Here is a 143752-nt window from a genome sequence, read left to right as displayed (position 1 = left end):
GGGAAAAGATATGTATATGTCAGTGAGTTTTCCCAACGGGTGCCCTCAGTTACTAAACTCAGGGCGTTTGAAACCGACATTTTTGAGAATGATATCACCAATACAGAAAAAATCAGAGGTGGTTTCTCTGTTTCCCCACCGATGATGTGATAACTGCGTATTCAGCAGACCGACTCTGGGCTGGCCACGACCCCTGTCACCCGTAAGCTGACTCTCGCCACCCCCGCCCCCCGAGGCCGTTTTCAACTGTTGGATTCCCGTGGGTCTGCTCTGCCCAGCTTCCTCTTTACAAGACGTGCTGTCATTAGTCACAGGCCAAGGCGGCACCTTATAAATAAGTCCCCCGGATGGAAATCAATAATCCATTAGCACAGTGGGTCGTCCACATCTGGGCAAGCGTTGCTGTTTCCGATGGTCTCAGTGGGACACCTTTGGACCCTGGAAACTGACCACTTCCAGCCGACCACTCGCCCTGACACGGTGACCCTGGCTGGCCCAGTTTGGAGGTAAGGGACAGTGGTTATAAAGCTCAAACAGCCGGAGTTTCCACATTTTTTTTTTTTTCAAAGAAACGGTTTCACCAAATCACTTCCTCTCCAAACGGGTAGGCAGGTGGCTGCAATGTCCACCAGCTGAGCTTGACCCAGTGTCGTCACTCTTCCTCCTTTCTGGCAGCTTTCCCACAGGACGACGATGCACCAACATTTATGCCACTCGCTTTCCTGCCTCCGTCTCCTCCGTTGTCTCCAGCAGAGAAAGTTTTAGTCAGAAACGTAAGCACGACCCACCAGAAAACCGCTAAGCAAAATAACGAATGCATTCCTTTTTTTTTGCCCCCCCTAAGGGGGAAAAATGTATATCTAAATAGATCACTTGTGGAAAATTATGAGCGAGGACGGATTATGATTTCACATTGCGGGATTGTGCAATTTTCTCCTGCCGGGCCCTGAGCTATCATCATCATCAGAATTCTTCTTGAAAAATGGACATGAAATTTCTAAGTTTCTACGTGGCGCGGGATGAGGCAGACAGCAGCTAATGGACAAGTGCACGGGAACTTGGGTGAGCGGAAAATGCTGGGTGATTACGAAAGGAGAGGAGGTGTCCCGCCATCCCGTAACTCCTCCTCTTGCAGAGATATGGAGGGACCTGAGCTGGTGTTTGCAGAAATCATTTCAAAATTAAAAAAAAAAGGGGGGGGGCGGTGCCTGGGCGGCTCAGTTGGTTGAGCGTCCAACTTCAGTTCAGGTCATGATCTCGCGGTTTGTGGGTTTGAGCCCCACATCGGGTTCTGTGCTGACCGCTCGGAGCCCGGAGCCTGCTTCGGATTCCGTGTCTCCCTCTCTCTCTGCCCCCCCACCCCTGCCCTGCTCACCTCTGTCTCTCCCTATCTCTCAAAAATAAATAAACATTATAAAATTTTTTTAAAAACCTGAACACCACGCACTGGCTCTGTCTACACGGCTGTAAACAGCAGGAATGAGCATCTCCCCATCCCCATAAGGTAGGACGTGTTTGAGCAGCTGAAATTTTCCAGGTGGGTGTATGAGCCAACACCACACGACCTTGCGCACAGCCACCCCCATCCGCACCCCTGTCGCAGCGGATCCCCGCAGTGGCCTGGCTGAGCCCTCGCGGCTTCTAGAACCCCCGCATGAACCTGCCTCCCCCAGATCCTCCGGGGCCAGCAAGACTCCCCTGCCTTTGCCCCCTGATCCAAACACCCCCAAGCCACCACGCGGCTTAAGTGAGTCTCCCTCTTGTGGTCACGGGACCGACCAGCAAGGGCATTCACACTGAATTTTCTCCTGTTCTGGAGACCACGATGGCATTGACACAGCCCGTTGCACGTGTATTATGGCTGATATTCCCAAATATGCATATTTTGAAAAGTCAGTGAAGAACATACCTCTACACCCGTTGATAACCCTAACAGTAACATTCTCAATGCAACTGCATTCTTGTTCTTGTTTGAAAGTCCCGCTCCTGGATAACTAATTGCAAAGCTGAACTGCGGATCCAACCCTAAGCCGAAAATTATTTGATTGTCTCCTTTTAAGAAGCCAGCAGCCTATCGAAATGATTAATCTGATAAACTACAACAAGATTAAGCAAAGAAGTTACTTTTTAGAAATTTTAAATGCGGTTCCCCGTATTTGTCCAAGAAGTAATTCCCATGTAGTCATTTATTTCCACACTTACAGGATGTTAAATAGTCTTTAAAAATACCTTTTTTTGGGGTGCCTGGGTGGCGCAGTCGGTTGAGCGTCCGACTTCAGCCAGGTCACGATCTCGCGGTCCGGGAGTTCGAGCCCCGCGTCAGGCTCTGGGCTGATGGCTCGGAGCCTGGAGCCTGTTTCCGATTCTGTGTCTCCCTCTCTCTCTGCCCCTCCCCCGTTCATGCTCTGTCTCTCTCTGTCCCCAAAAAAATAAACGTTGAAAAAAAAATTTTTTTTTAAATACCTTTTTTTTTTTCATCCCATGGATATTACTAAATAATAGAAATAAATTTGAATTTGGCACAGAAATTAAATTCTGCATTTATGCTCAGAGGAGGAAAGGACTATTGTACAGAAGCACAGAAACATTGACAAGAGAGGGATTGGGGGGGGGGTCTCTTTTTAAGATGGGAAAATTGATACAAGAGTCTTAGATCTAAATATCAGTTCCAGAAGCACACATCTGGCGCATTTCTTCTCTTATGTATCATCTGCCCTGTTTGGTCTTAAGCATTCTTGCAATTCCCCGGCTTGATAAAGCGTTCCTAATCATGAGGCTGGATAGTCCTCCGCTGGCTCCCTAGGTTCTATCACTTCTTGAATGGCAGAGGGCTGCTGTTGAAATTGTAAGAAAGTAAGTGGAAGGGGTTGTTCTGAAATGTTGTATCATAAGCTTCCTGACTTCGATTAACCATGACCTGGAAAACTCTTTAATCTCTGCCGCCCCCTGGCCACGTCGGAAAGAAACAGTCTAGAAATTAGTAGCTTTCTCGGTGTGTATAGATGTATATATACCAAAGTGAATTTCATATGGGAACTTCCTATGCAATGAAATTCACTTTGGTACATACATACCAGATGTAAGCGATCTTTGATCTTGGTGGGTGATTTGAGGAGGAATCAAGAGATTCCAAGGGATCAGAGAATACCCTTCCAGGGTCAGGTAAGAATGACATTAACAAAACAATAGGAATCACGGTTTATTTCATTCAGCTACGCTCTGGATCCCGGCACATAGTTGTGTAGGCTGCTCCGTGCCTCCTTAATCTTTTTCTCATGAAAAAACCCCCAATTTTGCCCCCCCCCCCCCCGGGGCAGAGTAAACACTGCACTTCCTGCCTCCCTTGCAACTCTATGTGGTGTTGTGACTCAATTTGGGCCCCTCTGGAAAACAATGCGAGCATCTTCTGGGTCAGAGTTTTAAAAGGAGCAGACACACCCTTCTCCCCCTCAGGCTGAAATTAGAATGTGAGACGCATGGCCCTGAACTCTTTAAATAATGACAGTATCCAAGGGATGGTCAAGCAGGAAAACAGAGGAGGCCCCGGCATGCACATTCATTAAAGAATGCCTAATGATTCCAGAAACCCAAACAAGTATGGGGTCATCATGCAGTCTACAAAGCTGAGAGCCTGACGATCAGGGAGGGGCACTGCGTTAGCTCTGGAAGTCAGATTTTCCAACCAGGGCTCTCGATAGGGTGGTGACAGGGAGAGATAAGAGTTTTAAAAGCTAACAAAAGCAAATTTCCGGCGAGAGCCGGTATTTCATTTTAAGTGGCAAAGGATTTAATGCTGGAGGTGGTGAGATAATCCATCAGCGCTGAAAAAAGCTTTAAATTCCTGAGTAGCACGTATAGATCTCCGACTCCAACAGTATTACTGGCCATAAAACACGTCCTCTCCTCTCATCCCGCCTCATAAGGCCTCTCGCATGGCAGGCAGGGAATTAATACCTAAGTGTTGGGAGCATTTGGCCAAGGGCCGGATGTGACAAAATAAAAGCAGAGAGAGCCGAAGTTACTTAGTTTTGCTTTTGTCCAAGGACGCAGGGATGGCTTCGAGGTTCCCCCCCATGAAGCCCTTGCTTGTTCACGGACTTCGATCTCCACACATCTGGTTCCAATCCAGCTGGAGTGGAGTTCATCTGCCTTACTCTGACAGAGGAGAATTAAAAAAATGGGCTCCTTTCTGCAAGCAGGAAGCTGAGAAAAACACCGGCTGCCACGTCGCACTGGTACATACCCTGCATCATCCTGGCAGGTTAGGCTCTTAATTAGACTGTATGTTGGCTCTTGGTTGAGTTATTACTTCTCTCTTTTTAAGGAAGCGAGAGACAGATTTCCAGAACGGTTCAGATGGGCAGATACCCAAGCAGTTGGTCTCAGATGTATATACACGGATGTCTAACGGGAGAAAAATCCCCCGTGTTGCCCCAAACAAAATCCGGGCAGCTGTTCGTGAGGTTAAAATGTGGCCTCGTGCGAAATGGATGAGGCAGTGATGTCGCTGAGATTAATGATAAGATCTGATTATTCACATTGAGCCTTTTGTCGCCTGGTACTTTGTATTTAAGAAGATGCTTCTGCTGGCCTCTCAAAAGATGAAATCGGCCAACCTTTCCTGCCCATGTCTGGCTACAAGGGCCAAGTAAATGGCTAGATTAAATACTGAGCGTGAATACCCAGAACACCGTTCATTTTCCTGAAAAGAGGTTCGAACTTTACATTTGGCCCCTAACACTTGACCCCAAAGTAAAAAGGAGTATTTTCTCAACCAACTATTGTTAATATAATTATATCAGATGTAATTTTATATTATGTAGTTATGTTATTAATGTGTATATGTACTTACACACATATTTTTTGACCATACAAATCCAAATTGGAGACATGGTTAGTTAATGATACTCTTTTTTGAGTATGATTTCAAAATACCGGTACTCGATTCCTACCTTCAATACTTTGTACGGAATCCATTCTCAAATCAATAGCTTTGCTAGGACAAAGACCAACATTCTAGGAGTTCAGATATTTTCTGATTAGAATATGAAAGAGCTAAATTAAAAATGCATCCTAAGAGAACCGCATTCGGGTTCTGAACAGGCATGTGGGATTTGAATAGGCATTGCTCTCAAGAACATCTACAAACAGCCAATAAGTACATGAAAAGATGCTCCATATCATTAGTCACCAGGGAAGCGTAAATCAAAGCCACAATGAGATACCACCTTCCACCCATCAGGACGGTTATAATAAAGGAGGCGGGCGATAAGAAATGTCAGTGAACATATGGGATAATTGGCGGTGGGAATCTAAAAAGGGGCAGCCACTTTGGAAAACGAAATCGGCCGTGCCTCCAACGTACCTTAAACACGCATATTAAACAGTTAGCATATTGTACCTTAAACAGTTAGTACCTTACACAGTTAGCATATTGTCCAGAGATCTCACTCCTAGGTATTTATCCTAGGTCATTAGGACTATACGTCCACAGAAACAATGGAGCAAGTGGGTATGGCAGCCTAACTCGTAATTACCAGGAAGCAGAAATGACCAGATGGCCATCAGCTGATGAATAAACAGAAGAGTGTATCCCAACAATGGACCCCGTTTGGCCATAAAAATGAATTAGGGATTCATACAACACGGAGGAGACTTGAAAGCATTACGTTAAGTGAAAGATGCCAGTCACGAAAAGCCGTATGCGATACGGCTCCACTTTGATGAAACAAACAGAAAAGGCAAATCCATAGGGACGGAAAGCCAAGTAGAGGTTTCCAGAAGCGGCAGGGAGGACGGGAGAGGCTGCCAATGGGGATGAGGTCTCTTTTTGGGGTGATGGAATGTTCTGGAATTACACAGTCGTGATGGTTGCATGGCCTTATGAATATACTAAAAACATTGAATTATACACTTTAGAAGAGTGGATTTCATAATACGTTTATTTGATTTTTATTTTAAAAAATTATCATAGCATCCTTTTCTAAAATTTTTTTTAACGTTTATTTTATTTTTGAGAGAGAGAGACAGAGCAGGAGCAGGGGAGAGGCGGAGAGAGGGAGGCACAGAATCCGAAGCAGGGTCCAGACTCCGAGCTGTCAGTACAGAGCCTGACGCGGGGCTCGAACTCGCAAACCTTGAGTGACCGGAGCCAAGGCCAGATGCTTAACCACTGAGCCACCCAGACACCCCTATCAGGGTATCCATTATCGGCTCCTTTCCCTTTTCTGTCCCATGCCCCACTCCACCACAGTTTCCTGGGACACTTCCGACATAAACTACCGGTATTTCATTCATTGTCTCAGGGTTGGGTTAAAGGACTGCAAATTAAGACAAAATCCACCTGACAACCAGCGAAAGGAAACAGCAGGGGTCACAACACTCTGATACGCTCCAAAGAAACCCCCTCTAGCAGGTGGCCTCTGGGACCCTCAGTCCGTGTGCCCTCGAGTGTGGACACCATTGTCACCACAGTGGCCTCACACGTCTCTTTGGAAAGCGGGGGTTCTTACCTCCTGGTTGCTTTCCTGAACCCTGAAGTTCCTTTACGGTGTTCTATTACAAATGTGAAAGTAAAAGCAACATTCATGGCGACTTTAGGAATTATTATATACAGCGTAACATATTACATATTGGTCTGTAATATAACACATGTAGAATAATATGTAATTATATGTAATATTCAATATGCGATACATGATATATGATATATAATATATTGGAAGACACCACTTCCAATATATATCTATTATATATGTAAATATAACTATTTATATATTCTGTAAATTATTATATCATTATATGCATTATAAAAATGCATACTGATATATAGATTATATATTAGATATATACATTTTATATATATTAGATATAATAGATAGTAGATATATGTAGGAAGTGGAAGGTGGTATCTCATTGTGGTTTTGATTTGTCTTTCCCTGATGACTAATGATATGAGCATCTTTATATAATTATATATTATATAATGCATATTGATTTATAATATATGATATATATTATATTGTGTATTATATTATTATAAATACATTATTATAAATACATATAAATATCACATAGAGATGCCTTGTCTCTCTCCCCTTTCCAGATCTTCCCGGTCCCGAAATTGGTGCTAGACATTTCCAGAAGCCCTGTCAACTTGGGGTTCGGGGCACTTCTTGGCATGAGAGCTTAAACACATCATTCACAATTTGAAATAAAGTATCCACAAAGGAGGGACTTCAAATTTAGACTTACAGTTACCAGATCTCATGCGTTTTAATTTTTCCTCGAGAAACAATCTATTTCACTACGATTTAATTTATGTGACCTAACAAATCCTTATTCACGGGCCATGCTGACAAATTCAGGAGGACTTTATAAATCATTCATCAATGGCCAGTTTGTCCTGAATTCACTCCAACTTTAGGAACAAGCCTGGGAGGTAATTTGGTGCTGCTTCTTGCAAATGATCCATAATTTATAATACCTGTTTTCTTGGGGCACCTGACTTTGGCTCAGGTCATGATCGCACAGTCCGTGAGTTCGAGCCCTGCGTCGGGCTCTGGGCTGACAGCTCGGAGCCTGGAGCCTGTTTCGGATTCTGTGTCTCCCTCTCTCTCTGCCCCTCCCCCGCTCATGCTCTGTCTCTCTCTGTCTCAGAAATAAATAAACATTAAAAAATTATAATACCTGTTTTCTTCAGATGTGACAGGTATGTGATTCTGTAAAATGGCAAAGTTTGCTGACCACACTTGTGCACACGCACATTTCCTTAAAAAAAATACCGGGGACTCTCCAAAGGCAGGATGTTGCCAGCAAAAAATTTTTTAAAGGTACTCGAGGGGAAATAAGAGCAGTTTTTAGAGAAAAAAAAAAAACAGAACAAAACGTGTGTTAGAATAACAGAAACCTGTGAGCACAATTCCTATTGCCTATTCCAGCACAAAGGTGTGAGTTTAAGTTTTATGATCGCTGGTCGTATATGACCAGAATAACTTCTTGTGTGGTGAAAGCTGAAATTTATTTCAGATGTTCCGACGGGTAAATTGAAAGCCCTGGGAATTTCAGCACCATAAATTTCTGGTGGGGCTTTGGAATAAACGGGGGTATATTGACTTTATCCTTCCTTTCAGACTCGAAAACTTATTTATCTGGCATAGGCGTGGTAAGTAGCAATACTGCGATGTGTTCAATGCTGAGAGAGGCCACATACGTTATCCTACCTGGAACCCTTAACCCCCTTGCTAGCGTGTGAACCGTAGCTTTAAACATATTTTTCTGATTTGTGAACTCCAAAGAAACAACTTACTTAAGCCTCGGAGACCATAACAAGTTCTTCCTTGTTAAAAATGTAACACGAAAACCAATATCTGTCTTTAGAGGGTAAGATGTGACCTGCTAGGATGTTTTCTCTCCAGAAACACTGTTACCCAGTAATTGGGAACAATACACGGACAGACCGGAAAGGGCTTAAGGGCGCAATTAATCTGAATTCAACGAGGGCACACTCTCAAGGTTCTTTCCCATTCAGAGACGGTTGGATACACTCCCAATTAGTTCTCCAGACCCTGGAAATAATATTCTTTAAAAACGAAACAAAACAAAAACCTAAGAGAGTTACCAGTGCTTAGCAATCAATTTCCAACCTGCTTGCTCGTCGCCAACCAGGATAATGGTTGATATTCAGAAGCTGCTGTGGTCAATAAACTTTTATCTGAAACGGTCAACATTTCCAAGGCACGCACATGCATGGGTTTCCTTCTAATGAAAACAGAGTTCACAGCGTGTATTGATTTCCGAGTGAGAGCTATTACAGAGATCAATGAGTAAATAAGGTAAGGGGACCAGATGGGGACCAGTGGCCTCTGGCGAGGACTGCCTGTGTCTACGGCCCGGTTAAAAAAAAAAGCGAGTCGACTGAATAAATCTGAAAATCTAGTTGGCTTTCTTTAATAAGCGGTTCGCGAATCAGCATCCTATCTAGCAAGATGCTGGGAGGAGTTGTACAAAGTGGAAAGTTTTGATGGCAAGGGGGTGGGGGAAAGCAGTCATTAGCAAAAGAAAAGAAAGGATTGTTTTAGGCAAGGTCAACCTTCCCTCGTGGGGAAGGGCAGGGAGTTTATTAGGTGGACTCCCTTGTCTTCCTTTGGAGGGAGGGCCCATGGGACACATGACCTCATTGGTGCTGATCAGAAAATTCCCGAGGACAGATTGAGACTACATTTCTGGGGACGCTGGAACTTCAGTTAGATTAGGCCTTAGCCCGGGTTTGGGGACTTGGCCTAAGTGATTCCATTCTGAGTCTGTGGTTTTCTTTTTAACAAGACCGATGTCCAGAAGGTGGCCCCGAGCCTAACAAACACAGGGCTACGTGCCTTAATGGTGCCCTTGGAGCAAGCTCTCTTCAGCTCCCTGCTGACCGTGAGGAATAGAACCCTGCCTGACCTTGCCACCTGCACCAACATTCACCCCCTCCTCATGGGGACCGTCTCCTTGTACGACGTCCTGACATCTGCACACGCAGATTCTATCGCAATCGACAGTTTATTCCCACATCAGGGACGAGACAGGTCCGGACATCCCACTTTGAACATGCCAATACATGCGGTGATATTTTCAATAATTTATGGATAAAAAATATTTTAATTTTTCAATGAAGAAATGGCAACGTAGGGTTTACGACGCCCTGATCCATTGTAAATACATACATTTCCGAAATTCGTTCCTTTAACACGTAAGATACTTCTCTTGTAGATATGCTACGCCCGAGACAGTTATGACACCTGAAACTGTGAATTCGGAGCACTTGGTAGATATTTTTAGCTTGATGATGGCTCATGATTTTACGGCAGTTGAACATTGTCATTGGCCAGGAGCCTCTAGCCCTTCTTCACTGTGGTTCTGCGTTTATAACATCAAATACGCAGGTAATGAGTGGCTTAGTCTGTGGCCTTCTTGAAGAGTGTCCGTGCAGGGGCGCCTGGGTGGCTCAGTCAGTTAAGCGTCCGCCTTCGGCTCAGGTCAGGATCTCAGAGTTCGTGAGTTCGAGCCCCGCGTCGGGCTCTGTGCTGACAGCTGGGAGCCTGGAGCCTGCTTCCGATTCTGTGTCTCCCTTTCTCTCCGCCCCTCCCTCACTTGTGCTCTGTCTCTCTCTGTCTCTCCAAAATATATCAATGTTAAAAAGAAAGAAAGAAAGAAAGAAAAAAAATGTCTGTGCAAGCAGTCCCTTCTGGTGTTTGCCATTTACCCACACCCCACAAATGGACCTGATGAAAACTATCTCCATTAGTGGTTAAAAAAACAGGTCTGGAGAAAAAGGAAAATTTCCCAGAGCTATATCCTTTATTATAAAACCTAAAGGTGTTGAATGAAATGATGTCCATTTTTCCAGCTCAGACTTTCAACTCAATGTGTCAACGTTAACGCCAGCCGGCTGGATTTAATGCTCGTTTTCAAGCCTGCAACCGTCCCCTTGTCTCCGGGGCCTTGTTTTTAGCAGAAAATATTTGTGCTGGAAATGGACATTCTGCAAGAGGGCGTAATGAGACCTTCGCTCAGTTTCCAATTTTTCAGGCTGTTCCTGGTTAGAATGTAAGAGGAGAAATTTGAGTTGGCGTCATTGGTTGCAAAGTAAGACAGAGCGCAACTTGAAAACTGTAATTAGGGGAATGACTACTGATGAAAAGTTTTGTCAACTAAAGGAGGAGAAGAAGAAGAAAGCATAAAACCGCAGTGATTCTATTTCCGTCCAGGTTTCTGCCTCGTCTGACTACAGAACAGACAGGAAAGTGTAAGAGGCATCTGGGGATCACCTGGCTGTTGAGCCAAAGACCCAGAGTGGCAGTGACGGAGACGAGAAAGTAATTTCCCAGGAGAAGCGGGAAAGGGGGAGTGTGAGACGGGGTCATGGTGCCTGTGGTGAACAGTATTGCACTCCCAAGAAAAAAAATTTTTTTTTCAACGTTTATTTATTTTTGGGACAGAGAGAGACAAGGCATGAACGGGGGAGGGGCAGAGAGAGAGGGAGACACAGAATCGGAAACAGGCTCCAGGCTCCGAGCCATCAGCCCAGAGCCCGACGCGGGGCTCGAACTCCCGGACCGAGAGATCGTGACCTGGCTGAAGTCGGACGCTTAACCGACTGCGCCACCCAGGCGCCCGATATTTGAATACTTCTTAAAAAAAATTTTTTTTTCAACGTTTATTTATTTTTGGGACAGAGAGAGACAGAGCATGAACGGGGGAGGGGCAGAGAGAGAGGGAGACACAGAATCGGAAACAGGCTCCAGGCTCTGAGCCGTCAGCCCAGAGCCCGACCCGGGGCTCGAACTCCCGGACTGCGAGCTCGTGACCTGGCTGAAGTCGGACGCCCAACCGACTGCGCCACCCAGGCGCCCCGAGGAGATCATTTTTAAAGCTTCTTCAAAGCCTCAGTGTAAGCCCCCTGAGCGTATGCCTTAAACTCTCGAACACCAAACGAAGGAAATGCGTCTGGATCCGTGGGCTCGACGTACTCTTTCTTTACACACAACCGCAGGACATTTGACTATCCCTTCAAAACGCGCTTCCTGATTAATTAAAAGTGCCCTGGCCCCGTGCTAATGAGGCACTAGGTGGGCAGGATGCGGAAGGGGGGTCCCTTCGGGAGCTCATGGTCTGGAGGCCGTGTGGTCTCCTGGGCACAGGTGGTTTACAAGCAACAAACCGGAAGACCGAATGACCACACACAGCGCGTGGCAGGGACACCAGAAAAATCAACGACCAGTCTTCAGCGAGCTTGTTCTCCGGGCCATCTGAAAAGGGGACGCACAGGCTGACGTCACAGGCCCAGGGACCGTCACTGCGCCCCACGCTGCTTGCAGCGAGAGCCAATGCACACGGGACGCTTCTCACTCTGCACCCAAAGTGGCCCCCATTCTGCCTACTTTAAGATCGCGAGAACGCAGCATGTTTTCAGGTCCGTGGACTCCCCGTGAAAACCCGGTTATTACAAAGTTTTTCCGTTTGTTCGTTTTTGTGGATTTTTTAAATTAATTAATTTATTTTTGAGAGAGAGAGAGAGAGAGCGCGCGCAGGGGAGGGGCAGAGAGAGAGGGAGAGAGGGAGAGAATCCCAAGCAGGCTCCAAGCTGTCAGCACAGAGCTGAAGCAGAGCTCAATCTCGCAAATCGCGACACCAAGACCTGAGCCGAAATCGAGAGTCTGAAGATCAAGAGAGTGAGCCGCCCAGGCGCCCCCGTGAAGGTTTGATATTTAAAACCACCTACTTTGGGGATGCCTGGGTGGCTCAGTCGGTTTAGTGTCCGACTTCAGCTCAGGTCATGATCTCGCAGTCCGTGAGTTCGAGCCCCGCATTGGGCTCTGTGCTGACAGCTCAGAGCCTGGAGCTTGTTTCAGATTCTCTCTCTCCCTCTCTCTGTCCCTCCCCTGATGGCTCTCTCTCGAAATAATAAAAAACTTAAAAAATGTTTGAAGGGCTTATTAAAAAAGATCCGATGGGGCGCCTGGGTGGTTCAGTCGGTTGAGCGGCCGACTTCGGCTCAGGTCATGATCTTGCGGTCCGTGAGTTCAAGCCCCACGTCGGGCTCTGTGCTGACAGCTCAGAGCCTGGAGCCTGTTTCGGATTCTATGCCTCCCTCTCTGTGACCCTCCCCCGTTCATGCTCTGTCTCTCTCTGTCTCAAAAATAAATAAACGTTAAAAAAAAATAAAAAAAAATAAAAACACCTACTTTTGCTGTAACATACAATCATACAGTCCCTCCGTCGTATCCTTGCTGGACACGTGGTTTTTCTCATCACCTCCTGCCAAGGCTTCCACTCTTTTCGTCATGCCAGCATCCGCACGGGTGGCTAACTTACCAGGAACGCTTTTAACTCCCCCATCCTCCTTGGCCCGTGGCCCTGGCACACGATCCTATCCACCTGGCTCAGCACCCACAGATGACAGGGCTGAGCAGGCAAAGCCTGGAGAGCCAGCCGTGTCCCCGGGCCCCGTGCTCTGACAGACACAGTCCTGCTGGGCTGCCTGGGGAGGGGGGGGCTAGCGCTGACCCCGTCCTGCTGAGCAGGTGCATGTGAGAGCGGCCGGACCAGCGTCGAGAAACTGAGCCCTTATATCTGCGAACAGGTGCATAACTGAAGGCGAATCGAAACTTAAGCAGGCGGTGGCAGGCACATTCCAGATTGGAGTTACGTTCACTGACATGATTTCCCAGAGCAGGACTGTTCCCGAATTGCAACTCTGGGGCAGACCTGCAGCCTGGGGTAAACCACGTGCAGATACCGTCCTCCAGGAAAGAGCCCCGAAGTTACGAGCTGCACGGAGCGACAGGGGGCACAGAGGCCCGTCATTGCAGTAGGTACGACGTCGTTCAGTTTTCCAGAATGCGTACCGCTCCTGCCCCGAACCGGAAACGTGAGCGGAGCTGTACTCTATTTCTGTAAATACCTCCAACACCCACGGGAAGCGTGCCGATCCCAGCCCCACAGTCTAACGTCTGCAGCCCCAGCGAGAGGACGTCCCGAGGCCCAGAGGGGTGACAGGACAGACACACGCCAGCTGTGTTCTGGACGGCCTCCAGGCCGGTGATGATCAGTCTTCTGCGCGCGAGGTTTCATTAGCTTCTCCAGGACCCAGCGATGCCCTTGAGTCCTGTTCTCTGGGCAAGTGGATGGCAATCGTGGCGGAAATCAGCGAAAGGTCTGATTTTCCAGCAGAGGGGGAGAAAGGTGACGGGTGGAAAATAAAGATCAGATAATGGCTGTAGGCAACGAGGAGCAAACTCGACCAGGAAAGCGTGACTTGTTTAAATCCAGGCAGCGAGGCTGACGTGAAAAGGGGCGACTGGTTTCTAACGCACGGGAGCCCCGTTACTAGACGAGAGCAGGGATCTCGGATCCTTAGTGTCTTTCTCTAGTTGTACTTTGTGATGGAAAGACCCCCAAATCCCGGCGGGTCCGGCAAGCGGGGGAGAGGAGGAAGAAAGGGAGGCACACGTACCTCTCGATGTTTGCTTTTAATCCGGTCAAGAAAAAGTCTGTAATCCTCCAAACTGAAATCATTGAGCATCAAACCTAATCCGTCACACCCAAATCCCCACCTCGTTGTAGGAAATGAGTAACTTTTTCACGGAGTGGGTACACTGATGAGGCAACAACAGTGGAATAACGCATTTTGTTTTAAGTTTACTTAGTTATTTTGAGAGAGGGACAGACAGAGTGCGAGCAGGGGAGGGGCAGAGAGAGAGAGAGAGAGAATCCCAAGCAGACTCCACCCTGTCAGCGCAGAGCCCGACGTGGGGCTCGAACCCAGGAAACTGCAAATCGTGACCCGAGCCAAAACCACATGTTGGTCACCTAGCCGACTGCGCCACCCAGGCGCCCCTGGGTGGCCCCTGGGTCAAGGGAATGAGTCATTTGGTTTGTGAAGGTGAAACGAACAGTTTACTCCCCGGGGGGCTTACATGTTCAAGCACGTGTTCTTACTTCCTGGTGACAGAGAATCTCCAGAGAGGACGAGCCTCTTGATGGGGGTAAACGAGCTCAGCACGCACAGGGGCCACACGCCCAGCAAGCCCAGGCCGAAAATTAATAAGCCCGTGGTGGTTTATTGCCTTGTTTGCTCTGTTCTGTCTCCTCTTCCTTTTCCGTTCTTCGCCACGGCTTGGAGTTTTCTTCATTCTTTTCTTCTCCCTCACAACGTTTTTGAACAGCTGTCTAGAAGGCACTAGAATCTAGAGGATGGGACGTGATGAGAGGAGAGGCCAGAGCTCGCTGTGAACTGAATCGTTACCCTCCCGCGCGGTTTTCAGGTCGCCTGCACGAGCGGACGTCACTCCAAGGAAAGTGGGGAGAGTTTAAGGCATCAGGATTTTCACTCTCTCCCCAAACGAAAAGAAGAATTAGGGGTGGGCGGAATGCGTTCATTTTATTTCTCTTTTAGGCCCCAACACGTACGGACGGAGGGAACGGAGGCTGTACGAGAGGGACGCGCATTTTGGAAGCTGAATCAAATGCCAGAGGTGGGGCGATCCACGGGAAGAAATCGATACGGTTCAGGAACAAATGACTAAACAGAGAATCCCGGTCCCTGCAGTGCTGGGCTGAGCCAGTGTCTCTGGGCCCGCGAACCTAACGGGAGTATCCCACCGAGGAGAGGGGAGGCGGGCAGGTCAGCCCCTCACGCGGCCCCTAGCGTGGGAGGTGGCTGTGTGTCCCCTGGACCAGAAAAGGCCCGTCTTCCGTTGCTGCTTCTAACCTCGCCCCCTCCGCTCTGTCCGGGGAGGAACAGTGGGCACGCTGCCTCCTTGGCCAGGATCTCCTTGAAACATCCCCAGGCCAGTGCTCCTGCCGCTACGGGTTCCCTTACGGTCCCAGGACCCAACTTGGCGCCCCCCAGAGGGTCACGTTCTCTCCCCTGCTCCCCCAGACTCAGCCCTCTGAGCTGCCAGCAGAGGCCACATTCGCTTCCTCGGTGTGTTGGGTACCTGCCTCCCTGCAGGGGACACGCGCGTCCGGCTCTGCAAGTGTCCTGGAGACGCTGCTGTCACCGGACCACGGTTGGTTTTCCGGCTCGCGGTGCCATGGGACTTACGGTGCAGCTTTGCTCCCGAGAGCCCTCCTCTCCGCCTCCTCACCGCCCCACTCTGGCCCATCACCATGTCCAACAAGGGAGCCTCATCTCACTGGTCATCAGTAAGTGATTGTGGAAGGTCCACGCGGTGGCCTTTTGTGAGGCTCACTGAGGATTCTGTTATCTATCCCTTCTTCTAAGCGTGCAGTGTGCCATCCTGTTGCCATATTTAACAGAAAATTCCTGTTTCCAAGTCCACATCTCCCAACACACTGGGACTCTCCGAAATCAGAGACAAGGTTGTATTCGTGGCTGTGTCACTGAGTCCTAGCAAAGGGACTATTGGAAGGCAAGTTCTCAGGAGCCACTTGTGAATTAGATGTCTGAGGGCCTTATAATTGAGGAAATAACATGAGCATGATGAGAAAGGGCCTCATCCTGAAGTGTTGGAAAGGCTACCACATACAGTTGTACAGGTTGTGCACTGCTCAAATAAGGCACTATTCACATACATGATCATACAAAAGATGTTTCTTAGTGTTGATGGGGTATAATGTGAACAGTATCCCATGGAAAGAAGCCTTGTATGGGTCAAGGGACGGCAGATAAAATCATCTGTTTCTCTTAATCCCTTTCCCTTCAAGGCTGATCTTGGCCGATCTTCTCAGATAGAATCTCTGGCCAATCTTAGCAACTGAAGGTGTATCAGAGCACAGATGGTTCGAAAATGGTAAAAAGAACCGTAAAACTAAATCATAAAGCCAACTGTGCTTTCACAGCTTGGACTGTATTCAGCAGGATCAATTTCAAAACCATCTCAAGCAGTAAAATATTACTGTCTCATATCAAGATGTGAATAATTTGCACAAAAACTCTAATATGAATGCTGGATCCCCAAAGAGCTGGTAACACACACACACACACACACACACACACACACACACACAACGCTGGTCTTGACTCAGTGTTCGAACGCAGCATAATCTGAAAAGAAATCTCTTGACTAGGAATGATGAGACGTCTGGGTATATGCAAAGGAGTGGAATTCTTCTCTGCCTCAGAGCCAGGAAGTGCAGAGAAGCCATTAAAAGGAATGTCCCTACCAACGGTTTGTTTTGATGCTTTCCCCAGTTGATTTAAACTCATAAACTGAATTGTATGTTTCAAAGGAAGAGTCGCGATGGACGCGTTTTTGTCTGTGAAGCTCGCGGTCGGTGGCGGGGCTGCTGACGTCTTTCTGGGAGACGGTTGCCGTGCACGACAGAGCCCTGGGCCAGGCACGGCTGGGCTCATCAAGAGGCAGAACAATGTGAATGAACGGAACGCTGAGCATCTCTCTCTCGGAGTAGAGGGCTCCAGCACGGAACGGAACGGAAGCCGCACACACACACACACACACACACACTCTTCAGTGAGAACAAAATACATCTTATCAGAGGAGTCACCAACTCGTAAATTACACTCACCAACAGGTTAACAATTAGACGTAACAATGCAAACGCGCTGCCATTTGGAGATAGAAACAGAATCCCACAGGCGGATGGAAGAAAATGGGGAAAAGCATCAAATAAACACAGAACTCCGACAGAGGCAGGGCTGGAGGGGAATAAGGAGAGCAAAAAAGGGAGAGGGGGTCCCTTTCCTCACTGATTCATGCCTCACATATGGCACCGCTCTGGGCTTGAGGGCGAACCGTGACCCTCAAGAATGGCCAGTGAGCGCACAGAATCTTCTCGAATGCTCGTGGTGGCCTCCATTACTGGCTCAGGGATACACAGGGGTCTGTAGAAACCCCACAGAGGCCAGCGTTGCTGGCTTGGGGGCAAAGGGCCCTCGGAAAAACCGAAAAGTGTTTGCGCGTTTATCAAGAGGCAGCAGGTTAGAGTTATTTGACGACTAGCTTCTTGACCGTTTAATTCCACGTAGCGTTGGGATAATGACATTCTGACTATTCGAGGTGGGGTCCTGTTGGCCCTTAGGAAGTCCTGAGTAGAGGCTCACCAAGCTTCTTGCTTCCCCAACCAACTCCCCCTGAAATGCTGACCCAACTCATCAGAGATCTGCAAAAGCCGACCTGGGCCAGCCAGCTTGTTAGAACCTAACACTCGAGTTCAGCATCAGGGTCCCGCTAACCTTCCGGACCTGAAGACAGCCCCTCGAAACTATGTCTGATGACTTCCTGGGGACAGCTGTGCCTCAGTCCAGACAGGCGTTCTGGTACCTGAGCTGCAACATTCCGTTCCTGTGCACACCGGAGCGACTGTGTGTGTGTGTGTGTGTGTGTGTGTGCGTCTGTCCTCCCAAGAGAAACAGAGCCACTTGATGTATTTCGTAAAGTCAGGACCACGTATTTACCTTGGTCACTCTGGCTTTCCAAAGGTGAGAAAATATTGACCAAAATGTCTGCAGAAAGAAGGGAAGGGAGGGTGGGGGGGGGGGGAAGGGAAAAGAGATAGCAAGAGTGATATTTAGGTTCTAATTGAACAACCTAAGGAACAGGAAGGACCAGAAGCTGTTGGCCTGACAATTAGCATAAATATTTGTTCGACCCACAAGGCAAGATACACCTCGTGTGGATTTGCCACCATAGCCCGTCAGGCGCCCGGCAACTAAACCTTTTCCTTTGAAACCTCATTTCAGAGAGTAATTTTGGTTGGATTGTAAATTATGTGGCTCAGCGGGTTTTGATAAACACAATTGTTCTAAACTGATACACCAGAAAAACGATTTCTAAAGACAATTAAAAATGAATTGTTTTCCACGCATCGAGAGGAAGCTCACTGGAGGTCCATCATGGGAATCTGGGTGGGCGATATCTGTAACCTATAACCGCAGCACGGGCGACCCCCTCCTGAGACCCCGATCCTGAAATTTTGGTCCTTTGTGGCCACAAAGAGCAAAATGAAATGAAGGATTCTGGGTCTGCACCAAAACACAACTTTTTTCTGTTGTTTGTTTATTTTATTTATTTATCTCTGAAAATTAAGAATGTCTATGCATGCTTTGTTTTTGAAAGAGGCAATACAGACGTGGAAAAGGGGAGTTACCCTGTGCCTGCTGGGCCCGTGGGGGGTGGGGGGGAGTGGGGATGCCACTGACTCAGAAGAGGCCGGCTGGGAAAGTGGTCCCTTGGGGAGCTCATTCGCCCAAAGTCAGACCCTACTCCGCTCCTGTGCCTGTCTTCCAGGTCGGTCAGCTTTTCTCACAAATCTGTTCATTTTTCGATTGGTGCATAAAAAATTGCCATGGACGTGGTGGGATAAAACTCCCATTTTATTATCTCCCTGCTTCCCTGAATCAGAAGCCTAGGGTAGGCGGGCACACGGGGGGGTTGTCTGCGGTGGGTCTCACGAGACAGAAGTGAATGTGTCAGCAGAGTGGCCCTTCCTTCCTGGAGACACGGCTTCCCACCTCATCCAGAATCTTGGCGGGATTAATCTTCTTGTGACTTTCAAGTGACCCCTGAATCCTCATTTCAGCAACCGCACATCAAACCCTTCTCGTTTCAAATCTCTCTGACTTCCTCTTCCTTGCTCGGCCAGTACAAAGCTCTGCTTTTAAGGGCTCGGTGACTAGTTGCCCCCCGCTTGGAGGACTCAGGATAATCTCCCTATTTTAAGAGCAACTAGCCAGGAACCTGTGTGGCATCTGCAAAGTCTCTGTTACCTTATAAGGTAGCACATTCCCACGTGAGACATGAGGGGCGAAGGACAAAGGGACTGAAATTCTGCCCGCCGCAATGAGGGATTGAAACAACTCCTCAGAAGCCCGAGAACAACTCAGAAAAGGTGGCTTCGGTGGTAGAGAGAACATTGCAGGGCAAGAGCAGAGGTGACGGGAGCTGCCATAGCCCACTGGGCTGTCCGCACAATTTCCCTTCCTTTTTCCACTTTGGTAACTGAAATTAAATGTATCTGGTGAGACGGGAAATGTGCCCAGCTAATGGCTTCACTCCCTAGCCTCCATTACAGCTAGGTTTGCAATTGCGGCCGAGAGCTGGCCAAGGGAATATAAGAGGACTCCGTTGGTGGGATTTGAGAAAGGCGCCTGAGACCAGATGACTCAGCCAAGGGATGGGAAAGCCACGGAGCATGAACAGGGGAGGGGCAGAGAGAGAATTCAAAGCAGGTTCCAGGCTCTGAGCTATCAGCACAGAGCCCGATGCGGAGCTCAAACCATGGACTGTGAGATCCTGACCTGAGACAAAGTTGGGTGTCCAACCACCTGAGCCACCCAGACGCCCCAAGGCACACTCAATTATAAACACACAGATTGTCCCTATTCTTTCCTGACATTTTCACTTCCCACGGAGAGATCTGGAATGCATTTTTACGTTCTGTGATGTTATCGACAATCTTGTTGGCATAAAGGGGTATCTGGTCATTGCTTGAATTTGTCTTTTTTTAAATTACTATTGAATTTGCCTCCTTTGACCCATTGCCAGCTCGGGCTTCAGAGATTTCCTATTCAATGTAACGTGGGGGATTTATAGTTCATGTTTTACATTGCGGGCTGTATTTTAAATCGCTGAGCTCACGTTCCGATTGCATTCTGATCCCCGTCAGCGGTGCCGCATGCTGGACTCGATCATCACAACCTGCCTCATCCCGGGTTGTGTGGGGTGGGGGAGGGTGGGGGTCTAACAGTCTAACAGCCCGAACCTCACGGTCTCCCTCAGAAGAATATATGACGCTCCCCCCGCCCTTTCTCCTCCGCAACACCCAGTACAGAAAGATGTGTAGTCGGCTCGGAAGACGGAAGACGGAACAAGAAATACGACAATCCTTAGCCACCACGTCCTTGTGGTGTACGGTGGGGAGTCTGCGTGGACATGGCACCCCGGGCGCAGGAAGGAGCTGTTGACCGGGGCCCGGGACACAGCTTCAGTCCTTGCTAGGCTCTGACCCAGGCAAATCGCCCTCGGAGCCCTACTTCCCGCAGCTGAAAACAGGGTCATCGCACCTCTGCTGCCTTCTTCCCCACGGCTACAACCGGGTAGTAAAGTCGGAAGGCCACCGTGAGTAATGGAAGCATCTGTCACGGTGCCACCTTCCACTAAGGAGTCATCTCGAGAAACTAAATACCCTTAATGTTCTAGCAAATAAGACACTGCATCTAAAAGGGCTTTGAAGGTATGAGCTGTTCGATATAAATGTACAAGATCGCGCCTGAATCGTCACCTCCCCGAAGTGGCTCTCCTGTAAGTGTCAAGCTGAGAGACGCCCAACAAATGTGCAAATCTTCAATTTTGTACACGCGATGGGTTTATCTTTAGAGGCAAAATTTCTCCAAAGAGTGAGTGTCTGTGTGGTTTCCATCCATCCATCCGTCCACGTGTATTCTATGTATCTCTCATCCATCCTGCCATATCATCTGTCTATCTGTGTATCTATCTATCTATCTAATGTGCAACTAAACCTCTATCTGGAGACTCAGGAAGTGAAATTTCTGCTGGTGTCAGAGTCCTGTCTCACCCCGGGGTAAATCCTTTTATTTTTTTCACCCTGGGGTGGATAAAAAGGGTAGATGAGGTTCCAGACATTCCCAGGGACCTCTGCATGACCTGGCGTCCCACATGACAAAGACATTTGCATCTTTCTCCCGACGGCCAGCGCACACCCACTGTGACAGAGTAATTCTGCTTGGATCCATAATGTGGCTGTAAAAAGAAACGCCCACTAGAAAGAACTGTCAACATCGGACCTACTTAGGCTGTTAGGTATTCCCCATAACATGGTGTTCCAAGATCAAGTGTTCTGAGTGAGCAGAAGTGGAAGAAACCAGTCTCCTAACACCTGATCCTAAAAGCTAGTATGGCTTCATTGCTAGTAAATTCTATTCGTCCAGCAAGTACAGAACCTGCCAACATTCAGGGGAAGGAGACATAGACTCTACCTCTCGGAGAAAGACATGCCAAGGAATTGATGGTCACCTTTAATTTACCACACAGAGAGAGTGCTAAAGTTTAGTCTCCATTTACTCCCTCAACCGTGTGTACTTATTCAGTGAACAACCTGAACAGCTGTGCATGACAGCCTTGACCAGGAGACTTCCCCAAACATGCAAGTTATTTCTCCTGGGCAGATTAAGATCAGGAACTTCTTTCAAGGGGTGCCTGGGTGGCTCAGTCAGTAGAGCATGTGACTATTGATCTTGCGGTTGTGAGTTCAAGCCCCGTGTAGGGTGTAGAGTTTAAAAAAGAGAGAGAGAGAGAGAGATGTGGGGCGCCTGGGTGGCTCAGTCGGTTAAGCATCCAACTTCGGCTCAGGTCATGATCTCACGATTCATGGGTCTGAGCCCCACCTTGGGCTTTGCACTGACAGTGCAGAGCCTGCTTTGGATTCTCCGTCTCCCTCTCTCTCTGCCTTTCTCCCACTCATGCTGTTTCTCTCAAAAAGATAGATAGATAGATAGATAGATAGATAAGATCGATAAGAAATTGCTGCTCAAATGTGTGGCAGTCCATTCCGTATACAGTAGGTGGCCATGGCCATCCAGGAAATTGTTTCAGGTGAAGTCATCTGATAAATCTGATGCCCTCATTAAATTCTAGGTACCAGCCACTCGCCTTGCCCAACCTCGTAAGTAATGGCAGTTCAAACGTTAGGGAAACCAGTGATGAAATACCTTCGATGATACCGTGCGACTGAACTTTTCAGGACTTTGCTGGACAGTTCAGCACTGGAAGTCCAGCAGCAGGGGTCAGGCGCAGGGCGGACCCGAGCACTTCTCCTGATCAGAAAGGAACCTGGGTCCTGGCTCCCTCATTCCGAATCGCTGGAGAAGACCTTCATCGGACCATCCGGTACACCTTGATTTTCTCTCTTCACCTCGAATGAAAGCAAATGGCCTTGCCGCGGGCGATGCGGGACTAAAACAGCCGAGGGCATTCCAACATTACCACGAACTGGGACCTTTTCTACCGAAGGCGTGGGGTGACAATGAGGGCGGAATCCGCTGACTTGATCGGATGTAGGACTTGTTCATCTGAGCTCCGAATGTATGGATGAAATCTGGCAGGAGGTTATTGCCAAATTGTCCGAAGCTCTAAAGAGAACTTGATCCAAATTGCTCCGAAAGGATGGCCCTTTCAAAGCTCCCTGAAGCCCGAGGCGCCCCCTCCTCGCTCACACAGGGCGCCATCCTGTGTGAAGGACTGGGACAACAGGGTGTGGGAGCCCTGCCCCTGCCCCCCTTCATCACCCGCCCTCGCCTGCGTGATTGGTTAGGGCACAGACACGAGTCTAGGGGGCATTCGCGTGACCAAAGCCGGGTCAGCTGGAGAAGCCCCCTGGATGCTTCCTGTGGGGTGGGAGAGGAAAGACAGCTTTCACGGTACAGCGTGTGGGGCATGGAGGCCGAGAGTTCAGCAGGATTTCCTCCTGGGGGATGGGGACCACGTGGTAGGACAGAGCTCAGGAAGTCCCTGCTGAGAGAACCACACAGGCGTTGAAGCAGCTCTGGGAACTACCACCAGGACGCGTCCCAGGGCTGCTCTGGGACAGCCCTGTGCGCTTACCAGGACTATTAAGGGCTTCTCTTAAGAAAGGATTGAGAAGGTTTTTTTTTTTTTTTCTACTGCACTCCCCAAACCTCCTAACTGAATCAAGCCTGCACCAGTAATATGGGCAGGAATCGATGATCGATATTCCATCCCCCGAGAATGCTGGGTTCTAGCCGTCGGGTATTTTTCTCAAATAGGAGAGAAACCGAAAGAAAAGAGAAAGAGCGGGACAAGAGCTTCGCTTGAAGAAAAGAGGGTGCACCTGTTACGGGCGGGGTCTCGTGGGGCTGGCTCTCAGAGGGGAGACGGGTCCGCAGGGAGCTTCCCCGGAGGTGCCGTGGGGGACGGACCTCTGCAGAAAGCGAGGGAGGGCAGAAGCTTCTGGAAGAGGCAGGAGGCTGCTGTGTGGCAAGGACACGGGCCAGGCGTCCCCAGGAGGGTGAGTGGCCTTGGGACAGCGGCTCTCTCCATCCAGGCACCGTTTCTGCAGGAGGCTCTTGTGGAGCATCCAGGGGAGTCATTCCTGCCATCAGTGAGGGGGTCTGGGTGGTCCCTCTCACAGCCCCACAAGAAAAGACGCACTACCCCACCGGTGGTCAGCTTCCCCGTGTGTCCCCACCCCTCCCCCCATCTGCTTCTTTTCTACCCAGAGACGCCCTCCCCACGCCCACACCCTGCCTGCGTCCTCTTTGCTGGGACACCTGCCCGGTGACGGTGCGTTGAGGCGGGGGACGGGGCACGATTGTCGTAGCAGCACCTCCGCTCCCTCCAGGGTCCCACTGGACACCACGGGCCGCTCAGGTTTTTTGCCTTAAAATCCGAGGATCTAAGACTTTCCTTGGGATTCTTCGATTCACTCATTACCTCAAATACCTCTGTTTCACTTTCTTTTTCTTTGAAAGCTTAAAACTGATTCGCAGTCTTTGGCAAAACCATCCTTGCCTTGACGGCTGCAGGTGCACAGAATCAGACGTTGTGCCGCTCGGCCGCGGGCAGGAGTCAGATTTTAAAGCGCCTCTGTAGTTCCGATCGCAATCTGGTACGTGAAGTCGCAAAGGCAATCTGTTCAAGCAAACGACAGGGAAGGAAACACGGGGAATCGCTGCGTCCTTCTTACCGACTCTCCGACTCTCCGTCCTAGGACAGCCTCGCCCTCCCCCAGAGGGAAATCGAGCATTCTGTGCGTATGTGCGTTTTCGTGGGCTTTTTCCCCTGGAACCTTCTCCGTGATGGGAGGAAGGCTCTGTGGTCTTGGCTCGCCCACCCAGGGCCTCCCGGATCATTTGGTCCGACCGCAGCCTCTTTGCAGGGGTGGGGGGTGGAGGGCCGATGGGGGGAAGGTGAAGGTGATGGCCTGGAGGGAGAGAGCGCATGCTCTCCTTAGCTCAGGGAGTCCACCCCCCTCTGCAGAGAGAAGCCCTCCCCCACCTCCTCCCCTGGGGTGAGACTCAGGGAAGGAAGGCAGAGCTGGAAAGGTAATGAACCCAGGGGAATAATTAGCTGCTAATGAGGATGTCAATTCCATCCCCAACATCATACCGAGGAGCCTGGTGGAGAGCAATGCAGACTGACTCCCTCTCCGTCTGAAACAAACACAAGGCGAACGGACACACAGCAATTATCTGCATTTTCTGCAAGCCCGTATGTGTGCGAAAACGCCCTGATGAAGGTCTGGAATAATCCGGACCCATATACTGATAACAGGTGATACAGGAGTTGGACACTAAATAAGGCTGGACATATACATAGATCTTCACTGTTTATATTAGATTACAGTTGAACGTTAATTCAATATATTTCATATTTTTAGAATTTTTATATTGAAACCCCTTCCATTAAAATTTCCAATTTCAGGGCGGCTGGGTGGCTCAGTCAGCTAAGCTGTCCGGCTTCGGCTCAGGTCACGATCTCGCGGTCCGTGAGTTCAAGCCCCGCGTCGGGCTCTGTGCTGACGGCTAGGAGCCTGGAGCCTGCTTCCGATTCTGTGTCTCCCTCTCTCTCTGCCCCTCCCCTGCTCATGCTCTGTCTCTCTCTCTCTCTCTCTGTCTCTCTCTCTCTCTCAAAAATAAATAAATAAGCTTAAAATAATTAGCAAAACCTGAATCATTGTTTTATCCACGAGGACAGATGATGGGGCCATCAGGCTGGGCGTCTGCACCCGTCTCCCCCAGGGCTATCACCCTACAACTCAGCCAACAAGATACATCAGCCAAGAGAAACCCCTCCTGGAAATGTGGTGCTAAAGTGAATGTGCAGGTCCCGGGACCCAGTTAGTCACCGGGTCAGAGTCACGGGTGCTGTTGGTTGAACGTCCCCAAGCTCTCCCTCTGCCACAGTCTACGGAGGCTCCGTGTATAATTTCGGGCCACGACATAAACATGGGGTCCCATAATGCGCTAGCCAGGGGGATGCTTTACTTTCGCGCATGGCCACCCACTCTGCTTTGTGCTGAGGTCTGTCTTCCGGAAATGAGCTGCAAAGGTCGCTCACCGTGGGGCCCTGACAGCAGTGACTTCCGCAGACGATGGAGGAGGAGGGTTGGGGCTAGGACTTGGGTGGAGGGCAGCCTGGGAGCCAGGGGTCCTGTCCTCAGTCCCCCCTGTGTCGGCAGAGGTTGGTATCATGCGGGGAGAGGAGCTCTGTCCTCGGCCTTGACGGACAGGAAGGAGATGTCTGTGGCTGACCCCTTGGAGGTGACTGACCCTGAGGACGTCCTGAGGACGAACTGGCCGCACGGAGCTCAGGACGCGGGAGCTCCCTCCCCGCGAGGCTCAGGGCACAGCGCTTAGTGGAGAGCTAAACATCTCCACGGCCCCCTGGGACCTGTTCCTCCCTGGATGCCCCACGGATCATCGGCTCCCATGGTCTCTGCCAGTCTCAGAGCCGAGAGGAAAAGGCACATGAAGGGGAGCAGGTGGCCAAGGGGAATGCGGACTCAGTTCCCACCACTGACCAGGGCCCCGGCTGGCGCCCCACCCCCCACTCCCGCCGCGTTCCTCTCGGCTTCTACGTCCCCTTTAACACTTAATTTATGGATGCAATTAACAGAAACCGATCAAGCGAGGCCCTGTGCTCAGTGCCATGTTCAACAACAGATGTTTCCAGTGGTGACTGTGTTAGAATAATCACGACACGGGCAACAACGGCCTGGTCATCAGTACTGGGTTGTGGGCTAACAAGACTGATGGTCTCACCAGAGCACGGCTGACGGACGAGCCTAGAGACGGACAAGACTTACACGAAATCCTGCAGGTGGTCCACCGGTCGGGCACGTAGTAAATCCTCAGCTAACATCTGTTTACCATTATTAATAGTACGATTGCCACGTATGACTGCTCCCATGTGATTTCTAGCCCTCTATCACTGCATCTGCACACGGGGCGGCCGTTGGGGCCAGTCTGTGCTTGGCTGCAAAGAACAGCTTCTTTGCTCTGCACACGTGACTCTTAAACTTTTAAATCTCAGGAACCCTTCGCACCCGTAAGAGTTTACCCAGAGACCTAACGTATGTCTGTTTAGGTGGCGTCTCTTCCCATGCCAGGGAATGCAGCCCCATTTAAATCCATCTGGCAAAAAGGCCTTGGCAGGCAGAGCGTTCAGATAAAGACGGGCCTGCCAGCTTGAGAGGCTGTGGCTGGCTTCCGGCTGGAAAGAAAAAGCAAAGCCAAAGTCCTCAGTAGATGCCCCCCAAGAGCCGCGGGCTGGGAGGCAGCAGGCTTGAGTTCCGATTCTGGTTATGTCCTGAGCTGCCGTGTGACCCCAGTGGGTAGCTGCCTCTCTGGTCGTGTGCTCGGCTGTGCCACGCGGAGGTCGGCGGAGAAGCACCTCTGTGTCTCCTGCAGCTGAGATGACTCAGCGGCCAATTCTTCCTCATCTGTTAGAAACGTCTGGTATCCACACTGAGGCACGGGTGTGAAGGAAGAAGGGCCGATTTGCCAGCCCAAGGGCACCAGAAGGAAGCCAAGGGGTGTGGCTTCACAAAGCCCCGGGGGTGGCTCTTGGTTCAACCACTCCTTCCCGGCTGCGTGACCTTGGGCAAGTCATCGCCTGTTCCCCCTGGGACCCCGGGACCCCACTTTCAGCTAGAGCCCCAGCCTGCAGTCCCGCAGAGAGAGGGGTGGCCACAGGAGTCTGCCAGCTGCAAGTCAAGGTCGGGATCTTTCCCGCTCACCAGAGGCCGTGCCCTGCTGGGAAGACTCCCAGGGCTGTGTGGTCTCAGGTCCCCATCAGCGGGAAGGTGTCCCTTCCTTCACTGAGCAAGGCCACGGTGCCTCCCGGAAGGGCTCTGGATAAGCAAAGACGAGGCTCATGTCCTAGCTCCGGTGCCCCCTGGTTCGACGGCAAGAGGCGGGGGCAGATTCTCCGGATGGAGGCGCTGGGTGGGCGCCCACCACTCTGGCTCGCCGTGCCAGGGCTGACGGCTTCAGTCTTCGTTTTGCTTCTGGTTGCGTGTGATCAACAGAACCCATACGCTCTGCCCACCATCAAAGCTGCACGGCGGGAGTTTACATTGTGAACGGAGCCCCACACCATCGACGAGGGTCCCTTCCCCTCCCACTGAACGCACAACAAATATGTCTCCAGGAGCCCCGGGCCTTGGACCCGAGATGGACAGAATGAGGCAGTAACATCCAAGCTGCCTGACAACTTATTCTTAGCCGCCTGGCTCCTGATGGTGGGCAAAGGAAAGAAATTCATGCCCAGAAATAGAATAACAGTGTTCTCGGTAGGAATTTTTGCCAAGCATCGCTCAGAGAGAGAGACATCGCCTTAAGCCTCCTTTGGATTTCTCTGTGTCTCCTGCTAAATAAAATTCGGATCAGTCTGAGAGCTTCTTGGAAGCCCATTGCAGCCCAGAGCCTTTCAGGAGAAGTCAGAGCAGAGACTGTTCTGAGCCCACCGCCTCGTCGGCACCTGGGGGGTCCTGACAGCGTCCCCCGTCCCACCCCCACCCGCGACCTGGGGTTGGGGGGCATCTTCCTCTCATTTACCTGCTGTCCTGGGGGCGGGAGGGCCAGACTGACAGCCCCCGGCAAGACGTGCTTACGGAGCTCTTTCAACGGAATGACTTCCCAACACTTAAAAATCAAAACTCTTACCCAAAGGTCTGGACTTCCAGACACATCCGTCTTTAAGTCTGTCTATAGGCGAGCGAAGAAACGGGAAGAAATGTCCGTCCACGTTTTGGTGCAATGAATTTGGACACCCGGCGGGCTGACGTTTGCTCAAAACCCACCGAGCACAGCTCCTCGGTTTCGAGCTGTAAGATTCGGTGACGCCCACACCCACCTCTGTGCCTTCTCTGAAACCAGCAGAGCGGAGTCTGGCCCGGTGTCGTGTGTGCCTAAGACGTGTGCTGCTGTGGCTGTTCACTCTGATGGACCCTGGGGACAGGGACACCCGTGGGACACAGACCCTGCCCTCGACATGCACGAGGACAGACAGTGTGCAGCGTCCCGAATCCGTAATTATCCACGCAGGGACACACGGAGGTGAGGACCCGTGGGGGCACACGACGGCGGGAAGGAGGTGGCCGCACCGAGTCGGGGCCCCCAGAGGACACCGGGATGCCCACAGGCGCAGGGCTTGGGGAGCAGGTGCCAGGCACAGGGAACAGCAGCAGCACAGGGAGAAAACGTGCAGGAACTCAGCCTACCCGGGGACCCGCGTGGGGTCAGGTGTTTTTGGCATACAGGGGGCTGGAAATGTCCCTGTGGATCTGTACCGCCCTGCTCCTCAATTCTTCCATCATGTATTTCCGGTTAAATTCGTCCCGTCTCCAGCCCAGAGGTCGATACACGACCCAGGCAAGACCGAGGCTCGTATCCCATTTTTTGGCCACAGAGCCACTGGATCAAGAACGGACACTAGACCCAGTTCCACTCAAGCTTGGGACTCTTGTTGACAGAGTTAGAGAAGAGAAGCTTCATTTTTCTGGCTCGAATATGAAGGGGCAGAAACCCCTGAGCGGCTGGGAGATGCGTACAGGAGGAGTCCATCTAAGAATACACGCGAGACAGAAGGTATCGGAACCAAGGGGCAGAGAGAAACCAAATCCTGGTCAGTTTCTGGTCCAATCTGGCTCGAAGTCATCCGGGACCCTGTTAGCAACATGAGCCAACACATTCTCTTCAGGGGTTCCAGCAAGGGAGACCCGGGCTTCTGTGACTTGCAAACACGCAAACAAATTGCCCAAAAATAACTAATGAGAGAATTCGAGTTATCACCGCCAGACCCAACTAGCTACTACACCTGTCCAAGCGCCATCCATCTGAAGGATGGTATTCTTAGCTCAATGATGGCAGTTCGATCCTGTCTCTCGAGAGCATCGATTGATTCTAAGAAATACGTTCCTTCGGCTACACCTTGGAAGACTCAAACTTGACGAAAACTTGGCCACAGAGCCCTCTCGGAGCTGCCGAACGTTAAACCTGGAAATGCAGCGGGTATCTCAAAGCTGACGGTTTTCCCCAGGGCTCTGTGTGGTTGCCACCGATCACATCCAGCTGAAGACACTCGGCCTGGCGCACCGGCCGACGAAGGGGGTGCAGGGGACCTCACTTAAGGGACCAGCAGCACAGTCATTCATCAAATTAAGACCACAAGTCCACGAGCATGAGCTGACTAGGAAGACAGACGCTCAAAGATGACAATACATAGCCACACCCTGTCACACGATTTTCCGTCCCGTGAAGACTTCCAAAGACACTTGACTAAAATCGCAGAAGGTGTCTTCCTGGGGGTACGGTATTTTTACTGTTTGGAAAAGGGTGCGGCTGGCTGATTTCTCTGATGGGTGAGCGGTAGGCGTGGCCTTTCGCTACCAGCTCGTAAGAACCTCCCCCAGCACCCAGGGGTTAAGCCCCCAGGCCCTGGTGTCAGCCAGTTACACCGGAAGTCCGGGTGTCACACTCCCCAGCCGGGTGACCTTCAGGGAGATATCTAACCCCTCTGTGCCTCCATTACCGTGTCTACACAGCGTGAGTGGTAGTGTTACGTAGGCTGAGGGCTTGCTGTGAGGATTAAACACGTCAGCACTCAGGATGTGCTTTCTTGAAAGAGTACCTGTCCCATGAGGGCCCTGTGAATGTTGGCCACTAATATGCATTAACCACCACGTAAGCGCCTACTCATGGAAGCTGCTTCCGGTGCATCTTGGCGTGTTCTACGGCTCTGTACGTTTCCCTCCACGTTGCGCACGCACAGCAAGGGCTCCTAGAATAACAGCATTCCACATGAATGGAAGAAGACCTCCAACCATTGGAACTAAGGACTCAAGTTCAAGGCGGCACCCAACGTCCATCCCTTTGACCCAAGCCCGCCCACGTCTCTTTGAGGAGCTTCCCTGACAAGACGTTCACTCGCGACAGTCCGACAAACTGGATGGCATCCTTGAAACAGCTTTCTCCGTCTCTGAATCACTGTCTCATTTCTTCATTCACACGTTCAACCCATATTCCTTGGGGACCATATGTGTACCAGACCCTGGGCTGGCACATGGGACACATCATGAGTAAAGGGTCCTTCGGTCAACTACAGGTTCAGCTGTGTAGATATAAAGATACAGATGTCGATGCCATATAGATATAGATACAATATTTGCTGAAATAATGCACCTCCAGCACTGTGTGACCCCTTTATAAACATTATTTTATCTTACCTTCCCCCAGATCCCTCCCTGGAATGGTTTCATACACCATTCTAACCGTTTAATAATAATCCAAGTATCTATGCTCAGAATAAGTGTAGATTTCCTTCATAACACTTCCATCAGAAGATACAGAGGAGAAAAGAATATGACAGAGAGGGAAAAATTGAACATATTTTCAGCTTCTCCCTGATCTTATTTATTTGTGATTCTATCGACACCACCTGCAAATCTAACCCTGGCCTACGTTGCCGCAGGAAATTTGCCCAGGCCCCAAATGCAAGAAATTAAGGAGAAAAATAAACAAACACACCAACTGTTTTATGGGGGGAGCCTTCTAAAAGCCAAGGTGTCCTTGAAAGGATTTTCAGGGATTACCTTGATTATCTGCAAGTTTGCCTTACCTTCTGGTATTAGAACAAATCTTTCCACTATACAATTATCGTCTCATTGTATGGGTCAGGACGCTGGGCTCAGAGATGTTAAGCAGTTTGTCCAAGGTCAAGTAGAGAGGAAGGTGGAGTCGGGATTTGAGCAGACATCGTCGGACTGAAGTCTTGACCAGAGGATTCCCTGCCTTTGACTTCTTTGTCTTTCGACTGAGCTAGAACGGCTTCCTTTTGATTTCTACTCTGCGGACTTAAATGGCACAGATGTGCTCTGTCTCCCGAACGGTGGCCCCTGGAAGGCTTAGAGAGAGCTGTCCTGTGTCCCTCTTCACCCCACCCCTGTCCCTTTCCTTCTCACCAGGCCCCACGCTCACACGGGCTCCGACCACCCCTCTGTCACCGACACCCGGTACCTACCCCCCACAACACCCTTGAGCAGAATACAGTCCAGCGTCCAGTGCTGCCCCCCTGCCAAGAAAGACACAAGATTCCGGTCAGGGTGACTGAGTGAGATCAGCATTTGTGGCTGACTTTTTATAGAATCCAGGGCACGAGAAATACCTCACTTTCCCCCGGAATGTGCTTTCAGAAAACCAGCAGCAAGAGGGCGATGAGAAATGACAAATGCCCCGCCAGCCTCCGTGGGGGAACAAGAGGGGGTGGGGGGAGAGGGGAGCCTGCGTCTGTCTACACATGGCTTGGACCCAGCAGCCCCAGAGGACGCTGACAGGCAGAAGTAAGGACCCAGGGTGGCCCAAACACGTTGTTGCCCAAGAGGAGCTGGGAATCCAGATTTCAAGGTGAAAAGGGCAGTTTGGGCACGGTGGTAGTTGATTCCATTTTAAAATTGCCAAACACACACACACGCACCCTCTCTGGGTTAGACCTGGCCTGTGGTCAGCACGTGTGTGACCTCTAACCCGGGGCCGTGCACCGATTATTGCCCACGAAGATCAAGTCTGCCTTCACAACAATCTCCTCAAACAGTTGACTCACTGGGTGTCATCACCACTCAGAAAAATGTCAAGGCTTTTTCACACTGACGTTGCTGTTAAGCTGTGTCTCCCAAAGTCTGTGCTAGTGAGTGGCTCGGTCGGCTGAGCGTCCGACTTTGGCTCAGGCCATGATCTCACGGTTCGTGGGTTCGAGCCCCGCCTCGGGCTCTGGGCTGACAGCTCGGAGCCTGGAGCCTGCTTCGGATTCTGTGTCTCCCTCTCTCTCTGCACCTGCTGGGGCTCTCTCTCTCTCTCTCTCTCAAAAATAAAATAAAACATGAAAATCAATCAATCAATCAATCAACACAAAAGTAGGACTTTTCTTCACCCTGTTAGATCAGGTCAAGTTTCCAGTGTCTGAACATCACTGCATTCTTCCAGATTCCAGACTCCGCGACGGCCCCCAGGGCCCCGCACACCCCACCCTGGTCCCAGGTCTGAGATCAAAAGTCAAGTTTGCCTTCAGGGTATCGCAGTGGACCTTTTCCCAAATGCACGCTTTCTCCCTGCAGCTGAAACCTCACTGCACAGAGTTTGCCCCATGGGCAATCTTCTGTTGCAGAATTTCTAGGAGACCCTGGCAATCCCCACAAGACTGTTCCCTGGGAATGGCCGGCCTTCTCTGCTCTTGCACAGGACTGAAAATACCACGGACCGGCGCAGGCGGGGGGACTTCTCCGCACGGTGCTGAAAAGCGTCTGCTGTTAGAGAGGCCCCTGGGACACACCGCGCTGGCGGAAGGACAACACAACTCTGGACACGGCCAGTCCCCTAGAGGTAGTGGCGAAACGCATCCCCAGGACTGGCATCACGGCCTGGAAAATGCCATACCGCTAATTAATTAAACCTTCTTGGTTGCTACGGGCCCCAAGGTTTGGAACAGAAGCTGGCACAGCCCACGTAGGGGATGAGGCAGCTGACTTTGGTGACTTCAGTATGTTCCTCTGAAGGTCAGGCTGTGCTTTTCTGGAAAGAAAGTCCCGTCTCCACACAGCTGCGGGAGTGGCCACGGAGCACATCACTCCCGTTTTCCCAACTGGTTTGTCCGTCAAGTCGGGACAGAGGGTCTGTTGAACACGCTCCCATGAATACAGTGCAGGAATTGGAGACCAGCCGTCCAGGGGCTTGGCCTTGGCCTCCGGAGGGTGGAGTCCTACGGGGCAGGAGCCTGGGGACCCCATCCTGGGGAGGCCCTCGGGAGGGAGCACAGGTTTGGGGCGCCGCACAAGAGAGCCGTTTGCTTGGGCCCTGGCGACCTTAGGACACTGGTATAGCCTGTCTCCAAACTCTGCGATTTCTGTCACCCTTCAGTGCAAATGACGTGGGAGTGATAAGCAACGTGGATTGTCGAAGGCGACAGAGGGAAATGAATCATCAGCCCTCTTGTCGTTGCCGTTCTGGAACAGATGGCTGGTGGTGCGGAGTTTTCTAGACTCTGAATAGCCAAGGCTTCGGTTGGTCGGATCAAACGTGCCCAGGGGGGCAGGGCTGCGGGCACAGGCTTAAAGCAACACCCTCTCCTGTCTCCAGGGAGAAGTCATGTTCCAACACCAGGACTGGGCCGCCCCCAATTTGGGTTCCGTAGGGCTCGTTTGTAAATATGCCTTACACAAAACTCATTGCTTCTTCCCCAGGCATCTCTGACTTAAGGCACAGGCTCCATCAAAGGCTTGTGTACAATCAGCCCCTCCCAGACCAGAGAGCCCCTCCCAAACCCGTTCTCTCTGCTGCCAGAAAACACACTGCGAGTGAGGTCCTTAAGCCTGAGCCCCAGTTTCCTTCAACCTCTAAGCAGAGCCAGTGGAATGTCAGGAAAGACGGCACGCTCAGCATTATGGTTTTCTCTAAGATGAATGGGCCGTGGGGGTGCCCTTAGCGACTTAGGAGAGAAAAGACCTTCTGAGGCTTTGAGCCTTTTCTCCACGAAGCGTCTGCAGCACAGGAAGTGGCCAACCAGTGTGCCCAAGGTAGGCAGGAACTCTAAATCTGATGACGCAGGGAGAGAGCTCTGCAAGGAATCGGCGGGGCCGGTGCCTGGCTGAACGCGTGGTCTCGAACGATGGGACCGGCAGAGAGACCCCACCGCCGACTCCTCACACTGTGAGCCGGGACGTGATGCTCACGTTCGGTGGCACCTAACATGTTGTCACCAGTCATCCAATTTAATGCAAGTTAAAAAAAAAAAAAAAGTACATCAAGGTCAAGGTTCTCTTGTCATGCAGTGAGGCTAAAATTGACCTCCCAGTTTAAAAAGTAAATCACTTAGAGAAAATACACTGGGAAATCGTGTACGACCTGGGGAGTTGGCACGATTTGAGAAGGTATTTGGAGACAGAGACAGAGACAGAGAAATATTTCTGCTCGAGATGCCGGGGGTCCCCACTCCGCGAGGGAAGCAGGGCACCTGCACGGCCCCTCCAGGTCCAGCCAGGCCCCCACTCCTCACTGTGGTCACCCTGGCGCCAGCCCCACGGGACCCTGGGACAGGGGGAGGGGCCCCCCAGAGGCCCGGCGGAGAGGCCCCTCCTACCTTAATGACGTCTTCATCCGCAGACCTGCACTCCACAGCCGCGGACACGTCCACCACGGAGCCGTCCTCCTGAATGGCCACGACCTTGACGGGAACCGAGACGACCTTCCCGGTGAGGACGGCCGTGTTCAGCACCTCCGTGTCCTGCACGGGAGAGCAGAGGGCGCAGGTCACACACGGGGAGCCCGTGAGCAGGCCACTGCCACCGTCCCTCTCCCCGTGCCATTGAGACTCCGTCTGCCTGGACCCGGTCCGGAGGCCCCGCGGCTCGGCAGTTCTGGGAAGCCGGGGACAGTGCATCCCAGGCTGAGCTCCCGGAGCCCGACAGCCGCGCTCCCTCCTCCGCCCCCAGGGACAGGGGCACGGTCAGCCCTCCCAGGACCCTTCCTGCCACCAGCCCCCTCGCTCCAGCCTGCGGCCGGGCTCCCACACCACACGGGGTGCTCTCCAACAGTCCCCAGATCTCCGCTCCAGGGTCACTCGGCGGGCGGCCGCCTGTCCTCCCAGCTCATCAACACCGCGAACGCGGCCCTCGCTGTAGTTTCAAATTAAGACCGGTAACTGGGGCGCCTGGCGGTTCCGTCGGTTAAGCGGCCACTGTTGGCTCGGGTCACGATCTCACAGCCTCACATCGGGCTCTGTGCTGTCAGCGTAGAGCCCGCTTTGCATCCTCTCTCTCCCTCTCTGCCCCTCCCCCACGAGCTCGCTCGCACGCGCTCTCTCTCTCTCTCTCCCAAAAAGACACATTTAGAAAAAAGATTCTTTACAAAAAAGAAGAAGAAGAAAAAGAAGAGGAAGAAGAGGAAGAGGAAGAGGAGGAGGAGGAAAGTAACCACACACAGAACAAGGAGAACCGGTCGCGGAAAAGCAACCTCTGCCATCCTGAGCCCACCGCCAGCCCCCTTCCTCCCCCAGGCCTCCCAGTCACCAGGGTCCCCTCCAAGCCCAGGGATCCGCGGGCGCCACGGCAGTGTCTGTCTTCCTCTGCTGATCCCCGGGGTCCCGCGGGGGCCACCTTCGGGACTTCTCCCCCGCCTGCCACCTTCTCGCTGCCCCCACGACCACCGCCACGGAGACCCTGTCCTGCCGCGTGGACAGCCACCGCGGCTGCCCACCCACCTCCCGTGTCCACGCCCCCCACGACAGTTGAAGAGCATCCTTTGCATCGCAACGGAACACGCAGCGTTTCTCCCCTAGGTTGCAACTCTTGGAAAGCCTCCTGCCGTCTGTTGTTAAGATTAAGTCCACACTCGCGGCCTGCGGCCATCTGACCTTGACCCCGCCTCCGGCTCTCTCGCCCCCCCCCCACTCCCCCTCCCACGGGAGCCCCCCAGACCTCTCCCCAGTCCTCACCCTCACCCCTGCTCGCAGCCACGCAGAGCCCTCACCACACCCGCGCGTCTCAGCCTCCACACCCGCTTCTTGGGGGGAGCAGGGCTCCTCTGCCTGCCACGGTGTGGACGGCGCGCCCAGTCTGCCCTGCGGGAACCCACCCCCAATGCTCACCCCATGTTCATCTGGTGCTTATGTTTCTATGTCTAACTACTCATCAGACCGCAGACTCCCCAAGGTCTCGGCCCCCTTTGTTCTGACCTCGTCACATCCCTGGAACCAGGGACGGAACCTGGTGCGTGGGAAGCTGTGCGGGGCGAGGTCTCGCGCACAGGCTCCGGGAATGGACGGTCTGGCTTTGGGCCTGGCTCGGCCCCCGTGTCAGTGGATCCCAAGTCCCAGAAGGTCCGACTCAAGTGAAAGACCCATCGCGGGTTCGACTGCACCTGTCGCACGACCGGACTCTGGAGGCTCCGGCCGCCGACCCTGGTCCAGTGACCCCTCGAGGCCAGGGCTGCTTCTCTGCTGTTCTCCCGGCCACTCCCTCAAGCGAGCCAGACGGCGCCCGTCACACCGGCCATCTGTCCGCTGTCTCAGCAGGGGGAGGCAGGCTGGGGGAAGAGTGCACCCGCTCGTCCTCGCCGGGAAGTCCAAGGCTTGTCGCACGGGGAGCCACCTGCGGAGGCGGCTGGCAGAGCGGGCGTCCCCAGTGAAGCCGGCGTGGAGTGCGGGCGTGCAGACGGCTTTCACAGTCTGTTCCCGGGTCCGCCACAAGGCACTTCCTTCCCCCCCGCGCCCGAGTTCCCTGATGTGGGACACGGGGAGAACAAAGGGACCCACCGCGTGGTGACCTCGTGAAGGCTTAACGAGACTCTCTACGTACAGAGCTCAGAACGGAATTGGCGGAAAATGAACAAGGGCTGCATCCATGCAGCCACTGCAGCCGATGCTATGAAAGGTTTGCTCCAGGAATGAAGTCAAGAGCCGCCAGGCAGGTCCACAAAGGGACTCTGGGAAAGACGCCCCTTCCACACTCGTCCGAAGAGTGAAAGTCAACTAGAGAAGCCGGTGGAAGCCGGGCAGGATGCTGCTCAGCAGCGAGGTCCCCCGAGCGACTCGGTCGCCTCCACCAGACTCTACCCAACGGGTAATTGCTTCAGTGATCGCCTTCTAGCTTTGACTGTTCCCGGAGGGCACTAAGTGGGTCCCCAGTTAGCTTTCTCAGTCAGTCCTCACTGTCCCCAGACACAGAACGGGGAAGAGATCATCCAACATGAATAGTAGAAGCAGCAGGTGTAATATATACCGACAACCGGCCAGCCCGGGGCCAAGTGGCTTATACAGTAAAACCTTGGATTGCGAGAAGGTCGTTCTGCGAGTGCCCCACAAGATGAGCAAACATTTCCGATAGACTTTAACTCGATGAACAAGCAACGTCTTGTAATACAAGTCGTAGGCGATGCCGAATGTCACATGATCACAACTGAGCCAATGGTTTTTGAAAGTCGCTGGGATATATGAGTGCTTTGGATCACAAGCACGTTTCTGGAACGGATTATCCTCGCAAACCAAGGTTTTACTGCACTTAATTTCTCTGTTGATCCTCTCAAGAATACTACAAATAACCATTATAATTATTACTTCTATTTTGCAGATGATTGCTTTTCATGGATATGAAACCTCCAAATAAAAGCAGCTTGTCCACAAAATACAATTTCGGAATAAGAATTTGAAAGCAATGTCAATTGCATCTGGAAAAGCCAAATAATTAACTTCTTAAAAATATGCGTTCTCTCCTCTGGATTCATTCATTCATTTGTTCATTGGCTCATTCATTCTTTAGTAGTTACCTTGATAAAAGAGATTTTCAACTTTTAATGTTAGGGAAGTGATACTTTAACATTTACCAAGGTCAAGAGGAAGCCTCAAAACCTCAAAGCTGGGGCTCTGTTGCTGCCCCAAGCACACATTGTAGGTCTAATTTGTTTTTGTTTTTTTTTAATGGGAGCATTCCAAATATAAAGATAAGGAAAAAAAAAAAAACCCTCCCTGGTTCCCATAAGATTAAAGTCATACAGCCTCGCACATACTAAAATCAAAAGATAAGGTCTGTAACTTTCTGGAATGTCCTTCATTATGACTTGCACCTCTTTGGGTAAAAACCATGTATCACCCTGCACCAAATGTTCCTTCCCCAGACCACTCTATTTTTGGGAAAATGGTAGATCCCGGACAGCTGTCTTAACTTGGGCTCAGATAAAACTGTTTTCCTTTCTCTTTGAAATTTCAGGGGTGCCTGGGTGGCTCAGTCAGTTAAGCATCTCAAGGTTCGTGGGTTCAAGCCCCGAGTTGGGCTCTGTGCTGTCATTGCAGAGCCTGCTTGAGATTCTCTCTCTCTCTCTCTCTCTCTGTCTCTCTCTCTGCCCCTCCCCTGGTCGTGCTGCCTCTCTCAAAAATAAATACACATCAAAAAAATTTTTAAATGAAATTTTCGGAAAGGTTTGTTCATTTTGTGTGGACCAAACGCCCACACTTTCTGTGAATTTGTGAATGCCCTTTTGGAGACAAACCCAAGAGTGCTTAAGACACAGCCCAGGTCTCCAAGAATTCCGTCCTTACTGGGGAGAGGAAATCTATACACAGGTGTATTTAAGGAGTGCAGCATGAATAAAAAATAATTATGGGAATGGATATTGTAACTTACCAAATGCAGGATAAAATGTGGATGGAGGAATAATCACACTGTCTACAGAGACAAGTGGGACCCTGTTTCCACAATAAAGGGCCGAATTCAACTTCTTTGCAAACACAGGAGCCTGGGGTGAAATCTGAAACCCGCCCAGCTTGGGGGGCGGGAGAGAGGCCGGAAGGAGCAGAGCCCCCCAGAGGGGCAGGCGGCAGGTGCAACAAACAAGCAAGAGAACCTGACTCCAGGCTCTTCTCGGGCGGAGCGCTGTCGGCCCCCTCCCCTGCCCGCCTGCATCCTGGGGTTCACGGAGAGGCCTCAGCGGGCGTCACCGCAGAGTTCACAGGGTCTCAGCGCCACACGCCTCTCAAGGCCGCCGCCTGGAAGCCCGCTCCCACCGTGGAACGGCAGGCAGAGCCCCAACCCGGGGACAGGAGCCGGAGGGGCCTCCCACAGCCCCGGGGTCAGCCAAGGGTCAGCCGGGGTCATGTCCTGTGGCCTCCTTCCCTCCCTCCAACACAACACAGTCATCCAATTGCGAGCATTGCTTGTTAAGTTTTGTGTGCACACTGGAAAATTATCAGATTTCCCCGCCCAGCATTGATTGTGCCCACCCTGCATGTCTCCTCCTCCTCTCAATAGCAAGCCAACCAACAGTTACAGTTTCCATGTGGGTGCACACACCCCTACTACAGGTACGCGCACCTGGGGTGGTGCTGACACTTTGGGCCCGTGACACAGGTGGGCCCGTGACCCCAACCTGGCCAATTCATTCCCTTGAATGACTGCTTCAAGTGAAATTCAAGGGCGGCAGAGCCAGATTCCTGAAAACAATGGCAGGGTTCCTGGGTCAAGCTGTTCCTGAAGCCCGTCATCCCTGGAAATTTTAGCTACAGAAACTGCTTTCTTAGTGCAAATTGGTTTTTGCTTTTTACATGTTCTGTTTTGTTCTGTTTTGACACTTGTGCCTGAAAGCGTTCTTATTAATACAGAATGAGCCCGGGCAAACCCCTGCCAGCACTAGGGGAACAGAATAGACTAATACTGGTCTCTGCTCACTAGATGCTCGCTGCCTTCCGAGAGGGCCTGCAGTGATATTCCCAGGCACAGTTTCAAAGGGAGGTGACTAGGTTATAAGCCAAAATGAAAGAAAATCACAACTGATCCAGGCTTACACTTTTCTTGCAAATTTCTTTGCAGCTGTGCCTAGTTTTTCACGAGCGACTCGGACGTTTACACCCATTTTTCCAAACAGCCTCTCAAGAATCCCGAAGGGACTCCCAGCCCACTTTCGGCACGACAAGAAAACTCTTGCTCCATTTAAATACTTCCCCCAAATCATCCCGTAATGCCAGAGACTTCGAATAATTCACCATCTACCACAAGACAAGGCTTCCGTCTGTCTTTGTGCTGTTCAGATAGACGGCCACCATTTCTTAAATAACACTGTTGCCACCGTTGATGTCTCAGCCGTGGAGACCGTTGAAACTAAGCAGGATCTCAGAGCTGGAAAGAAATGCCAGAATATGTTGGCTCCACACCTGCCTCCAGGAAGGGAAGGGAGCCGTGATTCCTTCTCCCCTGTGTAGATACTGACGCTCCGGTGGGTTTGATGATGGAAACAAAGGCAAGAGAAATGTAGCATGAATTAAATCTCCTTACAGCCTGCGGCCCCCTGATAGACACCTGAAACGTGTAGTTTGTGACCTTGCTCGAGGAACTCACGGCTGCCTTGATGCCTTAACGTTTTTGTGTGCCTGGGACTAAAAGTAACCATATCTTAACAGCAGCGAGCCCCTCAAGGTCCCCAAATCCCTGCTTTCAAATTCCTTAGAGACTTACGCTCTCCCTAACCCCCGCTCGCTTAAGAGTATGTCCTCAGTCTTGACCCAACCCTAGTGCAGCGCTCCCTGCCCACGGGTCCTGTCCCCGTGCTTTAATAAAATCGCCCTTGGGGCGCCTGGGTGGCGCAGTCGGTGAAGCGTCCGACTTCAGCCAGGTCACAATCTCGCGGTCCGGGAGTTCGAGCCCCGCGTCGGGCTCTGGGCTGATGGCTCAGAGCCTGGAGCCTGTTTCCGATTCTGTGTCTCCCTCTCTCTCTGCCCCTCGCCCGTTCATGCTCTGTCTCTCTCTGTCCCAAAAATAAATAAACGTTGAAAAAAAATTTTTTAAAAAATAAAATCGCCCTTTTGTACCAATGACGTCTACAGAATTCTTGCTTGGCCCTTGGCTCAAGATCCCCCCCAGGTTCCTCGAAGTCCCCACAGCTAACACAAGGTTAACGGAGAGTACGGACACTCCGTGCACTGACGAAATCTGGCTGTGACAGAAGGGCGCATCTGGCATTTGCCGGGAGTCATTGTAAGGAGACGCCAGCCCACAGACTCTCCGCGGACAAATTAATCGACGATGTTGGTTCCATCTCCATCTTCCTCTTACACAGAGCTCGGGATACGTGGACATTCTAGATGGTCACGAAAATGGACAGCCTAGCACCTCACCTCCTGGGGATTTACTTAGAAAATGTCACCTGGGAAGCCTGGAAAGGATATTCGCTGGAGCACTGGTTCTAACGGGGAGATGTTGGAAACAACCTCTAAATGTCCTTGAGCAGGTGTGTGTGAGCACGTGCAGGCACGTGTGTGCACCCCCGAGTGTGCATGTGCCCGTGTGTGTGTGAACACATGAGGGCATGTGTGTGTGTGTGTGTGTGTGTGCGTGTGCACACGTGTGTTAGGACGTTAAACAGCAGGTTGAAACGTGGTGACATTGGACCACGTATTTGGGTCAGTTGGTCAAGAGCAGGTTGGCATCCAGCTCCTGGGTTCTGTGGCCATAGAAAGGTCACTTTGTCTCTTGTGCCACCTCAGCTGTTAAATAAGACATTTTTCAAAGGGTTTCTCAGATGGGGGGGGATCCAAGAGGGGAACAGGGTGGGCACGTGCACCTGCTCTCCGGGGCACGTGGTCGCATTGCCCTCCTGTCCCCTCTGGAAGCGTATGTTTGGCCAACACACTGAGCTCAGCGAGGACTCATTCCTAAGCAGAAGCTGAAAGAGAACAAAAATCCTTGCTCTCCCGTCTGTGCCGCGGGGACAGTGGCTGCTGCAGCGGCCCGGGCAGTGGCCCCGGGTGAGGACGCGGCCCAGCGAAGCACCAGCCGGTCCCTGTCGGCCGCGGCCAGGGAGCAAGAACGAGCCTCCGCTGCTCCAGCTGTTGAAGTCCGGGATCCCAGATAACACCTGCCCGTGTTACTCTGACTCCGTCATCTCAGCCTCAAGGCAAAAACAAAAAACAAAACCCGAAACAGATATTAATTAAATCCCATTAGGAGGGCTCTGTCGCAGATGGGAATCAGCAGGTCCAAAATCGGGTTTCTGTGTTCCGGGGTCGAACGAGTCCCCGCGCACAGAGCGACGGAGGAGATGGGGGTTTCTGGCTGGTACAGAAGCGGAGCTCGGAGAGGACCCGAGGCCGTGGGCACCCACCCCCGGTGCAGGATCGGAGCTGGGCGGAAAGGGACCCGTCGCTTCTGTAGAATGAGAGAGACAGGCAGCGAGACACAGACAGAGGGAAAGGAAAACACACCCTCTCTCTCTCTCTCTCTCTCTTTTTTTTTTTTTTGCATTTTTGCATTTAATTTTTTAACGTGATTGAGGTGTAATTGTTATGCATGCTTTTGAACAACAGAAAGTCCCCCGTGCAGGCAGGTAGGAAGCCTGGGGACGTAGCAAAGTGGAGAGAAAGACAGTCATGGAGACGAGAGAAAGAGAATCAGAGAGAGAGACCCAGTACCTACGAGGGGAAATTTTGGTCTGCGTCCCCTGCCTTCTGATGTCCTTTGCTCCTTCTGATTCAGCGGGGTCCACGTATATACTCACATTGCAGCAAATAATAATTACGGAAGTATCTCTCGAACTCCCCTCTTGGACCTTACTGCTACCCCTTTGACAAAGCTCCGCTTAATTACAACGGTTACTCTGTTGTGTGAAATAAATCTCCTTACACATCTTGGGCTAAATTAAAATTTAATCAAACATGGGCTTGCCACAGATTCAGCAAGCAAATGACAGCTGCTCCGTGAAAACCCAAACCCGATTAGATGCACCACCGAGAGAAGCCCTCTGAAATTCCAGTCCACAGTAATGACTTTATTTAAATATGAATAAACCCTTCTGTGCGGTGTTTTCCCGAGGACTGGCTGGTGCCCGGTGCCTGGGGGACTGGGGCGGGCAGGGGAGCCTTGGCTGCGGGCTCTGGCGGGTCCCAGTCCTTCGGTGGGGCCCACGGATGGACAGAGAAAATGGGAAAACGGAGCAGGAGCAACCAGACGACAAGGACAGACAAACACGGGGAGGGACGGGGGAGAGAAGGGGGGGGGGAGGAAATGTTGTGGGAATAAAGAGTTACAGAGAACACGCAGGCGTAAATGAAGTCTGAGAAGAGAACGGCTGTGTGACAAAGGGAAGAAACGCACCAGGGTGGAGACGCCGAGGGACAAGCAAACAGAACAAGGCGGGGAGCTGTGAGTCAAGGGCCTGAAGGCAGCCAGAGAGAGATCGGCAGACGGAAATACCAACACAGGCAGCGAGAAAGACAGAACAAAGAGACAGACAGACAGACACATCTTGCAGCTACCCAAGTCAGGGGCTCTCCGCTCCCAACAAAGTGAACAGGCTCACAGGTGCCTCCAGGGCAGGGGCGCGGTGTCGTCAGGGCACCTGTGACCTTCCAGCCGAGGCTGACCGCGCTCCGGCCCATCATTGTGACATAATCGCAAAGCCAGCACGCCAGGGAGAGCTTCCTTCAAAGTGCGCAGCACGGCAGGGTCACCTCTGGGTGTGACCTTCCAGGTGGCCACAGGCACCACGCGGAACAAGATGCGTGCCCCCCCGGTGCAAGAGGCCCCGGAAAGGCAACCCCAAGGATTAGAAAGAGCGACGGAGGGCTTACAAGGTAGAGGCACCGTTCACACTTGCATAATTTATTTATGGAAGGCCCACAACAACCTTAGGAGGAGACGCTCTTGGCGTACCCCACATTACAAGTGAGGGTATGAAGACAGACAGCTTGTCCGAGGTCAAGTGGTGAGATACTGGACCTGGGTCTCAAGTCCGGGAGATCATGCTCTTAAACACCACCCTGCTTGGCTTATCAATATAATAACATGCTAGCGATGCCTAAAACCCATTCTATACCTCATCTTTGTAGTCGCTGCGGCAGGCACTTTGCACGTGCCGTCTCGTTAATCTGCAGAGAGGGAGCCTTTCTTGACTCCTTGCTTCCCGCCATTATTTTTACGCATAACTCACGCTATCTTTTTGCCCACTTACAGCCACCTCAAAATTATTTATTCAGTTATTTGGTTACGATCTGTCTTATCCAAGTAAAATAAATCTGCAGCTCTCTGCTTTCCCATGAAGCCAGTCCATGAGGGATTCACTGCTCCCAGAATTTCCCTGTCCCCCGTGGGTAGAAAACCGGACAAAATATACGACATACCTGCGTTCAGATACTGCAACCGTGGGTAGCACAGGACCGCACTCATTGAGAGAAAGGGACAGCACAATGTGAGTCTTACAGTTGTCACAGCTGGGTGTCTGCAGGCATTTTCCAGGCAGCAGCCAGTGGGGGAAGAAACCATCCAGGAGTCAGGCTGACCCAAGGGACAGAGAGTAAGGGTGAAGGTAGTTAAGGCAACTGGGCTGGAAGGAAAGTGTCCGGAGAAAGATCAGCCCCCTTTCTTCTCAGGCTGTGTGCTGTCTGTGTGTGCACAGGTCGAAGTTCCCAAGGCCAAGAAAAGCATCACCAAAAGCCATAAATTGAACTGCTTCCCTGACTCACACATGACTAGGTACAGTCCACATTCCCACCAGCCAGATGGAGGGACCATATCATACTCTGCATTGGATACAGTTGTCAGATGGGTCCTCCCTTTAAAATTGGACTGAATTAGGGGTTCCTGGGTGGCTCAGTCGGTTAGGTGTCCAACCTTGGCTCAGGTCATGATGTCACGGTTCATGGGTTTGAGCCCCGAGTCCAGCTCTGTGCTAACAGCTCAGAACCTGGAGCCTGCTTTGGATTCTGTGTCTCCCTCTCTCTCTGCCCCTCCGTTGCTCAGGCTCTCTCTCTCTCTCTCTCTCTCTCTCTCTCTCTCTCTCCCTCTCAAAAAAAGAAATAGATATGTACTTTTAAAAATCTAAAATTTGACTAAATTAGCCCTAGAGCAGAGACTACTCTGCACCTGCCCTAATGAAGCTTAAAAACAAGTCTCAAAAGAATCAAATGATCTGCAAGGAACTTAACATCATGGAAGAAAAGAGTCCAATCCCGATAAAAGAAATACAATGGATCTATGTCTCAAAAATGCAAAATTCACATTGTCCATTAGCCAATAAAAAATTACCAAGCATAATAAAAAGCATAAAAATATGACCCATAGCCAGAAGAGAAAATCAACCAATAGAAACAGATCCACAGATGATGGAGATAATTCACTTAGCAAACAAGGACCTTAAAATAGTTACTATTAATGTCAACTATGTGCTGTAGAATATAAAGGAAAGCATGGATATAACAAGGTGAGACATAAAAGGTATAATAAAAGACTCAAATGGAAATTCAAGAGATGGAAACTACAGTATTTGAATTGAAAAATGCACCAGATGGGATTAACAGAAGATTATACACTTCAAGGGAAAATAATATGAAGACATCGCAATAGAAAAATATTCGGAATGAATATTCCAATCTGCTGTTGTAGCTTGAAAGCAGCTGCTGTTAATACACAAACAAATAGGCATGGGTTTGTTCCAATAAAACTTTATTTACAACACCAGGCAGCGGGCCAGATTTGGCCTGACGTCATGGTTTGCCAACCCCCGCTCTCGATGATCGCCCTACCAAGCTCATCAAAACCGCTTCTCCTCAAAGCGCTCCTGTCTTAGTCAGTTGCAGCTCGGTCCTCTCTGTTTTTCTAGATAAAAATCTCGGCGTCCTCATTCTCTCATACGCAATATGAAAGTCAAAATCAAGCCTTCTCAGATCTTCCTTCCGGACTACGGCCACTTTGTACCGATGCCCCCTGGAGAACTCGATCTTCGGCTGAAGCTGCCATTAGCTCTTGGGTCAATGACTGCCATACCCCCCCAGGTAGCCCTGATTTCTGGTCTAATTCCTCATCAGTCTTTGCAGCGGTCACAACAAACCTGCTGAAATGTCTAAGGGAACTTGCTTTTCTCAACACCCGTCTCACTTACCCACAATATGTGATTCTGGATGAAGCCTTTATAAAAAGGGCCTCTAAGGTGACCCACAATGCCCAATGCCGTCTTATTCGTTCACCACATCTCCCTCTTGCCCCCTTATCCTACCTGGCCTTGCATGTCTAGTTAGCTTGTTAATATTTTCCATTTACTCGTTCAACACCTGTCTCCTGGGCACCCAACTCTGTGTATGATCACGTGCTTACTTAGATGGTTCTATAGCGAAGGACCCTTCCCACACACTCTGCATCGAAGATCCCCACATATCTTTCCAGGGGAGGTTAAATTAGCCTTGTTCCTCAACGCCCGCTGACCAACCTGAAATGCAGCTGTCATTGGAAAGATGGGAGGGTGGTGAAGAGGAGAGGAAAAGGGGAAAAGCCAGAAGAAAAAAGGAATGGAATGAGGGAGAAAGGACACAGGCTGAACATATGCTCCTTGGAAGACAGCACCCATTTGGAAAGCCATATGACTGACCTTGGCTATCTCTGCCCCTCCTCCCACTGCTCTTTCTTTGACAACTATTTGCTGAACGCCCCCCTAGATGTCAAGTGGTCTTCTAGGTCATGAGGATAGATGATGGTGACAAATATGAGCTGCCATCTTGGAACTAAGAAACATTCCTATGAGGACCGAGAGACAAGTCAGCAGACAAACACGTGTCATGAGGCAACTGGGGGGCGTGCCAAGTGCTATGAAGGTGTGATGGGGCAGACGGGGAGCCCAGCGCGGAGGGCGTCAGCTCATCCTGACAAGAGATGGTGCACTTGGCTCGGGTGTTGGCAGTGTAGATGGAAGGCAGTGGTTGGATTCTGGATATGCTCTGGAGAGCAGAGGCACTGTGACTTCCTCATGGACCGGACACATGTGGTTGTTAGCAATGTAGAAGCATCGTGGACGCCTCCTAGATTAATATTCCAAGCAGCTGGGAGGACGGCAGTGCTGTCTGTGGAGTCAGGGAAGATTCCGTCTGCCGACACGAAGAATGCAGCTGGGAGAACCTCCTGATCCCAGCAATTACCGAAAGCTTGGCTTAGCGGCCCCTTCGCAAATCAGATTTCCAAAGCCAAATGTTGCTGGAAGAGGTGATTAGCAGGAATTTCACTCTAGAAGGAACTTGTTTGCACAGTCACAAGTGATGCCCTTTGAACTGGAGCTCACATCAGAATCCCTGTGTAATCCAGGGACCGGGGGGAACCAAACACTTAATCAATTGGCAATGAAAGAAGGAGGAGCCTTCTTCCAACAACTGCCTCTGTCCAAGTGACTGTCTGACAGATGATTAATTACCTGAGAGGCACTTGCTGGTCTGATGCTACTGAAGGTCTCTGTGCCCACGCTGGGATGGTGACATCCAGCAGCCGCGCCACTAAAATCCGTGGCGGCCACTTAATGGAGGTCACGGTCATCTTCACGGGTGGCTCTCCACGTAGTTGTTCCTTATCCCAGGAGAGAGCTGGGACTCGGGAGATGTGGGGTTTTAGTCAGCACAGCCCCTACCTGGCCAGGTTTCATAAACGAATTTTCTCTCGGAGTCTGGAGAACAGGGAAAAAAAATGAGCTGGCTAAAATCGCCTCTGCGATGCCTCAGTTTCCCTCGGAGACTGAGTTCGATGGAATGATCTCCAGGGTTGCCATCCAAATCAGGTATCATCTGTGAACTCTCTGTGTTACTAAAACACATCTGATTGGCAGATGGGGGGACACGGAAGCTCAGAGATGTCTGGGGTCTTGCCCCCAGTCACACAGTCACACATTCCTGGAGTCATCACCAGAGCAATTGTCCCCCTGTCTGGCTTGGAAGGCCCTAGGGCAGCAATCAGTCCCTCGAGGTCCCTGGGGAGATCACCAGGGGCAGCAGAAATGGAAGATAAGTGGTGCCAGAGAGGCCTGGTGCCCGTCACCTTCTGCCTCCCGGAGTCTTAGAAAGACTTAGACAAGCCTTGAGCTTGGTGAGGCGGTTTGTTTGGCTTTTATGGAATGATTTTAATATAAGTGTCCTTATGTTTTTTTTTTTTAATTTAAACATGTCTTCGGAAAATGACATAAAAGAAGGAAAAACGAAAGAAAAAAACCTCAAAGAACAGCAAAAAATGCCATAATAGTCAACCATTTCCTAGGCTTCCTAAAGAAACTCACGCGTACGTTATCACTGTCTAGAGATACGTCCCCTCCGACAGCTGTATCTGTATCTGTCTTATTTCCACATGGACAGTTGAGTTCATGTTGTTACCGTCTCCTCAGCAGCTTGGAGGCCAATGGACCATCTCTCAGCATTCCTCCAAGGCATATCGTGCAACCCTTCCAGGACCTAGAGAGCTTGGCTAAGGGGTCAAAAATGTAAACTATTTTGGGGTGCCTGGGTGGCTCGGGTCAGTAGAGCATCTGACTTCAGTTTGGGTCGTGATCTCATGGTTCATGAGTTTGAGCCCCGCGTCTGGCACACAGCTGTCAATGCAGCGCCCTCTTGGGAGCCTCTGTCCCCTCTCTTTCTCTCTCCACCCCTCCCCCACGCGCGCGCTCTCTCTCTCTCTCTCTCTCTCAAAAAAAAATAAACGTCAAAAAAACTTTTTTAATGTAAACTGATTTATTTAGGGGCCGCTCTCCTAGAGCACTTGTTCTTAAAAATATGTCTTCAGTCCATGCTTTTCCTCAGGGGATGGTGGGTGGGGTTATAGAAGAAGAAAAAATAGCAGTTGTCAAAGAAACTGAGGCCTGAGCTCACGTCTTCCTTGGGATATTCTGGTGGACCTCAGCTGGCCTCACCTGTGCTAAACCACAGGGACAGACGAGGACCCTCCTCCAGCCAGGAAACCACACTGGAAGGGCTCAGGAGCCTGTCAGTCATTCCCTTGCTCCACATGCTGTCTGCTGCACACACTTTGGGAATCTGTGTATCATACGAGTGCACGAACAGAAGAGAGAGTGAGTGACGTGTGCAACGGGAAATCCAACAAAAGAAACCTCCCGGGGATGATGTCATCGGGCACCTGGATCTGAAGACAAACTTGACTTCGCTGTAAATCAGTTACAGGGGCACTGGGGTGGCTCCGTGGTTAAGCGTCCGACTCTTGGTTTCGGCTCAGGTCATGATCTCGCAGTTTGTGGGTTCAAGCCCTGCATCGGGCTCTGCGCTGACAGTGTGGAGGCCTGCTGGGGATTCTCTCTCCCTCTCTCTCTGCCCCTCCCCACGCAGCTGTCTCTGTCTCTCTCAAGATAAATAAATAAACTTAAAAGAAAAGATTTGAGATAACAATTAAAAATTAGAAAACAAAAGTCATCTTAAAAATTTAGGGCCATCCTGAAAACGTGGAGCAGTGAGAAATCCTGGACTGTGACTGTCCCCTGGAGACAGGGGAGCCAAATGGCGTCCCCTGTAGGTGGGAATGAGCCCCAGTCAAGGGCCTCCCTCACTCACTTTTCTCCTACCTCCATGACCTTCACTCACCCCCGTCCGAACCCAGTTCCTGGAGAAATTTGACTTTAAGCCCCTCGCCCCGTGGTGTCCATAGCACCGTTGTAGGCATGGGGGGGGGGGCGGTTATAAACATGTGATCTGATGGGGTCCTGTCCCCAGGAGGCTTATGATTAGGAAGACTGCAAGAACACCCAACCTACTGGGTTGCCCTGGCCCTTTGCATCTGGGAAATACGTCTCCATGGCATTGACAGCCGCTGTGACTGATAAGCACCCTGGACAGCAGCCTGTCACTGCCCCTGTGGAGGACTGGGCAGACTCAGACCCATCACAGGCGGTGCTCAGAGCACCTGTCCCCTCCCCTCCTAACCGGTCAGAGGGCCAGCAAGGTCAGGGCCAGCCCGACATGTGGAGGGGAATAGGGGCCACCTTGCCATAGTTTTCTTTGGCTGCCCTCAGATGGAGACTCAGAGCAGCCCCAGGGGGACCCACAGGGTGCTCAGGGGAAGGGACTCCCACCCTAGACACTAGGGCATCCTGTTTCTTGCTGCCCACAGATTCTAGTGCTGGTTTCTTCCTCCTCTGCGAGCTCCCCGGCAGGGAGGGTAGGACTGCATGATCGTCACCAGCCACGGTGACATCTTCCAGGGTCAAACGTGGTCCTGGGAAAGGCGGAGAGGTGGCACACCTCCCCCCGAGGCCACAGCACCCCTTCCCTGGGGCTGCTCCAAAGGCCCGGCTCCTGGTCTCAGAAGAGAACCAGCAGCTTCTCCAGCTGGGTCTCAATAAATAAATGAAGGTAAGGGTAGCTCCACCCAAGGGTGCCAGTGGTTTCGCTTGGTCTTTGACTGTGGGACAGAATACTTCCTCCTCCACGAAAGAACCCTCCCCCCAAAGCAGGAGAATTCTCCCCCTGGGATGGAAGGTCCCTGCTGCCTTCACCGATGCCAAGAACTGAGTCTCCCTCACCCGTCCCGGCTCCCACCGTGGAGTCCAGCACACGGGCCCTCCATCGGGTGTGTGGAAGGAAGGACTGGCCACCCGTCCCCCAAATCTGAACGGCACTCCCCAGTTCACCAAGCATTTCAGGACTTCTGGTCCAACACAGCGGCTGACCACTTGGTTTATCTCATTTCTCCCCCCGGGACCTCATTAAACTGAGACTAAAGGAATAAAAAGTGGAAAGCCCTCAACAAAAAGGGGACTTCGGGGATCAAAGATCAGACCCATCCTTTCTGGAACCGTGGTGACTGGTGAAGTTAGGGGGGTGCTTAATGGAGGATGTGAAGAATGGATTAGCATTGGAGTGAGGCGTCAGCTTCTGCAAATGTGACAAATTTAAGCACAAAAATATATGTAAAACTAATAAATATCTAAGCAGAGGAAAGTGGGAAGGAGTCCAAGGGCACCGTTCACGCGTCTGTCAAAGAAGGGAGTCAGTTAAGGCCAGCACTGTCTTCAGTGACAGAAAATTCTTTATCTGTGCTAATAAGGTCACCACCAGCTACACGTGGCTTTCTGGCACTTGAAATGCGGCTAGTGCAACTGAGGAACTGAATCTTAATGGTATTTAATGTCAGTTAATTTTAATTTAAATAACCACATGTGACCAATGGCCGCCATATTGGGCAGCTCAGACGCTGTCCTGTGTCAGAGAGGTATGTGCAGACCCACGTTCACAGCAGCGTTATTCGCAACCACTAAGGTAAGGAAACAACCTAAACGGTCAATGGATGAGCCGACAAATAAAATGTGATATATAGGAATAGATATACGAACACTAGTCATCTTTTAAAAAGAAGGAAACCCGGCCATTCGGAACAACATGGATGAATCTGGAGGACATTATGCGATGTGAAATAAGCCAGACCCAGAAAGACAAACACTGATCTCATTTTTGCGTGGAATCTACAAGAGCTGAATGCATAGAAACACACAGTGATGTTTGCCAGGGGGTGGGGGCTGCAGGAAACGGGGAGATGTTGGTCAAGGGCACAAAGTCTCAGTTATGAATAAGATGGGTGAATGCTGGGGATCTAGTGGGCAGGACGCACTTCAGTTAGCGATACTGTGTTGTATACTTGAAAGTTGCTAAGAGGGTAGATCTTAAGTGGTCTCGCCACACGCACGCACACGTACACAGAAAATGGTGGCTACGTGAGGTCACTGGTACTAACTAGCTTGATTGTGGTAATCGTTCCACGATGTATGTGTACAGCAGAACATCACCCTGTATACCATCAATGCACACAATTTTTATTTGCCCCTTATGCCCCAATAATCTGACAACATAAATAAAATCAGTAAATAAATAAATACAAACATATAAATAAATGAAACAGTATAATAATAGACATAAGGTGGAGCTCCAGTCAGTGACTCGTTTCGCCTGGAACTTTCCGCCGGACCACAGCGAGGTGTTTCAACGATCAGCGTATCTTGTAGTGATTGGTTTTTGAAGCTCAGACATTTCACATTGGATTCACTGCCTTCTGTTAAATCTAAGCAAAACGGGAAACTTAGCACTTGAGAAAGTAGCGGTGCACAGAGCATGACGTCATTGTTAGAAAGCACGAGGTCGTCTGCCGTCCACTCGTCCGGCCATCTCTGTGCAGGGTCGTGGACTTAGATGTGGAGTGACGCGTCTAGAGTATCAGCGAAGGCCCTGCCGGGGCTGCCGGGATTCTGAGGTTTCCTGGAGCCCTTTGGAATGTTTACAGCGAGCATGCGTCCTTTTCCGTGACAACCATGGTGCCCCGGGCCTCCATCCAGCGGCGGGGCGGGGGGTGGGGCTGGCGGAGGGAGGCGACACCTTTCTGGGCTGACAGGTGCCTGAGGCAGGTGCCCCACGGCAGGTGCTGCAGCTGAGCGTGGGGTGGGGCTGCGGGGGGCGCCTTCCTGGCTCACACTTGGCCCCCGGGGGGCGGGGAGGGGGCAAGGGCTTGAGGGGGCAGGTAGGTAGGTAGGTGGGAAGAAGACTGCGCAGGGGCAGGTGTGCAGGGACCTTCCAGGGGGAGGGGAGCGCGGGGCAGGTGTGGCCACAAGCTGGTCTGCGCGCGCCATCTAGTGGGCGCCCCGGGGACGGTCCGTTTGGGCAGGAGCCGCTGGAGCCAATCAGAATCGCCGTCTTGCCGGTTGTGAAATTAAGGCCCTTTGGGGAGAGGTGTGCAGGGCTCCGCGCTAAGCTATGCAAAAAAAAAAAAAAAAAAAAAAAAAAAAAAAGAAAAAAAGGAGGGGGTAGTGCATTGCCACGTTTCCTGCGCGTTTCCCTCTGGGGTGCGCGGGGAGGGCAGGGGCCTAAGGATTCTTTACAGCCGCCTCTAATCCAACCGGTCAGTGACCCTGGCCCCCTGGTTACAGAGTACTTTCAAAGTCACCACTACTCTTAAGGGTCCCCCCTTTAAGGGCACTGGTATGCTGAAGAGAAGCGGCGGTTGACGTTCACTAGACCCATGTCATGGGACAAACAGTGGGCATATATTGTTGTCTCATTTCACCCACAAGGGAACCCAGAATTACATCATTATAGAGAAAGATCTAGGTTCCCCTGGGCATAGGAATGCATCTTATGTCTCTGGGTTTCAAATGGGTGCGGGAGCTGGTGGAAAGAAAGGGTCTTAACCAGCGCCCCCCAACTGTGGAAAGGGGCTGGTCCCGCTACTGTCAGCTTGGAGGCGGCACCTTGGAGGCCGGGCGCCGGAAATAACTTAGTTCACCTGGTAAGAGGAAAGGTGGTTTTTCTTCTCAAAAGGAACAGTATATTCTCAGAATACAGCCTCCTGATGATTTTGCCATCTTGAAGGGTGTGTGTACAACAGAGGCAAATAAAACCCTTTATATAATAACACTCAATTTTGTCATTTGGGACTCATCACCCAACCAAACAAAACAATCCCCGAACAGAAGCCTTTGATGGATGTGCCTCTCGACGGATGTTTTCGCGAGACGGGTCATAAATATTAATGGTATTGACAGAGCCTTAAAAATGTGCCCTGTCACATTCCGTCTGCAACAGAAACACTCGGGATTCTCTCGCTTTGTTTCTCTGAGTGACAGCCACTTGTTTCTTTCACGGACTTGTTTAGTTGGGTCTGTGCTTCCCTTTCATCTTCAGAAATTACCCATCAGTAAAGGTTTTCCTGAGTTGACTCGGGTCAACTGAACTAAACATCTTAATGGGTTTTCCCTTCACCTTTTCCACCTTCCCTACTAGAGCGTGCATCCTAGCATCGATCCTTTTATCCCCGGATTTTTATTGTGTGCCGGGAAATGGCGTAACCTCAGAACGTTAAGTGAACATCGTGGAACCGGGTTTGCTGGCCGTGTTCACCAGCGTCCACGTGCTGGGTTGTTGGCGGTGGGTGGTTGAATGGCCCTGGACGTGCTGGGCGGTTGTCCACTGTGTGGAATATATGATATATACATTCCTATATACATATATTTCCTATCACCCAGCAAAGATGGTTATTTCTGGTCATCCGCGCCGTGTGTTGACTGGGTGATCTCGGGCCAAGGAGGAAAGAAACTGGCAAGTGTCAATATAGCAGGCTGAAGTCCTAAGTTTGTGGATGAAAAACCACAGGACAATGGTTTGCAAAATGACCCCACCTACAGGTGGTGCTCTACTCGGGACTCCTTGAGTGCTGTCTGGGTTTTCTCGCATCTTTGGGGGAGGCCAGTGTTGTGTTGTGGTGCGCACACAGAAATGTGCATTTCTGGCACATTTAGGGGCTCATCTTTATTTAGGGAGCAATCTGACAGGGGTGCTGGGGTTGCAGAGCATTTTAATTACCCGCTGCTGGAGCCGGCAAGGCCGATGTGTGTTACGTGCCTCTCTTGTTCGCGTGAAAATTGGCTCCGAAATAATGGCTGGCGATTGGAGCGCTGTGATGCAGTGCGACCAAGGCAGGTAGTCTCTCTTTTTAGCGTATGCAGTTTTTAATCGGCACTTTGGCTGTCTCCAAGTCCCCTAACCTGCTGAAAAGTGGCCTTTCTGGGACACCCGTCCTCCTGCTCTCAGACTTAAGTAGCTTCTATATGCTTATTTTGTCGTATTTTTTTTACATGTAAGCTTTTTATTTTGGAGTGAGTTTAGGCTTGTGGGAAGTTGTAAAAATAGGACCAAGGAGCCCGTGTATGCTCCCCACAACGGTGACGTCTGACGTGGCAGACGTACAATGTCAAGATCAAGAAATGAATATTACTACATAACCCTTAACTCGACCGTACACTTTATTCGATTTCAGCCTTTTTTTTTTTAGCCTGAGTTCACGTGCGTGCCGCTCTCTACGATTTAACTCCGTATTCGGGTTCGTGGAACCAGTGGTAAACTAGATGCAGAATTCCGCCGTGGGTAGCGAAGAGCTGGCTGGTACACCCAGCGACCACACTGCCCCCCTCTGCCCATTTCCCCGCTGACCACGAATCTGACCATCTCTGCTGTTCTGTCATGTCAAACATGGAAGTTAAGTGAAGTCTTAGAGGGTGTAACACTTTCCGGTCAGTATTTGTTTTGCACTAAGCACTTGGTCCTTCGTGCCCTTTCAGGCAGTTCTGGACATCGAAGCTATTCCTTTGCGCGCCTGAGGGGTACTCCGTGCTTCGGCCATACCAGCGACCGCCCAAGCGTCCACCTGCTGAAAGAGATCCAATTTCTCCGCATCCTCACTGGCGTTTGGTGGCGTCCCTCGTTTTGGTTTCAGCCATCCTAACGTGTACTGCTCTCTCTCCCGTGGTCTGGGCTTGCATGTCCCGAGTGGCTCGCGATGCTGAGCATGTGTTCGTGTGCTTCTCACCTGTGCGTCCTCCGTGGGGAAATATCCGTGTTCGCCCACGTTCCTATAGGATGTACTGTTGTTGTTGTTTTCCGTTGGGTGTTGCGAGTCCTTCAGGGTTAAGTCCTCTTGACCCAGAATGTTCCGCTGGGCTGATTTGTTTTTCTTTTTTTGTCTCTCTTTGCCTCACAGGTCAACTTTTTTTTTTTTAATTTTTTTTTAACGTTTATTTATTTTTGAGACAGAGAGCATGAACAGGGGAGGGTCAGAGAAAGAGGGAGACACAGAATCTGAAACAGGCTCCAGGCTCTGAGCTGTCAGCACAGAGCCCGACGCGGGGCTCGAACCCACAGACTGTGAGATCATGACCTGAGCCGAAGTCGGACGCTCAACCGACTGAGCCACCCAGGCGCCCCTCACAGGTCAACTTTTGGAGAGGCGTCTCCTGGTGACCCTGCCTCGGTTAGCTCTCTCCTTTCTATTCTCATTAACTTCTAAGTGTTTGGTTGGTTGGTTTGTGTTTTGTGTTTGTGTTTTGTGTTTGTGTTTTGTGTCTTCCCTTCTGCACTGTTACCGTATTCATGTGAGATACTGTTGAGTTCATTTGTTCATTTTACGCTTAGGGGTGTGATTTTTTTTTTTAGTCCTTATCTTTGTTGACATTTCTCCTGCATCCACAAGTGAAGACCATTCGGGATGCAGAAGACGTGTTACTCCTCTGCTCACGTGCCCTCCTCTCAGGCCCCCCTGCTTCAAGTAAACAACCTTGGCGTCAGCTGCCTTAGATTCCTGGGTATCATCTTCCTATACAGATGAGCAGACAAAGGTGTGTTTTTGTATTTTCCCTTCTGTCTGATACAAAAGGTAGAATGTGTACTTAGCAGTATCTTCTGGAAGCCACAGTTCCTAGACATTCTCTTCTTTCCTGTTTCCAGCAGCAAGGGGCCCCACTGTGTGATGCCCAGCAGTTTATCCACGTTCCTGAGCTTGGACAGCATGGTCACCAGCCCCCAGGACGTCCCAGTGGCTCTTTGGCAGTCCCCTCCCATGATCAACGGCAGAAGAGAAAAATCAGGTGATAAAAACCACCGTTCCATCCTGAGCCCTCTCTTCCTTGGCTGCTGTCTCTGGGATCACTCGCTCTGTGGAGAGCCGGCTACCATGTTGTGAAGACACGCAGGTCTGACGGGAACCCCTGTGGTAGAGAACCGAGTCCCCGGCCAGCAGACAGAAAGGAACCGAGGCCTGTCAATGACCAATGAGTGAGCTTGAAGGGACCTTCCATTCCTGGTCGAGCTTGATGCGACCACGCCCCCATCTGACAGCTTGACCACAACGTCGTGAGAGACCCTGAACCAGAGACATCCAGCGAAGCCATCGTGGGTACATGCTTGACCCACACAAGCTGTGAGACAATAATTACTGGCTGTTTCGGGTGGCTAAGTGGTGGTATCGCTTGTTACGTGGCAACAGATGCTCAAGGTGGGCGTCTACATCGTTTTCAGTAATTTGCAAGGGTGCTGGATAGCACTGTGCGCTTGTGTCCTTCATATCGTTGGGACATGTTCCCCGCGATCTAGACCCAAAGAGGACATACGGAATGCAGCACGTCAAGGACACGTACACACACGTTAAAAACAAGCAAACAAACAAACACGTCACACGATTTGAGATCTTGGTTCTTGTCATTGTTCATGGCAGAAAACCCAATGTTCATTTCATAATAGGAACTATAAATCCCAATGCAGACCCGGAGGAATAAACCCAATGAATTTTACAACGTAGGCAGCGACGTGCATTAGCGTGCACTGGCTTTCAAGTGAGATAATAAGATGTGTGGCATTCGAAACAATAAAGCCACTTATTATGTTTTGTAACAAGAAGCATCGTGGGACTCAAGCAGGGAAGAAATGCACGGAATAAAGACGCGGGATAGGAGGACAAAATATTAATAGCGGTTCTTTATAATTTATGCTTCCCGATTTTTCACCAACGAACCTTATATATTTGTTTAATTATTATTTTTGTTTGTTTTGAGTGTACTGCAGATTCACACGCAGCTGTAGGAAATAAAGCAGAGGCACCCTAAGCTCCATTCATCGAGCTCCTGCCAAGGGTACCATCTTGCATAAATACAGCACGATGTCACAACCAGGAAGTAGACATCTACACAACCTACTGACAGTATTCAAATTTGGGTAGTTTTACGTACATCCGTTTGTGTCTTTGTGTATTTAGGTCCATGTAATTTTTTTCACCCGTGAAAATGTGTCTAATCACCACCACAAGCAAGAGTAGCTTCCTCACCACATGATGTCCACCTGAATTCCAGAGCCCATCCTTCCAATTGTCCCTGTGCCCCTGCCAGTCCCTAGGTCCTGGCCACCACAAATCTGTCCTCCTTCCCTAAAATTTTCTCCCTTCAAGATTGTTATATTAAGGGGTTCATATAGGATGAAAAATTTGGGGATCCCGTTTGGGATTTGGGATGTGCCAAATGTAACCCACTCACCCACTGAAGATATTTGAGTTGTTTCCAATTGTTGCCTACTACAAATAAAACTGCTATGAGGATTCATACACAGGTTTGTGTGTGTGTGTGTGTGTGTGTGTGTGTGTGCACGCGCATGCATAAGTTTTCATTTCCCTGGAATAAATGACCAAGAGTGCCATGCTGAGTTACTTGGCACCTTGTACTGCTTTTTAAATTTCACACTAAAAAGAAAAAAAAATTCCAAAGGTGAAGCAGGCATAAAAGTGAGATTTTATTCCAACAGCTGGGATTACTTGATCTAGTTCATCTAGATCCCAAGATTTTAGATGCAAATGAAGATAATTACCTAATTTCATCTTTATTTTTCTTAACTTTTTTTTTTTTGAGAGAGAGAGTGAGTATGTGCACATGTGAAGGAGGGGCAGAGAGAGAGAGAGAGAGAATCCCAAGCAGGCTCCCCCATGCTGTCAGCACAGAGCCCGACATAGGGCTCGATCCCTCGAACCGTGAGATCATGACCTGAGCCGAAATCAAGAGTCGGACGCTTAACCAACTGAGCCACCCAGACACTCCCTAATTTCATCTTTAAAGGAAATGGTCCAGAGGATTCATAGAGAAGGAATGGTATTTTCCCAAACCAGCCAACACCATCAGTAGAGGAAACTTTTCTCAACTCATGAAAAGGCCATTCAACAAAAGTCCACAGAGGAGAATGCTTTTCATGGACCCAGCACTTCCCCATTCAGCGCCATGTCACGGCTTTCAGTTGTCTTCTCTGCTGTCACTAAGGCTCCCAGGAAAACAGAGGGAATAGAGACCACCATCGTTAACAGGGTGTAGATATTCGTCTCGCAGTTTCGGTGGTATACTTAGCTTCAATGGTATCTGTTCAAAATGGAAGACGTGGCCACCTTGGCGATAAATGTGCTTTCATTGCAAATGTTTAATTATAAGCTGTCTCCATTTCAATTTAAAATAACTTCACTTCTTAAGAAAGAACTGTTACCAAGAAAACAGAGTGGAAAAATATCCACAGCAGTGATCGTCACTCAGCTCGCTGAAACTCTCTCAAAGCAGAGAACCCCCCCGCCCCCCTGGCACCAAATACAGAAGGTTGATGGCCACGGGGGCTCATACATCTCCCCTTACAGACCCGGACATTACCAACCAGCCCTGTGTCCCCACCAGCTGGACGACGGTGGGCTTCTCCTGAACCACAGACACCGTCCTCCAATGCATACCTGGGTCTCCTGCCACCGAGAGGGAAGAGGTGGAAACCAGCAGAAGCCCCTTCTCTCCCTTGAAGAAGAAAAATAATCGAAGCACCTGGGGGGGGGCATCACCCAAGGCAGACATGGCTCCCCAAAATGCTGCTCAGACCCCGGTTCCCTGCGTGAGCTCTCAGCCAGAAGGGTCCCCTGCGGCGAGAGTCACAATCTTAAGTGAAAATCTGCATGTGTCCCAGGAGAAGGGAAGCCACACTCATCACGTTGCCTTTAGCCAGGGGGAGGCAAACTGCAAAACTCAAAGTAACCAAAGGTAGGGGGTACCTACCCCTCCACAGGGCCACCCTCACTTCTGACACCAACTGTCCATTCAGGGGGGTTCCCTGAGTCAAGTTTGAGCAAAGGATTCACAGAATTCAAGATGTTCTTCTCCTCTTGGTTGTGGCTTATTGAAGGGAGGGGGTACAGATTGAAATTAAGCAAAGGAGGGACGCATTGGACAGAGTCTGGGAGGCTTCCAGATCGGCCCCAGCTGGAAATCTGTTGTGTGCGCAGTCTGTATATTGGAATATTCTTCTCTGTTACAAAGAAATGCGCTCTCACGTTTATCTCAAAACTCTCTTTCCCCTCATTTTTGATACAAATGTGGCCAATGAAAGCATTTAGTCAATACTTACTGGCCACCTTCTCAGACACCATTGCAAGCGCTTCGCACAGATAAAACGATTTCAACCCCACAATGCCCCCACTGGGTGGATGACAATGACCCCCAAAGTCATGGCCATACCTAATTCCAATAACCTGTAAATGTGACCTTCTTTGGAAGTGGGGTCTCTACAAATATAATCAGATTAAGGATCTCGAGATGAAGAGATCACCCTAAACTATCTGGGTGGGCCCTGTGGTGGGTTGAATGGTGGTTTTTCCAAAAGATACGTCTATCTGGAACCTATACATGTGAGTTTGTTTGGAAGGCTTCTTTGCAGAGGTCGCTGAGTGAGTGATCTTGAGATGCGCTCATCCTGGATTAGCCAGGGTGACCCTCAATCCCCACAGCATGTGTCCTCGTAAGAAAAGGACACGACACAGAGAAGAGGCCGAGTCCATATGGGGAATGGCAGGAGCCACCAAAAACTGGAAAAGGCAAGGAAAGATTCCTGTCGTTGGGGCTGGTTTCTACCTTCCTGTCGGTGGGACTGGTTTCGTCTGAGGCCCGTGTCTTCCCATGTCTTCCCTCTTTTATTAAAGACGCCAGCCGTGTTGGATTAGGGCCCATCCACCTGACCTCATGGTACCTTAATTACTCCTTTAAAGTCCCGTCTCCAAATACAGACACATCGTCAGGTCCTGGGGGTCAGGACTTCAGCAGGAATTTGAGAGGACACAAGTCAGCCCGTGACCGTGGTTAGCTTTGCAATTATTTAAGCCTTTTGGGAGACCTCACATGCTCTTGAAGGCAACGGCTTTTCCCTACACTTTGTACTTTTTCTTCTTTCCGTTAACTGGAAAATAACAGTCTGCTGTAACGAGTCACTCAGAGTCAAAGTACACAGAATCCCTCACCGCTATTTTTGTGTGGTTTTTTTTTTGCAAACGATTAAATATTACTTTCTTCCAGTTTATAGCATAATCTCAGTGACAGCCGATCCATCAGTGTATCTGCTGATGTTTAACTACAGCATTTTGCATTCGTGATTCCCTACTTATCTCATTCTTTTAAAAAGAGGAATAACTTAATTCTGCCTCCTGACAGCAGGGAAATTAAATGGCGAGCCATAAAGATGAGTGTTTCTCTGCAAAACGAAACACCAACTGCGGATCTATAAAACCCAGCCAGAAGTATGTCACCTCAAAATGAGATACACAAAGACAAGCTTCGGGGAAACCCTCTCCTCTCAGAAAGTAAAGAAACTTTCAAACCTCACACACAACTTGCCAACCGGCGCCTCCAATTCGGGGAGCAGTTTGGCAACAGCGAACGTGAAAGATACATATATACCAGGCACGCGGGGATTCTCCTGCCACGTATACACTCCAGGTGCTTGGCATCACGTTTTTGACTGTAACCCACAATGTTAAATACAGTGTGCACAGTAAGTCAGTGAGAAAAAGACAGATATCATATGTGTTCACTCCTAGGTGGGATTTGAGAAACCTCACAGAAGATCACAGGGGAAGGGAAGGGAAGGGAGACTGTTTCGAACAGAGAGGGAGGCAAATCATAAGAGATTCTTAAATACAGAGAACAAACTGAGGGCTCCTGGAGGGGAAGTGGGCGGGGAATGGGCACGGAGGAGGCCGCTCCGCTCGTTGGGATGAACACTGGGTGTTGTATGTCGGTGATGAATTACGGGAATCCATTCCGGAAACCGAGACTACACTGTATACGCTGTGTTAGCTAACGTGGCAATAAATTATTAAAAAAATATTTTGCACGGCATCTCAGAACACATACGTGTACATGGACAGGCATGTGTACACATTCATATACACACATCTTTGCATGCTTGCTGATGGACAGTGTTGGGGAGGAAGAATTTCCTCTGCCTTTCAAGGTCCTTCTCGATGGGCTAAGAGTCAAATGCATAGGAGACAGATAAACAGGAGAAAATCAAATTTAGTGTCATCCACGGGAAGCCAGACAGGAAACGCCAAAGAGCCAACGTGAGGCTTATAAGAGCTAAGGAGAGCCCTAGGGTCTGAGGATACAAAGGGAAGGAAGACCTTCAGCGGGAAGACAGAAGAGATATTTGGAAAACAAAGCTTGCCTTACTATGCAGACCAATTTCTTGTAAAGAGCAGTCTTTGTTAACAGCTCTCTTCCGGGCGCAGGCCGGCAGCGAAACGGGAGGGGCACGTGAGCTTTTTCCTCAATCTGCTGAGTTTGGATTACTTTGAACTCAAAATAACTTTTACACCAAAGCAGCCCATCTTGGGACGGCCTGCTCTTGTCCCCTACAACGATATTAATTTACAGTGTTGTCCCAGGACTGGATTAACGCCTTCTCACTGCCGAAGCGCAGCCCACAGAGATCTGGCCTGCCGAGACATCCCGGGGGGGGGGGGGCGGGGGCGGGGAGACCACACTGATGCGTTACATCAGTGACACCACGTTGCCTGGACAGAACAGGCAAAAGTGCCCAGTCAGTGGAGGTCTCGGAAAGACACACGTGCCCCGGAGGACAGGAAGACACTTTAGTGGGCACAGGCGACAGGACAGCCTCTCGGAAGGGCAAGGCAGATGATGAAAGGGGCCACCTCCCTCTCTGTCGCTGAGCGTCTCGGTCCAATCCTCAGGGCTGCGACGCAGAGCACGAGGAAAGGAGTTGCCGCGAGGAAGTTTCTCGGTCCAAGGACGGGATCCCTCAGGGGGCCCTGCGTTCTCCCTCCTGGTCTTCCTCCCGCACCGCCGCTTGGGACCCCACGAGATGCTCCACCCCGCGCGTTCTCCTCCCGGCTCCCGGCGCTCACCACCCAACCTGGGGGCGCATCGGGGCCTGGGCGGTGGGACCCGGCCCTCGGGACCGAAAGGCGTCCAGCGGAGAGGGGGCAGTCCTGGAAAAAAAAAGGGGCTGGAGGTGAGCGGTGGGTGTTGTCTTGAGGCTGTGGGGGACACGGAGCGGCAGGTGGGGTGGGCCTGGACTGGGGGCGGGGCCAGGGAGGAGCGCAGGTGCGTTAGGTGGGGCGGGGCGGGGCCGGAGAGGAGCTTAGGGTGAACCTGAGGGGAGCGCGCCAGGAGCGGCGCTCAGGTGGGCTGGGCGGGCCTGGGGTGGGGGCGGGGCCAGGGGCGGAACGGGGGTGGGCGGGGCTGGGGGCGGGGCTCAGGTGGGCTGGGTCCATCGGGACCCCAGCCGGGGGCGGGCGCGCCGGGATCCGAAGCTCCGTGACTGAGTTGTTGGGGGTAGGGCCAGCCGAGCGCCAGCCGGGGTGGATCGGGAGGACCGGCCGGGGCAGGGCGCGGACACTGGGGACGCAAAGTACGCTCCCAGGGCGCCGCCGGGTCGAGGTAAGGCAGGAGCTGGTGGCTGTCGCGCAGGCGCTCGGGAGATCGCCCCTGATTTGCAGGCGTTTCCAGAGTAGGGAGCCCGAACCTGGAGTTAGGCGACCCGGCGACAGGGCTGGCCGCCCCGGGAGCGGGTCCCCAGCCCGGACTGGCAGATCCCGCTGGGAGCGGTGGGGCGCGGAGCGCTAGCCTGGCTGGTCCTGAGATTCCCAGGTGCCGCCCCGGAATAGGGAAGGGGGCGTGCCCAAGGGGAAAGAAAGTTCCTTTGCTTGTCCCCGCCCCGCCCCCCGCCGGCTTTCTGCCCCCCCCCCCGCCCCGCCCCCAGGTCAGGCTGAGGTTCTGCGGCTGGGAGTGCCGGCCCTTAAAAAGGGGGCCTGCCCTGCCCCAGCTCCGTCCATCAGGGAGGACAGATGACGGAGCGAACCGTCCACTAGTGGGCCTCCACCGCCCCTCTGCGCGAACTGCGCGTCCGGAGATTCAGGACGAGGAAACCCAGCGTTTTGCGCCCCCTTGTCTCCAACTGAGGGGTCCCAAGCGCCGATCATGGCCCACGAAGGAAGGCACGCCCACAGTGCTTGTCTCTTGCCAGAAATCTGGGATCTCTCCGCGGGCACCTGAGGTGGATTTCAGAGCAATTTGGGGTTTCAGGTAGAGACTGAGGGACTCAGAGGGGCAGGCGTCTGGGGGAGGTGGGTGCGAGTTCTCCTGGACAGAACTGAACTGCCCCCTCTCCGTAGCAGAAAGGCACAGACTCTTGGAGTGGAGCGAAGTTAACCGGCACGTAGCACAGCGCCTAGAAAGTTCCAGAGGAGATCAGCTGGTATTATCTTGCTAGTTTTTTCTGCGCACGTGGCGTCGGGGTGGCCTGGTGGATTCGGCGACTGCAGGGCGGGCGGCGAGAGGACGGAGGGGAGGTTCGGCCTCTGGGTCCTGGGAGCTGTGGGCACCTGAGCCCTCCCTGCAGGACACAGGCTCCTGGGGAGTCTCGGGGTCGGGTCAAGTGCCGAGGAGAATGGTGCCCACGTTGAGCTGAAGGGTCTGCAGGTCTGCACCTCTGAGCGCGGGGGGGCAGGTGGCTAACCCCGCTCTGCAGGTGCACAGCCTCTGCTCCTCGCTCGCGCGGCCCCCGGTTCCCTGTCCCAGGATGAGCTGACTCCCGAAAGTCAAGGGCACACCTAACAACCGCTTCCTCCCATGAGCCCTTCCGCCTGGTTTCCTCCCATGAGCCTTTCCGCCTAACGCCTGCCTCTAAACGCACCGGAAGGGGCATTGCTAAGTGACATTGAAGTCGGTTGTGCTTCCCGGAAGTCACTGCGCATAGCCGGAAATTCCCTGGAAATCGCCCTTCTCTGAAGCTGCAGGTTCTCAGACAGCCCAGCGACGCCCCGTTTTTCACAAACATCCTCTCTGCTGTTTGAAATAGCCCCCCCCCCTTTTCCCCCTGGGTGAAGGCGTTTTTCTTCCCTGTGAACTTGACTAGGCAAAATAGATCCCCTGGGTCAATGCGGAAGGCTGGTGGGTCGGGGAACAGTGAAGGAGCTTGAGCTCTTTTGGGTGGTGGGTCCTGAGGTCCTGGGGAAGGCTGGCTTTGGAGTAGGAGCAGGAACGAGAGGAGGAAAGCATGGGTCCGTGGACGAGCTGTTCAGCCAGGGCAGGGCTGGTAAAATGCAGTCAATCTGCTGCCTGGAGGTGCACCGAGAGGGGCAGGTGTCTGGAGAGGAAGGCCCACAAGAGTCGGGGAAGGTGGGCACGGGAGCCCCACAGACCCTGATGGACACCTGAGGCCTCGGGGGGCGGGGGGGGTTGCTGAAATCCATTCTCCTTTCCCTTCCTCACTGTAGAAACCCTGATAGCTCAGCACAGTGATGACTGTATTTTCTCACTTCTTTGCATAAGATAGATGTGACCCTATGAGCGACCTATGTGTCAGCGTTTGTGGTGCCTGAAAGTTTCTTGATGTGTTTTTAATGGAAGGAGGTGTGCCTTCCTGTTTTCTGGTGGCCAGAGCATGGATGTAATGGCTGGAGCCCCATCATCTATCTTGGACCACGAGGTGACCTCAAGAATGGAAGCTTCACACAGTAGAGCACCAAGAGGGCTGTCCGGGTCTCCCATGCCAGCCCTGGGCTGGCCGCCTCTATGCGTCACTGCCTTGACCGAGAAATACATTTGTTTTTGATTTAAGGCCCCGCACTGTGTGTGTGTGTGTATGTGTGTGTGGGGGGGTGTCCTCTGTGATTCACCGCTGAACCTGTGTCATAAACCAAGAAAAAAACCCTCAAACCCTCTAGAGGAAGTGTTTGGAGGGTTTAAGCCAAGGGATAACATGAGTTATTTCATTTTTTTTAAAAGGCTCGCTCTGGCTGCTTGTAGAGGTTAAGCAGTAAGCTTCCAACATGAGTAAGTAAGTAGGGCAGTGGGGTTGAGGGCTCTGGCTATCCAGCAGAAGTCAACACTTGGATTCGCTGATGGCGAAAATAGTGTAGGTGATACTCGGGATATGGATTTAAGCTCCGTGTACTTTGGTTTATGGAACGTATGGATTTTTTTTTTAATTAGCTTTTTGGAGAAATAATTTATATGTGGCAAAGCACACCCATGCTCAATGTGTAGTTTGAATCATTTAAATAAATATACATACTTATGTAACAGTCAAGATACAGAGGGACGCCTGGGTGGCTCTGTTGGTTAAGTCTCTGACTCTTGATTCTGGCTCAGGTCACGGTCTCGCTGTTTGTGAGTTTGAGCCCTGCACTGACAGTGCAGTGCCTGCTTGGGATTCTCTCTCTCTCCCTCCCTCTCTGTCTCTCAAAGTCAATACATAAACTTTTAAGATCTAGCACATTCCAAAAAAAAAAAAAAGATCTAGAACACCCATCACCCCCCCCCCCCCGCCAAATCTGTTCTTTTGTCCTTCTTGTCAGTACACATAGGAACTCTGTGCCCAGGCACAGAGTTTTGTTTTGTTTTGTTTTTCATTACAAACTGGATTTGTCCTTTCTAGAATATCCTATCCGTGTTTTCATGCACCGTGATGGGTCTGGTTTCTTGCAAATGCTCATGAGATTCATGCATGACTACATGACTCTGTAGTTTAGTCCTTTTTTTTTTTTTATTGCTGAGTGGTATTTTATTGCCGGGATGGGATATACCTCCACTTGTCTATTTCCTCACGTGTTGATTGACACTGGGATTGTTTCCAGGCTTTGACTATCGTCAGCAAAGCTGCTACCAACATTCAGGGGCCTGTCTCTGTGCTAAGAGCAGGATTTCTGGGGAAGCCTTTTTTTTTTTTTTTTTTTTTTAATTTTTTTTTTTCAACGTTTATTTATTTTTGGGACAGAGAGAGACAGAGCATGAACGGGGGAGAGGCAGAGAGAGAGGGAGACACAGAACCGGAAACAGGCTCCAGGCTCTGAGCCATCAGCCCAGAGCCTGACGCGGGGCTCGAACTCACGGACCGCGAGATCGTGACCTGGCTGAAGTCGGACGCTTCACCGACTGCGCCACCCAGGCGCCCCTGGGGAAGCCTTTAAACTGGGCATGGTCTCCTCACTCCAAGAAGGCAGCACAGGAGAGCACAGGCAGGGGAGGGGCAGAGAGAGAAGGAGAGAGAATCCCCAATCCCAACAGCACAGAGCCTGATGCAGGGCTCGAACTTTGAGATCATGACCAGAGGTCAAGAGTCAGACGCTTAATGGACTGCACTTTCATTTTTTTTTGTTTTTTGGTTTCATTTTTGGAAGGTCCCCATGAGGGTCTGGGAGTGAATTCCTTTGGGGCAGGTAGCCAATCTGGCCCAAAGATTTTTTTGGAGTAAGGTTTTTTGCATCCACAGCCCCAAGGCTGAGAGGCCCACTTGGGGCAGAGATTCAGATTCTTCAGCCTGACTTATCCAACCATGGAGAAGACCTGAGAACGGAAAAGGTCCCCTGTGCGACCCATGGTGGCTCAGCGAAACTGAAGTCTGAGTGACAGTGGAGGAAATAACAACCCACCCAGATGCACCACGAATTCTCATCGAACAAATAACACTGTAAACACATGTGTGGCTTCCAACTTTCCACAGGGATAATTATATGTGGACCTTGTGATTTGTTGGCAGTTCCCAGAAGGAATGTGACATTTCAAAGCGAATGAAGTTCAGAATGTATATAGCTCGTTGGTAAACTGCTTGGTGACCTGCCTCAGTTTCCAAGGGTTCCGTTAATAATTTCATCTTTTGTCTTTTTCTTCCTTTCTGCTTTCATGGTGGAGAACCAAGAGGTCACCATTCGATGGACAGAGGCTTTATGCACTACAGCCATATCTACCTGGGACCCTTCATGTAAGATGCATGGAAACTTAGATCAGGGGTCCTTTTCTTAGATCGGGGGCATGGAAACTTAGATCAGGGGTCCTTTTCTTAGATCGGGGGCATGGAAACTTAGATCAGGGGTCCTTTTCTTAGATCGGGGGCGGGAAAACCACAGCTGTGGGCCCAACCCGGCCCGTCCTCTGTTTTGTAAATGAAGTTTTATCCAAACACAGCCACACATTTGCATCTAGTATCTTCTACAGCTGCTTTCCTGCTGTGTGGTTATGACAGAGCCTGAACGTGCTTTTTCTTCTTTTTTCAACCCTTAAAGGATTTGGGTTCTACGGTGCTAGGCACACAGTAAGTGCTGATGAGTACTTGTTTAATGAGAGAGTCCGTGAGTGTGTAAGTGCGGGAGGAATTGGCCGGAACACCACCCGTGGGGTTGTGCAGCGAGGGCTCTGTTCTTGCCGACCCCAACACCTGTGGTCTGGGGCTGTGTTCTGTCTGCCTTAGTGAGGAAGAGGTGACTGAGGTCCAGTGGTCAAAACTTTCTAAGTAGATAGCCACTGGTTAAGAACTAGATCATTCCAAACTCAATATTCTCATTCTCAGTCCCGACGCTCCATCACGATCACTGAGGAAGGATTTCCTTATGCAACCTTATTATATACCCAGGGGCTTTTGGAAACCTGCACACTCCTGATGAACATCCCCTAAGCCTCAGTTGCAAAACCAGGGAGAAGGCACGAGACTTGTGTCTTATTTACGATGACGTCAGCTGCAGTTGGTAGAAAGCCACCCAAAAGTGGCTGACGTGGTAGGACTTAATTCCCTTTCGTAACAAAACTTCCGGAGGTGGTTGGTCCGTTGGTTTGTGAATCCAGTGGGGCAGCGGTGTCATCCAGAATGTTTCTATTTTTCCACTCCACGATACCCAGGCCACTGGCTGTCATTCTCCAACTTTGTTTCCTCATGATCACAAGACAGCTGCAGCTCCTCCAGAGATCACAAACTCACCCAGCTCACCCAAAGGCGGGAAGGGAGATGTTTCTTGTCTGTCTCTGCCAGGGAACACCACCTTTCCACAAACCCTCCATTGGTCTTCCCCTCAGATCCCACCTGATCCCCAGTGGGTCCTGGCTTCAGAGGGTTTGGTCAGGTGCATATTTGACATTTTTAGGATTCACAGTTGGGAGCGTTGGGAGCAGGCCTTGTTGCCAAGGATGAGGTATGAGATAGTGACGGCTGGAGAGGTAGCCAGTGGTCTTCCTCTCTCTCCAGAGGTTGTATCTGTTTGGCTCTGTGTTTTGCACTGGGGCCCTGTGCGTTCGTGTCCCCACTGGAAGACTCCCTCTGGGTTGCCGTGGCGTCGGTCAGGTGGCTTTGTCCAGTGGCTGCCGTTTGGTGCTGTGCCGATGAAACTCAAGCAAAAAGGGGACTCGGGCTCCTCCTGTGGATGGAGACGTGCAGGGGGGCGGGGACCAGGGACGTCAGGGTGCAGGTGTCCAAGCAGCGTCCTTAGCAGCCTGTCTCCTGTCTCTCCTCTGGGTGGGCATCGTCTCCAGCAGGATCTTCCCTCCTGGTGGCGAGTTGGCCACCAGCAGCTCCCAGTGTCTGTCCTGCCATTGTGGTCACTCTGGGGAGGACACCGTTCTTCCCTGTCTGGTCCACTGGCTCTGTTTGGCTTGTCTTGCATCACAGACCCACCAGAACCCATCACTGTGGCCAGCCCGCCTGAACGACACAGGCTTAGAGGACGGGAGACGTTCCGGGGGGGTGCAAGCTATGGGAGGCCAGAAACGAGAGAGGCCAGGCTGTCACCATAGTCTTTCTGTTCCAGGTACTGTGCCTCAGGAGTACCCATGAGATTTTCTGTCTCTACGCCCTCAGGAAATACTGTCTGGGCACATAATGGTAACGTCCGTGGATTTTGCACAGGGCATATATTTTCTTCAACTATTCGATCAAGTAGTGATGTTTTCAAACCCCAAGAACAACACAGATGGTGTTTGTCACATTTGGGAGGATAATTTTGGATTCTTTTTAGAAAAGACTGGAAAGATTGCGTGAGAAAAAAAGGCATTATACAACCAGAGTTACATCATTAGGAGAAGTTCTCACATGTCCTGCCTCTTTCTCCCCTTTTCCTCTTTTTGCCTTGCTGGCAGTGCTAGAAATACAGAAATGTTTGCTTTGGGATGACAGTACGTGCCTATCTAATACCCCTGTAAAACCCATTCCATAATATTAATAAAAATTGCTTCTTTTATCCCCTTTGTCGAATTATGCTATCAAATGAGATGTTAAATGCAGGCTCATGGGATGTGTTTGATGGCTGACAAAGTGAATATATGAATATATTCCTAAAAAAAAGAAAAAACCATCCTGCAGAAGCTGTAATCTCTGAATTGTGACAACCTTGGGTAGAATCGTCTTAATAGAATGTAACACGCAAACTGCCTGAAATGCTGTGATAAGAATTTTAAAAGCTGTTAAATGCAAAGACCCAACGCACAGGGTTAGAAAGGCAGAAGAAGTCTTCATTTAAAATATTTTAATGAACACTCCTGGTGAGGGAATGTGAGTAAATGAGGATGAAAAGCAGGCGATTATGCAGAAAAATAAGCAAAAACATAACGAAAAATTAGCAATAAAAAGTAAGTGTTCTAACAGCTAATGCCGAGGAAATGGAAGTCAGCTAACGGGTTCCTTGCATGGGAACTAGATCCCTCCAGATAGTTCCCTTAGGTGAACATTGCTGTATTCGTTTCCTGTGTGCACTTGGGTGTACCTAGCGATGACGTTCCTGGGTCGAAGCATCTGTGCATCTTTAGAGCTGACCCACAGATGCACAGACCAGCAAGCATCACGAGAGATGCTTATGATTCACTTATGTCACCTGCTTGGGGTGATGTGTTATTCAGCGATAGCTAACCGACACCCCTTCCTGGGGCTCTGCCTTCTCTTCGGTCATTTGACCTTTCACTCCATACGCAAAATGTTTTAGAAACCGTTTACATATCACATCATACTGTTTTCTAGCTTCATTAGTGTATGATTTAAACTCACGTCACTAACAGCTTGGGAGACATAAAAAGTCTCAAGTCAAACTCTAAGGATGGAAACCACAGTGAGGGGGATGTTCACTGGAGGGCGTTAATGGCAAAATAGATACTGGCTGGGGCGCCTAGGTCGCTTGGTTGGTTAAGTGTCCGACTGTGGCTCAGGTCACGATCTCACAGTTCGTGAGTTTGAGCCCCGCGTCAGGCTCTGTGCTGATAGCTCGGAGCCTGGAGCCTGCTTCAGATTCTCTGTGTGTGTGTCTCTCTCTCTCTACCCCTCCTCCGCTCTCACTCTGTGTCTCTCTCTCTCTCTCTCTCAAAAATAAATAAACATTAAAAAATTTTTTTAAAAGATACTAGTAAATTTGAACACATGGCGATAGAAAGTATTGAAAATAAAGCAGAGGGGCGCCTGGGTGGCGCAGTCGGTTGAGCGTCCGACTTCAGCCAGGTCACGATCTCACGGTCCGCGAGTTTGAGCCCCGCGTCGGGCTCTGGGCTGATGGCTCGGAGCCTGGAGCCTGTTTCCGATTCTGTGTCTCCCTCTCTCTCTGCCCCTCCCCCGTTCATGCTCTGTCTTTCTCTGTCCCAAAAATAAATAAACGTTGAAAAAAAAATTTAAAAAAAAAAAAAGAAAATAAAGCAGAAAACATATGTATGTATACAATGTTTTCTAGACATGTATTTATTACATATATATTTATTTTACATATATATTTATACACACACACTTTTTCTGTTTTATTTGGGTATATACACACACACATGTATATGTGTGAGTGTGCATATATATGTAACTGTTCTGTATATAAACCGAGTTATGCAACTCTGGAGGACTTCCTGAATAAGACTACTTCCGGTACAGTCGTGCTTTCTTTCTCTGTACGAAAGGCACGGATAACCGTAGCTCACCATCAACAGCTTGTGTAATCCAAACTGGATGTCCCATGATGGTGGGGATTCTTTCTGGTGCTACCTGCAGCCCTTTGTCCAAGATCCAGTGCCCTTTGTTGTTGAACTATTGGGTTTTTCCTCAATAAGGCTCCTTGACCCCCCATGACGATCTCAGGAGTGTCATGTTCCTCCTGCCTTAAAGATAGTAAGGTAAGAACTCAGGTCTTCTGTATTGAGAATGGCAGGACGTAATCAAATTATTAATGTGAGTTAAGGAAAGCATCCATCTGATAGCTCTTTCAAGCCTACTCTGACCCAGAAGGGTCACCTCACATCTCACTTGGGTAACAAGTGGGTCTTCATTGGTGGAAGAATATTTCTTAAATGTATATTCACAATCCACCGATATTCATGACACTTGGAGTCTGAGTGGCTGCATTTGCTCATCAGTGTTGCCATCACGGGGAAAGATGGTGATGGGGTGGGTTTCTAATATGATGGGCATCTCAGAACCCTGTTTCCTCTCCCTTTTTTTTTATTTTTTAAAAAAAATTTTTAATGGTTTTTTTAAAATTTATTTTTGAGAGAGAGAGAGATGGAGCATGAACGGGGGAGGGTCAGAGAGAGAGGGAGACACAGAATCCGAGGCAGGCTCCGGGCTCTGAGCTGTCAGCACAGAGCCCGACGCGGGGCTCGAACCCACGGACCGTGAGATCGTGACCTGAGCCGAAGTCGGACGCTTAACCGACTGAGCCACCCAGGCGCCCCTCCTCTCCCTTTTTAAAAACAAGGACTGTCTTGACTGTTGATAGTCCTTTCTTCCACCTCAGTACATTTCGCGTTTCTGATGATCAATCTTCTGTGTACATTGCTGTGATTGTCTGGTCTTGGGGGACCCACGATTGTGCATTCAGGGGATAATCAACAGAAGAAACACTCAGTTCCTGTAGGCAGAGACACTAACATCTCAGCTGGAAAGAAAAGTTTTAGTCACAACCTGCCTAGAACTTCTGGAGGGATGTAATTCGAAGGGACAATGAATGCAAGACTGTTTATCTCTTTCCCTTTTGGTCAGATAAACACTCTTTTTAAAAAAAAATTGTTAATGCTTATTTATTTTTGAGAGAGAGAGAGACAGACAGACAGACAGACAGAATCCGAAGCAGGCTCCAGGCTCTGAGCTGTCAGCACAGAGCCCGACGCGGGGCTTGAACTCACGAATTGGGAGATGATGACCTGAGCCGAAGTCAGATGCTTAACCGAATGAGCCATGCAGGCGTCCTGATAAACACTCTTTAATACTCATTCATTCAAATGTCCCAGTGTAAAAATTGTACATATTTAAGGTGTACAACATGATTACGTATTACATATACATTATACGTATTATATTTCTAGCGACCGGTTACTACAGTTGAGCTAATTGGCACGTCTCCTGATGTCATTACCAGTTTTGCACGTGTGCTGAGGCCATCTGCAATCTACCGTCTTGGAAAACTTCCAGTATTCAATGCAGTGTTACTAACCATAGCTACACATTAGATCTCTAGGCTTATTCATCTTTGAGGTACTGAATGGGTCAGGAGCTAGATTTGACTTCCTTTGTATGTGCCGTATCTGCTTTAGATATTGGAGTCAAATTTTCTTGTAAGCTCAGATACCGTATTTTGTGATACTAATGCATCTTTGAGTTTTGACCCTTTTTAATACCGTTCTGCAGCCAACTTGCCGTGTGGACACATGCCACCCATAAAGCCTGTGTTCCTCACAGGCCTGGTATGTCGGTGTTACTTAGTCATTGTGTGTTGAATTAAAAGCGTTGTGCCATTCATAATCAGCAACAGTCGGAGTGTATGTCAGTTGTCATTTTGCTGTGTGACCTCAAGTTCAGCAGTGTTGCTGGGGCACTACTGTGTTCTTGTAGGAGGCAGTCCATTGCCCTGAGTGTGGTCCTGGGCATCAGATTATCAAGTTCCGTACCAGGCAAGACCGCGAAAGTGTTAGCTCAATGCACCCAATTAGTAATATGTCTCAAGGGCATAGTGTAATTACTTATTTTTCTAAATAACACAGACACGCGCTGACTTAATTACAATAGTTTCACTGGGAAATAGGATCGTGGTAATTTCCAAGTTAGTATATCTCATTAATGAGATTTGCTAAGTCTTATTGGCATTTCTGTGAAATGCCTTTATGTTTCAAACCATTTTCTAAATTGTTAATGTCGTCTGTAGAAGAAAAAACGTTTCCAGATTTTCTTCTGGAGGTGAAATCTGTGTGCCCCAGAAGAGCCTCAGTGCCGAACCATCTGAGTAGCAAAACTTTCCTGAGCAAACAAAACAAAGCAAGAAGTAAGTATAATCTTTCCCAGGACTGTTATCTGCAAAACATCACCATTCAGTTTGACATCCACCATTAAACATCCATAGGAAAGGATTTTTTTTTTCACCAGGAGTCTGGAAAGCAGAACCTACCAATAGCCAAGAGTCTTAAATTTGAGACCTAGCTCTGCCCCTGGGAATGTCCATGACCTTAGACAAGTTACTTCATCGCTCTTCTCCAGCTTGTTCACTTGTAAGGGCCATTCATTTATTGAGTAACCACTATGTGCCAAGCACTGTGCTACACGTTAAGAAAACAGCAGCTCATGTGGAAGGCGAGATTCCTAATTTCTAGGACATTATATTCTAGCAGAAAAGACAGCAGACACACAGATGAATAAATACACGAGTAATTAAGCCAAGGATAATTTGATGATGCCAAAGAATCAGATAATGTAATTGAAGTAGCCTGGAGGAAGCCAGGTGGCTTTGGGAGGAAGGTCAGGAAAAGCTTCTCTTGAGTGGCAACTTGAATAGCAAGGAGTCAGCTACAGAAATTTTGGAGTAAGAACATAGCAGGCAGACAGAGTGGCAGAATTCCCTGAGGTGGCTACTTACTGATTCTTAAAAACATGTTCAGCCATAAATTGCAATCATTTCTGCTCCTTCCACTTCCAAACAGTGAGCAGTGACCAGTGGCATCTGGGTTCTTTACTGTCATTGGCTGGATTTAATTGCCCTTATTTAACCGGGCTTTACCTTTCACTCAAGGTGTCTCGTCATTCACTGAATATGTCTAACTAATTACGTGTGTCTCTGACCCCTCCCCGGATTCCTGGAACTTATTTCCACCGTCCCCAGTCTAGTCTACCCTCTCTTCCTTGCTAGCTTCCCGGTGTGACCAGCCAGTTGACAGGAAAGCATGGAGGACCAAGAAAGTCCTGCTGCTCAGACATTGTGGATTGTTATATGTAGATGCACTCTGGTCACCAGCAGGTGTCTGGAAAACATCCAGTTTAAGTTTTGTCATTCATCTAGTATTTGCAGCAAGGTGTGGCCATGAAATGCCGCAGCACTTCTCGAATGCTCCCGGCATCTTCTGAAAGATGACTAGAACAAGGCAGACAATGCCTAGATCAAACACTGGTCAGGTGAAGCATTGGCTCTGATGGAATGCAGGAAGTGATGGGAGATCTTCCTGGTATCTAGACATACATCCACCAGTGACGATGCCCCTTTCAACTTAGTGCACTCCTAAGCAGTCAGCTAGAATGAGTCATGGTGTTTGGTTGCTATCACTCCATACCAGGTGCCAGCAGGTCCATGATTAAAAAAAATGCTTCAGTGGCAACACAGTTACTATGGGGTGACTTTGGAAAAGGGAATTTAACCTTGTGTTCCCCTTAAAATAGGAGTCTGTAGATTTTCTCTGCAGGGTTGTAAGATTCCGACGCGGCATGCCACGTGGTGAATACAACCACAACAGAGGACACCTGTGGTCATCACCAATGTCGTTGTCATCATGCATGTCCGTTGTCACCTCCACTGGTGCCTTTTCATGAAAGCATTCTATGACCGCCCTATTTAAAATAACAACCCTTGTCCTCACTCTTTATCCCTTCCTCCTCTTTATGCATCTATTTTTCTTCTTTGCATTTATTACCATCTCACATGTTGTCTACTTATTTACCGGTCTGTTTTGCCCTAAAAAAAAAAATAAGCCGCAGGATCATAGGGACCTCGTTTTCCTCTCGGAAGTGCTAGTGTCCAGGCAAGTGCTTGGCATCCAGGTGGTTCTCAGTAAGTCCTGGCTGAATAAACAAAGCAATCTCATCCCAAGTTGTTGAACCATATAGCAATGCGGCTATGGTCGAGCTTTACAGACTGGCCGTGGGTTGGGTCAATAATGCAAAGAATTTTTAGCTCTTCTCAGCATGTCCTCGGTTGCAGAATGAGCTGAAAAGGAATTTGGGTCATTATTTTAGACTGCCATCTCATGGACAAGCCAGGTGCCATCTTTTTCTATTTATAGCACTATATGGAAAGTCCTTCCGATGTGCTAAGCGCTCTGTAGATAGAATGCATTACGTCATTGCATGACAAGACCTAGAGTGTCATACTGTGACATCAGGGCAGCCTACCACCTCCTTGGTCTCTGCCGAGCTCAGATTAAACAAAAACCCAGTAGGCACGGGCAGGGGAGATGTAGCCTTTGTGAAATAATGCACTTCCTCTCTTCCACACAAAGGGGGATGTTAGGGATCACCTAGAATCTTTAATTCCACTCAGGAGCTGATAAATCATCACTGAAAATGGAAAAGGAGCAGGCAAGTGATGGATGGAAGCCTTGGTATGCGAATCACTAATCTGTGTCCTAAAGACGGCGATTAATCAAAATCCCAAGCAATTAAAAATAATACTAAGTTTCTGGGTTTAATTTAATAATCATTAAATTGCTGAATTTTGCCTGGTCATGGATTCTCATTTGGAAGCCTCCTGCCTTACTTGCTTCAATCCGTGAAATATACTGTCTTCTTAAGCCTGAGTTTATTTTCTTATAAATGACCTTATTAGAAGGCAACAAAAATGAAATAAGCCTAATTAATTTAACTTTTAAAAAGTCGTATTTTCGTGGAGTAACTGAGTATTTTCTAACACACTCACACTAATTTGTTTCTGTTGTGTGCATCACGAGTATTAAGTGACTGGGTTCGTGTTCCCATAGTGGATTAATACTTGTGTTTTAATGGAAAACGGAGTTAATCAGAAAATTCCCTCTAGCAGCAAAGGGATGTGTAGGTCACAGGAGACTGTCTTTGTAGATAATTAAAGTTCAAGTTTAGCTTTTTTTTTTTTCTCCTGGAAATGTCTGATTGGATCATTTTTAATTTACAGTAAATATCGGAAGTCCTGGTAGCTGGATTTCCATTGTCTTTTTCCTTTTCTGTTTGCATGGGGGGCCTTGTGGGCTTGTGGCTTTGTTAGGCAACCTGAGGCACACTATCAACGATAGTGCTGGTAATTATATAGAGCCCTGATGGTGTTCCGTATATATGAGACATCGTGGAATATTTGTAATGGATTGGGCACTGTGATAAGGGCTTCATGGGGCCATTCAGCCTTTCCAATACCCATTTTATGGATGGATAAACTGAGGCACCGAAAGATGAAGTTACACAGGCTGAGAGCTAGGAAGTGGCTGAGCTAGGGTTTATACTCACGATAATAAACCATTATAAACATTTACTGTGAGTCGGCACAGTAGGGATAGGTAGAGAACGGCTGTTTGATAAAACCCCAAGCAGCAAAATTCAGACTCCCTGACCAAAAGAGAAAAGAACACCTTCTTTCCAGATGGGTGCTCTGGGATTCCAGGTAGAAGTTGTTTTTGAGTTGGCGCCTTGTGGCCACTCGGTCTAGTGCCTCATTGTGTCCTTGGGTCTGGATGCTCAAGGGCTGTGCCCCACGTCAGGGGCACACAGACAGATACACGTCAGAGAGTCTCTCTAGCAGGAGCTCTGCCACCCCACAGATGCTGGAGAGAAAATCAGTGAATAATTTCTTTACGGCTCCGCTATTCTCTGTGGCAGCATGGACGGAGATCTCCCCCAGGCGCTCACAGACACCACCGTCAGTGTCTGGTCACTTACAGTAGCAATCCCAGTAGCAATCCCAGTAGAAAGAGAAGCAACACAGTAGCAATCCCAGTAGCAATCAGTAGCAATCCCAGTAGAAAGAGAAGGTTCAGAAGGTTCCCACCAACGGCCCATAATGCAGGATTGGCTCCTTTGCTGTAAGGACATGACTGTGACATTTGGAAAAAGCTGAATGAAGTTTGACTCTTAAATATCAGTAATGTGTGGGTGTGAAGATGTTGATGGCTGTCGTGAGGCTTTGGTGGTCTTGTTCTTGGTGTAGGAAACGCACATTTCAGTTGTTTAAAGGGTTGAGGCATTAGATTGGCAATTTGCTCTTGTTCAGTTGGGGGGAAAAATAATTTCTTTTTTTTAAGTTAATTGTTTAAATTGAGACAGACAGAGACAGCGCGAGTGGGGAAGGGGCAGAGACAGAGGGAGAGAGAGAACCCCAAGCAGACTCGAGCGCAGAGCCGGACATGGGGCGTGAACCCATGAAACCATAGGATTGTGACCTGAGCTGAAACCAAGAGTCGGATGCTTAACCCACTGAGCCACCCATGCATCCCTAATTTCTTGCACTATACTTGTAACTGTTGTGTGACTTTGTGATTGTTTCAAACTTAAAAAAAAAGATATATTAAAATTACTCATTTATTTTCCCTCCAACATCTGTGAGGTGGCTGAGTTGGAGATGCTCTCCTTCACACGCATCTGTCCTTGTCCCCCTGTCACCAGTGGGCTAGCACAGCCACACTCTTCTCCAGGTGTTGTCAGAGGCCCACAGGAGGCCAGCAGAGCAACACGAACACCAATGGTTTTCTTTTCCTTCTTTCTTTCTTTCTTTCTTTCTTTCTTTCTTTCTTTTTGTTTAAATGAGGTAATACATGATAGAAATGACCGTGGATGTACTGAGAAATCTGAGACTCAGATGTGGATCCCCAATACTTATGTCTCTTTCTTGTGGCCAAAGCAAGGCTCATGGTTGAATTCCAAGTCAAAAGGGCCTTTTGATGGGACGAATTGGCATCTTCCCATGACAGCAGGTGTAAAAGTGGAGGCTAATGATGCAATCCATCATAGTGCTATAAATAGAAAGAGATGGGGTGCACGGGGATCTGGAGAGATGGCCACCACCCCCCTTTCAACACATCCAGGGGAAAAGCTCATTAAATGAGGTAAGTGTGCTCAAGGTCCAGCACAAAGTTTGATCCTTACTTAGCAACTAATATGTCAGTTCCTTTATTTTAATAACTCCCGACCACCAAAATGCATATTTCTTTCAACAGACGTTGGACCAAGAAGAAGGTCTGAAAACATATCTTAATTCTCCCTATACCTTTCCTTGTGATGATGAGAAGAAATTAATTTTTGTGTGTGTCCGTGCCAAGCAGATGGTTGGAGTTAAATGTCCCCGGAGCACGATGGTGTTGTTTGCATCATTAATTAAACTTTACTCAATATCGCTCTCATAAATCTTGAGTGTAGCATACGTGCAAGGTGGCTTAGCTCTGGTTTTGAGATTCGGTGATGGAAACGTGCCATAATCTGCCTACCTTCTAATGCAACCACAATGCGTTTGAGTTAGGATTTGGAGAGGGTGGGTAATAAAAATAGAGTGGAGACATATGATGATACGAGCCTGTTTTTAAAGAGTAAAAGAAGAAAGGAATAGTATTTGAAAATAGTTATAAAAATTGATAGCTTGGTAACGGAAGCCTAGACGCCAGCGGAGACATCTCCCTTCTAGATGCCACTGCTGTTTATAGCTTGATTTTCTCACACCGGCCCAGCGGATAGAAAGGGATCTGAGAATTCAGTCTAATTACCTGCCCCGTTTTAGGACTTGAAAATGATTTGTATGGAACATAATAAAATTTAATCTTCTTCTTCAGCCAAATTTATAGTTGTTGGTGGATGGGAGCTTATCCTACGTGGAGGGCTGAGTGTATTTCAGAAGGCAAGATCTGCCCACTTAGCAATGGGACTTGGGAAACCGTGACTCTAGCTCCAGTTTCCTGCTTGGTCTCTCAAAAACCACTGCAACCCCGTGCAGGTGCTAGTTTATGGCCTGATGGCCTGATCCCCATAGTATCCATTGGGTTTTGAGTCAACCGTGAATTCACAGCCAACTTTTTAGAATTATATACATGTGTGTATATATACACACACACACACGTCATTTATATTAACATATAAATATAAATGGTATATTATGTATATACATTTATCTTATCTAAATATATATGTGTATATCAATTATATATGATGTGGGAAACAAAGGCAAAATTTAAAAAAGTAAATTTCCCGACTACAGCCCATTGACAAGTCCTGAAAACAGGTAGAATGATCTTCCTCTAGGAGCTCAGCTGCCTTAATGATGACACTTTGCTAGGAGCAAAAGACAATCTTAGCTTCACGTTATCCTGGCCTCCAGGATCCCATGAGTCTACTTTATCGTATAAAAATCGCTCTGGAAACTTCCTTTATCTCTACACCCCAAAATATATGTTAGCAATCATCCTCCAAGCATATGGCCCCCTGATAGACATCTGAAGGATCTCATGGCTGAGGCTTTACTAAACAGTGATAAATGACCTTTTCCTAACAATGGCTAGCCCCCCTCAGGGTCCTGGAAACCTTGTTTCTAAGATTCCTTGAAGACATGTGCTGTCCCTAACCCCCTCCCAGCTTGAAAGTATATAATCAGTCACCCCTCACAACCCCTGTCACGGGCCCTGTCCCCGTGCTTTAATGAAGCCACCTTTTTGTACCAAAGACATTTCAAGAATTCCTTGGCTGTTGGCTCTGAACCCCAGCATTTCCACATTAACATAAATTTAGAATTACATACATATCTGAGTAATTATATGGAAGTAGTTATAGTTCTATAGAACATATATATATGTATATAGCTATCTGTATTATATGTATATAGCTGACTGTATTATAAAATGTTTTAAATGTAAAAAATGATCTTCCAATTTAAAAAATTTTGTCAGGAGAAAACTGAGCCACCGAGATAGTGAAATAATCCAATTATTCTGATTTATGGGGTATATTGTTTATCTCACCCAATCCAATCTCTTGCCTTCTGAGAGAGAATTCTGAAAAATTATTTTGCTAAAATAAGTAACTGTTCTAGTTCACCTGATTTATGTTTCTCAATAAAACCCATATATTTTTTCTACTAGGACCTGAATTTATTATTTCTTTTATTGAGGCAAAATTTATTTGGGGGTCTTAAATTTGCTCAGCTTAAGTTAGTATTGGTCAGATGCTGAACACTGGGTGAAAATTCAAACCCGATCATCGGGGCATCCTGGATTTTTAATTTGTTTCTGTTCAAAGCGGGTATGACAGTAACTTGCTCTCATGGATTTATGTTGAGTGGGGAGTTGGGATAGCACTTTTGTGCTGGTGGAGACCAGGGCTGATCCTTGGGAAGAATCCAGAATGATCGATGCTTGCTTGAGAGTGGAGGGGCGGGTTTTCTGAGCCCGCTCCGGGAGAAACGGCCCACATTAAAGCAAACAAATGGAAAGGGAAATCTCTTTCTGTGAAACAGGGACAGAAGGAAGAGAGAAGTCTAAAGACGGCTGTCGAGGTGGCAATGGATCCAAGTCTGAAAGACAAACGGAGTGGCGCAAGGTGACAAGAAAGGCAGAGGAATCTTCCTGACGGCCAGCGGCTCCCAGTTGTAGAGTTTGGAGCCCATGGTTTAGGACAGCGCTCAGCTCCCTCCCCACAGCCCCGTAATTTCCTTCAGCACATTTGTCAGAACTATGATCTGCCGATTCAGAGAGAGTGATGGCAGCTCAGTCTTCTGTCTCCAGCATCCCTTCCAAGGCTCCTCTTTAAACTTATATTAGCCTGTTCTTTCCTGCATCCTCCAAATATGGCTTCCCGGCTCTTAGAGGGTGCATGAGACACATCTGGTGTTGGCAGCCATTGTGTGAATTCCTCTTTCCAAACCCACCGCCCCTCTTGTGATACAGGCTAGGGCTTAAGCTCGAGGCAGAGGGCGTTGACGCCTAACCGTCTGGCTTTAGACTTGGCTTTAGAGTCTGTTCACTCTTTTGAGTGTGAAACACTCTATCCAGGGACCTGCAGGGGATGTGACCCTAGAGGCCAGGGACTTGCTGGAGGCATGTTAAGTCTTAGGGATGGAGCCATATCATTTGCTCAGCTGCTGTGGGAGCATTTACTGCGACAGGGCACAGGATGCTTCTTGACAGAAGGAGGGGACTCCTTGTCCTAAAATGCTGACTACCTCTGTCTGCTCTCTGAGGAGAGGAGGGACTGAAGTGACTTAGCCTGTGATTTTGCTTGTTTTTTTTTTTTAATGGAATCTATAGTCACTATGGACTGAATCGTGTTCCCCTCTCCCCAAATCCGTAGGTTGAAATCCTGACCCCCAATATGGCTGTATTTGATGATAGCGCCTATGGGGAGGTAATTAATTGAGTTGAAGTCATAGGGCAGAGCCCCAGCTGTTAGAATTATAAGAAGAGACACCCAGGTGTGTGCATTCTCCCTCTCTCTCTCTCTCTCTCTCTCTCTCTCTCCCTCCCCGCTCTCTATGTCAGAACTTGGGAAGAAGGCAGCCCTCTACAATCCAGGAAGTGGGCCTCACCTGGACCTTGATCTTGGACTGCCACCTCCAGAACTGTGGGAAATACATTTCTGATGTTGAAGCCGCCCAGTCTGTGGTGTTTTGTTATAATAATCAGAACAGACTAAGATGCTCAGAAAGGACATGTCTGAATAGATAGCTGGAACCTATGTCTGTGAGAAAGAGGTACGTCCTTTGGTAGGTCAGATTCAGTCTCTAGGCCTGTGTTCCCAACTTACACATGAAAGGATCAGACCAGTGGTTAATCAGTCCATTCATCCATCTATCCACCCCTCCACCCACCCACCCATCCATCCATCCAACCACCAAGACATCCATCCATCCATCCATCCAGCCACCCACACATCCATTCATCCGTTCATCCATCCACTTTCTCTACAGATCACACTTAGTCCCCAGTACATACTGGTCAGAGTTGTTTACTGAGTATACTGACTATTGTATACTGCATATAGCAGAAATTCTGACTCTAATTAGTTTTAATTAGTTTTCAATAGATTTTTATGGTGATCAAGAACAACCAAGGTTTACATTAGGTAGTATGATTAGTTCCTGTTTATTAGAACAAGAAATAGGTTCTTCTATCTTCAAAAGTTATCTTTGATTAACTCTTACCTCATAAGCTTTTGTAGGTCTGAATCCCAAAGTAAATTTATAGGTATTTGTTTGAGTCTGTCACCCGACCAGAGTCTGGATGATGGCTGTTGGTTTCCAGAATAAACCTGGGGCAAGTTGGCCTTGATGCTTTTGCGTAAACTAGAGTGAGCAGCGCCCTTTGTAAGCACTGAGGACATGGGGTCCCTGCAGAGTGGGGGCCACACTGCCGTCGTGCCCCGCGCTAGCCATCTGCCCACATCTGTGCCTCCTTATAGCACGGGAATGCCAACAAGCACCTTGTCAGCTACACTGCCACGGTGGCCACATAACAGCGTTTATATGTGAAGTCATTTCTTAGCCCACACTCCGAAACAAAGAAATACAAAATGATTGATCCCAGGGAGCAGATGGGAGCCAGCTACATGTAAAAGAAGAGGGAGAATAAACTAGAAAGGTATTTGGTTCAATTGACCCGCATCTTTTCAGGACAACCTTCACAGATGTGCAGTGTCTTAAGGCGAATTGGAAAAAATGGACCCAGATCAACAAGCCCATAAGAAAAACGGCTGTTCGTCAGCCGGGTATAGAATTCTGGGTGATTCTGGGGCAAGAACAGGACATGACAAATTCTTAAAGGTTCTGCCACGATCTCTAATATTTATGACCCACTTCAAAAGCAGCTACTGCGGCCACATGTGTCACAGGCTGGGTGACTGCAGTGGTTCTGTGTTGTTAGTGGTGAGTGAGAAGGGGAGACAGGCGAGTGAGAATGTCCCAGACAGTGACGTTCTCATTGAAGACATAATCCTGTCACTGTGGGTGGGAGGACTGGCGATTCACCATGATGTGGAGCCCTGACTACCAAGGGCATCAGTGCTATAAAATAATGGAAATATAAGATAGAAATAAAATTATCAGGTATAACATAAACATAACATAATATTAAAGAATAAAATGCTTAGCAAATGAAAATTAATAATACAGGTCCATTTTAGGTCTGTATGCTTTAAACACACACACACACACACACACACACACAGAGTGTGAGTGGGGGAGGGGCAGAGAGCGAGGGAGACGCAGAATCCGAAGCAGGCTCCAGCCGCCGAGCTGTCTGCACAGAGCCCGACGCGGGCCTCGAACTCACGAACCGTGAGATCAGGACCTGAGCCGAAGTCGGACGCTCAACCGACTGAGCCCCCCAGGCGCCCCCAAATCTCCTTTCGAGAGCTCCCTAGAGGCGTGGGCAGTGATGGGTAGGTGACAGCTTGTAGGCAAAACGTATGTGTGCCTCCATCAGCCAACGCCCCTTTGTGTTTTGGTTATGACTTCACTTTTTATTTTAAAAGATGCTTATTCTGGAAAAGTCAAGCAGCATAGACGCTTGGCAACAACAAAGAAAAAAACCACCTCAAACCCTAAGATCCTAAATTCTGCATTCTCCATCTCGGAAGACTGTCATTTCTTCAGTCCTCACCCCACAGGGTGGCTATAAATGGATCCCCGAATGAATGGGGATAATGTGCTATAAAAACACACCAGCACCCTGCATGCTGTTTTTGTAAAAATGTGCCAAATTTATTTTCACTTATTTAACGGGAGAGGAAGGATCCAAACGAACGCTGATGAACTCCAAACCTTTCCTCCTTGGAAAGATGGATCGGGCCTTTTGTGATGAGGCCTCAGAGGTCACAGAGTGTAACTTCTACCGGAACCACACGTCTGCCCAAGATCAAGGACGGGAAACCAGTCCCACGCCGCGGGATAACGAGAGCCCCGTGTCACAGTGAGGTTATGTGGACGGCGTCCTCGCAGGCATTTTTGGTAAATGCAATCCATAGTGGGTCTCACCCGGCATCTGAGGCGCACGCTTATAACACTAATACCCTCGAGGGAAGTAGCCTGTTCAATATGAGGCGGAAGAAACTGTCGGGTTTTTAACTGGGAGCAGACAGGGAGCAAGAAAACTTGGAAGGAGCTCGGGCAACTTGGCTGCATTTCCTGGTCTCCCCGGAGCCATCATCTCTGTCTCTGGAAAATATTTACCTTCGGCCGAGGAGGCGGCTCAGTCGTGGACGGGGATGGTGAGGTCCCCACCTATTTCTTGGGGGGAGTACGGATTTCAGAGGGAGCCGGTCACCCCGCTCAGCAATGAGCTGCCCGGGCCGTAGGAAACCCAATGGGACAGAACACAGTCTAATTTTCTGGGAGAGCCGCACAGCCTCCCTGCGATTTTGCATCCAATAAGAGTTCCCATCTGGGACTCCCTCGCGGGCTGTTCGAAACTCCCGTGTAAGAGGCAGCTCGGTACAACCAGGCTCGCCTTGGCACGGGAACGGGGTGCGTCTGGGCAGGTGAGGCTGCCTGCTCGTGAGATGCTGGGGCCGCCCTGACGTTGCTGTCCCGCTGACTTGCCAAGGAGGGAAGGCACCGGGTGCCCCAAACAGGGTCCCGCACGGTCGGCGGAGGTCTCTGCTACAAGGTGATGCCGGATTGCTGCAGAGACAGCGAGGTGCCAACATTAAATAGATACAGACTCCTGCCCAGACCCACCTGGCCAAAAGGATGACAATACTGGGGATTCTCGTTACTAACACATGGCTTGAGAAACGACGCATGGCCACCGCGGGACGATTGGCTTCCGGACGCACTCTTTCGTGTTCTTTGTTTAGTTCCTTTATTACCTGTGTTTATTGTCTAGTAAATGGTTTGAAATTAGAAAAAATAATCCCGAGAAGGGACAACGTTACAGTAGGATAAATCCTTCGAAGCGAATGTAGATCAACAAAGTCAACACCGGAGATTTGCTTTTCCAAACGACACCGGGGCTGAAATGGGACTTGAACCCCAGCGTCTCCAGACCCAAGGTCAACGTTGCCTCTGCTGCCTCCTGTTGAATCTGTGATGAACCCATGTGCTTAATTGTTGGTCAGCGGCCTTCCAAAGGTCCTGGGGAAGATATCCTGCCACTGAGATGTCCCCGGGATTGGGCATGATCACTGATGGAGAGACTCCTCTCTGTGCCTGCCCCAGGCTCATGGGAACCAACCAGTATATTCGCTCCATCTAGCTCCGTCCATGACCCTGAGTCCGTGACCCTGAGTCCAAATCCACTTGGAGAGAGATGGAGACAGAAAAGGAGATAGTGCAAAGTCCTAGATTCTCAGAACACTGAGGATCCCCCAGTGGGATGAGCAGACTCTGATGTGGTCAATGCCTCCCTGGGACTTTGCAGCAGGAATACTGATGAAGATGGAAAATTGCATACTTACAGCCCCTGGGAATATTTTGAGCCAGGCTGCGATGTTTAAACTGAATGCGATCTCTAAACATAGCACATCGATGTCCCCAAACCAAAGCGGCCCATCTGTAGCAGAAACAGCAACTTCTACTTAATGACGCTTAAGCAGGAGCACTACCAGAATGAGCCTGCCTCGAGCGCACAGCCACTCCGTCACTGGAAGCTTCCCGACGCTGCAAGCCGAGGGTGGCCGAGGTGAGCAGCAGACCCTCCAGCCTGGGGTGATGTCTGGAAACCCGGCTGTCCGATCCTGAATGGAGACATCTGGTCCAGTGTTAGCCTGATCGTTGTCTGTCCCCAGGCAGGGCAGTTTGAAGAGGTAGATATGCCAGAGGACGGGCGGGAGGAGATGCACCAGACCACCGTGCGTACAGACAGTGCTCCTGATGTGGGCAGACCTGGGTTCGAATCCCTGCGTTACCGCTGTGCGACCTTGGCCAAATCTCCGAGCCTCTCTGAGCCTCTGTTTCCCCAGCTGCCAAGTGGAGGTGACTCTGCTGGGAGAATAAAGAGGCAGCAGAGCCCTGCGTGTAGTCAGCGCGAGATAGTAAGAGTTACAGCAGCACCAGCTGTAGGATCTGGTAAAAGTGAATCCACATTATCCTCTGGGAAAAACTAACTGAATCCCAGCCGCTGCGGCATCGTGCAGATGCGACAGTGCCTCCTCCAGCATTCGTCGTGATGATCGCTCACCTGGTGAGCAGGTGCCGATGGGGACGTCGAGGCTCGGAGCTGAAATGACTTGCCAAGGTCAGATGGCGACACAAGCATCCACTTTCCGGCTGCTCTGTGGTTCCCTGCACCTCAACCGGGACTCTGTGCCCCTCCTTGTCCTCGAAATGTCCCCTCCCCCCAGCAATTGCAATTCAAAGGCTGAGAGTTCACAGATTGTGTCTGATTGGGATGGAGACCATCTAAGCAATTGGACCCCCCTAGTCCTGGGTCATTAGCTTGCTCTTCCCAGAGTTGGGGGTGGATTTGCTGACCTTCTCTCAGCCAGCCAGGAGCCGAACGGCCAGATCGCTCACTTCACCAGGGTCCTGGCTCTTTCCTGCATCGCATTTGCCTCCCAGTGGGGAGGAGGGCGACCTCTGTTAGGAGGTCTTTGCTGTATTTAGTGCCACGGACAGTTGTCCTCAGGGGCAGGACGCACACCTCACTGTCAGTGGCTGAGCTCTGTCATCTCACACGAGGAACAATTAGGCATCGTTTGGACAGAAGCCACTGGCATTTTCTCCAGAAGGCTTATTCTCATTTTCCCAGTATATTCAGTTCTCTCCTCCCAGGCGGTGACTCATGGCTCTGTCGTTTCTGTGTGAGTTCCAGCTGGAAGGACATCATTTGTAGCTCTCGTGACAAACGGCCAACATAGCAAAATGGATGCATGGCGAGCCGGTGCGTGAACAACGATGGGCAACGTCCTTAGTAATCAGAGCAATGGAAATTAAAACTGTCAGAGATACCTTTACACGCCCATCGGAATGGGCATAATTTGAGAAAAGAATCCGCGTTTTCAAGTGTAGGAGAGGATGTGGAGAAACAGGAACTTTCTAGAGGGGAGTAAAGCGGATGGCCACTTTATTTATCTTTTTTAAAGTTTATTTCTCTGTTTTTGAGAGAGAGATAGAGAGAGAGAATGGGAGAGAGGCAGAGAGAGAGAGAAAATCCCAAGCAGGCTCTGTGCTGTCAGAGCAGAGCCTGATGTGGGGCTTGAACCCACGAACCGTGAGATCGTGACCTGCCTGAGGCGAAATCAAGAGTCCGACGCTTGACCGACTGAGCCACCCAGGTGCCCCTGGATGGCCATTTTATAAAACGGTTGACTTAATTAAAAAAAAAATAAAAAGTTAAACATATACTTCCCTATGGCCCAGGCTTTCCACTTCTTGGTATTTGCCAGTATTTACTAGCCTGGTTCCTGAACGTTGGTAGCAGCCTTATTGGTACCAGCCCATGGAAAGGGCACGAATGTCCACCAACAGGTGCATGGGCAGCCATGTGTCCATATAAGGAAATAACACTAAGCCGTCAGAGGATACATGCTCCAACATGATGGGTCTGAAAATAATTGTGCTAAATGAAAGAAACCACACAGAACATGGGTGATTCCGTTCTTAGGGAGTTACAGTATATGCAACAAACCTATGTCAGAAATCAGGCCAGCGGTCGTGTGCAGATTGGGGTAGGGGTGCGGGGCGGGGGAGGGGGTAGGCGGAGGGATGATCATTGTTCTCTTGCTTTCAGTCATGGTCTTCCAGGCTAACACATAGGTCGCAACTTAGAAAATATTACATTTCTTAAATATATGCGTTCTGTTTTATAGCATGTATACTTCAATAAAACTCTTTAAAATCGTCCTTGGCACATGGTAGATATCTGATAAATACCGTTGGTGAGCCAATCGCACTAGAATTGGGGCAGGGAGAATGATCTTACTCCCCTCCAGCTTTTGTTCCTCCTTTCTTCCCCTTTGCTCTCAAACGATGGGAACACTTGGGGAGGTCGTGGCTTCTGGGACACTTGTCAGTGGTGACCTTAGGCACCAGGTGTCCTGCTGATTTTAAATTTTTTAAATGTTTTTTTTAAATTTATTTTTGAGAGAAAGAGAGACAGAGAGCAGCAAGGGAGGGGCAGAGAGAGGGGGAGACACAGAATCCGAAGGAGGCTCCAGACTCTGAGCTGTCAGCACAGAGCCCGACGCGGGGCTCGAACTCACGGACCACGAGATCATGACCTGCGCCGAAGTCTGATGCTCAACCGACCGAGCCACCCGGGCGCCCTGAGAGAATGAATTTCTGTTATTTTTAAGCCACCAAATTTTGGATAATTTGTTGCAGACAACAAAGAAATGTTGTACAAACGGAGATTAGAATTGTACACAGGTGCTCAATTGTGCGGGGCCTCTCAAGACCACGGAGAGAGCCTGGGTCTTTCCGTAAAGCAGGAAGTCACTGTAGGGCTTTAAGCAGGAGGCTGACATTATCTACCTCATTTATACATAAAACCATTGAATCTGCAAGTCTGGCTACTGCGTGGCATCGGGGTGGGGCATTTCAAGCCTGGAAGGTGGGTGGCAGCTTTGGAAGCTGCTGTCCTCGTCCAGGAGAAGGGACACGGTGGCTGGGGCCAGCGTGGCAGCAGGGGGCGTGGCTAAGGTCCTTCTTGAAGCCCAGACCTGAGATGGTTCCTCTATGACCTGAGCTGATCCGAGAACAGCTTGGGGATTCTGGAGCAGACCAAAGCTTGATGGTCACTTACATTTATTGCTGCTGATGTACATTTAAAGTCGCTTTTGGCCAAAAGCCCCTCTCACATCCTGCAGAACTGGGGAAGGACATCCCAGGGAGGCTCTCGTCCACCGCGTCACCAGCAGGAGGACTCTGTGTTTGCTCCTTGTCTGTCGTGGAGAACAAACACACAAGCAGCCCGGTCTTCCAAAATGCACTCTCCCCACTCCATGGGGGGCGACACACACACACACAGCCCCGTGGAAACTTTCAGAGACCCCGGATTGTGCCGTAGACTCCGCCTCAAAGACCCAGAGGAAGCACTGGTGTGACAGAAAGTCTTGTGTCCTGACGTGGGGGGTGGGGGGAGGACACATTTTATGTCTTGTTCGGATGTTGACCTGCCATGTAAAACTACCTCCCTATCATGGTTCTCTATTTCAGGTACATGTATGGGAAATTCAGATTCGATTGACTGCAGTGCTGGCCATCGCTCAGCTAACTCTTTAACTCCTTCAAACAGGGGCAGCTGTTCATTGGCTCTACATTTAGAGCATCCAGTACCTACAGAGGAATATGAGAGTGTGGACTCTGTTGCAGGCGAGTGTAGACATAGGGAGGGGTGAAGATTTGCAGCCAGCTACTTAATATGCTATTGGAATATATCGCCCAGTAACCGACCACTCAGGATTTCGTTGGCCAGAGCACCTTGCTAAATGGCTGAAATATGTATTTAATCAACTCCTTTGTTTTCTTTAAAAAAACCTTTTTTTAATGTTTATTTATTTTTGAGAGAGAGAGAGAGAGAGACAGAGCACAATCGGAGGAGGGGCAGAGAGACAGGGAGACACAGAATCCGAAGCAGGCTCCAGGCTCTGAGCCATCAGCACAGAGCCCGATGCGGGGCTCCAACTCGTGAGCTGCGAGATCACGACCTGAGCCGAAGTCGGATGCTGAACCGACTGAGCCACCCAGGTGCTCCCAATTTTTTTTTAATATTATAAGCAGTGTTACAGGCTTCTGTTATATGTGATATGTCTTTGTCTAGTCCTCTTGTTATTTCTTTAGATGGTTTCTTAAAATGAAATGACTAATATTTTCACAAATATTTTTAAGATCGCTGCTACCTGTTTGCCAACATGTCTCGCAGAGAAGTCGCAAGACTGATTTCTCATTAACAGTGTGAGAAATGCTTACTCATCCTGATACTGGGCATTGTCAATCTGTTTTTAAAACATACTTGCTAATTTGATGGGGAAAATGTCATATTGTTTTTACTTGTGCTTCTTTTGTAAGTAAGGAACACACTTTTGTACTTACTGATTTCTGGTATTTACATATTTGATTGGTAAGTGGGACACATATATTATCATCACTTGAGCATTTTAGAAATAGTGTGTGTAAACAGGCCGCATGGTTAGCAATTCTTCTATTATGTCTCATTAATTCATTCAAGAAATAATTACTGAGAGCCTCCTCTATATGGTAGGCATGATTCTAGGCGCTGGTGATTTCATAATGACCAAATATAAAAATCTCTGTTCTCTGGGCGCCTGCGTGGCTCAGTCGGTTGAGCGTTGATTTTGGCTCAGGTTATGATCTCACGAACTGTGAGATCGAACCCCAGGTCGGGCTCCGTGCTGGCAGCATGGAGCCTGTTTGGGATTCTCTCACTCTCTCTCTCTCTCTCTCTCTCTCTGCCCCTCCCACCATCCTCAAATAAATAAATATACTTAAAAAAAATCTCTGTTCTCATGGGATTTGGCATCTTCTGGGGCAGAGAGAGATACAATACATGAGTAATGTATGTGGTATGTTAGATCGTGAAAAGTGTTCAGAAAAGAAAGACCAAAGGAAAGGTTGCAATTTTAGAGAGAGTCCAGGAAATTTTTCTCCAAAAAAATGAACATTCTTTCCATCTGAGTAAAGACGAAAGGAAATGTGTGAACTGGCCACAAAGATACCTAGGGATTCCAGGAAGAGGGGACAGCAAGTGCAAAGGCCCTGAGGCAGGAAAGTGTCTGTGTTGGATTGAGGAAATCATGGTGGGTCTTCATGGCCATTGAAGGACTGTGGCTTTTTCTTCGCAGGAATTAGGAGCCGTTGGAGAATTTGAGCAGAGGAAGGATTTGTTTCGTTACACGTTTTGTGAGGCTCACACTGGGTGCTGGTTTGAGGACATACCAAAGAGGAGCAAAGGCAAGGTCGAACGGGTCAGGTGGGAGGCTGCTGGAATAATCCGGACGGTGGATGGTGGGAGTGGCTTGGACCCAAGAGCTAGCAGTGCCAGCGACGGGCAGGACTCCGGTTTTCAGTGTTAGAAGGTGGAGCCCACAGACCGGCTGACAGATTCACGTGATGGTTCTGTTTGGTTTGCTTGGGTTTTTTTTTTTTTTTTTTGGCTATTATCATTTTTAAAATTTTATTTAAATCTAAGCTGGTTGACATATAGTGTAGGAATGGTTTCATGAGTAGAAGTTAGTGACCTGTCACTTCCATATGACGCCCAGGGCTCATCCCAACAAGTGCCCTCCTGATGCCCATCCCCCATCCAGCCCATCCCCCACCCACCTCCCCTCCAGCCGCCTTCAGTTTTTCCTCTGTAGGGCTGCTCCTCTCAAAGGAGCGAAATACCCCTTTCTGGGTGTTTCCTCCAGCCCCCTCCGTCCTCGAGTCACAGATAGCCTTGTTTCTCTCCCCGTTTGCGTCAGTAATGGTCCCTGTGACGTGACGTCATGCACGAACCCCAGAGTCGTTCACAACACCGTCGGACAAGAATGACCTTGGAGATGTCCTCCCCAGACAGAAACGAGAAGCATTCATGATTCCCACAGTAGAGAATTCCGTTGTCTTCTGGTGGATGTCACCCCCCCGTGGCAGGCTGGCCCCGGCGGGTGGAGGGCGGGCGGGGGATGCCCCGCTGACACTTTGGTGACCACACGTAGGACGCTGTCCCTTCCTCGGCCGTGTCCTGTCACATCCGTCAGTTCCGAGCCACAATCTTGACCTCGGAGCTTCTCAGCCTCGGCAAGGCTGGCGTTTTGTGCTGGATAAATCTTTGCCCAGAGAGTCTGTTCCGTGCCTTGTGGGACTTCTAGCAGCGTCCCTGGATTCCGCCTGCCAGATGCCAAAGACGATCTAGACCCTGTCGATGTGCCCGGGAGACACGCTCACCCATGCTTGGCGACCCCGACCGGGACTAAGCTGTGTCCCCGAGTCCACGGGATCTGGATCTGTTGTAGCCCGACTAGGGAAAGAGTAACGTAACCTCCTCACGGGGGCAAACAGCCATCGTCATCTCCCCACCTGGGCCTGAGCCCTCGGGAAAGGGCACTTCCTGCTTCCTGCTCCCTCCTCAGTCACCGACCCTTCTTTGCAAGGTCCCTGTTGTGCCTGTAGTTGGACAAGAACATACTCTTGGGATGTGGGTTCACTTGGTAGCTTCACTGTTGTTTTTCTTTACTCCTTTTTTTTCAAATTTTTATTTATTTATTTTTGAGAGACAGAGTGAGACAAAGTGAGAGTGGGGAGGGGCAGAGCGAGAGGGAGACACAGGATTGGAGGCAGGCTCCAGGCTCTGAACTGTCAGCACAGAGCCTGACGCGGGGCTCGAACCCACAGACTGTGAGATCATGACCTGAGCCGAAGTTGGGCGCTCAACCGACGGAGCCCCCCAGGCGCCCCATCTTTACTCCTTTTTAAAAAGGCCCCGGATCCATAGTCCCAGGAGCTGACATTTGTCTGGATATGGCAAAGGTCGTGATGGGGACAGGGTGACAAAAGGCCACACTGAGGGTCCAGGCTGAATGGAGCAAGGGGTCTTATTTTTTTTTAATGTTTATTTTTGAGAGAGACAGAGAGCAAGCAAGGACAGGCAGAGAAAGAGGGAGACACAGAATCTGAAACAGGGTCCAGGCTCCGAGCTGTCAGCACAGGGCCCGACGCGGGGCTCGAACCCACACACCATGAGATCGTGAACTGGGCTGAAGTCGGACGCTCAACCGACTGAGCCACCCAGGCGCCCCTGGAGGCAGGGGTCTTAGGTAGGCAGTTCCTAGGTAGGAGGGAGACATAAGGCCTTGGATCTCAACCCACCTGCTCCAGCGGCTGTGCCCCCTCCCCCTGGTGTGAACACACCCCCAGGTGTGCAGGTCTGAGGCCTCCGATGGTCCTCTACCCGATGTGCCTCCCCCATGCGGCCACCCTCCACCTTACCTGATTTGGCCTTGTCTGTCAAGCCGGGCAATCTTGATTCTTCAGACAAGAGGTCTGGATCGGGCATCGGTGGTCCTGGGTTCGAGTTCTGCCCCTTACTGTTTTAGCTAAATGACGCTGGAGAAGTCCTTTCTCTTCTCGGGGCCCCTTCTCCTGATTAAAACGAGTCATTTCAATAAGACTCATGTTTGTCACTGGCGGGTTTTCATAGCACAGGCGATGGGGCGCGTGCACCTGCTTGAATGCGCATCGCCACGTGCGTTGATGTGCGTGGACACCGTGTATGCGCGTAGTTGTAATTAAAACGCATTCGGAGGCAGTGAGGGGACGCTGGCCCATGGGACGATATTTTGCAATGCCCATTGCTCACAGCAAGGCTCGTGAGTTGAGGCCTGAGCTGCTTTAAAGAAAAATACCAAGCTGGTGACCTTTTGAAGAGACACGTAATAGCACAGGGCGTGTCGGGGGGTGAGCGTGTGGGGGGTGAGGGGTCTCTGTGCCTCCCTCAGACCCAAGGGCGAGCCCCCCCGCTGCCACTGCTCCCCCGTGGTGTCCACATGCGCGTGCAGGAGGAACCGTGCTCGGGGTCTCGGAGGCGAGCCCCGAATCCCACGGGGGACGCTGTGCAGGGAGGCCCTTCCGAGGCGAGGGATCCCTTGCGTCACCAGCGCAAACACACACCTTTTCCTTGTCATCAGTGTATTTCGTCTTCAGCCGCCTCTGGAGTGGCCTCAGCTGGCCTCTGCTGTGGAAACTGTCTCTTTCAACTTCTACAAAAAAGGAGGTGGGGGGGGGGGGAGAAAGGCAATTAGCACAGTCCTTTGAAGAATTAAGCAGCAGCAATGCTGACGGCTGAGAGAGAGAGAGCCACAGACGGCTTTATGAATTACAATTCAAGCTGAGAAACCCACTGGGGTGCCGTAAAGCGATAACTTGTGGAGTATCGCTTCCCGTGCCTGTTTCTTTAAAATCTGGGGGCCCCCGGGAGAAGTTCTGGTGCGGGAGGGCTGACGATCCAGATAGGAGATACGATGCCACGCAATCGCGAACATGGGGAAGGTTTAGAATAATCCATAAAACAATAGGTACCTGCCGTGCGGCTTTCTGGTATCAAAGTACATCTGGGTCTGGGGGAGACAGAGAAGCTTAATCTGAGTACGTGAAGGTCCAGAGGCTGTTCAACTCGGTGTTTGCATCACCCGAGACATTCCCTGGGTCCCACAGTAAATGTATGCCACCCTTGCCCCCAGATCCACAAAGAACACCGAGAACAAGCTTCTCTGGCCGGTTTTCTTTCCCCCTCCCCTCTTCCCTACTTCTCTCCTGCCTTTCACAGACAGCTAATGTCCCATTGGCCTTTTTTGTTTAATTTTGCCTCCCTTGGGCTTCCCCTAAGCCATTGGAAGGGGTGGCTATTAGATACGCTTTTGTCTGTGAGCAACAGAATAGCTGAGTCATGGTAGTTAAACAGAGCAAAACAAAATGAAATCGGGGCTTATTCGTCTCCAGGGCAAGAGGGCTGGAAGCTTCTGTTTCGGCGCCATGGTTCTATGATATCGGGATCAGAGTTTTTGAGATTCTTTAGATCTTTTCCCTGTACTTGTTGCCTCATGGTGCCAAGATGGCTGCTGTACCTCTCTTCCGGATGGGGCTCTGCCTTCCTTCCCATGGTGGGAGCGGGTTTCCGGGCCGCGGCCTTGAGGGGTATGTGGCGCTGAGACCATGGCGATGTTGCGGCGATGCCCGCTGAGGCCTCTCTGTGAACCCCGAGATACTGGCAGGAGGGGCCCAAATCTGCTCGTCCGTCCCCCAAGACAAGCCTGGATGGGAGCGCCCCTGCCTGTTGTACCTGCTGCCGGCCATCCGGGGTGCTCAGCCTGCTTCTCGGCCTCTCCCTGCCCTCCCTGGGCCCTGCTTTCAGATTCCACCCGGGGAGCTTGAGAGGGTTCAAAGCCACAGATGATGAGACGTGTCTGGAGGAAAGCAAAGGCAGGTACGGTCCCGTTCCCCATGCAAAACACCACTCCTCACGTTAATCTGTTCAGGGAAGGCATGGAGTTTTCTTTGTTTCATAGTAGGATCCACTCACACCAATTCTCTCAACCATTACCCCAGGGACCCTCTTCCAAATGGAGGTTAGAGGGTTGACGTCTGGGAGCAGCAAACGGAAGACAGAGGCAGAGACACTCTGGGCTCCCTGCTCCCGCCCAGACGTAAATCTACAGGAGAAGACTGGTGCCATCAGCCCATCTGTTCGATGATCACCTCCCCACCCGAGGCCGGGTAGACATCACAAAGCCCCTGTCAGACCTGCGATCCTCACAGACCCCGCGACCCAGCCAGCGACCCGTTCTGGACAACGGCGTGTTGTGACCAGCGTTGGAGAAGAGAAGGTACAGGTTACCTTCCCTTTCCCTCCTGATCATAGACCAGGACCATTTTCTGGAGTACAACCTTTGGAAGCAAACTACTGAGACCTTTCCATAGGATAAAAGGCTGGTGATCATACTTCTCATTAAGCAGGGGACCCTGAAAATGGTTGCTTGGCAACTTGAGAGTTCTTTGGGAAAAAAAAGAACCCAAAGGGTTCCCCCAAACTACTGAGGTATCGTTTAGAGGATGAGGAAGTGTTTTCTCTGGACGAAGGCAACGGCCGCCATGTTTCCTTTGTGTTCTTCTAGCAAGATCAACGCCAGACCGTTCCGCGTGAGCCCTGCTTCCTGTAGCCTTAAGAAGGGAGCCCCCTGGGGCGCCTGGGTGGCTCAGTCGGTTGAGCGTCCGAGTTCGGCTCAGGTCGTGATCTCACGGTTCGTGGGTTCGAGCCCCGCGTCGGGCTCTGTGCTGACGGCTGGGAGCCTGGAGCCTGTTTCAGACTCTGTGTCTCCCTCTGTCACCCCACCTCCCCGATTGCACTCTGTCTCTCTCTCTCTCCCTCAAAAATAAATAAACATTTTAAAAAAAAAGATAGGAGCCCCTTCTGTGCTCTAAGACTTAGGCAAAGATATGAGAGAGCTGACTTGGATGTAACACTGGAAATCAAAAACAGCCTGGCTGCCTGTGGGCCGACGCTTATGCATTTGTGCTCCGAGTCCTGCTCAGAAGCGCTGGGCAGCACGTCAGGATTGCTTTGCATGATCATAATTGAGCAAATCATCTACTCTCTATATCAGGCTGGCTCAGTAAATACGTCTCCTTTCTGTTTCGTCTGAAGAAGAAACATCGTGGTGAATAACTCTCACAAAGGGAAAAAAAGTCACCCTGTCCATTGTTCAAATGGCACATAGGAAGGACGGCCCCTCGAGGACCCCTTCTGAGGGCACCTGCTTCCAACGGGCGTGGGAGGGGGCTCGGCGTGGAGGCCACGGGTAGAACACACGAGCTGGTTTTCGGAGACTTTGGCTTATTGCTACCCTCTTGTAACCTTTCCTGAGAGATTTCAATGCCAAAGCCTTGACGGAAAAAGACACAGTTTTCTATCAGATTTTCCCCTGCTGACACACAGACCGCTTTTCTTTGTGGCTAGCTGTTCTCCCCCAAAAATGACTTAACCGATCACACTCTCCCGAGATGAGTTTTTGCTTCTTGGCGAGGGGGAGGGGACCGTGGCGGGCTCAGGGCCGGGGCGGGGGGAGGGGGGTGCATTCAGAATTTCTGCCACGGAGAATGTGGTGACATTTCTCATATCCCCAGCTCCCCTCCCCTCCCCCAGCTCTTTACCAATTCACTCAAGCACTGTCTCTGCTCCAGGTGCTATATACTTGGTTCTAGGCGTAAACAATCAAGTTGTACCCACACTCACTTTCAGGACTTGTGCAGTAGAGCTGAGACACAGGTATGTAAGCGATGTTCCCATATGCTAAGGGGCGGTACGTCTCCGTATTTAAAGAGAGGGCTGACTCTTCCAAGAGGGGCACGTTTCACCTGGGAAGGCTTGAAAGTAAAGACAGTATCGGAATGGGGTTTTGAAGGATCGGTAGGAGTTTGCCAGGAAGAATGAGGAGCCGTGAGTCATGAAATCAGTAGTTACTGTTAACAGCACTAACTGTGCCCCGCACGTGCTTTTTACATGTTTCCAATGCCTTGTCACCATCAGCCATTCAACAGTGTGAGCGAGGGGCCCCCGGGTGGCTCAGTCGCTTAAGCGGCCGACTCCGGCTCAGGTCATGATCTCCCGGTTCGTGGGTTTGAGCCCCGTGTCGGGCTCTGTGCCGACAGCTCGGGGCCTGGAGCCTGCTTCGGATTCTGTGTCTCCCTCTCTCCCTGCCCCTCCCCTGCTCCCGCTCTGTCTCTCAAAAATAAATGTTAAGAAAAGATTCAAAAAAACCGTGTGAGCGAGAGGAGATGCTCAGTATGTCCCTTTTACAGATGAGCCAACGGGGGACTCTCCCAAGCACAGGTAGCTTTTGGAGCAGGCCCGCTGTCCCCAGAACCTGGCTTTCAGCCGTCACACCACACCGGGGGGCGCTGGGGAAGAAAGAGCGTCGGGAAAGAGAGAGAAGCCTGCTGAAGCACGAATGGTTAAAGGAAGTCATCTGCTCAAGGACTGGGTGAGTCCCCAGCTGTGTGGCTCGGGGACGGATAATCAGCCGCGCGGAAGCTTCACAAAATGGGGTGGACAAGTGCGGCCTCTTGCAGGGGCTTGTGGGAACCCCCCTTTCTGGGGGGGTTCCTCTCTTACACCTCCCTCTCCTCTGTCCTTGCCAACACGTGTCGGCTGAGAACATGCTACCTACCAGATGCCTGGATACGCACCGGGATGCAGCTAAACGGGGGCCGGGGTGGCTGGATTGACATCCGGAACACCGTAGTCACAGGTGTGGGGTGGGACAGGCCATGAGGACCGCACGCGTCCCTGGGTCCGAGGTCACCTTGCCTCTGCCTCCGTATCTCCCTTTGATGCCCTCTCTGTATGTCTTTGTGTTGCCTGCTATCTGCTCTGTTAGGTTTCATCTCTGTGTCCTTGGCCGCCTGCCTCTCTCTTGGATTTCCTACTGTTTTTAACCAGCCTGGCTTTCTCATTCCCTCTCTCTCTCTCTCTCCCCCCCACCCCCCGCCCTGTTTCTGTGTTCATTCTGTTAGTCTGCATCGATACTCGCATATTCTGTCCGGCCCTCCCCTCCTCTGCCTGTGACTCTACTCAACATGTGGCTCTTGTCTCTATCTGCCTGTCTCCCTGTCCCTTCCCATCTTCTGTCCAAAGGACTGAGAGTCAACCCGGCTCCGGCCGCGTCTCCCCTGCTGACCGGACCTACCCGTGTCCATATGACAGGAGCCGTGGGGCAGGGGGCCCTCGCTCTTCAGCGAAGCCACCGCCACGGGCCAGGGTTCCAGGCTTCTCTTCCAGAGCTTTGCTCCACAAGCCGCTGTCTCATCAGGGTTGGGTGTTAATTCAGCGACCGATATTTGCATGCTAGCTCTGTGGCAACTGGATGTGCTATTTCATTTTCATTTGGCCCACGGCGGGGAAGAAGGCGCCTTCAGTCAACAAAGACGGTTGCATTAGCAGGTTACAGGCGTAATTAGGCAGAGCTCGACTGAACCGCTAATAGATTCAGGCGCCGGGAAGGAATCAGAGATAAACACTGATTATTCGGTGCCGGCGCTGGGGTGTGCGAATGAGCGGACCCACCTGCATGACGGAGACAGTGTCAGCTAGGCGCGCTCGACCTTGCCTGCCAGGCTCTGCCGTGTTCCCGCCTGTCTGTCATTCCCTCTCCGGCTGGTCTCTCTCTGCCCGATGGCGTGTCCTTTCTTGTGACTGCTGTTAACAACTGACCACAGCGGGGATGACTTAAAACAGCAGAAATGTGCCCTCTCGCTACCCTGGAGGTCGAAAGCCTAAAATCAGCGTGAGCAGGGCCGAAACAAGGCATCTGCAGGGGGCGCGCCCTCAGGAGGCCCCGGGGATGACGCCCTCCCTCCTCCTCTGGTGGCCCCTGGCGTCCCTTGGCTTGTGGCCGCCTCACTGCTGGGCACCTGCCTGTCCCCCTTCCTTCTGCACCAGATGCTCCTGTCCTGCCTCTTAGAGGACACAGGCAGGTGCGTTCAGGGGTCATAATGAGGACGGCTTCCTCTTCTCAAGACCTTGAACTTCATCACCTCCGTGAGTCCCTCTTCTGCCATCAGGAGGACACCGGCACGTCCTCGGGGTCAGGCTGTGACGCCTGTACCGGAGCAGAAGTTACTTTGTTTTTCCGACCGTCTTTGGCCTCATTTCCGTGACTCCGTCTGTCTGAAAGCCCCTGTGCCCCATCTCTGCACTTCCCAGCCCCTCTCGCTGCCTCCGGCTGTCCTTCCAACTACGGGGGTCCCGCTTGTGCCCTTCTGCCTCTGGTTTCTTTGCGCGTGGGGATTCTCTGACGTCCTGTCTTTCCACCTCAGTCTCCTTACCTTATCTGACTGTCTGCCTGCCTCTCGGTCCTGTCCCTCCCCCTCACGCAGACCAGGATTCTGTTCCTCCCTGGCATGGAGCCGGGAGATCACTGGTCGCCCCGCCCGCCCACAGATGCCTGACAGACACCTGTCTCTTGGTTCAGACGCCGCAGACGGAGAGGGGCCCCGAGTGATAACAGAACATCAAGGCTTCGCTTTGCTTGTTGTTCGTTATCAAACGCAGAGGGAGACTCAGCCACGGACCGAGTCCCCTCCGTTTTTCGTGTTTTTTATTCACCGTGACGTGATACAATTCTGCACAGCTACCAACACATTGAAAACCAGACTCCCCCCTCTCCCCCCCACCCCCAGTCACGGTGACAAGTGCAGGCTTTCCCCACGTGACGCTGCAGCCTGGCACGCCCCAGCTCAACGCCTGAGCCGCCTTGTGACCTCAGGGAAGTGACTGGTCTCTGAGTCTCCGCTCCTCTTCTGTAAGGTGCGTGTCCCAGTATTTCCCCCGATGCGAGGCATCCAGGTCGTTCTGTCCTCTCCGTCCCCATCGCGACCTTTGGAGGGCTTTGTCTCAGAGACTCATTCTTTCCAGGGTTCGGCTGACCTTTCCTCCGCTTGGCAAGATAATAATCCTCTCCCTTCCTTCCCTCCTTCCCTTTCTCCAGTCATTGTCCAATCACTGTCCATCCTTGGGAACCACGATAGGATAGACTAGGACTCCCAGATTTGCAGGCGAGGAAGTGGACAGAGGCTCTTGCTGGCTTGGGTCGCCCCAAAACCTGGCAGCACAGCGGAGGTGAGCCCTCACCTGTGACCCTTAGTGACAGCCTCTTGTACCCCCTCATCTTCCCTTCCCCGCAGCGAGGCCGAGGATGTGTGGCTGGGAGTGCAGGAGCTGGTGTCTGTCTCTGAACAGTAAGTGAAAATGGGTTGCAGGTGGGAAGGCTTTACACGCTTTAGGATGATGGGGGAAATGTAGGGACTGTAGGCCAGCACCCCCCACAATGGACTCATGGTGGAAAGGGCACTGATGTGTGTTGCTATGGTGACAGAGTGCCTCAAAGACACCAAGGGCAGGAGACTCTCTCCGCCTCCCCCCGCCATCTTGCTTAAGGATAACCTGAAACCAGCCCCGGAGCTCATATTTCTGCTTCTTTCTACAAAGGTGCTTCCTTGTTGCCCTTCCTACAGGACTCCTTTCTCTGCTTTTCATGTAGGTGGCATGAAATGGCCACCAGCTGCTCCTGGGTTTATGCCCCTACCTCTCAAGAAAAGAGCTAAGACAGAGACTTAACCCCCCCAAACCCATGGCTGTTGCCTCAAGACCCAGTTTGGGGCAAGTTCACCAATGGGCAACTCAGTGGTGGCCAGGGTAGGTGGGTCACGCTTCCCAGCTTCCCAGAATGGCTTCTGGGGTCCCTGTAGCTGTCCCCAGGCAGAAGCATATCAGGAAGAGAGAAATTCCTAATGAGCGTTTGAATAGCACTGCCTCACATTTATTTAACAAACATGGGGTGGCCACTCATTCACCATGTTGCAGACACGAAAGTTGGTCTTTCACTCTCATTGGATTGCCAGTCCCTTCGAGTTTTCTCGGTTCAGATGCTCCCACTCTTGCCGGAAGGGGCAATTTGTCTTTATGGTTGCCTCCCCAGCTTCCAGCTTTCCGTGCACAGGTTAGAAACTCACCTGTTTTATATTCTGCCTGCAAGTTGTACAGATGCATTTAATCGAGAAAACTTGGTGAACGATACATAAAGCCCAGTGGCCAGTCGCTTCCTCGCAGTGACCCCGGGGGGCAGGTAGGTGGATGCTATTATCTAGTTAGTCTTGGCTACTGATGGACGTTCTCCATCCACAGGGATGGTGATAATGGGAGTTTCCTCCAGCTTTCCCGTCTCCCCATATTAGCTATTACCCCCTTGACACAGCAAGTGTGCTTTGAGCTGAGCTGAATTTTTATTGAATTTTTCTCTAAGTGCTATCTTATTTGAAATGTCTTTCCTCATTTTCTGCAGGGACCAACAGGTAGCTGCATTTTGAAAGTGTATACCACCAGGATAGCCTATTATCAGAGGCCACAAAAATAGAGTTTAAGTGGTAGGCTAGGCAGACTTCAGAGTTATCTGATGCCCAGCACGGGGATTGAAAATCATGATTTACGTGGTAGCAAAAACCTGAGTTTTTCTCTGCCGGAAGTTTACAGCTGTCTTGAAGTTTTATAAATCATGACTCGAGGCACGTGAGGGCAAAGGGAGAAAAATGGAATGAAGTCACCTTCAGAGGTTGGCGTTGGACCTCAGGGCTTGCGGCTTCTCCTGGAGCTTTCGGGATGTAGGCGGATTGGGTATATCATAAACCACAAGCCTTGTGGTCAATACTCGTGAGCCTTGGGGCTCCTTCGGTATTTCTCTACTGGCCGAACTTCACATAGTGCAAAACACACTTAATTAGTTCTTGTTGTGCATTCTTTCTCATTTAACTAAAGTTTTAGGAGGTCAGTGTTCACCCTCAAAGATCCCTTTTTAGTTAGATAAGATGACGTTGTAACTGCATTTATTGGAGGAGGTGATTTGGCTGAGGAAATAACACGGTATTCAGCCCATCTAGGACGGTGGGTGTTGACTCTAAGAGTCTCTCTTCCGATCTTGGCTGTGCCCCTGAGCAGCCGCTGTGTTAACCCAACCAGCCAGCTGGTGAGGAACAGAAACCGTGGCACATGCATCTGCTAAGAGAAGCAATGCACAGAGCTGGTCTCTACAGCGGTGGGGGTGGCAGGCACGTCAGAAACCCAAGGGGCAGGCTGTCAGGATGCGGACCCGGAAAGCTGGACAGCAGCTGAGGTTGCCATCCGCTCATGGGATTCTTCTTTCTTCAAAAACCTCAGCTCTGCTTCCAAGAACATCTCTCCACATCTGTACTTTTGTCTAAACTGCCACGACGTCTTTTTATCCCCAATTGCTCAGGGCTTTCCCAATGGACATCTTAATTATTTGTGTTTGTTTATTTTTTCTTGTGAGAATGGATTCTTCCGAGTGGGGAATCTGTATCACTTGTTTGTTTGTTTATTGGTCATCTTAATGTACAGAATAGAAAAATGACCGAAGTATGCGTTCAGGTAAGGCTTGGTGCACAAATGGATGAATGCATGAATGGATGAATGAGTGGGTGGATGAGTGGATGGATGGATAAGTGAATGGATGTGTGAGTGAATGGATGAATGAATGATTTGGATGAGTGAATGGATGAATGAGTGGATGGACGAGTGGATGAATGGATGGGAGAATGAGTGAATGATTGGATGAATGGGTGGATGAATGGATGAGAGGATGGATGGATAAGTGAATGGATGTGTGAGTGAATGGACAGGTGAGTGAATGGACGAATGAATGATTTGGATGAGTGAATGGATGAATGAGTGAGTGAATGAGTGGATGGGTGGATGGATGGATGGATAAGTAAATGGATGTGTGAGTGAATGGACAGGTGAGTGAATGTATGGATGTATGAATGGATGGATGAATGATTATAATTCTATCTAGAAGGAGAAAAAAATCCCCAAATATGTATAACATGCCAATGCTACACCTTCCTTAGCTCAATTACCATGTTTTCAAATTTGCGCTCCAAATTTTCTGTTTTCTTGCCCAGTAGTTGTTAGTTCCAAATTTTTATCAAAGAAAAACACATCATCTGTCTGTAGAAGAGAAGAAAAATAGCGCTTACCATATAGATGGTTGAGAAGGTCAAGTTGAGCACCACAATTGCATGTTCCTTCACACCTGTTCTTTCTAACCCCATGCCCTGGCATCTATCAGGAGTGGACTATGAAACGATTGAATGAGCAGGACCAGGATGCCAAGAAAGAACTGTGTCTTTCTGGAAATACAGAATGTGCCTAAATGATTCATTGGCAAAGTAAGCATTCTCTCTGTCAAAAATATCCAGTCTAAGACCCATGGAATTAGACTCCGAGTTTGCTTTTGTTTTTGCCAATCTGGGAGTAAATTTGTGTGTCCCTTTAGGAATTGAGCTTGTGTGTAGGGATGTCTATAATGTTTTACCTCCACTTGATTCAAAGCTCCATAGGATAAGAACTCTATCTCATTCACCAATGTTTATCACACACAGAAGTACTAATGTGTATGTAGGACAGATGTATTAGGGAAATCTGTCAGCTAGAGCTGTCCTCACAAAATACCATGGGCTGGGTGACTTAAACAGTAGAAATTCATTTTATCAGTAAGGTTTGAAAGCAAGGTGCTCTCAGGGCTGGTGTCTTGTGAGGCCACTCTTGCTGGCTTTCAGGTAGCTGCCTCCTGGCTGTGTCCTCACATGGCCCTTTATCTGTGCACATGCACAGAGGAGGAGGTCCCTGGTGTCTGTCCCTCTTCTTATAAGGACACCGCTTCTATTGCACTGCACCCTAATCACCTCACGGGATCCTCATGACCCCCACCCAGAGGCCCTCTCTCCAAACACAGTCACACTGGGGTTAGGGCTTCGGCATGTGAATTTGGGGAGATGCAGTTCATTCCAGAGCTCTTTCCCAAGATGCAGTGAGCTCTCTCTGTGGTCGTTTAGTCTTTGCTAGAACGTCCCTGGGGAAGACCCTGCTGTTGGACATCTTCCAAGAGGACTGGTATCTGGAGCATCTTTGTCGAAGTGATCTGACTTGGGCTTGCAACCTTGGCCCAAGTGGGGTTTTGCTTCATGGGATGCTTTTGTTCCAACAGGGACGATGGTCTGCTCTGAGCACAGCGATGGGCAGGGGGCTTGGTGGGCAACCAGCTGGGATACGGATATGTGTCCTGTCCGTGGAAGGCGATAACCAGCCTGAGGGAAAGGACTAGTTAACTCTTTTTGGAGCTCTCACTCCTTCTCACTCACTCGCACTCTCACGATTTGCTAGGCACTGCTGATTCATTTAACTCACACATGTTTTTGAGGCAAGTAAGACTATTTATCACGTGATGTTATAGACGTGTGATCAGAGGTGCAGAGATGTTAGGAAACTCACCCCGGGTCGCCCAGTAGGCAGGTACTCACGGGTGCTTGCAGGCCCCAGAGCTGCCCCTCCCCACACTGCACATCACTGAATTTTCAGCATGGATGTGTCGACAGAGGCCGTCCTCAGAAACAAGTAGCCAAAGTACCGTTCCTGCTAACCCTCCATCAAAGGGATCTGTTAGTTGGAGCGAGCTTTTTTGAGTTTTCAAAAACACTTCTGTATTTAACCACATCACCTCTAAACCTCATATCATTTCTTGTTTTGTTTTTCCTTTTTCTTTCCAGTTTCTTTGAAGGTCTTTTCCGGAAGGAAGACAGATGTGATTTCCAGGGTGCGATTATAGTGCAACCTTTGAGAATCTACCTTTGTGACTGAGGGCTGGGCTGCTGTTTTTCCGTTACTGGTAACTGTATTGTTTGCCAGTGAACCTTGGCTTCCAGAACACCAGAAGCCAGTCCCACATGATCAGCAAGGGGCTGGATTGTTTTCTCATTCTTGGACAGAAATAGCTAAAAACCCTATTGCCGCTCTGGAAGGTGGCGCCATTGCTGCGCTGGAAGGTGGCGCCATTGCTGCTCTGGAAGGTGGCGCCTACCAGCTTACTCCGCGATAATAAAGTTTCCAGGTTCCCAATATCCACTGGACTGAGCACTAATGAGGTGGCAAAAGACTCCCCCCAAAATTTGCATTAACATTTTAAAGGCTTTCCTGCCCCCAGGGAAGCATCTTCTTTTCACACTTAGTTTACAATGGGTATGTTTCCTGATAGATGTGCTGTCAGAGAAAATCTGAACTGCTGTTTGCTCAGAAATGCAAAGGAAATTGGTCACTAAGTCGAAGGTGATGTCATCTCTGGAGATGGTCGGAAGCCTGCGGTTCCTGGGTGAAGTCCAAATGAGCTCACCTCCCAAGGTCTCTTTAGATGGTTCAACATTGGGTGAATTTAGAGGAAGTGATAAAGTGATCACTGATCCGCTTCCTGAACGCAGACCCGTAGAGGGGCATGCTTGAGCCTTAGTGACGGAGGTGAGGACCTTATGGAAGATTCTGGCTGGAGGCACCTGCACCCAGGTGATACACAATGGCGACCGGCACGTCTACCATAAGCTCTTAGGTTAATTATGGTTGTTTGGTTTTCTGTAGTGGAAACATCACACCGGCTCAAGCATGTTCTCCTTAAGAGGAAGTGTCCTGGCTTATACAACTGAAAACATCATGATGCCACTATACAAAGTTGGGTCAAGGGTCTCTCTGGTTGAACCTGACTTTTTCTAGAACTTTTCCTTCCTGAGAGAGGCCCTCTACGTGGGGACGCTGGACCACACTTAGGTCCCCAGATGGCTCAGGGCCCCTCCTCTGCCTAGGTTTTTCCTCCTGGCCTCTCTCACTCCACGGCTACCCTGCCTTGCACAGGGATCAGCCTGTTGGCTTCCTGGACTGGTTTTATGAGGATATGCATGGGACAGGTTGGTCCTTCCCTGAGATTCCAGCTTCCTGAGGGCAGGAACCATGTCTAGTTTACCTCTGCATTGACGGGGTCTATACGGATGGGGTTTTGGAGTGGTGGTGATCCAGAGCTGACGGCCAAGAAAGATATTTTGAGACATCTTTGGTACAAAAAAGTGGTTTTATTAAAGCATGGGTGCAGAACCCGTGGGCAGAAAGAGCTGCACTGGGGTCTTGACTGGTTGCATATTGTGGAGTTGGAGGAGGTAAAGTCAAAAGGGAAGCCCCCAGAAGAACTTTGATATGCTAAAGAGGATACCTGAGACAGGAGCCCTAGCTATTGTCAAGCTAAGGTTGTTTTCCCTCTAGTGAGACTAACTTTACATCAGGACGGGGTTCCTGGGGAAATGTTAAACTCTGTATTTGCCTCAACTATTTGTCAATGGGCTGCAGGTGATAAAGAAATTTAATTTTTACCTGCCGTTTCCTTCTTGTCTTTGTTCCCACATCACCGTGGAGGGGAGGGTGATGTTGGGGCTCCCGGAAACTGAGTCCATACGTTGCTGGAGATGAGTCTATTGATAAGATTGCCTTTTTCTTGTAATTTACTAAGACGTTTATGAACCGATGGAGACTCATGTCCTACAGGACTGTGACCTCTATCAGCTAACCATTCGTTTTCCTCTTTCCTGTGTTCTTGGGCAGCCAGGAGTGCCCGAGGCATGTCACACACATGTCCCACCTGGGGCGGGTGTTGTTCGCGGGTGCTTTGTGCTCAGCTTGCCTTATGCTCCCTCATCAATATTACTACTACCACTAACAATAATAGAATTATTATCCCACCTAGGAGCTCACACTAGGTCGTGCAATGACCATGTTGATATGCACACCAGCAGGTGCACACATATGGAGAATTTCAATCCGTAATGGCAACCATAGGACGTCAGCCCTGGGCTTAGCCTTGGCTGTGGAAACGCAGAAAGTAAGTACGCGGTTCTTAGCTGGGATTTGAGACATAAGATGGATGCCTCTTCCTTGGCCATGGTGGCCAACACTTCCTGCAAGTTATTGGGCATCATCTCCATCCCATTGGCTAACCCCAGGAGCCGAGAATTTAAATATAAACCATCAGGCAGTTCAGAGTTCTTGCCTGGCTTTGTTTTCCCTTCTCTCTGTAATGTCGCCATCAGCCATCCCTTTCTGGTTGGAGATATGGCATCTATTTCCTGGCTTCTGGACTGGAGATAACACCTTGTTCTTAACCTTCGGCTCCCGCTGTGTAGATTATGATTTCAGTATTAATTAGACAGGTTTTTTTCCCCCCCAGTACGGTTTTGGCAACTTCCATTAAGAACGAACATTCTTAAATCCTTTAATGTGGCAAGTTCCCCAGCTTCTCTGCTGGCCCAGAATGTCACCGGAACTTCTCCCTCCTCCCGGGGCGAAGCCTCCCTGGCCCGTCTCCAGCTACCTGCAGCCAACTGTGTCCTCAGGAACACGGGGCTCTCAGAGCTTTGGGGCCCTTCGTGGGCTGCAAGTCTCAGACGCTGCTTAACCCTGGCTCTTACTGCCTTGTTCCTTTTGGAGATGCATTCATTTTGAGCTCAGTGAGAGAAATGAACACCTTCATTTCTGTGGCACGTGGGTGGGTGGCTCAGTTGGTGGAGTGTCAGACTCTTGATTGTCGCTCAGGCCATAACCCCAGGGTCATGAGATCGAGCCCAATGTCTGACTCCATGCTCACAGCATGAAGCCTTCATGGGATTCTCTCTCTCTCTCTCTCTCTCTTTCTCTCTCCCCCTTTTCTGCTCATGCCCAGCAGGAAGGGAATTTCATTTTCCTGAGTTTCAGCAAAAGCCCTGGGATTGACTTGACGGGAGCAGTTCACGCCCCATCTCGTTTCCGGCCTGGCTGCTTTGCTCAGGGGACGGGAACGTGATGACTGTCACGTCTGGGTCACCGGCCACTCCTGGATCTGGCTCTATGCAGTTGGAAGAGACGGAGCATGAGGAAGTGAGGTCTCTCCAGGGAAAATCAGAGCTCTGCCACTCAGAGAAGCAGGAACGACTACCAGGCCATCAGCAGTAATAACAGAGTTCCACTCCGACTTGCCTGGCCTCTTAAAAATGCCGCAAAGCACAGGAGAGAGAGCATTCAAGCTATGACAGCGCCTGATCTCGATGTGATGCTGATTACAGACTCGCTACTCTACGGAACTCCTGTGTCTAGTTCACGTAAGGCTCTCTAGTTCTGAGGGAGGGTATGTCACTATCCCCACTTTACGGAGGGGGAAACTGAGACAGGAAAGGTAAGTAACGCCCAAGACTTCACAAGTCGTAAGTAGGGGCCTGGATGTGTAGCCAGGCCTGTGCTGTTCTGCCGTCCGTGCTCATAACCACCACTGTATTCTCCCCCTGCTGCAGAAAAGCAAGGTTCGTCTCCTGACTACTGACTGTGAGGCTCAGCGAGTCGGTTCAACTCCAAGAACCTCAGTTTCTTCCTCTTAACAGAGAAGATGAGTTCAGGCCGCCTCCCCAGCCCCGTATGCGCATATGATACAATACCGTTATTCATTAGTCAATCAGCAAACATCCATGTTTTCAGGTCCTTCTCCAGGCCAAACAGGCAACAGCAGTGAGGCATTTCCCATCATTGACAATTTGTGAAATGCCCTTCGTGAAACAAATACACGCTTATTTTTACTCTCACTGCCGCTCCTGGGAATAATTCAGTGGGCTTGTGGGTTGTGTCTCTGCAAGTTAGAACAATTTTTTTAGTGTTTATTTATTTTTGAGAGAGAGAGACAGAAGGCCAGTGAGGGAGGGGCAGAGAGCGGAAGGAAGACACAGAATCCAAAGCAGGTTCCAGGCTCTGAGCCGTCGGCACAGAGCCCGACGCGGGGCTCAAACTCATGAACCGCGAGATCGTGACCTGAGCCGAAGTTGGACGCTCAACCGACGGAGCCCCCCCGGCGTCCGTGTCTCTGCAAGTTGAAAACCCTAAGTGTGAGGGCACTTTCCAGGCACGTTGACGACGGTAGAGACCGCAGCTTGGCTGTGTTCAGCCCTTAGTGGAGGCCTTTTACTAAACTCTATAAGATGCTATTAGTCATAGCCCTGAGGTTGCCAAGGCCTCCCTTTGTGACCATCGTTCTAATACAAAGTGACACTGGGAAGCCCGCAAGGTGAGGCTCGGGCAGGCACTTGGGTAACACCTGTCAGCCCGGCCTCAGCCGTGACAGACGACGCCAGCGGCTCCCGGAGGCACCTGCTCTGTCGTCCCCGTGGCTCCACTTTGCAAAGCCGATCTTGCCATTAAAAGGCTTCATGGTGGAATGGCGGCCTCTGCAAAAGACAGAGCCAGGTGCATTGAGAGCTGTGTGCCAGGAGCTGACGTCCCCTTGCCTGAGAAGCCCCCACCCCGGCTGACCCTGAGCAAAGCAGTGGCCTGGCCCTCTGCTCAGTGTGGCTGAGGGATGCACAGACCCGTCAGATGACTGCAGCTCCCTGGCAGGTGGCCTGAGAGCCATGGGGCACATTCCCCCTCCTGGCGAGTTCCGGGAGGGACCCGATCCCTCTTCGGTTCTGCTCTGCTTGTTTACCTGGAGCCCAGGGGACTGTGCGCTCACTCCCTACTGCCCTTGGACCTGCCGTTTCCCTCTTAGGTCAGGCTGTGTAGACACCCAAAGCCTGCCATCCACTGTCTGTCCGCCGCCCCTCCCCTGCCTCTCTGTTTCTTCCCTGGCCCTGTGCTCGTATTTTGACCTCACCATTGAAATAAAATGCTCATTCCTTCCCATTTCATATTGCTGATGATGCATTTCAGACAGTCTTTAGAATTGTGATTATATGTGGGTAGATATGCTGCATAGACGTGTATACTGCGGAGTGCAGCGCCCGGGCCACCTGGCATTGGTCTGGGTCCTGGTGTTATTACACCGCACCTTACCTCGGCCAAGTCATGCCAAGTTTCCAAGCCCAGCTGCGTGATCGCCTCCAAATACCGATCTCCTACTCAGTACAGTGTCTTCTTGTTTGTTTCATGGCCAGTATGAGACGATTTTCCGGTTTTCCCAAGTTCCTCCAGACTGGCCTTTCTTTACGGCAACCAGGAAGGTAGAGATTGGAGAACTATTTTATTCGCTTTTTGTCAAAAAATTTTAACGTTTGTTCATTTTTGAGAGACAGAGAGTGAGTATGGGGGGGTGGGTGGGTGACAGAGAGAGACGGAGACACAGAATCCAAAGGAGGCTCCAGGCTCCAAGCTGTTAGCCTGATGGGGGGCTCGAACTCACAAATCGCAAGATCATGACCTGAGCTGAAGTTGGACGCTCAATCGACTGAGCCACCCAGATGCCCCTTATTTGCTTTTTAAAAATTTCTTGATAGGGGCGCCTGGGTGGCTCAGTCGGTTAAGCGTCCGACTTTGGCTCAGGTCATGATCTCACGCTTCGTGGGTTCGAGCCCCGCGTCGGGCTCTGCGCTGACAGCTCGGGGCCTGGAGCCTGCTTCGGATTCTGTGTCTCCCTCTCTCTCTGCCCCTTCACTCACTATCTGTCTGTCTCTCTAAATAATAAACATGAAAAAATTACAAAAATATATCGATTAACTTGGGGAATGATTCTCCGGTGCCTGGTTCTGTCCTCCAGCCTTTTTCATCAGTTACTTAAAGTGATGGATCCTATAGGCCTTTCACATACAAGTGATAGAGTCTCCATTTCACCGTAACTAAGGCTCTGGGAAGTTTATGTGCCCACATCAGTTGGGTACCAAACAAGTAAAACAAGGTTTGAGTCCCGATTCGTCCCACTCCAGAGTCTGTGTTTGGTCGGCTCAGAGCTACCACCCAGGAGGATACAAACTCAGGAACACTGGTGAATCTCCGGGATTTTTTCATGGGGTGGTGTATTTGTGAGGGGCCCCGTGGATTGTGACAGCACACGGGCATCGCAGCGGATGCCAAAGGAGGAAGATCAATCAGAGTCTTGGACCCTCTGGGGAAGCACATGGAAAAGCCAATACTTCTGCACAGAACCAGGCTTATGGTAGTCACCTAGGGTAGCGTGATAAGGGGTACAGCAAAACGAGACAAAAACGGAACAAAACAAGAATACGGTCCGATGGGAAATGGGTCCGATGGGTTTAGAGAGGGTCTTTCTGCACAAAGAAGGCATCCCTCAAGACTGAATCAATGTGCACTCTCATATTCTGCATTATCCACATGTTCATTAAAAAATCAGTGGCCAGACCGATCAATGCAACTGCAGGGGCCGAGACCTGTCAGCACAGAGACCACACATCGCAGAGAAGTAGGCACCTGCTCTTCGGGAAGAAGGGGTTCTTTCAGGTCCAATCAATAGGCGACATCTGCAGCCTGCGTAACCCACGGAATGCTGATAGAGCTGTTTGAAAACACCAGGGCTAATCAGTTCTGTTGTTACTTGATTTAACTTCGAGAATTGCCTTGTTTCATTGATGGAAAGGGAGCAGGATTAAGAGGGAAAAGAAAATGCTTTTCATATGCGATCCAGGCAAGAGAGTGTGAGATGAAAATCAACTATTTTAACATGGGAACGCCCCCTTTGTAGGACGGGGGGGTTTGGGGGCTTGACTTGCAGATGGGGGCAGGCGGGTCCCCCTGGCAGGCTGGAGGGCAGTGGTCAGCTTCAGGCACAGGCTGTGCAAGTCCCCGGTGTGAGTGTGCTGTCGGGACCCTCGTCATAAGTGCTGGGTTTGAGCTCATTTCGAAGGTTTCCCAATCCTGACAGTTGAAGTCTGATACTTCTGTCTCAGGAGGATCTGTGCTGTGCATTGTAGGGGATTTACACGCATCTCTAGCGTTTACTCACTAGATGCCAGTGGCAACCACCTGCCTGAATTGTGACAACCAAAAATGCCCCCCAGAATAGCTTTACGCTAGAGGTAAAACTGTCCCTGGGTGAGAACCACCGAATTCTACCTCCAGAAAAAAGATGGGATGGAGGGGAATATATTGGACCCCGTAAGCCCATGTTTAGAAGTTTGGGGCTTTAGGGATGATCAGCAGCCAGAGATGAAACCATTGCCAGACATTGTCTATGCATCTCTTACTTCTCGACACCAGTTTTCCTTCTCCTGACAAGCTTGTCCATGCAATTGGGACTGTGGCCACAAGTAGCTTCAAGCTCATATCTGTGCAACTCTATGATCAGGAAGGAAAAGAATCTTTTCCAACGAAGTTCAGTCCAAAAGCTCCCTCAAAGGGCTCTGGTCCAGCTTTGGTAACACATCTGACTGTAAGTGACTTCTAAGCTGTCTGTGTTGGGAGGGAGCTGAGGGATTCTGTTGGCTCACATGCTCTCTTGTTGGGCAGGCCTGCTGCCAGGGAGAAAGGAGGAAGTTTTTCTGATCGGTTCATTCACTCATTCATTCATTCATTCATTCATCCACCTGTCTGTCCATCCAACTATCCATTCACCGACCTGTCCATCCATCCATCCATCCATCCATCCATCCATTTTTCCATCCATCCATACACGCATCCATCCAGCCATCCACCTGTTCATACATCCATCCATTTTTCCATCCATCCATCCATCCATCCATCCATCCACCTGTCCATCCATCCATCCATCCATCCATCCATCTATCCAGCCAGCCAGCCACCCATCCATCCACCCGTCCATCCATCCATCCATCCATCCATCTATCCATCCATTTTTCCATCCATCCATCCACCCATCCATCCATCCATCCACCCATCATCCATCCATCCATCCACCCATCCATCCATCCATCCATCCACCCATCCATCCATCATCACTCATATACTCTGTGCCATTCCTTGTCCTGTGTGTGGAGGATATGAAGATGAATTGCATATTTGTGTCCTGCCTCTGACAGGTTTCTGGTCTGCTTTTACTAGATGTTCAGCTAAAACTGAGACGGAGAACTAGGTATCTCAACAGGTGGTGACAGTACACTCTTCAGTGATTTGGGAAATGACTGAAAATGGCCTGGAAGTAGATACAGAGGTTAGGAGGGAGCAGATGGAATCTGATTAGGAAGACAATGAGAAATAAGGCATTCTCAGCACTGAAAAAGCATCTGTTAATTGTTGTTGTTTTCTAATGCCCAATGTGCTTGGGCAAATAGGGAGATACCAGTTTTCTTGAAGCACAGATAGCGGGAGAGGCACTGGGGTGTGTGCAGGAGGACGAGTGTGAAGTTGAGCAAAGGAGTTTGGAGTTTAGCCCCTGGTCAGAGGGGAGCCCCGGGACAATGGCCATTGGGTGATAGAGTTTTTGAAAATGAGCCTCGGAGATAATGAAATTCAGGCAATCGTGTAGGAGGTGGGTAGGAGAGAGGGAAGAGTATTTCGGAAGTTCTCTTGCAAGGAGGGGAACAATCCACTGGAGGGCTTGAGAGGAGACCAGAGAGAAACAGTGGTGACAACTGAGTCGAAGAGCTAGACTCAGAGCAGAAAGAGCTATAATATCCTCGAACCCTCCCTTCCCTCCATCCCATGACCATGACCATGACTGCAAGGTCCTGCCCAACCCCTACACTCCTTGACCCCCTTTGGCTTCCTTTATAGCGTCTGCCTCTAGCTGACCTTCTCCTTCAACTGGTGTATTTGCTTGATATTGTCTGTCTCCCGCAACAGAACGTGATCTTTGTGAGTTCTCACGTGTCTCTGTTGTTCGCATCTGCCCCCATTATCTAGCACAGCATCTGGTCCCTCCAGGGTGTTCAGTAAATATTCACTGAGCTTGTTCATTCACCCACCTATTATTCATGTATCCAGTCACTACTCAATCGTGCATATACCCAGTCATATGTTCAATGCACCACTTAAAGACTGCCTTCTCCAGTTGTTTCATGAAAAAGAACATTCTTAGTGGGTATGTGGGTGTTTGAAAGGAAATAATGTCTAAATCTATAAGCAGAAACTGATAGATACTTCAACTGGTGCTTCTGTGTCACAGTTTAGACCTTGCAATTCACTCCTCAGTGGAGAATTCTTCCTTTTGACAGGCAATCCAAAGAAAGAAGATCTTCTTAAGTATTTTCCTGTGGATGGGTAGAGAAGTCTGGAATGTGACAGCTCGTACTTTGGGTGGAGGGTTTGCTCTCAAAATCATGGCCGCCGAAGATGTCGAAATTGGGATACTCAGACATTGCCGGTGGGAATGTAAATAGGGCCACTGCTTTGGGAAACAGTTTAGCAGATCCTGAAAACATTAAACGTGGAGTTCTCACGTGACCCAGCAATCCCACTTGTAGGCGTATATTGAAGAGACATGAAAATGTAAGTCCTCATAGGCAGAAACTGTTACGTGGATGCTCATGGCAACTTTATTCATAATATCAAAAAAAGGAGAAATAGCCCAAGTGCCCGTTTTCCCCTGGGGGGTGAAACACATGTGGTCTATCCAGATAAGAGGCCATTACTCAGCTGTAGAAAGGAATGAAGCCCTGATCTATGTTACAACGTGAATGAGCTTGAGAACATGATGCTGAGTGAGAGAATCCAGGCACCAAAGGGCACATAGAGCAGGATTCCATTCATATGAAATGTCTAGAGTAGAAAAATTCATAGAAACAGAAAGTAGACTCGTGGTCACCAGGAGCTGGCGGGGGGGAGGGGAGTGAGGAATGAAGCGATGTCTAAGGAGTACGCGGTTTCTTTCGTGGGTGACAAAAATACTCTAACAGTAGATAGCGATTATTGCAAACTGTGAATCTACCAAAACCCATCCACTCGTCCACTTTACAAGGTGAATTTAATGATAGGTGAATTTTATCTTAATTTGTAAAAAGCACGGCTGAATTCTCATGGGCCGTGTAAGCAGGTTCAATGGGAGGAGAGCTATGGAGGTTCTCAAGCCACAGATCCCCTTTCTGTCCGCAAGGGAGAGAGTTGGTGCAGATAACTATGCGGGCAACATCAGGATTATTACTTCAAAAGAGGGAGTTGGATTTATGGAGAAGTATGGATACTAAATTATTTATTTGAAATGCTGCTTGTGTGATTTTTGGCACTAACACAAAAGAGACGAGGCAGCCACGGGAGCCCGGGTGGCTCAGCTGGTTGAGCGTCTGACATCAGCTTGGGTCACGATCTCACAGTTTGTGAGTTTGAGCCCCACGTTGGGCTCACCACTGTCAGTACAGAGCCCGCTTCACATCTTCTGTTCCCCTCTCTCTGTGTCTCTCCTGCTCACCCTCTCACCCTCAAAAATAAATAAAATATCAAAAAGAATTAAAAAAAGACATCGTTGCTGCCGAGAAGCACCTTGGAAGCTCTGTTGTTATTAGGGTTTGAAGAGCCTTCAGAACCTTCTAACGAATTTGGATTTGAATTTGTAGCAAAAATGGGAGAGGTAAGACACGCGTATCACAGCTCCCTAGCTCCTGTCCCAGGAAGACATCACTAATCAGTCCTTGCACGCCTCTCCCCAGAGTCCAAACTCCTTCTCAGGACAAGCCCCCAGCGCCTGTGAGGATCCTCCTAAACTCAAAAATGCGATGAAACCTTTCCTATTTATGGTACAGTCTGTGGGAGCCGGGAGCAGTATCAAATAAGGACTGCAGCATAATGTCCGCGAGGGACACCTTTGTTCCAGATGATTTCATACACTGAAAAAATAACAATAAACCCGCCTCCTTCCCTGGGCGTCGGAGGCATACTGTCAAGGAAAGCATTACGCCCAAGGCTGTAAAATGCCAATTCTTGAGGCAAATACAGTCCCAAGACTTGCTTTGTTTGGCCAGGATCCTTCTTTACAGTTTTCCCGTCAGTGGCCGGTGTTGAAACTTGATAGATTTCGCTCTCTACCTGGATTTCCTGTTTCTTTCGAAAAGCAATCAGGCGCCCTCAAAGAGCAGTGCTAGCACTCCTGCGTGAAAGCAACTCATCCCAGCTGTGGTGGCCGCCTCCCTCGAGTGAAACAGGCTCCTTCCGGTTTGCCTTGTCCCAATACCCCAGGCCCATCACACCCACCCGACGGGCCACTCAGGGCTGTGTTGTGCTGTGTGTGTTGTGTTGTGTCTGCTTACCTAGTCTGAACACTATTTCATGCCACTCCTTTATTTATGAGAATTGATGGGTAAATTACCTTCTTGCCAATTGAAGGCTGCTGTGGATGTACAGGTAATAGGATGATGAGTTTGCTTTGCTTCATTCGTGTAAATCTAGACGTTGGATCACGCAAGGATCGGGTGTCATCTCACCCTGGCGGTGTGGGGGAGGCGGGACTGGAGGTACAGTGGATGTACCACACTACCCAATCAAGATTTGTTGCCATGGATGAGCTCAGTGCTTGCGGACACGACTTTCTTGGGCAGTTCAGAGAGTCTCTCGTAGGCAAGGGTTTCATTAACCTCTATTCGTGGCGGAGGGAACACAAGCGCCATCAATGGTCCCGCGAGGTGATGCCGAGAACATTGCTTGTGCACCCAGAATTTCCCCACGAAGGGCCGGGGCTGGGCTAGATTCTGAATTTCCAGTGCCCTTGAGAACGACTCCGTGAAGAGTGTGAGTGTGGAGGTCCAGCCTTCTCTTGGCCGTGGGGACCACGCCTTGCGTCTGCCGGGCCCTGTCCGCTTGGGACTTTCAAAGTCCCTCTGCCAATGTCTCTTTGTGGAACAGGTGGTCGAGAGGCCACTGCTTGCGTTTACTTCTGTCCTTTTCCTGGGAATCACAGAAATAAACTCTTCCGCTATTGGTACCTTAAGTTCACCATGCGTGATTCTCTGATTTTCCAAGCGCTTTTCCTGATAGACATTACCTAAGTAGCTGTCGTAGAAGTTGGAAAAATTCTGTGGAACTTTCTCTTATTTTTCCCCTTGAAAACCTGTTTATCCTGCCAAAATACCTTATGAATGTGTGTGTGTGTGTGTGTGTGTGTGACTAATTTGCGTGCAAGCCCCGAACATCTAAGCCTTAGCTTCAACATCTGTGCCAATGGAGCCTAATTAACAGCACATCTCCCCAGCAGGCCCAGTGCGCGCAGTCAGAGCGGGCGCAAGAAGCCGGGCACAGCCATATGCTGGGCTCTCACCAGATAAGCACCCCCTAATCCCTTCTGGGGCACTGTTCGATGGATGTGAAGTGCTTGGATCTTTTGCTAAGCTAACAAGCATTGGTGGTGCTTTTAAAATCCCCCGATGCCAAGGGATGAGACGCTAAAGTGAAAGCATCCTACAAATAAGGGTACGCTAAACTTTGTACTGAGCCATAGTCTGGCCTGGGACGCTCTGAAGTTTTAATAAGGAATAATTTTGGGAAGATACGTATCTAGAAATAACAAAACCTTACTGAACGTGTTTTGGGGCAGGGGCACCTGGGGGGCTCAGTCGGCTAAGCATCTGACTCTTGATTTGGGCTCAAGTCATGATCTCACACTTCGTGGGATTGAGCCCTGAGTCGGGCTCTGTGCTGACAGCGCGGAGGCTGCTTGAGATTCTCCCTCTCCCTCTCTCTCTGCCCCTCCCCTGCTTGTGCACGCACATTCTCTTGTTTTCTTTCGCTCTCTCTCTTTGTCAAAATAAATAAATAAACATTAGAAAACAAGACAGTGTTTGGGGACAGAGCTTTTTCCCTAGAGGGAAAAAAACTAACATGTCTTAGCTTTGCCATAGTGATGGCCCATCGGATAGAGCCCAGGACTGTCCTGTGCCATCTAATGGAGCTTGGCTGAGAGAGTTATCAGGGAGTCCTTCTGTGCAGATGTCGTGCGTGTCTCTAATTAAGGTGAACGGTGAACCCTTCTCGTGGTCCTGAGATGAAAACAGCCAGTGAACGTGTCCATCCCCCAGGCCCCCCCGGGAGCTTTAGGGAAATACAATTAAAAACAATATCTTCTGCCAACTCAGAAAACCTCTCCAAACAAAGCAGAGGAGAAGGAGAACAATTTCATTATTGAGTCCGTATTAAACCAGAACGTGACGTGCATCACAGGCAATTTGCTGAGAGATTTGCAAAGGTAGAAATGTTACATTCAAAAAAAAATTTTTTTTAACGTTTATTTATTTTTGAGACAGAGAGAGACAGAGCATGAACGGGGGAGGGTCCGAGAGGGGGAGACACAGAATCTGAAACAGGCTCCAGTCTCTGAGCAGTTAGCACAGAGCCCGACGCGGGGCTCGAACTCACGGACCATGAGATCGTGACCTGAGCCGAAGTCGGATGCTTAACCGACTGAGCCACCCAGGTGCCCCGAAATGTCACCATTTTATACAGCCCAGCAGACATAATCCATTTCATACATGTTCTCATAATAAGTCAATTTTTCTCATTTTAAAATTTCATTGGCTCCCAGAGAACCCTGATTAGTTTACTAATCGCTACATACTGTGTGTATAGTGCTTAGGAGAGTGACTGTCAGACCTGAGGACACGGGCAGGCAGAAGGGACAATGGGCCCAGAGCCCCCTGGTTCAGGTCCCTGCACGAAGCCAGCAATCCTGCCCCCCTCCCCTCCTTGAGAGTTTAGTTGGAAGACCATGGATCAGTCACGAAGTTCTCACTGCACGCTCCTTCTCCTGTGTCCCAACTGGACCCCACTGCTTGACGGAGAAGGGCCGTGGCTCCTTTGTATTTGTGCTGGGCTATTAACCCAAATCGGTTAGGAACACCTGTCTTACGTCCAGGTGTCATGAGCCTGACGTGAGGCTCAATCTCACGAAACCTGAGAACATGACCTGAGCCAAAATCAAGAGTCAGATGCTTCACTGACTGAGCCGCCCGGGCACCCCTTCCCCAAAATACGTCCAATAAGGTCTCGCTCTTTCTAGGTAAGTATCTTCCAAAAATTATTCCTTATCAAAACTCAGCTCAAATCCTGACTCTGTCTCTTGCTGGCTCTGTCCCCTTGGCCAACTGGCCCCTCTTAGCTTCAGTTGGTGCGTTCTGATAGAAAAACCAGGATACTTCATGTTACACAGTTATTGTGGGGATTGAATGCATACAGGACATACTAAGTTCTAAGAACGATGCCCAGTGCACGGACAGCGCTCCACATAGGCTCCTGACTATTAGCCCTTCTCTGATTTCAGGGGTTCCTGGCTTATAAGGCAAACCCAAAAATGTAGGCAAGTGCTCCTTAAGGGGCGTAGACTAACCGTTTTTGCAAACCATGGAAGACATATTAAACAGCCTTTAGGTTTGGATCAAAAATGACCGTTAAAAGTGTTTTTAAGGAGCACCTGGGTGGCTTCGTCAGTTGAGCGTCCGACGCTTGGCTTCAGCTCAAGTCACGATCTCCCGGTTCGTGGGTTCGAGCCCCACCTCGAGCTGTGTGCTGACAGCGTGGAGCCTGCTTGAGATTCTCTCCCTCCCCTTCTCTCTCTGCCCCTCCCCAGCTCATGCATTCTCTCTCTCTGTCTCTCTCGCACTCTCTTGCTTTTTCTCTCAAAATAAATAAACATTAAAAACAGCTTTTATTGATGTATTTTGCATGTCTGCATAGAGATGTGTGCATTTTCCGTGTACGTGTGAGAAACATACCATCCGATTCTGTAGCTTTTCTTCCTTGATATGTTGTCAGGTTGAGGGCAGGGTGGTGAGGGGAGTTACAATGCACGGCCAGGCTTCCTGCCGTTGAGACAGATCGATTCGGTGGCAAACTCAGCGAGGGGCAGGGATGAGCACACAGACTAAACCCTCCCTTCCCTTTTTGAAGACAGCGACATGGTGGGAAGCGTGACGGCGGGCGCCGTGTGAGTCCCGCACCTGCCGCTTCCGGCTCGACGACCCTCGGCCGGCTACTGGTGCTGCCCCGTCCTCGGCTCCCTCTTATGCAACTGGGAAAGGCAACAGCACTCCGGATTATAGTTCTACAATCCAAGAGCTCCGTTTTCTACAACATAAATATGTGTAATGCATGTAAAACGCTTATGTTCTGCAAATGTAACGTGTGCGTGAAATACACGCTAACCCATAAAGCATGCATAGAAATTGTACCTATACTATGTAACATTAAGATACATAATGAATAGATAATGCAAACAAATGCGACATATTTATATGTTGTGTAAATATAAAATATGCATGAAATGCCCAGTGAGCCATTAGACACAAATTATATGCAATTACATACATACTCTGTAGAGTATAATACTAATAATGGGATATATAATGCATCGTTCTATGACATACATACAAATTGTATATAATTACTAGACATATATGCTCTGTATAGCATAATGCTAATAACACACTATACTGTATTGTAGTGTAATATACACAGTATATGTGTATACATACACGTATGTATATATACATAATAATATATTATTAATATTATACTCTACAGAGCATATCTGTATAGTCTTACAGTATATATAGTATATATGTATAGCCATATACTATATTACTATACATAATATATATCACTATATATTACGTTGTGTATTTGTATATATAGTGACTATACATGTATATTAAACATGCACACAGAGTGTCTAACCAGCACAACCCCTCCTGTGACCACCCCAGGTGCTTTGCCCAACCCCCGTCCTGTGACCATCCCGTGCTTTGCCCAGGTGATGAGCTGAATGGCACAGGCACTGTGACCTGGAGTTAGGCTACTCTTGACCGTATGAGGGTAAGTCAGAAGGAGGACCATCTGCTTCCGACCACAGTTGTCCACAGGTGAGTGAAACTTTGGATCAGGGGGGCGACTGCACTGTCTGCCCCCGTCTAGAATCATCCATACCTCTAAGAAGCCCGGCTCCTTGTAATGGCAAATGATATTAGAAACCAAAAGATTCCGGAGAAGTACCAGAAAAGCAATGAGTGGGGTTAGAAAAGTGTGCGGCAAAGGGCAGACATGTTACACGTATGAACACACATGTAAATATCTGTCGTTGCTGGGGCTGGGGAAGGGCAAGTAGAGACCCACGTCTGGGAGACAGTGGAGAGAAGCCAGGGACGCTCCTCTAAGCAGGGACGTGGCCACCCTCCACCTGCAGGGTGGGAGGGAGCGGGTCTCATGATGGTTCAGGAGGCTCTAGCCGGAGGGGGCTGCCCTTGACCTCAGGAAGAACACTGCTGCCTGTAGACAGAACATCTGCAGAAATACCACCTTCCTGGAGACCAATTTCTCTCAGTGAAACTGCCAGGGTGGTGGGTGGGGCAGAACTTCTGGGGAAAAATCATGACCCGACACTCCCTGCTTTTCAGGATGAGAGAAGTTTTCTGTTTTACGCTGGGTTTGCTTTGGCCTTTTCGATGGTCACTAATGGAACATTTAAAAGTCAACTTGTGAATCCTTTCTCAGATCCTGGACTGAACTTAGGTGGCCAGGGACAAACTTGAAACTTGTGGTGAATGCTTTCCATCTGCCCCGTTGATATCAGCAGGTGGGGTCCCTGTCTGCCCTGCAGATTGTTGGGGGGTGGGGTTTACAGGCACACCTCCCCCATGGGAGAGTGGTGATCTACATGGCCTGGGAGAATGGCCCTGGTGGGGAGTATTTACTTATCTATCTATCTATCTATCTATTTATTTATAATTTGGGGGGGGGGGGGTTAAACCCAAATTCCCAAATACCTTGCTCCTGTGGCTGAACCTTTTCCTTAATTATGTTTTGTGTGATCTGGAAAGCATATGTATATATTACATTACAAAAATTTGTTAGGAGGGTAAATCTCCTAAGTTAGGTGTTCTTACCACAATAAATTTAAATTTAAATTTAAATTAAAAAAAATTTTTTTTCAACGTTTATTTATTTTTGGGACAGAGAGAGACAGAGCATGAACGGGGGAGGGGCAGAGAGAGAGGGAGACACAGAATCGGAAACAGGCTCCAGGCTCCGAGCCATCAGCCCAGAGCCCGACGCGGGGCTCGAACTCACGGACCGCGAGATTGTGACCTGGCTGAAGTCGGACGCTTAACCGACCGCGCCACCCAGGCGCCCCTTAAATTTAAATAATTTAAATTTAAATTTAAATTTAAATTTCTGACAGATTGGGTGCCTGGCTTCCCCAGGGAATATAGAGGTTGAGAATAAGTGAGTAAGATTCAAAGGTCGTTTTCCTGGCTGCTCCCCTTTTGCCAGCTGTGGGCCTGCATTGCCTGTACCCAAATACTTGATCAAGAGACACGGGGGCCCACGTTCAAGCAGCGGACTTGGTTGCTAACAAAACCAAGCAAAACAAAAAGGAGCGACATAAATTTGCTTTTATCATAGCTCTTCCGTAGCAGGTGTAGCCGAGTCTATCAAGAGACAGCCAGTATAAACACCCTGGAGGGAGAAAGAAGAAAACTTTCCCAAATATCATTGTAAATAAGTGATTTTTGTTGTTGTTTTGTTTTGACTTCAGAAATAGCTATCAGCTCATGGAATCAAGCGTTTCTGAGGCAATGAATCCCCCAGCATGGGGGCATAATGAGGGAGCCGATAACTGCCTGGGGCTGAGTATCTGATTTTCGAGGCAGAAGAGAAGCTGAAATGAGGAGACGAAGTGCCTATTCTATGGGTAAACAGGAAGTGGATTAGAGAGGAAAGCGTTTATGTCCCATGAAGTCTAACAGCCACTTAAGTGGATGCTATTATTTGACAAGACAGTGTGGGCTGCTAATGGCCGCTTCGCTTCTCTCCCTGCTTGGCAGCCGTGCAGACTGAAATGACAGAAGAGGAGTCCTTCTTAGCGACGGAAGGATGCAGGGCCGTGCACGCTAGGTGGCGGCCGATGTCCCTCTGGGAGACCATGGGCGACCGGAAGTAGGTCCGTGGCTGGAAACCAAGTAAATGTGCGAAGGCATAGCAGTGATGGTGGTCTCTAATGTTGCCCCAGGAGTCGATGCCATGCTGGACGCTGCCTGTGACGTTGTGAATTAGAACAGATCTGTGTTTTGGTCTTTGTGTTTGGTTCCTGGCTCACAGCCCCAAGACCCTTGGGATTTTCTAAGTGATGAGAGCGATTTTGAGCATCTTTTGTTATAGTCGTTGATCTTCTGTCCTAGGCTGAGAGTCATAAAGGCAGAATGGGTGTTTGTTATTCATAACGAACCCCTTTCAACCGCACAGGTTCCCAGCCTCCTATCTCCCGCCTCTCCTGGAGCCCAAGCTGACCTCTGTGAGGTCCCCACTCACACCTGTCCTTGAGACGTTAATAACACCATCTTTAAATTCTATTTTTTAAAATACAATTTATTGGGGCGCCTGGGTGGCTCAGTCGGTTAAGCGTCCGACTTCAGCTCAGGTCACGATCTTGCGGTCCGTGAGTTCGAGCCCCGTGTCAGACTCTGGGCTGATGGCTCAGAGCCTGGAGCCTGCTTCCCATTCTGTGTCTCCCTCTCTCTCTGCCCCTCCCCCGTTCATGCTCTGTCTCTCTCTGTCTCAAAAATAAATAAACGTTGAAAAAAATTAAAATACAATTTATTGTCAAACAGGTTTCCCTGCAACCCAGTGCTCATCCCAACAGGTGCCCTCCTCAATGCCCATCACCCACCCTCTCTTCCCTCCCACCCCCCATCAACCCTCAGTTTATTCTCAGTTTTTAAGAGTCTCTTATGGTCTGACTCTCTCCCTAACTTTTTTTTTCCTTCCCCTCCCCCATGGTCGTAAGTTTCTCAGGATCCACATAAGAGTGCAAACATATGGTATCCGTCTTTCTCTGCCTGACTTATTTCACTTAGCATAATACCCTCCAGTTCCGTCCATGTTGCTGCAAATGGCAGGACTTCATTCTTTCTCATTGCCAAGCCGTATTCCATTGTAAGCTGGCCTCAGGTCAAACAACATGGCATGGTTTGTTCCCCCTCCTGCTACAACCACAGCAGAGGTGGGCACCCCCAATTTCCCAGGTGAGGAAAATGAGGATCAGAGCACGCACATGGCTTGTCTAAGTTAGCGTGGAACAGGGGCTAGTTCTGTTACATTTGGAGCTCAAACTACTGCTTCCCAAACTGCTGCCCATTGGAATCGCCAGGGGCTCTTTGAAATATATGGATGCCTGGCTGCAACCTCAAGACACTCTGGTTACGTTGCTGTGGGCTGAAACTGGGCAGTAGGATCACCCCCAGGCGATTCCACAGTGCAGCAAAGTTCTGGAACTCTTTCTCCGGATGGCTGGATCCTGCACTTGAGCGAAAACGAGCTGGAAGCACGAGATGATGTCTTTGTTTCCTGCGTTCTGAGCATGAAGCCACAATTCTGGCAAAGTTCTGTGCCAGATGCCGGATGGCTGAAGATGTTGTAGGTGAATCTGTGGACACACACGTTTGGCCAGGAGAGAGCCACGTCCTGACATTGACATTTCATGACGACAGTCCCACACTTTCTGGAAAATTGAGGATATTTCAAACATCCCTAATGTGGGTCATGCTCCTCCTGATTTGTATTTAAATTCTAGTTAGTTAGCGTGCAGGGCAATACTGGCTTCAGGAGTAGAATTCAGTGACTCATCACTTACATAAGACATTGTGTTCGTCTCAACAAGCGCCCTCCTTAATACCCATCACTCATCTAGCCCAACCCCCACCTACTTCCCTCCATCAACCTTCAATGTGTTCTCTGTCTTTAAGAGTCTCTTGTGGTTTATTTCCCTCTCTTCTCTCCCCTCCTTCCCATATGTTCATCTGTTTCGTGTCTTAAATTCCACACTAGTGAAATCTTATGGTATTTGTCTTTCTCTGACTGACTTATCTCGCTTGGCATAAAACATTCCAGCTCCAACCACGTCGTTGCAAATAGCAAGATCTCATTCTTTTTGATGGCTGAGTAACACTCCCTTGTATATGTACCGCATCTCCTTTATCCATTCATCCGTCAGTGGACATTTGGGCTCTCTCTATAGTTCGGCTATTGTTGATAGTGCTGCTATCACCATCAGGGTACATGTGCTCCCTCAAATCTGTATTTTTGTATCCTTTGGGTAAATACCCAGTAGTGCGATTGCTGGCTGATAGGATGGTTCTATTTTTAGTTTTTGAAGAACCCCCCATAGTGTTCTAGAGAAACTCTTGAGATCAAATATCTCTCCCTTTCCCCAGTGGATGCTAAGTTAAGACACACTTCATGGAAGCAACCTTCTTTCCCTGGTATTAGCGGCTGTCAACCACAGGACGCTTGGCAAAGTCGGGACACTTTTTTTCGTCACATGCATGTAGAGGTAGCCACGTGTTCCATCACGCTATGCTTTCTCTTTTCTTAGACTATTATTGAAGATGTTTCTTAGTTATTTTAATAGGATGGCTGTGAAGAGATTATGTAGCGGATCATTATCTTTACAAAGTGTTTAAATATTCCGTATCACACCCCAATTTAGGGTTTGCCCAAATGTGATTTTGCAAACGCTGGTTTATTGATACTACATTAGTCTAGGTCTGAAACACTCTGGCTGCAAATTGATGCTTTATGAGGTGAAATGACTTTTTAAGGCCATGACGATTCCTTTTTCCACAGAATTTTCTCAGCAAGCTCAGTGATGCCACAAGGCTCTGCAATTATTGTCTGATAAACATCTAACTACCCAAAGAGAAAGAGAAAGAATGAAATGGGGGAAGAAGGCAAGACGCCATTTCTCTAAATATTTTTAGGAAAAAGATTGTCAAAATGTAACTATTCATTTTGAGGAAAATGTCACATTTTCTGTGCTGTAATGGGCCAACGCCAGCAGGGAGATAATATTCTTTAATTTGGGGGGCATCATCACTAAATGAAATCAAGGTCTTTGGAGAAAATAACTGACTAACCTTGTATAAATCAAAGGAAGTAAAATGTATTTGGTTGATCTATTTATAATTCCTTTTCACCGAGGGGGTTGCAACTGAACATTAAAAAATGTTCTTCTATGCCATAGGCATTTCAGTGAATTGTCCTAGCCCAAGACCATCTGTCTGTCCTAAGATCACCAGGTGCAAATCTGTTGTCTGAAAAAGTCAGGTTTACTGACCTACTGCTCTTGGGGAGACAATACACACAGGAAATGTAGGAAACATTATCAGAAAAAAGAGATAGATTCTGAAAGGAAGCTGGCAAGGGCTGAGGGCAGGCAAGGCTCTAATCAAGCAGAAAGTGGGTAGCTCCAGGCACGCAGGGCTGCCGGCATCAGTCTGGACCGTGCAGCGGACCCAGGGTCCTGCTTGCTAGCGAAACGCAGAACTCACATACGCGGGGAATGATAGGTTCAGAAACCCATTTTCTGAAATCCTGCACTGGAGTTGGAAATCAGACTTGCTTCTCTGCGTCAAAGTGACTTAGGTCCTCCAGGCAAGAGAGGGACTCATCCTGCCTGACGACAGGATTTCAAAGAGCAAAGTTTCTGATAATCCTTGCGTTTAGAGAACAGTGTTTCGCAGGGGTCAAAAAAGATAGCAGTCACCCCCAAAAGGGGTTGTTCTGATACCACAGCTCTATCGTCCCTGGGAGGAATGTTTCCTGCTAATGTGGCAGGTGACTTCACCCGCATCTGTCATCACAGCCGAATAAAGGGAAGGGCAGGGTTTGGCTTTCTTGGGCTGAGCTCGTTCCTAGTTTCCAGAAACTCATTTAGCCCTGAGAACACACTTCAGGGTTTAAAGGATGGCGACAAAGAAACGCCTGAAAATAAGGCAGCCACCTGCTTACAAAGCCCCACTTTCTTTTGCAGGCATTTTACCGGTTTCTTTCCTTTTTTCCCCTCATTAATAATGTGTGGAGCACACACTGGAGCTTGGTCGCTTCCTTTGAAGGTCCTCTCCCCGCTCTCTGACTCCATCCTGGCCGAGAAGACGGTGATCGTCCTGGATGACCGCGTCACCATCGCCGACCTGAGCGTGCAGCTGGTGGCTGGCTTGTCTCTTGCCCTGAAGCCTCACAGAGCGGACAAAAGAGCCATCGTCTCGATGGTGGCTGCCCAGGACGTTCCCCGAGCCCCGCAGCAGGTGGGATCCCAGAGTCCTTTTGTCCCCGGTCGTTTGAGACCACTTCCCTCCCCCGCGTATCTGCAGAGGACATCAGTAGAGCACTTGTGTCTAGGACAGGTCCTTGAAACTCCTTCCTGCTTTCTATGCAGTCTGTCTCATCTCTGAGAAAAGTGTTCAGGACTTTGGATAAATCGTCCACAATTTTACACACTGACCATGTGTCCAAATACCACTTCGCAGCTGGTTATCTGTGATGAGGGGGCAGGGAGCACTACTGATAGACCATAACCTAAGGATCACATGTATTCACTTTTCCAAAATAAGTACTCATCAATACTTGCAAATTCTATTTCTGCTACTTAAACAAGTATGGCTAATGGACACCAGACATCTGTTGGTTTGTAATAATTACGGGCAACTTTAAACCTCTGCTCCGTCTTTAAACTTGTAGCAAATCCAGTTGAATTATATCAAGGTCACTGTGTCTTTCAAGCATGCCCGTCCCCACATGACATCGTTTCTCAGATACTTCAAATGAGCATGCCTTCCTAATAAAGAATGCTTGAAGTGACAGTATCTTGAGCCTGATTAGCTGCACCTGAAATTGATTCCGATGCATCACGTGGTCTTTCAAACTCTTTGGAGACTTCAGAATCAAATTCTGTTACACAACATTCGATACGTTAATATACACAGCACTGCATTCACCACGGTCTACACATTTGCTCCTCACACCCGTACGGTTACAGCCCATTATTTACGCCAGTTTGATGTATGACAGCAACTGATTCAGATTTTAAAACATATTTATTCTTCTCTGCCTTCGTATTGAAAACATCTGTCATAGGAAACCACATGTGTGATTTATAAATCTGTGTACATGTTTACACATTTGAAGCAGATGAATTATAACATAATGCCTTAATTTCATTTTTCTTAGTTGTTGGATTTTGTTCAGTGATGGTTCGGTGACACCCTTAGACATTGATGATCCCAAGGATTTTTCAGTTACTGTGTCATCATTGGATGAAATGGTGGTGTCTGTCCAGGCAAACCTTCAGTCCCAATGGCCGGTTGTGGTTGCACAGGGTGAAGGGCAAGGTCCCTTGATTAAATTAGAGATGATGATTAGCGAACCCTGTCAGAAGACCAAGAGGAAGAGTGTTCTTGCCGTGGGTAAAGGAAACGTCAAGGTCAAATTTGAACCAAATGTTGATGAGCACCTAGGAGGCACCAACGATATCGAGGGCATCAGTCGGGAATACAAAGACCACTTTAGTAATTCCATACAGCGTGAAGGAAACCAGGAGAGAGCGGTTCAGGAGTGGTTCCAACATGGCGCCTCTGTTGGCCAAGAGGAACGTAGCAACAGAAGCACAACCCCACAGTACCCCCTGGAAGGAAAGGATAAGAAGTTGCTCAAGAGTGGCGGTCCAGACACCTTCACAAGCCTCCCCACTCAAGGGAAGTTACCGGAACCCAATAATCCCAATGACCTTACAGTGACCTCAAGGGGGTTAACTGACTTGGAGACCGGCATGTACGCTCTGCTCTGTGTCTTCTGTTTGGCCATTTTGGTCTTAATCAACTGTGTGGCATTTGCTTGGAAATACAGACACAAAAGGTTCGCTGTGAATGAACAAGGCAACATCCCCCATTCCCATGACTGGGTCTGGCTTGGGAATGAAGTAGAACCTCTGGAAAACCCCGTGGACATCACCCTCCCGTTGGAGGAGTGCACAACCATGATAGACAGGGGGCTGCAGTTCGAGGAGAGGAACTTCCTTCTCAACGGCGCCTCCCAGAAGACTTTCCATAGTCAATTACTCTTTTAGAAACATGACTAGGGAAAAATCTAGTCCTCTCTTCAAGATCTGTTTGATTGTCATACAAGTTTCATTACCTGGGACTTGTCACCTCTTTCCATTGACTGAGTATCCATGCTGCAGGTTCGTTTTCTCCACCTACCCTCACATCAGTGTTCAGGGGCAGTGTGTAAATTCATATCCCTACTTTATCTTTTCTAGTTTTCCTTATTTAAAATAGCTTGAATTACACAAGAGGCTTCACTTAATATATGAGTGTCAATAAAAGAGTGCTATTTAATAAGTTTTACATGAAACTTTTTTCCCACATGAATTTTGGGGAAATGTTGCCATCACAAACATGTTTATTGTGTTTCCTCTGGTCATTATAGCTTCATGGGAGAACTAATAGGGGCCCTTCTTGGGTGGGTCCAATCTCTGAAACTACTTCTAGCTCTATTTATGAAGCACTATGAGTATCAATTTTTTTGCACCCAATGTGAAATCTAAAAATAATGTTTCTATGTACAGAAAAGGAATTGTCAAGGAAACAGCTGCAGATGATGCTTGCCATTTGTGTGAATAAAAGTAAAAAGAAATAAATAGATGATATTCCGATTTGACAGTATGTAGATATCCATCTATCTGATGACAAGTGAGATGTTCACAATTATTTTTGTGGTAGAAACAAAACATCCAGGGCATCTGGGAGGTTCAGTCGGTTAAGTGTCCGACTTCAGCTCAGGTCATGATCTCACAGCTCATGAGTTTGAACTTTGTGTCGGGGTCTGTGCTGGCAGTTCAGAGCCTAAAGCTTGCTTGGGATTCTGTGTCTCCCTCTCTCTCTGCCCCTTCCCTGTTCATGTTCTCTCTCTCTCTCTCTCTCTCTCTCGCTCTCTGTCTCTGTCTCTCTTTCTCTTTCTCTCAAAAATAAATAAATACTTTAAAAAAATTCAAACATCCACAGGATGCACAGTGGAGGGAGGAACGTAACTGGCCTGGGTGCGAACACACATGCACACACAAACACACATACAAATCACAAAAGGAAATGGCAATTCTAAGATTGAGCTGTTGTTAGGGAAAACACAGTGGCTGTAAATCAGTGGCAAAGAAGAAAGAAATCGCATAGCTTACAAAATATTGATTCTTGCATAACTTATAAAAGAAAGAAATTGCATAACTTATAAAATATTGATTCTTGCATAACTTATAAAATAGAAAATGTTACTGGATAAACCACAGGAATGGTCAGAAGCAAAAATATTCAGGGTAAGAAGATTAAGTACAATTTTTTAATACTTATTTTGAGAGAGAGAGAGAGCGGGTGAGAGAAAGGGAGGGACAGAGAGAGAGAGGGAAAGAGAGAATTCTAAGCAGGCTCCACACTGTCAGCACAGAGCCTGAAGCAGGGCTCGAATTCAGGAACCATGAGATCATGACCTGAGCTGAGATCAAGTGTCAGATGCTTAACCAACTGAGCCACCCAGGTGCACCAAGTTCAATTTGATTAAGATGGAATAGCTGTTGAGTTGGACTTTGGGCTGGAATAGCCCTTCAGAGTCTCTGCTAAGCCATTTTACTTACTTTACTTTTTTCCCTCAGAAAAAAGCTTTTTTGAAGGTATAATAAAAAAATTTTAAAGTAGTAGCATGATTTTATTGATGTGGTTTAGTACAGTGCTGGACAATCTTAAAATCCTATATTCTAAACAAATTCAAGCACCGCACATGATATATTCTTGAACGTAGTTGACATCTAACAAAGGCAAGTTCTAATATGAGCATCCGTAAGTTGAATAATATAATTTAAGTTGGAAGATAGGCAGCTTTGGTATTTCTGAATTTCTCTGGCTCCCCTTTTGGCTGGATATATGGGAGTCCAGCCCCGTTCAGCAGAGTTGGACAGAACCAATCTACTGGGCTCATGCATTCGTCACTTCAATTCATCATCACTTCAATTCATCATCACTTCAATTCATCATCACTTCAATGTTTCCAGGCAAGCAGCAAGGGATACCCAAGTTCTGGGATCGGGCCACTCCTGAGGTCACCTTCATCATCCTTCTTGAAGTGAAACCATCGAACAGTTAAGGACTACATTGCCACTGTGTATGGCCAAGACTAGCCTAATCAGTTAATGTACCACAAGTACTTGAAAACAAAAAGTGAGGCTAAATGAGAGAAACAAACAGTTCACGATAACGACTATGCAGATTTTTTTTATGTGAAGATTTTGAAACTAGTTTTAGATCTTAGAGTCCACCTTAAGGTGAAATGAGTACCTTTAAATCAACTTTTTTGCAGTCACGTCGACATGTCTACACTAGTATGCCTAGGCTGTCTACTCACGTGCACACATGACTACATTTTCAGTTGCCTGTGCGTAGAAATTCCCAGAAAGAGCTAGCACTCATTTATTGAAGCTAAGAGTCACATACATCGAAACAGGCTCTTTCCAGATCTCAAGTCAACTCTTCCTAGATAGAGCCAGTCCATATCGTAGGGCTGATGCTAACAGGCTGTAATACCACTGTTTTCTCAGAAGCCTTTTAAAGGTACAGCACAACGCAATGACCAAAATGATCCTTTTAAATCTCGGCCTCTGCTGTAGTGAAGTCTGAAAGCTTAAAGATTGTGGTTCAAGTCTGTTAATGACTTAAAGATTGGATTTTGCCACCAGCAGAATCTAGAGCAGAGGGTCTCCTCTCTTCGAGTTTTGAGATTGAGCAGAGGGAGAGACTGTTACTGTAACCAGGGCTTTGTCTCTGAGGCAGATTCTCCTCTTTTGGGGCTGAAAAATTCAGGTGGTTGTGCACCAAGGTGCATCTAACAAAACTCACAACATCCTCCAAGAGGCACCTGCCACCGCGTTAACATGATCTTAATAGAGCAATTAATGCTTACTTATTTATGCTTTTCTCGTCAGCCTTACCGACATTGTTCATTTAACAGTTTTAGTTAAAATAATCAGTTGACTGGGAGACTGGCTACTTTTGATTACAGAAGGCGAAGGCATAGGAAATTAAAATGGAGGATGGAATGTTCAAATATGCATTTGGTGGCTGTCACAAAAGTTCACCTTTTTATTATGTTAAAAACAAAATAACAATCAGACTAGTACGTTTGAGGGGGCTTAGGGGAGGCTGTGCTTTGGTGGAAACCCACAACATGAAATTCTTGGGAAAAAGGCAACGTAAAAGCTAGAGCTAAAACCAGGCCGTAAAATAAGACAGCGGGACGGGAGCCACTCAAAGAGCTGTCCCCCCGGGATGGCCAGAGCACAGCGTGAGGGCCACCAGTCCGCTCACCGGGTCTATCTCGACACTCTCTCAATCAGATCTGTTGCCGAACACAAATTTTGGAATTTCAGAACGTGACACTGCAGGTAAGTGACAGTTGTAACATGTTTTTCAGAAGTGGCAATAACAAAAAAGACACCAAACTACATTGCCTCTGATATGGCTAATGTTTATCAGACGGTAAACGTGTCCGTGGCCATCTTAAGCCACATAAAATTTGGTCACATTAAGCACAATAACCCCAATGGTTCATTTGACATCTGGTTACTTAAAAAAAAAATCAAAATTCAGGGTATTATAAATTTTCTAAGATTCACTCCGAAATAAAAGGCTAATTCTGCATACAGAGTTTTAACCCAAATGTCCATAGACATTATCATTATTTACACAGAAGGTTTCAATCTGAAGTCACCTTTGGCAACCTCAAAATATATAAACTATGAACTTCCACAGTGGAATTATATGTACTTGAAAATTGTGGCCTCAAAATACCCACGTCCGGGATCTATAGCGACCATGGCTGAACAGGTAAGACACAGATTCAGCGTTGCGTGTTCTTCAGATCACCTCTGCCAAGATCATCGAGATATCAATAACCTGAATCTGGGGACAGTGTCTCATTTTGTCCTCCTGTGGAATGGTGTTTGTGACCACAACGGCCTTAAAGGCGACATTATTTATTCTGGAAATAGCTGGCCCAGAGAAGTTCCCGTGTGTGAGGACAGCATAAACTTCGGTGGCTCCAGCTGAGAGTAGCTTGTCCGCGGCATGGCAGATGGTGCCACACGTGTCAGCCATGTCGTCCACGAGGATGACCACATGGTCCTTCACATCGCCCACCAGAACCATCCGGTCCACTTTGTTTGCTTTCTTCCTCTCTTTGTGAATCAGGGCAAATTCCACATTCAGCCTGTCCGCAATTGAGGTGACCCTCTTGGCTCCCCCGACGTCAGGTGAAACTATGATACAATGGTCCCACTCGGCAGTGTTCTCCCGGATCCACTGCAGGACCACGGGCTCTGCGTACAAATTATCCACCGGGATGTCAGAGAATCCCTGGATGTGAGAGGCGTGCAGGTCCATGGTGATGATGTGATCTGCCCCAGCCACTGACAGCATATTGGCCGCAAGTTTCGCAGAAATCGGAGCGCGGCTCTTGTCCTTTTTGTCTTGTTGGGCATACGGAAAACACAGGATCACGGCAGTCACCCTGGAAGGCGACGCGACCTTACAGGCATTGTTCATGATGAGAAGCTCCAGGAGGTTGTCGTTGACTTCCCCACAGCCACTCTGGTTGATAGAGACATCTTCACCCCTCACAAGCTCTCACCGATCTCGACGCTGGTCTCCTGGTTGCTGAACTTCTCAGTGACCACCTTGCCCAGCTCCAGGCCCAGGCGGCCGGCCACGCCCTGGGACAGGTCCTGGTGGGAGCTGCCACTGAGGAGTACGATGTTGGGAATGGCGGAGGCAGCGGTGGCATTGGAGGCCGCGATGTGAGCGGGAAGGCGCGGCTCGAAGGTATAATAAAAATTTTAATTTTTCTTACTCTCAATTGATGTTAGCAGAGAAAAATCTGTTCAAAATAATAGTAGCAAGAATGTACCCAATTCTGTACGTGCACATATAAGGCAAATGAATGGCACCAATGGTACGAGGGGCAGGAGACAGGAATTCAGATTTTTATTTTATTATTTTTTTATTGTGTATTTATTTTATTTTATTTTATTTATTTATTTTTAATTTTTTTTCAACGTTTTTATTTATTTTGGGGACAGAGAGAGACAGAGCATGAACGGGGGAGGGGCAGAGAGAGAGGGAGACACAGAATCGGAAACAGGCTCCAGGCTCCGAGCCATCAGCCCAGAGCCCGACGCGGGGCTCGAACTCACGGACCGCGAGATCATGACCAGAGCTGAAGTCGGACGCTTAACCGACTGCGCCACCCAGGCGCCCTGATTGTGTATTTATTTTAGAGAGAGAGAGAGCATGAGCAGGGAAGGGGCAGAGAGAGAGGGAGACACAGAATCTGAAGCAGGCTCCAGGCTCCGAGCCGTCTGCACAGAGCCCGACGCGGGGCTCGAACCCACGAACCGCGAGATCCTGACCTGAGCCAAAGTTGGGTGCTTAACCGACTGAGCTACTCAGGCACCCCAGGAATTCAGACTTTTAAATACTTTACTTTTAAGCTAAATCTTTAATGCTGTCTTTCTTTCAAAGACAGATCTTAAGCAGAAATAACAAACTAGCATCCTAAATTTCTGGGTCTGTCCATTGGCACCTCATTATTATTCTATAATTTCAAATTATTTTGTCATACCAATTTTAATGTGAAAAAAAGGAGGTCAGGCCAGCACCCAGTGGAAAACGACCACTCCCAAAGCGTGAACTGTGTGATTCTGACCCTGTCTCCCAGATGCAACTTCCTGATCGTAGGAGTGGTTTTCTCCCCGCCTTTGCTCTCTTATCCGTGTGAGGGACGTCTCATCCCATTGGGAGTCAGTGGGTAGAACCTTCTGTTCTGGCGGTGCTCATGGCCAGCTCACGTGACATCACAGGTAGACTTGCGTATCTGAAGACCAAGTCTAAGAGATGCAACTTTCAGGAACAGGGGTAGGAAGGTCCTACAGACTGGTCTGAGGCGGCCCTGTGACCCCAGGGGCGATGCCTCGCATAATTCACAGTGGAGCATGGCTTCATCTCCATCCCGTCGTCCCCGGGAGGGACCGTCCACCCCAGCTTCACTGTCATTTTCCTGTATCTCCTGTCTATTGGATGCCTGTGGGTTTATAAACAGGAGCAGATCACCGGACCTGCCCCCAGGAGCTGGAGTTCTGAGTCCTGAACATGTTACTGCTGGGGTTGAGGAGTGAGGTCGGTAAAGCTTGACTTTTTCCAAAAATCTCACTGGAGAATGAAGCCAGGAGCCCCGAATCATTTGATGTAAAATTAAAAGGTACCGCACCGTGGGCATCGAGCTTCTGAGGCTTTGCCCTGAATGCGAGAGTGTGGTGACATAGCAAAAAAGACTCGCTCATCCTTGAATTTTTCTGTTAGGAACGAGAAAGAAACTTATGCTCTTGCTGCAGGCGCTGGGCCCGATGGTCCCCACGAGAAAGGGAGGAGCCCCTTAGTAGAGGAGCGACCAGGGATTATGCAGAGCGGTTCTGGACATGATGGCTGGAATAGACCTACGTCTCCGGTGAAAGCAAACGTGGGCATCTCACAGGATGCTTTAACCCTCCAGACCCTGGACTCAGGGTCTCAAGATGATGGTTCCTTTGAAGTCCTAGATCCTTTGCAGCATTGGCCTATCTTTTTTTTTTTTAAGTTTTTAATTATCTTGAGAAAAAAAAGAGAGAGAGAGAGTGAGGAGAGCCAGAGAGGGAGGGAGGAAGAGAATCCCAAGCAGACTCTGCAGAGCCCGACACGGGGCTCGAACTCGCGAACCGCGAGATCATGACCTGAGCTGAAACCAAGAGTGGGACGCTTAACCAACCGAGCCACCCAGGCGCCCCAGAACCGATCTTAATCATTGTTGTCAATCAAGGAAAAGGGGGTCTGTTGTAAAGTATGTAGAAAGCGTGGACATGTATAAAGGGGAAAAAAAATGTCAGAAATAATCACCAGCAGTAACAACAAAGATTATTTAAAAGGTGGCTGACGCTTGCAGAAGGAGCTTTTTTGTAAGCCTTGGGATAATTCCGAGGTTTCCCCCAGCATCCCCTGGAGGGGTGGCCTCACTTCTGGAGAGAACATGCTAATTCCAATGTAATTATTCAAATGAAGTCTGTTCCTTCTCACTTACCTTATCTCCATTTGGATACTTGACATTTGGCTCAAGCATAATGGGAATTCGCTTCTGAAACAGAAGCATCTAAACTCAGTGACAGGATGAGTCATGAGCAGTCAGCCAGGCCCGTCCCCTGGAAAGGAGACGTTGGGGGTGAGGGGGGTTTGCGTGGTGGGTGGGGACACAATGGATGTCACACCCCCCACCCCCACCCCCGGGGCGAGGAGCCTGTTGAAGGCAGCCCGGCGAGCTCGCTCGGCTCGGGCGCAGGACAAACTCACGATGTGGACACGTGGCGGAGGGTGGCCGTGAGAACGGGGACATGTACCGCGTCCCTGAAGGGGAGTTTGTGGAGAGAGAGAACGTGGGCACGTTCAGCGAGATACAGTCGCTCCTGGGCGGCCCAATCTGCTCGTTGTGCTAAAACTCAGCGTAAAGTCAAAAACCGGACGAGGGCTGGGACCCCCTTTTCCAAACGGCCCCCTTTTCCCATACGTCTGCGGGGGTGTGTGTAACATTTAAGAAGCAAAAGAATAAACATTTTGGTATGAAACCACAGGGGCTCTACATTTCGCCGAACTTTGACACTGACTCTCATCCACTTAGCAAAATTTTCCCGGGGTTATATCTGCTCTCGACGTTTCTTTGCCCATTAGAAGCCATGGGCTAACTTCACTGCTGGTTGCCATCTACGTGACATACACCGCATCCTGAGAGGCGTAACCCAGCGTGGAAAAACGGACCTGAGTTATTAGTTCTGAGATGCAGCGCCCCGGGGTCTGACGCCGTTTGCTTAAACTGAGCGGGATTTTAGTGGATGGGATACTCACATCGAGGGTCCGAACAAACAATTCCATCCAAAGCGCGCTGTGGATAAAGGCCCTTGCTGCAGGATGGAATGACCCAGATTAATCCTGGTTAGTTTGTCTTGGGAGCGCCCCAGGTTTATGCATCCTTGAAGGCACAGAGGGGACAGGTGCTTCTGTGAGAACTCACCTAAAAAACACTGTGGGTGTGAGAGGTCCGTCCCCTGGGTCTGGGGGCGGGGGGGGGGCGTTTTGGCGACCAGGAGATGGGGGTAGGGAAGCAGGGACCTCACGGAGACAGTGGGGTTGAAATCCATGGGCACGCTAAGTTGGGAGACAGCGAGAACAGAAGACACGAGACGTTTTCCCTGGGGATAAACGGCGCCCAGCAAGCCCCAGGAAACACCACCTGTACAGAGCAAAACTGACTTCTTCGCTTTTATTTTGCAAAACAGACCAGGTTAATCCCACACTGAAACCATCCGGAAGTCTCTCCAGAACCCTTGGGAAAGCGAGAACATCGAGGCAAGTGGGAAGGTGCATTCTTAGTTTCACAGCCACGTGGGTAGCCGAGTTTTACGGTGACGACATTAGGTGACAAGCCGTCTGTGCGTTTTGAGCAGAACGCTGGTTGCCCCCCACTTCGTGAGCAGGATTTGGAGGAGCCAGTGCGGGTGGGGCCTTCCGGGGACGACCCCATCCAACAGCGGCGGCAGACGGAAGCTGCCTCCTGTCTCAAAACAGCAGTGAAACTGGTTTTGCTCCCCTCAAAAGCCTCAGCCCACAGCTCTGTCCGTGTAAACACGACATGAGTGCCTTCTGAACTAGCGGCCATCTCTCCAGTCAAAACTATCCCGATTAATAAATATCATGTGCATTCTCTACTTTACGAGAAAAGAAAACCCAAAACACTAATTTAAAAAGATGCTGGGGAGGGGCGCCTGGGTGGTGCAGTCAGTTAAATGTCCGACTTTGGCCAGGTCAGGATCTCGCGGTCCATGAGTTCGAGCCCCGCGTCAGGCTCTGGGCTGATGGCTCAGAGCCTGGAGCCTGATTCCGATTCTGTGTCTCCTTCTCTCTCTGCCCCTCCCCCGTTCATGCTCTGTCTCTCTCTGTCCCAAAAATAAATAAACGTTGAAAAAAAAATTAAAAAAATAAATAAATAAAAAGATGCTGGGGAGGCATGCTAAAATACTGAGCTTGGAGTTTAGATCCGGGATGAACTCAGGGCTCAGGCGGCTTTTTGCAAATCAGTAAGGGTAAGTGTGAATTTAAAAGTCTTAAAAACCCTGGGAAACTGGGGGCGCCTGGATGGCTCAGTCGGTGAAGCGTCCGACTTGGGCTCAGGTCATGATCTCGCGGTTCGTGGGTTCGAGCCCCGCATCGGGCTCTGTGCTGACAGCTCCGAGCCTGGAGACTGTTTTGGATTCTGTGTCCTCCTCTCTCTCTGCCCCTTCCCTGCTCTCTCTCTCTCAAAAATAAATAAACATTAAAAAATTTTTTTTAAAAAACACTAGGAAACTTCACCTTTAAGTAGCATTTTAGGGGCACCTGGTTGGCTCAGTCGGTTAAGCATCCAGCTTTCGATTTTTGGCTCAGGTTATGATCTCACAGTTGGTGGGTTCAAGCCCTGCATTGGGCTCTGTGCTGACAGTGTGGAGTCTGCTTGGGATTCTCTCTCTCTCTCCCTCTCTGTCTGCCCCTCCCCTGCTCACACTTTCTCTCTCTCACAATAAATAAATAAACTTAAAAAAAGAAATATTTATTTATTCCCGCAGCCGCGCAGACAAAAATTTTCTGTAGATAGTTGCCCCCGTGTACTAAAGACAGGAAGAGGGGAGGCATTTTTCACATCTCACTCAGGTCAAACCAAATGAAAACTCAGAGGAAGGAAATATTCAAGGTCTAGATGATGGTTCTCTTTGTTCCTCTTTTGAGCTATATTTGTGAGTGGCTTGGATGTGGATGTGGATGTGGATGTGGATGTGGATGTTCACGAATGTGTATTTGTGTGCATGTGTGCGTAGTGTGTATTGTGTGGTGGGTATGTCGGTGTTCGTGTGTGTTTATGCCTGTGTTTGTGTGTGCATATGTGTTTGTGGTTGTCTATGTGTGTGGCTATGTGCGTGTGCCTGCACGTGTGTGGTTGTTTACGAGTGCTGTGCGCGCGCGTGTGTTTGTGTGTGTCTCTGTATTGTGCGTGCCCGTGTCTCTGTGTGCTCGTGGGTGTATGTGTTTGTGATGGGGGCAGGGTATGGGTCCACGATCCCAGGGTGCTGGTGCTACACAGCCGACGGAGCTCTAGAGACATAAGAAACACGCAAGACGGCTGGGGATTCTGGTTGGGTCTCCGACGATTTGTGCAGACATCCCAGCTGAAAAACCGTCAGGTGCATTTCTCAAGTTCTCCCGGCCGTATGTGCACTTTTCAAAACTGTCAGCATCATGCTGGCCATTTTGCCAAACGCCACACTTTGCTTTCAGGATGCAAAGAGATATCTCCCTGGAAATCCAGGGCTTGAATCGCTTGATAAGTCTCAATAAATCCCCTCAGCCAAGCCCGCTCTTTGTCCGAGCCCCACAGGGACCTGCGAGTGAGTGGGCACCAACGGTAAAGGTCTTTGAGAAGTGCCGTGCCTGCCTGCTTCAAAAGAGCTGGCAGAATATGAATCGGAACGCTCTCCAAAATTCCCAATCCATTCTTCCCCATCAGCCTAATTTCCGAGCTATAAAAAATATTTTTCACTAACAGCTTCATCCAGTTCGCTTTCTGACGGAAAACAGAGCCGAGCCACTGGCCGCTGACGGTTCTCGCGTCTTCCCACACCTCGGTGTGCACCGAGGCTTAGTAATCGCATTCCAGATTGGAAGCAAGTTTGAAATGTAACTCAAAAAAGAGCAAGGACTTGAGTTAGAAGTTTCTGTGCAAAGCACAAGTGCTGCATTTGAGATGGGTTTTTTTTTTTTTTTTGGTATTAGTTCTTAATACCTGCAGAAGATTTCTTACTGAACCTCTATAATTATATGCATTATGGTGGTAGGGTGTTTGTTTTTAGAATTCTTAAAATACATAGGAAAGTGTGGGGAAGCGTTGAATAGAAACCCTTCCCTAGTTGGAGACCCGTAGGTGGGAATAATCCAAGGGCTTTAAACTCTACCAGGGAAATAAATGTTCTTCTCAATCTAAGAAGGCTGGGATGTTATCAACGGATAAAACCAGCGGATGTCTGTGTTTCAGGAGAGGCACGAAAAGGACTCTGGTTTTAATTGTTGATCTGGGTCATTTGTTCAGATGAAATGTGTGTATTTTAGTTTAGATGGAGGATTGTCTCTCTGGAGACAGCAGACGCTGGGAGCAGAAACCACCTTTCTGTTCATTAGGAGAAATTGCACTTTACATTGACGTGGGTGTGGCTTCCAAATCCGGGCTGTGTGTGTCTTCTATGCCTTTAATCACGTTTTATTTGTTCAGCATGGCTTTGGTCACTCCTGGCTTGCCGCAGCTCCCATTCTTTCTTGGGGCCCGAAATCACATGAAAATAGGGGTCCCTCACAATTCTCATATAGCTTTATGAGTTTGGAACGGAACAGCCCATTCCTTTTGTGACAAAGTCTGACCCAGGGGCGCCTGGGTGGCTCAGTCGATTGAGAGTCCGACTCTTGATTTTGGCTCAGGTCATCATGTCATGGGTCGTGGGTTTGAGCCCTGCATCAGGCTCTGCGCCGAGCGTGGGGACTGCTTGGGATTCTCCCTCTCCCTCAATCTCTCCCCCTCTCCCGCTCGCTCTCTCTTTAAATAAATAAACTTCCAAAGATAAAATAAAAAGATAGATTATAAACAAGTCTGCCCCAATGAATCAAATTTACAAAAATGGCAGGTGTAGGCACGGCTTGTACAGTGTGCTTAATTCACACCTCTCCTGCTGCCTAACGAAGGGGTTGTCTTTCCCCTTTCAGTTGTGTTTTAGAATGTCCTTTTTACTCTGGTTCCATGGCTTTTCATCTAGGGCAAGCTTTTCCCAACTGTGAGAACATTGTGGGCGGATGTGGGTGGACCACAGCTGGAGTCTGCGAACACACGCCTCCCCGTACAGGGACTTTCAGTTCTTTCTAGCGTTTTGAAGGTTCCACCCACATGTCTATGCGATGGTGCTGGACCCCCACCCCCCCAGCTGCACCCAGGTGCTGGATTAGGCAAAACCCAGACACCCAAACGATGTGCCGAGAGATGCCGACGTTTGCACATGGAAGGATTCGGGCACTCCTTCGTGGCACAAGGACACGGAACCACGGCGTGGTTTTTGCTGGCTTCTCCAGTTTCCACCATTTTAAAAAATGTTTATTTATTTTCAGAGAGAGAGAGAGAGATCAGGAGAGGAGAGAGAGAGAATCCCAAGCAGGCTCCATGCCGTGAGCACAGAGCCAGACAGTGGGCTCGATCCCACCAACTATGAGATCATGACTTGAGCCGAAATGGAGAGTTGGACGTTTAACCGAGTGAGGCCCTCAGGCTCCCCCCCCCACACCCTTTTAAATACTTACCTTCCACGGGGAGCCTTGTCTTTGATGTCTAGGGGTATCATGCTGTGGACCACTTCTTGGACTCCAAAAACAGATTAAAGGACCCCCCACTCCCTGTGGGTGATGTTCTGGATGAGACTCACAACCCCTCGAAGTTTAGAAAAACCCCAAGAAGCAGCAGGGGCCAGCGAGGGGAGCAGAAGGTCAATTAACACAGAAGCGATCAAAAACCCAAGGGAGAAGCAGTGTTCCTAACACACAGTGAAAGAGACTTGATATTCTACAGACGATCCACGGTCCCAGCGGAAAAGGGGTTTACGCCCTACCCGTGACACCTTAATGCCCGTAACGTTGCTTCTCTATGATCTGTGTTGAAACAACACGCCGTCTTGCCACACGTTCACGCACATGCCAGACTTCGGTTCCCCGTCGCGGTCTCAGAGCAACGGATTGGTTCTGGGCTCCTGGGGCCAGACGTGGGTTTGAGCAAGGATTGGGGCCAGGTCCTCTGGGGGATGGTCTGATGAAGGGCCTGTGGGAAGCAGTCTGGAGGACAGTGAGGTGGGGCTTTCTTCAGGAAGCAAGGGGGAGACGGGTGGCCGGCGGGGCAAGTGACACAGTCACTGGGCCCTAGAAGCTGCAGGGGAGGTGAGGCCAGCGGAGAACTTCCTCGCAAAGAGAATCAGGACGCAGGGTGGGCGTGTGCTGGGTCCAGAGCGCGAAGCTCTTTTACCGAGTTACCCGTTCAAGGAAGACTTGCCCTGGCTCCTTCTCTCTCTTCCAGATCCCCGGCTCAGACCTCAGGAGGGTCACAGAATGGCTGAAAGGCTGAGGTTTGGCAAAGGGAGGAGGAGGGACTTCTCCCGCGTCTTTGATCGTCGCCTTGGAAATTTTAATGAAACGAAGCGAGCTTGTGGGTCTTAACTGGACTGCCCAGGGAAGGTGGTAGAGAGTCAGTGCAAACCGCCAAGTCAGGGAGAAGGGTCCCCTCTGGACACTCGTGACCCCGACGCCAGCGTGGGGGCTTCTGAATGCCGCCCTCAGTTCTGGCCATTCGCTAGAATGACTCCTGGGTCTAGGAAAGTGCTACTCTCGTGGTTGCTCTTATTAGAGGGGAAGGATACAGTTAGAAGCCGTCCAAGGAGGGGGTCCCAGGGGAGGGGTCCAAACGGGACCTCCTGCCGCCGTCTCCCGGTGTGGGGTCCTGGACAGAGCACCCCTCCCTGCTGCGACATATGACGAAACACACCCAGCATCGCCTCGAAGGCAGTTCCCCCGAGCTTTGCATCAGAGTCTGTGGGGACCGTTGGGACACAGGCGGGAATGATGGAACTGTGTCCACAGGGTGGAATCCAACGTCCGGCTCGTCCTCGGCTGGAGGTAGGGCTCACGGGCCACCTGCTCAAATCCCCCAGAACCTCTGAGCAACTGGTTGGTCCTTCTGGCCTGGCCAAGCCCCGCCCCAGTCATCTGATTAGCATAAACTACCAGGTGTGACCCGGGAGCCATAGGCAGCACAAAGACAGAGCCACCGCTGAGGAAATGGCAGGGCTCACGGCTTCCCTCCCAGGAGGCAGGTGGAGGAAGGACAGACGTCACTTTGGACAAAGTTGATTCTTCGGCACGCGGTGGTCTATAATGTGACCACGAACAGAAAAGCGAGTCCGGGCAGGGTCAGCGGGGACGTTTGCATGACGGTCCCGCGTCACATGGGCGCATTCTGGTCGGTCAACCGTGGACTCTGGGGGGATGGGGGTAGGCACGGGGGCTGGGGTAGGTACTGTGCTGGGGACACTGTCACAGTTATGGCATCATTATTGTGTTTTCTTCCCTCCTCCACTGTCACCCCGGGGAGGTCAGAGAGCCCTGCAGGGTGTGGCCTCTGCCTCCCCGTGTGACACTCCAACCTGGGGCCCCCTCAGCCACAAGGAGGAGAACGTGGTTGGAGGGGCAGAAGCTTGGAGGGAGGGAGGTCTGAATATTAGGATTTCGTTTCGCAGAGGGGAACCCTCGTGGTTAGAAATCGCCCACCAACCCCGTGCTTTGGTGGCAGACGCGTGAAGCTGAGATTCAGGGCCTCCTGCCATCCCGCGGCTTGTTCCCCAAACCCCAAATCAGAAGGCCACCCCTGCCTTTGGGACACTGAGGCAGCCCATGGTTTCAGCCCGCCACCCTCTCAATTGGAGTACGGGACACCATCGGGCATCTCTCTCCCCTGTCGCCGGGCCCCGGTGGGGAGTAAGGGCCATAGTCACTTCCACTCGTGTAAAGCAAACGGTAAGTCAGCCCCTTACTGAGAAACGTTCAGCGCAGCACCTGTCAAGCCTGTCGCGCGCGTCACCTCCCGAAGACGGCTGTGAGGACAGGGGGCTGGGTTTGCGGGTGAGGCGGGGACTGGGCTGTGCCGTCTGGTCCCCAGACGCGGGATCAAGCAACGACCCAGCTCTAGTAAAAATTCATCCCTCAGCAGGCATATCTGGTTAGCGCCAGGTCGTGAGCGGGAAGACGAAAACCCAGGAGCCTGCTTGGAAAGTTTGGAGCAAGTAATTAAGACTGCATTTGAATAATGTGATGAACACGCTTATTTATTTATTGTCAAGCTGCTTCGAGACACCCAACAACAGCCCCTCCCGGGCAGTGCCAGGCAGCAGGCACATTTGGAGGAGGAATTAGGAATGTTATTTTTAACTCTCCATTATTAGAGGAAACACACATCTGGAGCCCTTGTGAGGAGTGATTATTAGCCGTTCAGCTGAGAGATAGACTGGTGTCCACCATGCGCTGTTTTCCAATTATTTTGTTATTTTTCAATGCCTTAAATGCTACA

At 49.5% G+C, this 143752-nt stretch overlaps 2 protein-coding genes across 2 annotated transcripts; one reads left to right on the top strand and one right to left on the bottom strand.

Annotated features, from left to right (window-relative positions):
- Positions 1 to 81467: 81467 nt before the first annotated feature.
- On the top strand, positions 81468 to 128549 carry LOC122470912 (transmembrane protein 132B-like). Its single transcript, XM_043559160.1, has 5 exons — positions 81468 to 81500; positions 85878 to 85964; positions 126526 to 126717; positions 127151 to 127215; positions 127658 to 128549. The coding sequence occupies exons 1-5, from the start codon at positions 81468 to 81470 to the stop codon at positions 128532 to 128534; spliced, it is 1254 nt and encodes a 417-aa protein (XP_043415095.1). The 3' UTR covers positions 128535 to 128549.
- A 3629-nt stretch (positions 128550 to 132178) lies between these two features.
- On the bottom strand, positions 132179 to 133081 carry LOC122469977 (ribose-phosphate pyrophosphokinase 2-like). The gene has a single exon (XM_043557171.1). The coding sequence runs from the start codon at positions 133048 to 133050 to the stop codon at positions 132364 to 132366; it is 687 nt and encodes a 228-aa protein (XP_043413106.1). The 5' UTR covers positions 133051 to 133081; the 3' UTR covers positions 132179 to 132363.
- Between the last annotated feature and the right edge of the window lie 10671 nt (positions 133082 to 143752).

The sequence above is a fragment of the Prionailurus bengalensis genome, chromosome D3 (assembly GCF_016509475.1).
Source record: "Prionailurus bengalensis isolate Pbe53 chromosome D3, Fcat_Pben_1.1_paternal_pri, whole genome shotgun sequence".
In the NCBI taxonomy this organism is placed as follows: domain Eukaryota; kingdom Metazoa; phylum Chordata; class Mammalia; order Carnivora; family Felidae; genus Prionailurus; species Prionailurus bengalensis.
Note: the sequence above shows the minus strand (reverse complement) of the source record. Positions and strands in the feature narration are given on the sequence as shown.

Bases quoted from the DNA above. Each gene is read 5' to 3' on its own strand.
- LOC122470912 (XM_043559160.1), top strand. From the start codon at position 81,468: ATGGCTGTATTTGATGATAGCGCCTATGGGGAG. The intron at 85,965-126,525 runs GTGGGCAGACCT...CTTCCTTTGAAG, and splicing joins GTACAGACAGTGCTCCTGAT to GTCCTCTCCCCGCTCTCTGA. The intron at 126,718-127,150 runs GTGGGATCCCAG...TTAAACTTGTAG, and splicing joins TTCCCCGAGCCCCGCAGCAG to CAAATCCAGTTGAATTATAT.
- LOC122469977 (XM_043557171.1), bottom strand. From the start codon at position 133,050: ATGAACAATGCCTGTAAGGTCGCGTCGCCTTCCAGGGTGACTGCCGTG.